General features: G+C 37.8%; 1 long non-coding RNA gene across 1 annotated transcript; it reads left to right on the top strand.

Annotated features, from left to right (window-relative positions):
• Positions 1-5,485: 5,485 nt before the first annotated feature.
• Positions 5,486-103,474, top strand: LOC121673050. The gene is made up of 4 exons (XR_006019124.1): positions 5,486-5,622; positions 90,014-90,135; positions 90,474-90,478; positions 103,463-103,474. It is a non-coding gene; the product is annotated as an uncharacterized LOC121673050 (long non-coding RNA).
• The last annotated feature ends 20,688 nt before the right edge of the window (positions 103,475-124,162 follow it).

Here is a 124,162-nt window from a genome sequence, read left to right as displayed (position 1 = left end):
AGAGAATATTCTGCCTCCTTCTTTCACCATAATTAATAATTCTGTCATGTGCCTTCTCTGTGCCTCTTCAGTAACCATGACTCACCTTAATACCAGTGTTTGACATTAGAAGCCTCTCCAGAGAGGAAGAAAATCATTCAGAAATGAGCTGTATAAAGGTTATTAAACCAACACTTAAGATTCTAGTCCTGCACATTTTCCTTTACCCCTAATTAAATGCCAAGAACAGCAATGTAGAATTTTCAGTATATGCATATGCTGAATGTATCTTTATCAGAGGAAAAGTACCTACAGGGAACTGAAAGTTTACTCCCAGCAGTCATGTATATTGCTTATATATTTGGAATGCTGTTTTTTTCAAAAATGGGGAAGAAATCGTGGGGGTTGAGTGTCTTAAAATTAAACACTGACGTACATATATAATGGGATTCTTTTCTTACCCCTTATGGTGTGGGTCAGGTTTTTAGCTGAAGTTGTTTTATTGACTGCAATGTTACTGTTTCTATAAGCAAAGGCAAATTGTATGAGGAAGCTTGAAACATGGGGTCTATGCTGTGTAAATGCATCCCTGCTTACAAACTTCTTATTTCTCACCTCTCAGAAAGCTCCAGGTCTAACCTGAATATCAATATCCACGATATGTGGAACAGTGTATTAATTTTCTAAATAGCTTTGAATTTTAGGCAAAAAACCACTTACCTTCAGTTTTTCTGTTTCTAAAGCTTCTAAAACCCATGTAGACTGGGAAAAAGTTAATTTTCAATTACCAGAGTGTACCATGCTTAGTTACATTCCCTTTACAGGTAGCAGACACTGGCAGCTGCAGAGCAGTGATAATTTGCAGTGAGGCCATTCCAACTTGCACTGCATGACCCTGGTGAGGTCGGGCCCTTTCAATTAGCGGGATGAGGGTGTGAAATCCCCTGCTATTATGTTCTTATTGCCAAGTTCTACTGCTGATTTACAGAATATTGCATAGGTTGGCCATTAAAGTCTAATTCCTTCAATAAAAATTTAACACAAACTTCCTTTCCTAATTTATAAAACTATCTGGGTCTCTTTCTAACCAATTTTCTCAACCTTGTGCATGTCAAATTAATGCTTTGAGAATATAAAAGGTCTCTAGATCTTTATTCTTTTGTGTTGGCTTTTTCAGTGAAATTTGCCTAATACTTTATGAAATTATTTTGCTCTCATGATTGGTAAACAGATAATTCAGGTTAGCTGAGTAAAAGTGCTATTTTTGATATTTAGTGCCCACTGAAAAAAAATTCAAAGAATTGTAGTGGTTATAAAAGCTTTAGAATCCCCAACCTGATCAGCAGGCGGCTGCTGCTGTTGCTAATAATAATAATAATAATAAATAATAATAATATGTCACCACAAAGGCAAGTTTTAGCCAAAATGAGAATTTCCTAAATTGACAGAACTTTTAATAGAGTCTTTTCAAGAAACGGAAAAGGCAGTGCTAGAAAAAAAGAAGTTGCAGATTATGAAAATCTGGAAATTCTATTTTATCCATAAGCATGGTTTATATGAGAGCATTTAGTCATTTAGTTTAATTTATTTCTCAGTTCTTCAAATTCAGATATTTTTTGACAATAACAAATTGGAATACTAAGTCTGAAATCACTGATCTGGTTAGATAAGTCAAAACAAGAGACAGATATTGTGGAATTATACTTCCTGCACATGTAAGGCTATTTTTTGTCTTGTTCATGGTTCAGTTTTCAGTTAAATACCTATTAAAAAAGGTAGTTAAAGTGCACAGAAACAAATATCAGGGGTCACGTCTTTAAGGGTTGTTTTCCCACTTTAACATCTATAAATACAAATTTTGTTTTCTTAGCAAAATACACAGGTTTTTTTTATTTTAAAGCTTTCCCTCTCTTCATTTTAATAATACAACCCCATTTGTTTTGGTTTTATAAGCATATTATAGTCCTAATTTGTAAATCACATCATCCTGTTTATTTTGTAACACCTTCCCCAAGTGTAGTTCCGATGTTCTGGCCCTTGTGTCATTATTGATGTTCAGGGAAGTGGGAATGGGGCAGCATTGCTACTGCTCCTTGGCTCTTAAAGTTCATGTCATCTGCTTAAAAATCAACTTTCATGGTGCACAAGGAATGAGGGCATCTGTCGCAAAACTTTGTAATGTTATTTTTAGATATTCTTCATTTCAATATGTGTTGCTTTTAATATTCTCCTTTTTGGTCAAATGAGGACACAGCTACACTGCAGTGTTATGACTATCGATACCTTAGGAGTGTTTATACTCAATTAAAATATGTAAAATTGAGACATTTTCATTAAAAACTCATTTTATTTAGCTGATGTGAAGTTTGATAAAAGTTTTGAATCTCTGAACTAGCATTCATATTAATGCACCAGCATCTTTGCTGTGTTCCAGATATCTTTCTTATATTGCCTTCAAAATGAGTGTCGTGTCTCCTTCCTGCTGGATATTTTCTGGTTTGCCAGAAGGTGTTTAATTACAAACTAAGCCTATGCAAATATTTGATTCAAACTGACAAAGGTTATTCTGATTTTTTGATCTAATTCTTTGTGATGTTTTTACTTATATAGATTGTAATATGCCTATTTTAGTAATTTAAGAACGTTTAGATACTTTCCATTTGTATTTCAGGATCATCTGATAAATTTCTTTGTGTGATGCAGTCTGCATTCCTCACTTTTACTGGTGTGGCTTCTCCCTTGCTCACACACATGTTGTGTGCACATGTTTGTATTTTTATACGTGTGACTATTTGCCTATGTACCTGACTCTCTCATCTGTCTTGGAAAGTAACTTGGGAATGTGCAGTTATCAATATGTACAAAAAATTTTTTATTAATTCAAGAGTCTTGACTGCAGCTGCTTTATCAGAATCTGTTGATTTGTTGTAAAATGAGAAAGATTTAATTAGGGGAGTTGGAAGGAGTATTACTTGAGAGGAAGAAGCATTCTGGTGCATGATTGATGCTAACACAGGTATTTTCGGTACAACTTTTGACCAAATGATTCCTGCCTTGGCACCTGGAGGATGCATTGTTGTTTGTGTGTTGAGGGGAAGGACTGTAGGGTTATTGTTTATCTGTGGCTGGTCGGGAGATTGCAGCCATTCATTTCCTAATGGTGGTTTTATTACCTGGTTGGTTGTAAGTTTCACTGTTCCTATCTTCTGCCACCCTCTAAGGTGGAAGTGAGGAAAGTTCCCATTAACAGACAGTCAAAGCATAAGTCATGTCATGGCCCACTGGGGTTACCTGGTTCTCAAGCCTCAGTAAGGGCTTTCAGTTCCTCTCTTGATACAGTCTTGATACTTAGTCTGGAATTTAGTTATTTAAGAGTCTGACTTTTATCTTAAATATCTACGAAATGAGATTCCTTGGAAAACATGCACAGCTTGAACTTCAGTCAAAAGCCTGCATTTGTGGAACACATTCCCTTTCACAGTCACCCACAGAGCAAACATTTAGAAAAGCTTTGCAGACAATTGATTTGCTTAATCCTTTTTCAAGTTATGTTTTGAATCTCAGTTTTTAAGAACTAATTTTGTAATGCAGTTTTGGCGATAACTGCGTTATTGATACTTGCAGAAATATGTATTCTATTTCTTGTGTTATCCCAGACCTTTTTTGATTGTAGTTAAATTCACTGTATGTTATATCCCTTCCATAGAAAGTCAGGTGCAAGTAGTTCCCATATTTGCTTTTGTCATAGGGATTATGGCATACAGGAGTAAATCAGTTCTACATTTGACCAGTAACTCAGTAACCAGCACTGAATCACTTTCTTAAATAAAATCCTGACCTTTAAAAGGTCTCATCAAATGTGATGTGTTTTGTGCATTGAGTGCATGTCTCCCCTCCAAGTATGGCAGTTGGAATGCCAAACTGATAGATATTCTGGACAAGGTACAGATCATATTGATTTACTTAGTGTACAGTTGCTTTGAGCAGTTTGCAAAGGAGACTTGTGGTACTAATGAAGGTCTTTTCTCCTGGAACATTTTCACTCCCTTAATCCTTTGTTGTTGTTGGTTTTGTTGGGTTTTGTTGTTGTTTGGGTTTGGTTTTTTTGGGGGGGGGGGGGTTGGTGGTTTTTTTGGGGGTTTTTTTATGGGTTTTTTTGGATGATACTGTTGCACCATCCTACTGCACAATAAACTCTGAATTTTTTATAAAGCTATAGTGTTCCATTAAAACTATTGTGACTGTTTGCTTAAATCCAGTTTTGATAAAGTAGAAAATTAATTCAGTTTCTAAACCAAGTAAATCTCTACCAACCTGTCTCATTTTATCACTGAGAACTTGTGAGATTTAGTAGTTTCAGGAATCTTCCTCCATTACTGGTACAGATCAGTGGAGCTGAAGCAACTTTATGTTGGAATGGGGATGAAGGGATAGACTTTCCTATGCTAAGCAACAGGGCTGGTGGCTGCCTATAGAACAATTGATTATAAGGCTTTTTTTTTGTTGCAGTACTAATAAAGCACCAGGCTGCACAGGTGTATAGTATGCATGGACACCTCCATTTTACTTGACTTACAGCAGTTCCATAATTTTTAGAAAAGGATCTCTTTAATTTCTTGTAATAAGAACTTTTAGCATTTTCTCTTTCCTTTCTCTGTACCATCTACAAGAAGTCTGTTTCTCTTTTACACATTGGCCTGATTTCTAGGAAGATTTTGTAAATGTTCCTAATCACTAGTTTGCACACAGAAATCAGAATTACTGATTGCTTTGGCCCAATTTATAGTATGTCTCATATAACTGTACTAAGTTTAGGAATTACAATATCATAATATAGTTCTAATAAGAGGATGAACTGCTCTTTTTATTTTTTTTATATTTGTCATTACCACTCAACTCACTCCAAAGTGTCTGTTGGTGTGCTGCCTCGTGAGTGTTTAATGATGACTTTCATTCAGTCTAATCTGTCAGTAGGTCAGAGATGCCTCATATCTTGGATGGAGTTATGAAATATCCTGAGTTTACTACCCTATTAAAATTCATTTTAAATGTCAAAGTTTCTAATTTGAACAAGGAAATTTAATTTAGGAGCATCTTCAAAGTAGCACACAATTTTCTCCTTGAGTATCAAGTGAAGTATCCGATGAAAATAAAAAGAACTTTGCAGCATATGATATTTAATTCTTCCTGTGTTTTAACTTCAGGTACTTTGCAGCAGTGCCTAGAAGAAATAATAATTTTGTGGTCTTTCATGATTTGCTTTTTATGTTAAAAGCAGTTTGGAGAAAAGGCCTGTCTAACCAAAGATACTGATGATTTAAAAAAACACGGCTCAACATTCTCGGCAAAGCCCACTGCAATTTTTTCTTTAGAAAATTCTGTGCTTTGCTGTCCCCTGAATACCTCATTGTTTGCTTTGACCCAGTTTGTTCTCTGTTCTGTTCTGTGATGATAATTTAATTTTTCTCCCTTGCCAAACTGTCTGCACCAGGCCTTGGCCTCTCTGCTGGTTGGGGTGTGTTGGGTCCTCTTCTCACTGCAGTGAGTGTTTCCTAGTCAGGTGGCTGCACCTTCAATGACCTGAATGTTTTACAGCAGGTATTGTGAGTCTAAAATTGTCCAGATGAGCATGAAGATTATCAGGTAATGATCAAAAGAAATGTTTTTCTGAGCTGTTTCAGTGTGGTTCTGTTTCTGAAGCTAAACCCACAGTTGTTCTGTCAGCTGCTCGTAAAACCTGAAGCTGAAGCTTTGATAAAGAGTCACTTTTCTTGTTAATAAAGAAATGTCATTAATGATACCAGATATCAGAGGTACTGGCTTGTTGCTCTCTGATTAATTCCTTGTGTGGAAGTATGAGATTATCAGTGGAGGACAAAAGACATGCTAAATTCGTTTAGTGATAAGGACTTAAGAGTAATCAGGAAGTAGCTTGCTGGTTTGTGAAGCTTAAATGTTAAATTCCCTCACAAAAAAAAAAAAATAGTTGTGGTGTTCATTTCAGTATCACTAGATCACTGTTGAGTTTTGAGGATGGCTCATGTGAAGCTCAGTGAGGCAAATAGCATGTATAATGTATCTCTCAAATTCTCTCAAACAGTCATATATCCTTTGGTATCACACAGTAATTTTAATTTCAAAAGAAAATTATAGCAGCATGGGAGAAAATAACTGTAATTTTTTTTTTTTTATAATTGTAATTAATTTTGTTTGAAACAAACCTCTTAGTGTTTGATACCTCTATCATAGTGGAGTGTAACATTCTCCAGAATCCCCTCATTACTGTAACTTCCTCTCCAGGCTAATTTACACATTTGCATACTCACAGTCTGTACAAAGAGGTATTATTTTCAGAGATGCTGGCCTGCATCTTGAATTGATCATCGCTGTACTCAGGCTGAGTAGCTAACCCTGAAGTCAATAGTCATTTTGAATGTTAGAAGTCGATACTGTATGCCAAAATCCTTATGAAAGCGGCCTTAAATTGCTTATATTAAAAAAAGAGAATGACATTAATGGCAATAAAAACTTAGATTTAATCATCACATTTTCGTGATTTGAACTTCAAAGGTTTTGATGATGTCCTTCCTACATTTATTTAGAATGTAAGTCACAGTTATCCAGTCACTTAGATATTAGCCTTCTCAGCTGAATCTGTTCCTCTGAAAAACTTTTCAAAAAATACTTTCTTCTTGTGACCCCACAGAAAAGAGACTCTTGGTTTTGTTCTACAACATGAACAAGAATGCAACCTATCTTAAATTCACGTATTGATGTAAGAAGAGTTAATATTGGGAAATTGAATTACTTTCATGGCTCTAAATGTAGGTTTGAAGACAGTTAATTTCAGAATGGCATATCTCAGCAGATGTGTGGAATTTAAAATAGATCTCATCTTCACTATGAGCCTTAATATACAATTATATAAAAATTCTAGAAATGTCAAGTAGGGAAAAATTCTTAATGCAAATCAATAACAATTAGGCCATGTTGCCAGATCAGTTGTATTCTGTGGTTTGTAATTTTTCAATGAATAGACAATAATGTTTTACATAAGCATTGCAATTTCTTTTTATATTGATTCATCTTGATAGTTCCTTCTAGTTATTAGCATGACTGTTATTTATTTGACACTACCACCTAGCAAATGTGGCTCTTGTCATAAGCTGCAGTGCAACTTCCTGCTCACACATAAAAGATACCTTGCCAGTAATACCAAAAGCAGGACAAAATATTATCTCCCTTTTACAGATGGTCAGCTTAACGTGAGTGCTTGCCTTGGCTTCTGGGCAGAATTGTACAATGCATGCTGGAAACTTTGCTGCCACAACCACATTGTCACTGGTTCTTTCAGTGGTAAAATTGAAGCCATTTGGATTCTCTGTGTATGAGCTGCAAAAACAGCTCTTGCTTGGAGCTTTAGGTAGTGTGTACAGTGCACCTCAATGGGGTGGCAGGTTCTGTCATCAGTACTCTGTTATTCAGAGCTAATAATAAAAGAATCTTCCAAGCTGTGTTTATTTCATCCTCCATTCAAAACATCCCAGTTTCTTGGATAGTTAGAGCCTTAGTGGGAGGCTCATGTATTCGGGGGATCTTGTATTAAGGTCCAAGAAAGAGTTGGGTGGAGAAATCAAGTTGCTGCAGAAGCCAGAGTCCCTGCGGTTGGAGCAGCTCATCCTTCCATCTTATGCTTCTCTCTGTTGTTTCTTTGCCACAGGATTTGGGAATCTCATTGCTGCTCTCTTCATTCAGGCCCAGAGGTCCCTCTTCTGCTGCACTTACAAGTTGTTGGTAGTTTCCAGAGTGATGTAGTGATTGGGTTTGAGTGGGTGGGGGGGGGTTGAGCTTGGTGGTGTATTTTTCAGTGGCTCTTCACTGCCCTTGTGCATTGCTGGGTTCTTTACTCAAGCGCATTCACACAGATAGAAGACAGACTGCAAAGAATGTTCTGGTCATTCTGACCACTCTTGTGATCCCCTGAATTTTAGTGATGCAAATTATTGTATCTTGATATTGAAGGGCATGTAGCATGTGCTAGCTCAAACAAGAGGTTCATTTGGTTTGCTCAGTTTGTGTATTTTTAATATTGTTTTATACAGGTACTGTTGAGTGAGCACATATACTCTTAGGGGTGACACAAATTAATTCCACTCCCATCATGGAATCTCTCCATGGATTTATCGCAAATTGGTGCAGCTGTGAGTGATTCCATGCTCTCATGAGAAATATGAGATTAAATTCTGTCACTACTGTACTGTTTTTAATTAATTTGACCTCTGAACTAATCATTACCCAGTGTCAGTTTCTGTCTCTTTGGTCAGTAGATAAATTAGTTAATGGCAAATTAATTAGTTAATGCAGTTAATGTTTCAAAGCTCCATAAAAGGGATAAGAATGACTTGTGCAGATTCTGTAAATGTTGCAGAAGTAGGGGTTCATGTCTTTAACAGGAAAAACAGAAGTTTCATTTTTCTATTAGTTGCTTGACTACTACTGTTGAATTGACTATGGAACATACTCAGCATAAAAACAAGAGTGGAAGCTGAAATACTGTAGTGCCAATTGCACTAGATCCTGAATTGATGTTTTTGTAATAACTTGGAGAATAACAAAAGCAAAAGCAGTAACTCTGACAGAGCTGAAAAGAATTGAACTGTGCTGTGTGCTGAGAAACGGGCATTCTTTTTTTTTTTTTTTTTTGGAACAGGAATTAAGGTATCTCAAAAATAAACATAAATTTTTTGAGTTTTTTGAAAGAGCCTGAAGTCCTTAACATTATCTCATTGCTCAATTTGGCCTGTCCATTCTTACTGAACAGTGTCTTTACGTGGTAAATAACACGGAAACAAATTCAATAAACTGAGGATTGTTGCGCTTTTACTGTTCCAATGTAGAATGCTCATGCGTTTGGGTTTCCTGGGAGATAATAAGCCTTACAAGGAAGGTTTAACTAGGCAGCAGAGCAGTGACCCTTGAAAAGCACTGTTACCTCAGTTGGCGATGTCTTTGCCTCATCCTCAAATCCTGGCCCTCAGCTTTGTGAAAGTGAGAAGCTGGAGCTCACCGCAGTGCGTGCCACTGAAAAAGACAGAGGGGAGTGCTGGGTGTCGCGGGTTCGGTTTGTAACCGGGCGGAAACACCAATTTAGTGTAGTGGTTTGGTCCAAAATACTCATTACTGTTTATCTGCTGTGAGATAAGAATTAGGAGAAATGCAAAACAGGCACCAAACTTGAAAGAATATAAAGAAGTTTATTAACAGACCTAAAAGAAGAAAAAAAAAAATACCACCTTCAGAACTCTCCTCCTCCCCCCACCTTCCTCCCTTCTCCCACTGACGATGTGAAAAGACAACCCTTAAGATGGTCAGTCTGTTTACCACTTCCATAATAACCTTGTTCAGTCCATTTAGAAAGAGAAGTCTCTTCTTGCTCATGCTATGAAAACATTATCACAACGAGACAGCCGCCCACTTCCAAATATCGTTCAGTCCATTTAGGAAGAGGAGTCTCTCTGCCTGCGTGTGAGTCCTTTCCCCCGACTTGCAGCTTTTCCCGCAACTGCCTTCGAGGGTCCACTCTTGAAGTTTTTTGGGGTACAATTTTTAAGGTTGAGCCGTTCAGAAACAAAAACAGAGGCCCTTCTCCTTCCCTGGGAGCAAAGGGTCTTCATCATCTTCATCTTTAGGACTATCTCTGGGAGCATCTCTACGGACTGAGGTTTTCTCCTTTCCCGTTCGGAGCAAAAGTCCTCATCTGGTTCATCTCTCCCTGTCCAAACTTCTCATGAAATTACAGCTGCGTCAGCATCTGCCTATCTCAGCGCAGGTGCTTTTGCTCACGAATTGAACACTCCACCCCCCATATCTTCATGAAATTACAACAGGATACTCTGATATATCATAGCTTCACAACAGAATTTCAGCTTTAAGCATCTCCTCTCTCTCTTCCCTCAGGTTTTCAGCTCTTCACAGCAATAAAAGGGTTACTCTCACCTCGGCCTTGCAGCTTTACAGCTGGAATGTTGAATTTTTTCTTATCGCAGTGGAGAGGGGGAAGAGCCGAGCTGCTCCGGCTGCCCACGGCAAGGCAGTGGGGGGGGTTCCACGGCTGGAACAGGTCCATGGCTTCAGGATGGCCGTGGCCCGGCCCGGCCTGGCCCAAGCAGGGCCTGGCCGGGCCCACTGGGCCCTGCTCGGGCCCTGCAGCCACCTGTGCCAGCGCCGGAAACGAGAGAGAGCTTGGAGGGGGAGTTTGCCTATTCTTAAATGTGGATCACAGAGGTGATCACAACTTTAAGTGGCTTAGAGAATTGTCCATATTCAAACTGGCCAGCTGATAGGTTCTATCAGTTCCCAGAGGAAACTGTAAGCACCCCTTAGCAAGGACGTCCCTTCCGGGACTATGCTTGCTAACCTATGACACTGGGGTACAGCCAGTTACCACAGTCCCATTTAGCAGTATCTGTGTTCTGAGGAAAGATATTTGTAACTCAGTACTGGTAGAACACAGGGGGTTAAGACAGAGCTGTATCTGCCCAGGGGCTTGGGGAAATCACCAAGCACAGGTCAGATGGATGCAAACCCCTCTGGTTTTGGCAAGTTGAGTCTACTTGAAACAAATGGCTTCTTGTCTCCTTCCAAGCAGGTGGAACCCTGGTCTCTCACATCAACCGGGTTGCTTCTGCCTTCTGTAGGGGCTGGCACCTAAGGGTTATTACATGGACAAGTTGGATTTCTCGATCTTTCCGAAGAAGCCAAGACTGAGTGTCTCCACTGATAAGAATGACTACTGAATTGGACTTGGGGAGTGCTTGCCTGCAATATTTTCCACTAAATGAATCAGTGTAATAGTTGGAAAAATTGTATGTTGCTATACCAAAATTAATTTTAAATCTCGTTAATTAGTTGAACTAGTCTGACAGTCAGATGTACACCTTGCCCTCTGTGTTTCGTGAATACTGCCAGTTGCCATATTAAGAACTTCGACACTTGAATTTAATTAATAGTTGTTTTAAATTGGATTTAGTGCCTTTAATATAGATACTGGCTCAATAGGGAGGATGCAATGCATGTTTTGCAAGTTTAATGAACCATTTCAAATGATGCTTTGTTATTAGTTTCAAAAGTGGCATTGTGTTTTGTTATGATTTTTTCTAAATTAAGTGTGAATGGGAAAAACAGTAGAAGCTATAGTGAAGGTGCTCAGATAGGAGACAGCAAAAACTGTTTAAACTATTAATACATAGCAAATGGAATTATTTAGTGAGTGGTTGAATTCTTGCCAGCTAAATGGGTGTCGGAACAGATAATGGTTAACATGATTGGAAAAGAGGTAATTTCTTCAAAATTCAGTGGCTCATATGAAACAATTGCATATACAAAAGTCAGTAGCAGCTTTGGAAAATATCTCTTGTTACACTGCATTTGATTGAACAGATTTAGTGTTTGTCACTGTTTAGAGATCCAGACTTGAACTAATTCTAATTTTTAGGAAAGACTTTCTAGCTTCAGGAGAGCAGAAGCTGGGGAAAGCCTTCTCTCAATACATTATTTGTGTGAGTGTTTTGAAAGTTCTAGGAGAGTTTAGTGAAGATTTATGCCCTGTTGGGTGTATATGAGGCTAATTCTACTGTAGTTTGTGTTTAATATTTCATGGCATGCTCTTTGTGTCTCAGGTCGGTATGTATAATTCGAAGGCTAATATGCTTGCTTGGTGCTTACAGGAATCTACTCTTTGAAACTTGAATTGGTTTTTTTTGTATTGTTTTGGTTTTTTACTGGCTCCCCCCATACCCCCCATGTTACCTGCTCTTTAAGAAATACTCCTGTGATGACTCAGGTGTACTTTGAATTTTATTGGTGTTTTTTGTGTTTCATGCTTAATCTTTTCAAACGCAATTATCCATGTGATGTATTACAAGCTTCTGGGGAGAACAGAACATTATAGTTTCTACATGAATAGCTTGTAAGAAAATGACTAAGTGGACCTGTTTATAGACCTAATGCACTGGGATTCAACTCTAAAAAGAATATAAGAGCAATGGGCCTGGTTAACATTCTGTGGGAGCCAGCAGCTTTGATGTATGTATTTGTAGATGTCTACAGAATACAGATTATCAGTATTTGAGGTGTGCAAATTAAAGATCTACTTGACCAGTCATAATTACAGCACTGTAAGGGAAGAATGGCATTGAGAAGTAATAAAATGGTCTTTAATCTCTTAGACTGTAAATTATAATCTGTTTTTGGTTAAGAGAAAATGTTTTGGTGGCTCCAGTATCCCATTCATGTGGCTACTGGGGGGGGTTTCTTACCTTACAGATTTTACTTTGAGTCAGTAAGCAGGTATTGCTCAGGAATTTCCTCAAAGAGGAAAAGCCACTAAAAATGTGCTTTATTTCTTGATTAAAGGCTCATCTATTACTGAGGTTTGACTGTTACTCTGACTTCCTTTTTTTAGTATTGAAAGACAGTGGGGGTTTATTTTAGGATGTTTTAGCTGCCTGCATTTTATTGAGATGCTATGACATCTTACATTAAATTTCAAAATACTAAGTATCTGTCTTTTGGTTTGTGGAAAGTATCTCCATTTGATTGTTGTGTCAGTTTTACCCAATTATTAGTCATGGTTTTTAGGTGCAGTATCTTTACTGCATTTTCTAACACCGCTTTTCTATTTAGTTTTTATGTACCCTCTCTAAATTTTTATTAATTATACTGAATAGAAATACCAGTGTTTCTCGTACTTAGGCTCTGTATTATATCAGCAGAAAGCACAAAACATCAGATTAAATGTTCAGAAGAAAGAACAACAGGCTGAAGTCCTACACTGCACACTGTGCTGGAGAAAACGTACTATGAATGCAGTGTGTGGGAAAGGTCCTGATAAATGCCAAGGAAAAGGCTGGCATTGCTGGGGCTTGTTCCCAGGGACAGGTGCTCTGGCTGTTGGTGCACATACAGAAATGTTGTACTGAGCACATTCTATATTCACTGCTTGTACCAGCTGTTTCTCTTGCTTTGAGCTAAGATCCAGCCTTATGAAACTGTTCTCAGGCTATCTGGACCACTTCTGTAGTTCAGCAGGAGTGGAAGCCATAATTTCCACTACAGTGAGTACAAGTAAAGTTAAGTAGAAAAGATGGTCTATCCAGAAGGCTGCAAGAGTTAATTGCATGTATCTGATAACACAATTCAGTAATTTGGGTCTGCTGGGTACTCTAGTTACTATTAGTATTTTCTCTCTGATTATGAAAATAAATAGATGTTTTGATGACTGTTCTGTGAACACTCGAACAATAATTTTGTCGTGAATATTTTCAGCAGCTACCTGCATTTATAACAATTGTGGTAATATAAATTACCCTATTACATACCAAAAAACTTTTGTATTTATGAAAAAAGTAAAGTTCATGAGGTCTTAATAGCTGCACTTTAATTACATTGATAGTAAATGAGGAATATTCTGAATTTGGAGTTAGAAACTTAGCAAGATTGGGAATTGTTTGTACATTTTTTCTTTTCTCACGTGAAGAATGACTTTTTGATTAGTTTGCTTCATTTCTATTTTGGCCAAATACACTGAAAATTGGGATATGATGCAAAGCATCTTTGTTGTAGGTTTGCAGCTCAGGCTATTAGATAAATATAAGCTGTATTTAAAACCTTATATAGTTTTAGTAACTTTCCCAGTAATGGGAGTATAATTGTCTTAACCTTTGCTGAGTTGTTTAAAGTGCTGACAAAAAAGGAAGCCTGAACTATATCAAGTACAGATTTTTTTTTTCTATACAAAACGGTCATTCTCTTGTTTCTATCATACTTTGATCATTGTAGTCAAGTAGTTTCAAGCATATTCCTTTCATTGACTTCTTTTTCTTTCAGCTAGAGTTAATCCTGTTGCACCACTGCTATTCAGGAAAAGATGAACTGGTAGTAACTCTGCTGTGTCTCTCTTGTGACCACACCAGAGTACTTTAGACCTTCCTAATCTTGCACTGTGTGATAAAAGCTTTAACCTCCTTTGCAGTTGCCCTGATACCAGTGCAGCTGCCTCACCCATGGTTCTTGTTATCTCATTACTAACATTACATTACTTATATTGGCTAACTTGAAAAATCTGCTAAAATAAATTTCCAGTGATGACTGGCAGGAGAGGCAGCACTGTTGCACAGCAAGTGCTTGTGAATCATTGAAAACAAACACGCATCTGTCTTCTATTCAAGTGAAAGTGTTTTTCTGTGATTCTTAGTGTCTTTCTTCATCTGAAGCAGGCACCTGCAGAGCAAGGAGTAGTTAAAATGGAATAGCTGTTTTAAATTGGAGAGAAGCATTTACTTGCCTCTAAGTTCAATTTTGCAATTATGTGGACAGATACGTTCTCCCAGTTAATTCTCTCCAATGTATACACTCCATCTGACAATCTGGATACATTGTTTGTTGTCAGATGATCTTCCTCTGTACACTGAAGCTTCTTGACACTCTGCCTTGCTGGAAGGTGTAAGTCTAGCAGGAAAGCAAGATGGAAAACAAAAAACAGCAAAGAAAATGCAGGATTCCCTTAAGGCAATAAGTTTTGCTTTTATGTAGCAGCCATTTTCTGACAGGACACGTAACAAGTTCCTTGTATTTTTCCCTCGTGTGACTTTCTATGTTCCACACAAGGCATACAGAGATGTTTATACCTTTTTCTATTTCATTAAAGCACTTCCTGGAGGAACAGTTCTTTCCTCTCTGTGGTTCTGCATGGCTTGTTTAGTATAGAATGACAAAGATGGGGGGAGGTTAATGCTATTACTTTTTTCAGCAGGAGCAAAATACGTGTTTTTTTAAGTACTATACTTAAGCAGGCTTGCAGGCAGGATGAGAGAATGTAAGTAAATACAGCTCTTACAGGCGTCCAGTTTCTAGACAGTAATTTTTTATCAAGGAAGACAAAAGCCTTGACAAACTTTATATGAATATAAATAATATCCTGAAATCTGATCCCTTGTAGATGTGTACTGATCTGAAACAGTCTTCAAAACAGTAGAAATGATTTATTCTTGTCTTTTGTAATGCTTATGTCTTCATCAGAATATCTCTGAATGAAATTCTCTTCACTTTGACATAATAGTAACATGGAAATCAGGAATGTCAGTGGCAGGAGTGATGGACCTACAGTGTTTTTAAAAATGGAGATATATATATACATTCCATATATATTTATTTAAAAAAAAGATTCCCCTCAAGAGACTATCAGTAAGGATTTGATCAATTTTATCTTTTGGGGGTGGTGGTGTTTGAAAAAAGAATGGTGAAGGGGTGCTTCAAAAGGCATTAAAATATTAGTAATTAGCTTAGAATTTTACGCTAACAAACCATTTTAGCATGGTTCTCTTCAGCTTTTGTGACCCAGGTACCTTTTGAATAGTATTTAAAAATATGTTAGTCTAAAGATGATTTTATGCTGTTTTGTTTTAGATAGAGCAGTGTCAGTTGTCCCATATTGCACTATCATATAGAGAACAGTAGAATGACCAGAATTAGAAACTTGCCTTTTTTTTTTTTTTTTTTTTTTTTTTTTTTAGGTGGGTCTCTTTATCTTCCCAAAGGACCATGGAGAATGCTTTTTTGGGCTAATGTTTCTGTGAAGCTCTCATTTATGGTGTTTCAGATGGTAAAGATGTCTTTCCCTTGTATGAGAGGTGGATCCAGACCACTACTGCTCTTCCTCCTAAAGTCAAATTTCCCTGGACCAAAGAGCCACTGATGTGAGGCACTGATGTGGTAGTTTCAGAGCTGATTTTCAATTCTAGCTCTGCAGCATCAGCTTGAACAAGGTCACCATAGGGATTTGAAAAGTAGACCAATGTTTAAAGAAATTCCAACTGTTTCTGCCATCTGAAACAATGTGAGATGTGTGCAGGAGCAGCTCTCCAAACCTCAGAGCTCAGTGGTTTTAAAGGCCTAAGAGAAATGCACCTTTGAATTTTGATGCAGTGGTTTTATGTATCATATAAGATTGCTGTCTTGGACGTTTGATTTTTTTTATAATGGATGGAAATAACTTCTCGGCTCTGCCTATGGCTGCTGATATGTTAAAATCCTGTATGCTAAATCGATTTCAGTGCTTTGGGTGAAGGTCTGTAAGTGATTCCAAGTTAAGAGTTTTGGTTGATTTCCATTGCCAGGCCCTGGGCTAAGAACTTTTATCATCCTTTAAAATAAAACAAACAAACCTATGAGTCCTTTCACAAAGAAACGAAATGGTAAGTCTGATTTAGATATAATTTGTTTTGCAAAGAATTTATTTATCCTTGAGAAAGAGAAATGCTAATTTTAGGTGAAAAGACTGCCTAGGCACAGTGACCACTTACAAGAATTTTTTTTTTTGGTGAATTTAAATGCATATCACCGTTAGAAAAATATGAAAAGTGGCAAGAATACCAGGGAGATAACAGAATGTAGACATAATGGCATGTGTAATGAAAATTTACTGAACAATAAAATAGATATTGACAACACAGATTTCTTAGAGAAAGACAAATGACACATGACATAATAGAAACATGAAGTGTAGTGCTTTGTGTTACAAATAAACAACTCCCTTGAGAAACTTGAAGCATCTTGTTAAATGAAGACATTACTTCCACTGGACTGAAATGCACATTTTTACTACTTCTGCTTTTCTTATGACAGCATATTTATATTAGGCAAATGATTTCTTTGATTCTTCTGAATGCAGATGCACCACTGAAAGTTCTCACATTGGTGTAATTATTCTTCCTTAAGAACTACTATCCTGTAACAGTAAAACATATTTTACTGTAACATATCAGTAAAATGTATCTGTTCTGTGGCCCTTGCTGGTGGGATCAAGGGAATACTACAGCACTAGTTAAGGTATTTCAGCTTAGAAAACTCTGAAAGTGTTCAATTGGTGTGTCTGGATAAAGAAAAGTTTGCTGTAGTATCTAATCCTTAGGATAAATGCAACCAAGGACTGTACTGTTGCTGCTACAGTTTGTCCATCACATGTAGAGTGTGTTGTTTGTGAAAAGAGAAATTTCCTCATAAAAATTGTCTCTGCTCGGAAGTTTGATCAGTGATTTCACCTTATTTCTCATGACTGATGTAGCTGGGCCAGTACAGACCTTATCTTACATATATACAGATTATATGATTCTGAATTCTGGTCAAAACCAACCTTTTACACATCAATTATCTGTGTTCTTTTTTAAACTAGACTACTAAGCCTAGTAATGCTTAGAAAGTATCACAGCTTTATGAACTCAAGAAAAGCATTTAAGATAAAAAAGGGTAGCTGAGAGAGAAGACTTTGGACATAAAGGTTAATAAATATTAGAAACACTCAACATTGGTCTAATTTGGTTAATTTTGAGAATATATGTAAAAGCTTTCTCACAACATTTTCTGAAAAAGTGGAAAAAGATTTTTTTGAAAGATTTTTAAAATTATTCTCACTAGTGTGAAATACCTGCTATTTTGTTCTTGGCTTGGCTGTGCCAAACCTGTATGTCTTATTCCTGTACTAATACACAGATGCCTAATGTAGATTATGGGTTACGTGAAAAGTTATTGGAGTTTATGGGAAGTTATGAAAACATCTTAGGATAATTTTGCATTTGCTTCGAGTTTCTGGAGCTCAAGACCTTGTCTTTGACAGAATCTTCAACAGCTGGAGGTTTACTAAAACCCTTTTGCTGTTATGTTTCAAGGAAAAGGGAGAGCTTTAACTACTTTTATCTCCAAGGACACTTCAGCTGTGACTGTTGGGTGGTTTGAGCATTCCAGCCATAACCTGTAAAATCATTTGTGCAAATCCTATTTGTGTAGGTGCTTAAATATTTGCTTTAAAAGCATGATGTAATAATTATCTTGGAAACATTTGGACTGAGAGAGGGAAACAGAAAATGAAGGCAGCAGTGTTGGCCTTGCAGTACCTGGCTACACTGCAGAACAAGGTGTGATGAGCTGATCAGGTGAGATTTTGGTGCAGTGGCAGAATTTCCAGGAGGGGTGATGAGGGTGGCTGGGGATCTTGACATCAGAGTGCAGGACATGGCAGGGATGGTATAACATTGCACTGAGCATCTGTCACTGTTTTGGGGAACCAGATACCTCCCTGCCAAATGGGTAAGACCTTTTTGTCTCATCTTAATAATAGCACATTTCCTTCTTACCAACTTGAATTTTGAAAGCTGGTTTTCCTTTTTTGAAAGTTGTGTGCTTGTGTTAGGAGTGCATGGCAAATGGGTTAGCTTTAAACAATTATCAGGCATGTACTTTTTTTCAAGTGATTTGAGCATGTTGCATTTTAGAGGGCAGAAATTCAGACACATGACTTAGCCATTTGTGTATTTAGGGATGTTGTGTAGGATAGAATGTTCTAGGTGTCAGAATGATCTGGGAGAACTGGCACATATAGGCTTCCAAAGTTTTTGCTATGAATTCATGCACAAAATATTCTAATATTCAGGTAAGATTAATCTCACCTAAAGATGTCATGTATTGGTTCTTTTTACTGTCTAATTCTCATTTTTGTAGATCTTGATGCAAAATGGCAATTACTTTGTTGAATTTGTCTTAGTTATTTTGTTGACCTTTACATTCTTCTTTCCAGTCACATCACTGTAAGTCTTGCACAGGTTCATATTTTTCCTTTTCAGAAAAGCCAGTTAAACATTGGTTTAAGCTTACAGGACATGAAAACTCTTGAAAGAAATGATTATGATATTTTTGTGAAAACTCAGTTTATTTGCAGTTGCTGATGCATAAGATCTAGATGAAGTTTAATGGAGAACCGGGCTGGCAAGAATTAAGTGTCTCTGGCATTGTATTACAAACACTTTTATCTGCTGTGCTATTCCTAGAGAAGATACAGTAGGCATGTTGAACAAAGGGAATGGCTGAAAAAAAGATAAACATATAAAAAACCCCTAAATTACTTGGTGATTTTTATAGACAGCAAATCCACCAGGTTCTGGTTTTAGACTTTCTGCTTCTGCACTTGTGTCTGAAGAGCTTTTAGCTATTCTGAGAGTGGCTTTGGTTTCCTTCAGTTCTGGAATGGACTGGACCTTGTCCCCTTAGTGACAGGCTCTTCGCCCTTAGGGAAGGCCCTTCAGACCTCTTTCAGGAGAGGTTCTGAGTGCATTTCCTCATCTCCTCTTGGCTTCAAGGAGCTAGGTCACATCAGAGACTTAAAATAGCTACCACTTCTCATGTCCACGTTTTCTTAGTTCATCATGTTGGTTATGTGAACTGTAGGATCTGCATAACTTCTATGTTCAGTGTTTGTGCAAAATACCTTTAGTGGAAGAGTAAGGTGGTGCTTTAGAAATCTTGGAGTTATTTATGGTAATAGAAAAATTTTTATATTAAAAAAACCCAGGAAAATTGAACTGTTTGCAGTGTCTTGTGTAGAGTGCCATTACTAAGGAGCAGCTTTTGCTTTAACCTGTAGCACTTTATTAACAATTTCTGTGGAAAAAATGAAGTAGTTTAATCCAGTTCCCCTTTCCTCCTGTCCCTCAGGATGGACATTTTCTCTCATCTAATCTTTGCTTATCCCATGATCTCTGCATTTACTCCTCTTTGGCACGGCAGATGTGATGGATGTGCAAGGGGTTCTGAGTTATTGCCAGGCTTCTATTTTGCCTCAATATAATACTTTCATATACTTCTTTCTTTGTAAATTATTTTTCAAACTACAAATAACATCAATAAAAATGATCATTAAATAGTTTGAAATTGTGTAGTTCCTGATCATAATGGCTTGTTACCCACAGGTAACTTGGAAGGGTGAGTACCACTGCTGCAGCCTGTTGTGAGGAAGAGTATTGGCTTTAACTGATGTTGAGGGAAAGGGTGTGTGGAGTTACAGCCTCTTCCATGTGTTAAGAAACCAGCCAGGAACCTCTGGTCTAGGAAAACAATGAATATGGTAACCAGTGGGAAGCTACGGTACTTCTGAGTTGAGGAGGAGAATGTATTTGTGAAGGATCCTGAAAGCTAAATCATGTTTCCAGGGGCTGTCCACATACGTAATTTATATCTATAAAGATTGTCAAGATCAGACCTGTTGCCTTGACCCTTAAGATAGATCTGGAAAACCTCTGCTTCTTTAATGTGCTTTTGTTTGGATGGTAGTTGTTGGGGGTTTTTGTTTGGGATTTTTTATTAGTTGTGGAAAATTTGTCTCTGTGGGAGGTATTTCTTAAGAAGAAAGTTGGTTCTCAAGCTTATCTTGTACAACACAGTAAATGGACCTGCTCTTCTCCTTGTCTGCATGTTTTCAAATGGCAAAAATATAACTAGGTATTAACTTCTGCTCCAGGTGCTCAAAATGCCCATTTGATGGTGTCTTACCACTGGCCAATTCTGAATCTGTTTCCAAAATAAGTGACACAAGGAGGTGGTGCTGATGTAGTTAAAGCAGAGGAGTAGGATGCCTTTTCTATGTGCAAATGTTGTCTTGCTCAATAGGTGATAATGCTGTGTCTTGCACATGGGTCCTTTTTGCTGGATGTAAACTCTAGCTATTACTGTTACAATGATTATAACGTGAGTTATAGCGAGTTCTTAACATATTGTACTTGAAATGGATACTGCCATTGAAAAAGTGCACGGTGTAATGTCTGTAATCTGAGAGTATTCATTTAATGTACTTGACAAGTAGAAGGTGCTTACAATTATACAATACTGATCCACGGCAATGACCATCTTAGACATGCACTCAGAAGTTGGATTCAGTTTAAATTTGTGTTTCCATTTTATTCATGACCTACACAACAAACACCAGCAAATCTTTTTTGCATAATCTATGCAACTGAGGAATTACTTTCTTTTTCATCTATGAAATATGTTTTAGATTACTGTAATGAGGTACTAGAATTCAGCTTTTGGTGCGTTGGAATCAAACTGATGCCAATTCAGTAGTTGATAAATTATTTGAATGCATGGGTTTTTGCTAAACTTTGATATTACAATTAATAGTACAGATACATACTTTAGTTGGTTTACTTTTGCATTAGTATTTGTGGAGGGAGGAGGGTATTTTAGGCTTTTTCATGTGCAAAGCTCTGGAAGTTCTCAAGTGGGTATTCAAACCTTATTTTTGAAAACCTCTATGTTTGCAGATATCAATGCAAGATGGTATTTTGTATGTTTTATGAAAAATAGCCATTGCTGGCTTGGACTGCAATAGTGTTCTGAGTTTGCAAGCTCTGGGAATGTTCACAGGTGTTTAGTGAACCGGGGACACCTTTGGGTTTATCTTTTTTCCTTCATTCCTTGTATTGACAATGCTCCTCAGACATCAATGAACTGGCCCTCATTAAAGCCACAGAAGTTGAAGTGATGTGTGTAAAACTGTTCTGTGACAGAGCAAAGAACTGAATTCAGGTATCGCAAGTCTCAATCTGCCAACTACAGTACATAAATTTGCTTGCTGAATAAAATTTGGAAAGGAATTTTATGTGAAGTGTAAATTAAACAAAATAAAGATTCTACTTTTTATTAACAATAAGTAATTTAAATAATTTCAAACCTCACGGTTATCTGTAGTCTAATTTGAACTTCAGGAAAAGGGGCAGTTCAGGAAGCAAACCTCCCCAGGGATGCTTTAAAGAAAAAACAGGAGGTTTTTGGTGTTTTTGTTCCCTCTGTTTTTGGAAAAAACGTATCTTTGAATTTTTTTGGGGCATTAAATAAGGGAATTAGAAGAAGAGGAAAGGCAAAAAGAGGAAAAAGTAAAGCCTGCTCTAGCGCAGTCACTGGGGACACTATCATTTATATTTAAGATAATTGTAGAAGGTGGTAAAAGAGAGTTTTAAAAGATTTGATGTTACTGCCTGTTTTCTCAGACTTCCTGCTGTCTGCTGATGACAGCTGCTTCATTGAGATTATTAGTTGTGGCTTTTATTGTAAGAGTTTGGAAGCTGTTAATAAATAATGTATGAATAAACCAAATGGCAGCATATCCAAATCTGCTTTGTTAGGAAACAGACTTACAGGAATATAACAACTTTCTGAACTTGCGATGCCTAAAGTCACTCCTTAATGACAATATGTGCAACAAATTTCTTTCGTGCTTTTGTCCCCAAATGACACCTCTATACTCCTGTGAGTGACTTTTCAATGGGAAGCTTTGCATGAAAATAATGGGAAATAGGAGATGTGGCAAGAATCTCCAAATTGATTGGGTAATTAAAAAGAAAAATTCTTTATCGAGTGAATTTAATTTTACTGCAATTTGTACTTAAACTGGGAATTCCTGTACTTCTTGGTAAGATGGTGGAGACAAGAACAACATATGACCTCAAAATAATCATTATGCTACTTGGCTCTGGCTGCTTTGCTGTCTTTGTATGCGAACTACTGGATTAGTTTTTGTTTGACTTCATATATTTCTTTCCACTCCTTGTTTATGTTTGTGTTTTTTGTTCTCTCACTTATTTGTGTAATTCTACACCTTCAGTTCATTCATGTTCTTTGTAGGTTTGTTGTTTTACAGCAAATTGCCTGGTATAAGGCTTAGGTCTTTCCTACATTGGAGTGAACCATCTGAAATTCTTTCTTTCAAATGCTAATTCTTGGGTGTAATAATGGTTTTTGCTTCAGTTACAAATCCACTGGATTCATAAAACTTGAACTCTTCAGCAGCAGTTACCTATGTTGGATCACTGTGGGGTACCTTCCTGTTTGGCTGGGAAGAGTCTGTTTAGGATTAGAGTTAGGTCTGTTTTCTAAAGGGTAAGTAACCCTTTGTGCCTTATTTATATCTTTGATTCCATACCTGTTAAATGCAAAGGATGCAATTAGCTGTGATTGTTGTTGTTGCTGTTTCACTATGAAAGGCATATAATTCTCCTCTCGCCTGGCCAGCCCTGGCTCCTTAGGCCCTTCAAAAAAAACCCCATAAGAGCAACCCAACGAACTCCAAACTCCCAAGAAGGTAAAAGGACCTTGGGTTTTGGGATGACTTTTAGAAAAACTTATTCTCAGTATCTTCTTTTCTGAGGTTGTGTGCAATCACCTGTACTGTATCATCTCCTATTTGCCTACTGCTGCACAGTTTCACTGATGTGGAAACATCTCATGGAAAAGGAATTCAAGATTGTTGTCTTTTTACTGCATTGAAAAATATCTAGAGTTTTACAAAGCTTTCAGTAAATTATTTGCAGTCCATTTAAGGAAGCTGGCTGAACTATCAATAGATAAGTCAGGTTTTTGCTTGTCTGAGGTATCCTTGAAAGCCTGAATTTTCTACTTGGATTTAACAGCAGCAGTTTTTCCAGAATGAGCACTGAAAAAAACCACTGCATATTTTTATCCAGCTCTTTTTTGCTGAAATTGTAATGAAGGCTGCTGAGAGCATTTATTTTTGATAATATAAAATTATTATTTTATTTTTAAAGTAACACACTGTTTTAGAGACCACTTTCAGATCTGAGATTTCCTTAGTTACTCTGCCACAAAAATAATTGTATTTTCAGCTTTTGAGACTGAAGGTAGATTAGATAATGCCTTTTTACTTTTATGGTTCGTAATCAGGTCCTGTATTCCCTGAAGCCCAGCAGGGAAGGGAGCATCTCAAACTCTGGATGTACAAGTTCTGTGGAACTTGTGGTTAACTCCCCAGTGGGGAATGCAATGTTTGTATAGGTGTGTGCTCATGTAGGCCTGGGTTGTTACTGTGCTGGTTTGGGCTGGGGTACAGTTAATTTTCTTCACAGTAGCTGCTCAGGAGCTGTTTTGGATTTGTGCTGGAAACAGTGTCAATAATTCAGGGATGTTTTAGTTATTGCTGTGCAGTCAAGACCTTTACCCAGTAAACTGATTTTACCTCAATACATGAGTTTGCACATCTTTACTCTTCTAATTCCCTCCCCCATCCCACCAGGGAAGGAGTGAGCAACTGACTGTGTGGGGCTGGGTTCTGGCTGGGGTTAAACTGTGACAGTCATCTATTGTCCCTCCTTCCCACTGGAGGGCCAGATTTGGTGTTGTATTGGGAGAAAGGGAAGCTGAGAGTTTTGTGCTGCACTGTGAACTTGACAGTTGGACTTGATGATCCTAAAGGTCTTTTCCAGCCTAAATGTTTCTATGATTTATTGCTTGCATACATTATTTTTCATTCCTAGTATAAAAGGCATAAGTGAACAGATTCTTCTCATGAGTGATTTCTCCTTGGCTATTATATTATTTACTTGGCTGATGGCTTTTTAAAGGCTCTAGATTTTAGTAATGTCCAGAGACTTCTTCGAGGTAGAGGTGCTCCAAACCATTTTGCCTTTCCCATCATCTGATCCAAAGAGAATAGTGAATTGGGTGAAATCTGAAAGTGTGTCAGTAAGCAACAGCGGTGTTCTCAAGAGTTTTACAGAGTTCCAGAAAAAGGTAGGATTTTTATGGTGGAAAACTGTGAAAGAGTATTCCCCTAACCCGAATCTTTTTGGAATGAATAGGATGGCTCAAAGGATGAAATGTGGCAGATTGTAATATTTCTTGTGTTGCCTGTTTCTCAAATACAATCCTAGCAGTGATGTGCTTAACCTGTTGGCAGTTTGTAATCTTAAAGTAACCAACCAACACTGACATTACAATTTGGGTACTTGTTTTATGTTGGTAGAAAGAGAAAGGACCAGGGATGATATAAAAGTTTTCCTTTTGCACCATGAGAAGTATATTTTTAGTATATTTTGGTATATGTTTTGTGCTCTGCTGTTGGACCTTTTACTCATGTTTGCTCTGATTTTTTTCCTGGTTTTCATTCTTTTTTTTTTTTTTTTTTTTAAATCTTCCTCTGCTTTCTTTCATAGTGGTTTTTCCTACCTGTAAAATACTTAAAGATTTTTAAAGTTCAGGGTAACTTTGATTGGCAAAATCAATGTAAAGTGCTAACAAGATTCAGGCAAGAATAAAGAAAAGACTGTGGGTGGACACTGTTATGGTTGATGGCATTCCCACTGAGAAAATAATTTAAAAAATACACCGCTAACTCTTTTTAGATATTAGAAGTAATGAGGTGTTTTGGAGCATCTCTGGTGTTAGAAGTATGGAGGAGGAGGGGGATTCTGCAAGTTCCCTCTTCCCTTTGTATAAAGATCATGTAATGACAGCTCGCACTTTCGGGTTTGTGGTCAGTGAGAGAAGATGGTGATGTGCTCTTCACCTAGAAGCTCTCAAAGTACAGTTATAATTCAGCATTTTTGATGATTGTTTCAGTGTCTATTCTCTTGTGTTTTTGCTTTTTAAACTATAAATGATAGACTTTGTGAAACAACACTGATTGATTTAAAGAATCACTTATGATAAAATACCTCTTTCTGGGAATTTAGATTCCAGTAGGTTAGCTTTATTGATAATTTTCTCCTCACATATTCTCCAGATGATTTTAGATATCTGAAGTTATTGTTCTTTTCTTGTCTTTTGTAATTACCAGTACAAGGGATAAGTGAATTAGAAGACAACAAGGATGCATTCTAATTGTTCTAATAAATTATGTTAATGATTTATGCTTGCAATCAGGTTTAGTGAGAACTTGTTTGACAAAGTGACAGCTTCTCTTATAGTGCAAGCAAATATAACTTCAGTTTTCTCTGACTGAAGCTTACTGGTAGTAGATTTGAAACCCTGTATTAGAGGATTTGGGCTCTCCAGGTGCATTACAGGTTCTTAAGCATCTTTTCCCACCAGGTACTGCTGTTCTGTGTTTAGTTTCTGGGAAAATCAGGTGACTTGCTAACTTACCCTATGCAGTTCTTAAATAGTGCAGGAGGACAAGAAAAAGTCATTCAGACAATCAGAATACTTGTGAAGGTTTTAGTACTGAAATATTTACTGCTGGCCCAGCCTGTCCACTGAGTCCTTTCCAAGGTGTGTCGTAGTACCTGGGACAAAATGCACTTGGATGGTGTGCAGATGTTTAACATCTGTGTAGTTGGTTTTTGTCCTTTTCATGTATTAGAGCAGTTCTAGGCTGGTCTGCAGGGCTGTAGAGTTGAACTTCTGTAGTGACATCATGCAGGCTTCTGATGCTTGTGGAAAACTGTTGATGGCCTCCCCTCTCTCTGATGGTTGGGATGGCATTGCAAGGCTCACAAGGTGCTTACGGACCTGCCAGGCTGTGGGTAATTAACCAAGGACTGAGTTCTATGATTAAAGTTAATAAAATAATGCTTATGGCAATGTGAATGACCAATGTACATTAAAATGACATGAAACAGAGCAATTTATAGTGGGGATGGGGTAGGGGAAAGAAGATACCACGTGGATTTTAAGTATATTCTACTCAATGCAACCCAGTTACCACCTTTTCATCAACAGATTTCCTTTTGCTGACAAAGTATTTCTGACCACTTAAATCTAGCAGGTGATCTCTCTCCAGAAAGAGATGGAGTAGTTCTCACTAAACTAATCTCTGCATTCACTCTTATTTAGAAGAAATACTGAAGAAATACTGAATGTTTGGTGTCTCCATGTCTGAGAGGAGTGCTTGTGTGATCTACAGTTAATATCATTAATGGGATATTTTACTTTGAATAGTTGGCAACAAAGGGTAACAACTACTAAAATGTTAATAAATTATTTATTATATAACATAGAAGTATTTCCCTAGACTTTCCTCTGCTCATCTATTATTGGTAATTTTTTTAATGGAACACAAGGTACAGGTAGAATGATTTGAGCCATGTCTGAGCTGCTTAGGATTTGTAAATATGCAATAAATAATTTCAGAATAATAAGATCAATTAAGACCAGTAAGAGATTTTAAGATCACTTAAATTCCATATAAACATTTTGCATTCAAACTTTAGGCTTTACAGTTGGAAGGCCCACCCTGCAAAATGAATAAAGCAAATTTAACTAAACAGACTTTTAGCTTTTGAGACACTGTTACACACAGAGGGCATGTAAAAGGGATGTAATTGAAATATTTAAGTACAGAAAATATTTGCAAAAGATATACCCATCCTTCTCCTGGCTACATGAAATTGTAATGGGTTACTGTTTGTTTTTATAAGTTGTGCTGCATCTGGCTATTAAGTTGACTTTCTAACTGTGTGTGTGAAAAAATACCTTGCCCTTCATTAGTTTAATCTAAAATTCAAATTCTCATTGCAGTGTGTAATGGCATTAGAAGTACTCAGACAAATTAAATGATTCAGTATGGTAACTTTGAAGAATCTAATTTCCATTCAGGGAACAATTTTTATCATCTGGCAAAAAGACAAAACTGTGAATTTTGCAATGGCTGCTTTCTTTGATAACATTTTGTTGCATGGGGTTTGCTTTACTGTTAATCCACTATCAAATCCACTCTTAAGTGCTTAACTAATGTTACAGACATTTAAAGCACATACAGATTTTAATCTGCCTGTTCTTCTCTTTTGCACGTTCCTGTGGTCTCTGCTAGAGCAATTATTGTTTTGATGCAGTTTTGAATCATAGCTTTATTTGGGATTTGTACCTACCTGCCTCTGTAGTACCATTATAATTTGTAGCATAATTATGCATGTATGGCATTTTAAAATATATACATGGTGAATATGATGCCTGGAAGATACCTGTGCTGTATTCAGTTTTTGACTCGTTGCATTGGGTGAAGTTGCTTCCAGGATTGAAGAGAATTCCATGCCTGGCTGACAGCAGGTCACAGCCTCTGGCTGCCAGGGGGGATGAACAGGGCTTGTAACAACGCTTTGGAAGGAAAGCTGGAGAGAGCTGCTGGTAAAAGAGCTTTCCACTGTGCTCATATTTTCTGTCTAACCTTGAGAGCCTCAGATCTCATTCTTCGGATGCATTCCTTCTGCTTTGAAGTTAGTGGAAGTTCACTGATTCTAGAATCAGTGATGTATGTATGGTTTAGTTAATGAATTTGGATTGCAGAACACCACATTTTCTGCTCCTTTTTTGGTAATTTTGTTGATGATGATGATGATGTAATGAGGAAAAGGTTAAAATTACTCTGCTTAAGTGAGCTCTCAATCTGAAGATTTTTGTAGACATGCAGGAGGGTGATCAGAGCATTGCCAACAATCTGTTGTAAATCCTTTATATATTTTTAGAAAGCTCGTGCATAACTAATCTTTGCTTAAAATTATTCTAACCAGGGAAGAAACCTCCCCAGATAAGCATGAAAAACACAATGGATGTTTCTAGGTGCTTCTTTCCTGAACATTTTATTGCTACTTCCCAAGTGAAATTGAAAACCATCAGGTTAGCAGCTGCCTGCCATGGCAGCCTTAGATTTCACATCAGGACAAAAGTATGTTTGCTACTTTATCATGTGTAGCAAAACATGGTCTGAAGTCTCTGGTTGACATGGACATGCTCTTAGAGAAAAAAAAAAAGCATGGAAGTCAAAATCTATTAGGCAATTTCAGGAATAAGGTTACAGTAGTGGGTATGGCATGACATGCTGACATAAACTATGTCTGTGAGGTTATCAAATCAAATATTGACTTGATACTTCAGCTGTAGGCTTTAGGCAAATATCTGTTGAAACTTAAAGGCTTTCTTGGCCTTAGCCTGGTTCCTTTTGGCTGATTCTAATCTTTGTTTCTCTTCTGGTAATTTACAAGCTATCAGACTTTCAGGTGTTGTTAAAACATGACTCTTGACTTCCTGAAAGCTACCCTAAGTACAGGAGAAAGTGACTCATTTAAGTTTTTGCCTTATTTGGCCAGAATTCTGAGTATTCGTCTTTTTGGAAAATTCCCATTTCTCTCTGCTAGCTGAGGTATAGCAGGTATTTATCTTACTGAGGTAGACTCAGCCCAACTCCTGGGAGCTACAGGTTCAAAGTTCAGCCTACAAAGTTATGGTTCAGAGACTTTATCTTCTGTGTATGCTCAGAGATGTATTGTGTGAGTTTGTTTGTTTGTTTTGTGGTGGTACTTTTCTAAAAATGTGTATAAGATGGTGACAGAGTAGATAGAGGAACTATTTTAAAGAGGATAAATGGAATTCCAGGCCTTTCACATGAAAAGCAAGGCATTCCCCCAAAACTGAGGGAGCATGAGAAAATGGGGCATGGATATGTCTCAAGTTGATAAATATTTCATGTTTTTTCTTTTACTCTGGTTTGCTCTCTTTCCTGGCAATTGGGCTTACAGCAAATCTGAGGATATGAGTATGACTATCTCCTTTAGGTATCTCTCTACTTTTTGGAGAAAATATTCTTCTCCAAGTACAGTCTCCTTGTAAAATGCTGCAGTTTGATATCCTACTTGTTTGGAAAGTAATAATGTGGGAAGTGCAAGTGAAATCCTGCCTTGCTCTAAAAAAGAGGAAAGCTGGTTGTTTTCACAGGCCAAGCTTTATGTCATCCTCACACATCAGTGCTGTGAATAGGGGGCTAAATTCAGTGGGCTCTTTTGTGTTGTTGGCTTTTCTTTAGAGAAACTTCTGAAATGAAAGAATTTTAGATAAAAAAGTAAAATAGCTGTGCCATGATCAAGGCAAGGATCAGACCAGTTCACTGGCCTTCTAATTCGTTATGATTAGCTTTGATGGGCTACCTAAAAACAGAGGCTAGGCAAAATTAAGAGGGAAAAAAGCAGGTATATTTATTGAAGGGCCTTCAAGGTACACTTTGGACAGTCAGAGCCCAGAGTCAGTTTTTGTAAATTTGCTGCATTCTTCAGTATTTGTGCAGAGTTCAGCACAAACTGAGTACCTTAAACTATGCACTATTCACTATTGCAACAAATCCCAAATTTTTCTCTCATGATTTCAAGAGATCTTTATCTTTTCATGAAAGATTTTTTAAAAATCCTGGGGAAGATGAGAGCCTACAAGAAAGATGGAAAGAGACTGCAAGGGCATGTAGCAACAGGACTAGCAGGGAATGGCTTCAAACTGAGAGTAGCTTTAGATTGGGTGTAAAGAAGAAATTGTTCCCTGTGAGGGCGGTGAGGCACTGGCACAGGGTGCCCAGAGAAGCTGTGGCTGCCCCATCCCTGGAAGTGTCCAAGGCCAGATTGGACAGGGCTCAGAGCAACCTGGGATAGTGGAAGGTGTCCCTGCCCATGGCAGGGGGTGGAATTAGATGATCTTTAAGATCCTTCCAACCCAATCCATTCCATGATTCCATGATTAGAAAAATGGTTAAGGCTGAAAACACTTTTTGCTTTTCTCCTGCAGATCTCTAAATACTGGATGTAAGGGTTCTGGATACAAACTCTCCCCCAAAAATTATGCGTTTTGATACTTCTCTCTTTTTGGCATTCCCTAAAGATTCAGTTTCTGAAGTTTTTGTATTATCCTCAAGAATCAGAATTTTAGGATGGTTTCATAGTGACCACATATAATCATTGTGTTATAAAAAGCCTTATCTCAAAGCATGGCAATAAATTATTATGAGGTTCTTCCAAATGTTTTTGAAATTTCTATTTCTCCCAGCATTCCAAAATTTTCCCCAGATGTCTGATAAACACAAGATTTCAAGCAGTATAGTAGACTTGGCAGATACTAAATTCTGCAGAGTGTAAATTACAGTCAATGTACCTATAAATCCTCCTGTAGGCTCAGCACAGTGTTACTCCAGTGAGTCCCATTTACCAGGAGACTGGAGTTTAACTGCATGAGATACTAGTTAAAAAATCTCAAGCAGGTCACTAGAAACTTGATATTACAAAATTTACTTGCTACTTTAGGTCTTTTATTTTCTCACTTGATTTTCTATTATAGTTTGTTCTAATGTCACTAAACTCTAGTGTTAAAAAAAAGTACCCATCCTAAAATCTGTTCTAGTGGAAGCTGCTCTTAAATGACTTTTTGGTTTAGCAACTGCCACTTGAAGGGTTTTGCATATGGGTTTTACAAAATTAAGGATTTCAATTTTCAAACAACTTCTCTCTGTTTTCAAACAACTCTTCCGTGTTTTCAAATTGGTCCAAGCTCCTCGTACTTCCACACAATGGTAGAAATTTACGAGTATTTGAATTTCTCGATGTATTTTCATTTTATATTTATATTTCACATTTTATAGGTTCGATAAGCCCCATTTCTATAAATTGAATTACTGTACACTGTGAATTGAAATACTGATCAAGCTGCAAATCAGGAGCCCTTTGAGAGCTGCCTTACAGACCTACAAGGAGGAAGTTCTCTGATCCAGGGAGCTTAAGGCCTGTAAGTGGAAGCCTGGAAACAGCCAGCATGGGCAAATAGGTGGAAGTGTGGAACTTGTTTGGATGACAAATTCAGGAACCTGCCCCCATACACCCTGATAAATGAATGCCTCTTTCTCTCTTCAACACTGCAAATGCCAAATCCATCTAAAAACTTCCTGATAGACATATAAAATTCATATTTTCTGCTCTGATTTTCCTGTATTTCTCTTTGAGTTCTCTTCATCCTCAAAGCTACATGGTAATTTATGTTAATTACTAATTTACTGCTTTCAGTTATAATGAAAAGCCATGAAGATGTCAAGTTTCTTGCTGCTCCTTGTTTAAAAAGCTGTCCTAGGTCCTGCTCTGTAAACCTGAGCCTATAGTTTTGGGATTTACCCTAAGGAATCAAAATAGTGGAACTTATAAAAATTTCTGGAACTGATGGAGTTTTAATATAATGAGCTGAAATCCTGCCTGTAACCTTTGACAGTTATTTTTAAGTATCTTTCATGTGTCTGTCTGCTTTAGTCTTAAATACTGATTCTAAGAGAGGTGCTGAGGAGTGAATGTGTGTGATGTCAAGGAAGGTCAAGTTACTGAAATATTGGTATGGTTCTGAAACATACCTGAAATATGTTCAAGTATATAGTTTCTTAATTAGTAGATGTCTGAGCTTTTTGTTAATGTTTGTCTCTGGCAGTCTCTTCAAAGCATTGGCTTGAAAACTCATGTTTATACACATGTATGTATAAATACATCTAAATTGGCCTCTAGAGTTAACTTTGTTAAATTGTTAAATTTTGTCAAATTGCTTGGCTCAAAAAATAGGGGTATGGCTCTTTTGTAGGCTAAAGAGTAGAAGGTTTTAACACTAGTCCTGGAGTGACCATCCTAGCGTGGTCACTAGCAGTCAAGTTTACCTTTAAGGAGTCCTTAAGGTAAATATTTTAAAATCCCATGCCCCTAACCAGTCAGAATTTTCCCTTCCTTCAAGCCTTTCTTTCCCATGTTAACTTTTTATAATACCTAATGCTGTGCTTTTTTTGTTAACTTTTTGTTTACTATTGAGAATCATGCTTTGGAAAAATAGAAGACAAAGTATGAATTTCTCCATTCTTCTGATTCAAGAATTGATCACAATTCACAGAATTACATTGCTGTAACAGAATATTTCCTCTTTATAAAGGCTTATGTTACTTCTATGAAAGTATTGGATGACAATAATTATATGATTGGCAACTAAACAATAGATAAGTTACTGGCAAGCACAGAAGGGGCACCTGGATAGAGGGATTTAATAGAATCATGAAATAGAATTAATTTAATAGAACTACTACTTAGAGCACTTTCCAGTGTTTTTAAACTCTCTGTAACTGACAAAATGCCACATAAGGTTAGTTTTGTTCACGGTGGCTTTTTACCTATGCTGAGAGAAATCTTCATGTCACTAATTTGCAATAACTGTGGATAGTTGCACATACTTGTCTCCTAAACACTGGCATATTTCTTACCCCAGGCTCATATTTCCTCATAACTCATTATCAAATCGCATTTGGAAAAGGGACTGCTAAATTACTTAGCTAGAATGCAGTCATAGGTTTGGCCTTATCCATGACCTTCACCAAATAATAAGAGGCAGCTGCATAGATCTTGTGCATGGCAGGAATGTTAATCTCCATTCTCCTATAACACCCTGGTGTAATTGATGGTGAAATGCATAGGGGCATATTGTCCCTTCCTTACACGCTGCAGAATCCCTCTTATCATGCTCTGCACTGAGATATATGGACCTTTTTCTTAGGCTTGGAGCTAAAATACTTGGGTGGCTAAAATAGGTCCTAACAAGGTGCTCCTAACAGCGTTGCAAGAATGAGAAATAGCTTTGCTTTTCCATTCTCTTCAGACCATGCATTGCCTTACTGTATAGGTGTGGGAAGTTCATGTCAATTAATGTAACCCTTTCAGAATTCTGCTTAGCTCTAGCTGTGTGATCTATAAGGATAGAGTTGGGACTTGTTCTAAAGCAGATATAATGAAAACCTGGAATTCATAATATTTGGAGTGAGGCTTAAAAGAAAACCTGAATGAAAAGATGTAATGTTGAAGTTTCTCACCAAAGAAACATCAGGTTTGTCAAGGTTTTGCTTTATGGCAGAATTTGTGCTTATCCTAAAATACATTATATTAGTGGTAATGCTTTCCCATCGTGATACTTTTTACTAAACTGGCAATTTAGTGACTGGTTCTTCAAGAGATAGCAGATGACTGATGCTCTAAGTATTAGTGATTATTGAATTGATTTTGGTTTGATTGTTTTGTGGCAAAAAAAAAGGTCAAATACCAATTGAGTTCTCCCAAACTGAAGTGTTCCGTTTTGAGGAGTTCAGTAAGGCTCCCATGGAGAGAGTACATCTCTTCCCACACAACAAACACTTACGCTCGAGTTTCTCCACTGAATAATTTTGTGACCCTCTCTATTAAAGACCTCCAAGTTGTGTTTTCTTTCAGGTGATTGAGTAATATGTAGAAGAGGCCTCCAGCAACCTCCTGATGTAAATGTATGTGTCTCATATGAATATTCTGCTCTGGTTGGTGAAACATGAATAAGACCCATCAACGGTTTCTTTGTAAGGTTGTGCAGCAATGAACAAAGAAATGTATAACAAAATCCATGTGACACATATCCACTGAGTCCTTATTTAAACAGTGATTGCAAACACCTTTGGAGAGAAAAAAAAAACCACTCCAAATCAGGTACATAATGTAACAGTGACCTCTGTGAGTCTCTTAATCTGCATGCCTTGTCTTCGAACTGGGAGCACAATCTTGTTCATCAGAACATTTTGGAAAGAAAAAGAGGGATTACGATAGATCCAGTAATGCAAAGCAGCATTAGGTACTCAGGACACAGACTGCATATAAGGCTCTTTGAATGAGAAATTAGGCTGGACAGTCCAACCCCCAGTAGGCAGAGCTGGGATGATGGTTATTTCGTGATCTCTGATTGAGCTTCTTCCTCTATAGCTCTTGCAAAAAATTTTTAATCCGATCACAAGAGCCGATTTTATGAAGCCAAGAGGCTTGGCATTGGTAAACAGAGTGCCCAGCTGTACACCCTAACCCCTGGAGAGGGATTGACTTTCTGCTGAAATATGTTGTTCTCCTGCTGTCTTCTGCTGTCCTGCTTGTAGCCTTCTGCATCTTCTAATTCTTCACTAAGCTAATGTTATTTATGGGGAGCTGAATTGTGCAGCTGGTGTGCCTATGAGAATTCTGAAATTAAAGTTTCATCAAGCCAGAGTATCTCCAGACATTGAAGCCTTCAGTCTTTTCCATTCAAATGCATGTGGCAATAATGGAACCCCAAGTGATCGTGCAAGTGAGCCAGTAACTAATAATTCCCTGAAGAACTTATGTAATGAAATCAAAACCTTCCCATATTGAGCTGTTAGTTTTGCAGGGAGGAAACCTCACTGGTTTTAAAGCTAAAAGAAAAATCTTACTATAAATCTCCACTCTTATAAGGAACTACCATGATACTGCTGATTTGGGGAGTGAAGAAGGTTCATACATTTTGGCTTCATTGTCTTGTTGTGGTGCGCCTTTTTTACAGGGTTGTGGGTTTGTTTTGGTAAATTGCAGTGGAGTGTAATGGAAATGATCCAAGAAAGCATGAGACAGAGTATGTGTGTGGAGTACAATGTATTGAAGTATCAAAGCCTCGGGTTTACCATAAATTAATCATCTGTGGTCTCAGCTCTTGCAGGTGGGGGGAAGTGTGATCTATTCCCACTCTGTAAATAAATTTCTTGGCTAGCATAGGAGTGATCTAGTTGAAGAAGGGTCTCACTTGGTTTGTCATTTCTTGAGTACTTCTCAGCCTCCAAGTTCCCAAGAACTGAGATTGTTTAGCACACAAATGATCATTGCAAAGAAGGGAAATACTCTAATAATTGTCCTTTTTTTTTTCCTCTTAGGCCTAAACAGAACAGCTGAAACAGAACTGAAATTTAAATAAATTTGAGGTTAGATAAGAAATACAAGGCTAGTTAAGCATGCAAATGGATCAGAAATTCAATGATCTTCTCAATATGAATAGGTTAGGAAAATACTAGCTACCTTGCAGCTTTTAGGTTCTTTGATCACCTTTGAGAGTAAAATGGCTAATACAGACCTGCCCAGGGTTTATCTTGCCAGAGGTGAAAATATGAATTAGATTGTATGCAGAGATCTTTGCTTGCACTTTGATTCACTGAGTGGCAGAAAATGTACATGTTGCAGGAAAGTGCATTTATATTTTTGTAAAGACAGAGAATTATCATCAGTCAGTTTAAGAATAGACCCGTTATTAAATACGTAATGTGAAAGGAAGACTTTTTGCCTTGAAAAGCACTGGCTACATTGTGATTGTTAGGCATTCTGTAAAAAAAGTTTTGAAATTGCTACTTACTCAGTAGTTTAGCTCTGGAACAAGCAACTCTAGCAGTTGATGTATTGGCAGACACATACCCAGTGAATGAGTTTTAAATAATTCACTGTTAACCAGCAGCTGTCACATACATGATATTCATCCCTCTTCTCTTGTATAAAGCTGTGGATGGTAATTATTAACTCTTCATGGAAGTAACTATTGCTTTTTGATGATAGGGAAAAGAAGTTGCTCTTTCATTTTGTGCTTTATTTGAGGAATTTCAACTTCCTTATCCATGCCAGAGAAATTTTTCTTTAGTAAGAATTTTTTCTTATGTCACTTGCAATAGGGAAATAAAATCTAAAGTTTTACACTCTTCTTTTAACATAAATCTTTTTTCTTGCTTTCCTGCCATGACCTCTGCTTTTCTCCAGTGAAATGAAGTCTTGTCCAGCCGGGGGATATTCAAAGCTGACCAAATAGCAGGAGACATTTTCATTCTAGTGACAGAGAGGAACAAATAGATGTGTCTTCCCGTATCCCAGCTTTACAATTAGAGCCAGAAGGAGGGAGAAAAAAGAGCCTGAGTCTGTTAGAGACAGCTTGTTCCTCGAAGGAGAGAAAAAGAGACAGTAGAGTGCTGAGAATAGTGGGGGTTTTCTCCCCTCCAGTTTGTTTTGTTGTGGGGTTTTTTTGCCCCCATTCCACTTCTCTCATGGAAAGGTGTTGGAAGGTGATGCAAGCACAACTTGTACATGTTTTCCTGGGCTGCAGCAAGGCGACACTGATGACTGTGAGCACTGTCCTTATGCTGGAGGTGAGCAAGGTCAGGGCTTCTCTGTGAGATGAGCAGCAGCAGGTAGTCAGGGAGCATCAGTACTGGCTTGTCTAAAATATACGGAAAATTCCAGATAGCCCAGTATGTTGGTTTAAGTCTCTGTTTTGGGTGTGTGGATATGATTGTTCAAATGCAGTGACCTAAAGTTTGTAGTCCATTGAAATTATTCTCTTCAACCATCTTGATCTTCAAAGTTCTCTTGACAGATGAGAAATGTGTGTTCCTTATAACCAGATCACCAGGGTACACCTGAAGTAGTTGTGGAGTATATATTTTTCTTCCATTTAAATAAATTTAAAAAATGTTACTAAACTACTAATATTTTTTTAAGTCTGAAAATAGTGGTTGTATCATTTTGGATCTTTGCAGGATAGTGTACATAGTGTACTGCTTTTGAGACAAAGAAGTTATAAATGAACATTAGAGATTTTATGTGTTTGATGTGTTTGACTTTGGTTTGGTGAATCAGATAAGAGATGCTTGTGACTGTCTGCTTCCTGAGAACAAACCAGCTGCTATTTATTTGGGAAGTATTCCGAAAACACCTTCTTGTTAATGATTCATTGCATGATCTGGCATCTGGTAAACAAATATATTTTCTTTATGGTGAAAGTCACCAAAAATCATTAAAGAACTATTCAACTTCTTTATGCTTTCTAAAATACAGTAATTATGGTAAAAATTGTTCCTATTAGCAACATCACTGAATTATGGTAAGCCAAGATCAATCTCACAGTAGAATCTGTTAGCACAGACAATAAAAAAGTTAATTCCAGAGGTAGTTTCCCTCTTCAGCAAGCAGGTGGCTGTGGTTAGTAGAGTTTCTTTTCTGTTTTCCATATGGTAGAATACAGTGGAGTTATTTTTTAAAGGAATCTTGTAATTTTAGCTATTTCATTGATCCCTTCACTGAAGAACTGAGCGTCTGGAGCCATCTTGACTTGATTATATTTGTTTCAGTGTGATTTTTTTATGATGAGAGTTATTTTTCACTTTTGAAACTATGTGTGCCCTTGAACGTGTAATGAAGATAATGTCAAGTTCCTTTTTGAACCTTCCTGAGAATACAATTCCAAATCCAGCCTGGATTTCCCCAGAGTCTTGTCTGCATTATTAAAGTTTCCCTTGTCTATTCTGCAGCTGGTTAGAACTCAAGTACTATTCAACTGTAGTAATCAAAAGTAGTATTCAACTTGATACTTCATAGAATGGTTCAAAAAAAGGTTTTTTCCTGACATTTAAAGATGTAGGATTCACAGTGATATCCAGATGGCAGAAGATAAAATTTTAAAGTTTTTTAATATGTAACTTTAGTGTATTTTTCATGGGTAGTCACTTAAGATTATACATTTCGTTTATAAAATGCAAATGATTGAATCAAAACTTGTTAAAGTGGAAGAAGACTCTTACAAGAGAAATGAAGGCTCTGAAATAGATGGGGCAAGATTTATTCCTTCACTGAAATGAGTAAGTTCAGGCAATAACATTTGTAGATGGAATCTCAAAGACCCATTTCAACTGTCAGGATCTTGTTAGATCTTTCAGTTCAGTTTGGTATCAATTTTCTCTTTTAGTGAACTTCTGAGGCAGCAGATAGGGCTGAAATGCTGGTGATTTAAAGACGGATGGATGCAAAGTCTAGTTTTGAAAAGGCCAGACAGCTCTCTCTCCCTCTTTCTATATTTGCACGATAACTGTCTCTCCCATGCTTGTCACGCTTTAAAGTTTATATCACTTGTTGCAAAGGTTGTCATAGCAGTTTATTTTCCATCCTAACTACTCACTGTGTATAGCATTTCTTCCAACATTCCCTTTGAAGATGACCTTTCCTTACCTTAAGTTCATGCCCTTTGTTGTTATAGTTGACACAATCTCCTATGGCCTTATAAACTATGCTTTCTGTTCTTTTACAAAATTCTTGTGTAACTTGGCAAGATCTGCTGTTAATTTATTTTTCTAAGGGCTGTATCTCATTCCTCTGAGGAGTTCTTATATTACGGATCTTCCAGCACTGACATGATTCAGTGATATCTTTATTTCTTTATTTTTTGCGTTCTTCTCCTAAAACACTGATTGAAAAATGTAGCTGTTCTTCCACATGTACTTTCAGTCTCATATCTGTGCAACAGATAATGTTTCTCTGCCTAACAGCATGCTTGTACATGAAACTATTCAAAATTGTATAAATAAGTAATCATTGCATTTTAACCCACAATAGTATAGGATTAAATGTTCTTTTTTTTTTTTTTCATGATAGCTTTTACTCAAAAAATGGTCCTGTGTAATTGACAACTAAAGAAGTAACCCCATTTATGGGCATAATCTGCACCAGCAAAAGTTAGTTATAGACCAAAAGCAATCTGGCTTTTTATCAACTGAATTGCTGTACAAGATCATACACCTGCTTTAAAAGTATCTGCACAGAATGGCAATTTGTCAAGGTAAATCTGTAATTGGTTTAAGCTATTTTGGGTTCTGTAGGAATAAATTCACCATTGAAAGAAAGAATTGAAAAGAGAGTAAAAAGAGTCTTCAAATTCTTTGTTAGAACTGTTGCTACACATTTTTTTAGCATTCTTAAATTCTTTATATTTGAGGGACCAGTTAGCTCTTTTGATAGGAGTCTCTCCTATTCATTCATTGGAACTAGATTATGATATCCATTGTTCCTTTATGGTCAGTACTTCCTGTAATATCTGAATTGTTTATCAAATTCCTGGAAAGCACTTTCCTTTTTCAACTCTCTTGGATATTGGTTGATAAAATTTTTTTTTCCTTATTTTTTCCCGAGCTAAGCTGCCTTGAGTCTTAAGAAGGTTGTGTTCTTTACTATAGGCTAAACCTGGTCTGATACTGGTAAAGACTATACTTTATGTAGGACAGAGGTCATTTAACACTCCCTGGTTACTTGAATACTTTACTAATTGTTTTAATAATACTGTTACCACTTACACACAGTTAGTTACTGTGAATCTTCTATGCTTTATTATTCCTTTTATGTGCCTCAGAATGCTATTTGTAGCTAAACATACTTCATTGTTTATCTTCTGAAATCAACTCAAAATTTAAAATTTTATTGGTTTCGATTCTGTTTTCTGCAAGGCTCATTGCAAGCATCTGTTGATTTCTTTTGCCTTCATATAAGGGAAGGGACCAATTTAATAATTATCACATCAAATTGTGTTTTGCACTGTGCAGTATGATAGAAAACAGGCTTTCTAAGGAAACTGTGATCAAACTTGATTAGATAATCTTATTTTCTTTAGAATTCTGTAATATTTATAATTAGCTGCATGGAAGGATTATGAACTTTGTTATAAATGATTTTGTACCTTTTCATAGAACAGCATTGTTCATATCTGTGACATGCTGGTTTGTCAGTATTATTATTAATGAAACAGGTTTATTAAATACTGTAGGATTGTGGCAGGTTGACCCTGGCTGGATGCCAGATGCACACCAAAGCCTCTCCACCATTCCCCCTGCTCAGCTGGACAGGGGAGAGAAAATAGAATGAAAGGCTTGTGTGTTGAGAGATTATTCGCAAATTACCATCCCAGGCAAAAGAGACCTGACTTGGGAAAATTATTTTAATTTATTACCAGTCAAGTCAGAACAAGGTAATGACAAACAAAACCAAACATTAAACCCACCTTCCTCCCTCTCCCACGCCTTCCCCCCCTTTGAGGGCTCAACCTTGCTCCTGCCTTTCATATGGGAAATATCCCTAAAATTTTGTTTATTTTCCAGTGTATAATAAACTACACTAACTTTGACTACAGCTTCTCAGTTTTTCATTATGAAAACAAAAATGCTTTCAGAATATGTTAATATTAACAAAATTTCACTCTTTAAGTCTGAAACCATGCTTACCTGGAATGTGCTCTCTCTGGCACAGATCATTTTTGTAGTTGCTCCCAAATAGCTGGCAGCATCTTTCTGAGAAGAACAGGCTATGAATACAAAATATTAATAAACCAGAAACATGCAATTCCAAGACAAGGAGTTTTTAAAAATTGCATTATGTATACTTAATGCCTAACTGACCTTTTCTGTTTTTTCTTAAATCTCTTAAAAATTCATCTAATTTCAAAGCCAAAGTATTAGCCCATTTATATGTAAATTGCCTTTAATTCATGCATTAATTTGAAAGACTAATCCAAAAGATCCTTTACCACAGGTGACCTTTTTGACACTGTACTTCTGGGAAGACTGTAAAGTGGTTTCTTACGACCTCACATCCACCTGTAGCATAAAACGTGTGCCTACTTCAGTCTGTATAAATCAATCATAAGAGAGTGGTTTTCAAGCAACATTGAATTATTAACACTGTAACTGTCTTGGGTAGTCATAGTTAAAATAGGTCCTATTTAAACCAATGAGTATTTTCTGTTGGCATTCTTGCATATTTTAGATGTTAAACACAGTTAAGGCATTCACTGATTATGCCCCTTAAATAATTAATAGTAGTATAATCTAACTTGTAATGATGATCTCCAAAGATTGTAAATTTCCACAAACATTCAGTATTTATTATTTGTCAAAATTTCATTCACCACAAGAGCTGCTAGAAGAAATATGCTAAAGCTGAGTGCTGAGCCCTTCCCTTGGCAGAGGAGAGTATACAAAATTGTAATGATTAAGTATTAGGATTTATAAATATGTTTTCATCCATTTATGCTCCAGAAAGTGACTCTTGATCCACACCTGCTGCAGAGTACATTTCACTGCACAGTGAATGCTCACCTGGCTTGATGGACAGTCTATTATTTACTATTTTCTCCCTGTGACAGGTTTTTACTGGGAGGCTCCATACTAATTCTCCTGAATTACTGCAGGTTTTTATTAATAATACATAATGTTGAAGAAAATAAATGCTATATTTCCTTCTGATTTCTTTTTAAAAGTAAAATTCATTTTTTCAGTCAGTTAATGCTTAAGAAGTGAAATGGTACAAAACCCTAACATTAAAGTTCATTGCCTACTTGCATAGTCATCAATAAAACAAGAAATGATCTGGTGTTCTGAAAATGCATTTTAGTTCAGAAATGATGAATTTTTTGGACTAAGGAAAGCCAAAATCTACCTTTTAAAATCCATTTAGGCAATGCAGTATACCAGACAGTGCATGTCTATAGTATTATTATACAATTAGTGAAGATTATTTGTGTTGTGTGCTTCATATGAGAAGACGCAAAATACTTTACCACAGTTATAATAAAGGAATAATCCTTTGCCAAGGTACATACAGTCCTGGAAAAATGCAGTAACTTAAAAAAGTGTCGAGATAATGAGATCTGAATTGGTCTCTGTCTAGAATTATCACACACTTCTCTGTTTTATCAGAATAAATAAATACTAATGGTCTCTGTGGGGGGACAGGCCTGTCTGCTCTCTGACTAAGGAGATTTCTTCAGAAGAATGAGAACAAGATGACAGAAGTAGTGTTTTATCATTTGCTGTTAACATACACACAAAAAAAAATCCCCAAACTCATACGACATTGTTTGCAGAATAAGATAAATTGTTTTAAGAAGAATAATGATAAACCCCTAAAAAAGAAGTAGCTGCTGTAAACAAGAACATTTCCTGACAGACATTTTTAGTAATGAAACTATGTGCCTACCTGTTGTTTTAGCCATAAGCTGTTAATTATATCCTAATGTGGTTTGTTGAGATTTCCTACGAGTAATGAGCTGTCCACAACTTAGAGTATTTCTTTTCCCGTCTGAAATACTGATCAAGTGTAGCTACCATGTTAGATAGTCTTGTCTTGGCATATAAGGATCAAAAGGGATTTTATGCAGGAACACTGGCAGAACACATTTGGTGAAAAAAGAAATTGGCATTATGGTAAGACTTGGAGAGTTTGGTGAATTGAACAGATACATGTTGAAAATGTTTCTTAAGAAAACTCCACCAAAAAACCTCCAAAACTCCTCCCCCAACCCCCTGTTGATTGTTCCCTTGACCTCCGTTTTTACTGATGGCCTGAAGGGCTGCAGCTATGAAAATCACACACACAAGGGACAGGGATATACATCAGTATCCTTCTATGGTGTGCTTATGCATGTGATTGATTATCCTTGTTATTTGCTGTGGTAACACAGCTGCTCAAAAATCAGATATAATTAGGAAATTAAAGGAATGGATGTAGGAAAGGCTACTGAAGATTAGCTGCTCATGCCAACAAATGCGATGGTGTTTTTGGCTGAGCCAAGACCAAGAACTAAGATGTCTAATGTCAGTTTGCTAATTCTGAAAGTTTTTCTGGGTTTGAAGATGAACGTGAATAACTTGAAATGGTAATATTTGATTTAATTACCAAACCCAGCAGGCAGTTTCCATATAAAGGCTACTTTGCTTTCCTGTTATCATAGTGTGATATGATAAAGAGTAGGGCATCGTTTCCTGTTACAGAATTTGTCGGCTTCTGGATGGTTGAGAGGAAAAAAATATTTCAGTTTGTCTTGCACTGATGTAAGTACAGACACAAATACATGTTTGTATTTGTGCATATGGGCTTATTACCCAGAGAACAAATTGCAGGGGTAGTAGTGTTAAGAAGTGAATAGGAATAAGATTAGAGGGAAAGAAGTTTTAATTAGTATTGGTATTTAAATATTCTCATTATCTGTTTTCTCTGGCTGGATAACTATAGTTGATGTGTTATCTTCTGGAGTGTACACGAGCAGGATGGAGGAAAAAAAGCACAGAAAGATGTCAACTTTCAAGTGTTTTCTGAATTGGTCAAAAATGTGTTGCACTATGAGGAGTGAATACTTTTATAGCATTACTATAGTTCATTACAGCAACGAATCTGTGCCAGTAATGACAGTGTTTTCTGAAAGCTCTGTGCATTATCCTCCTCCTGACTCAGGACTGGGGTTCTGGTTAACTGATATGAAAAATGCTGGATTTTGTTACTGGGTAGCAGTGCAGAGGAAAAATGCTTCAATTTTCAGCTGTTTTAAATGGCAAGGATTCAGCTTCTTGATGTATGCATGCAAAGGTTTGTATGGTCTCACTGTTTTGCCTACAAATACTTGTCTTATAGTAACTACATGCTAAGGGTATACAGTTAAGAACTATTTTTTTCTATAACCGTTTAATCAGTATTTCTATGAAAGTATAAAGAGGCGTTCTAGTGTGACAGGGGAAGTGATCCTGCACAAAGTGTTAGGTTAAATAGCACTTTGTATGGGTGTGAAGAATTAGCTGGAGCTCCCAGGGTCCGCATTTTAGACTCCTGTTGTTGCTGAATGTTTTTCTTCACCACAGAATACAATAAACGTGTCTCTCAGTAGTGCTGCTTTCAAATAAAGCCTCTATTGCAGCAAGTAGCATTTAATGGGGTGGGACTTATGACTTTATGGAAGTCAATTCTTGAGAGGTAAATTTATGTACAAATCTGGGAGGATAAGGGAGATTGATAATGATATACTCACAGGGTACCTGTCAGGAAGAACAGGACTGCAGTACAAGGGATAAATGAAGATCTTGACTCAGCAACATAATACTTCACAGAGTGACAGCGAAAATAAGATGACAGAAAAGATTTATATTGATCAAAAGAAATACTGGCCTTGGGCTAAAGGAACAAAGTGATTAACAAAAAGTGATGCAACTGGCATTTCAGTGTGTAAATTGTGACATAATTCAGTGATCACATCTTGGAAAACTTGTGAATTCACGTGTTGAAGAGAGGCTTTGATGGCTCTATTAGTTCTGAAGTATTCTTCAACTGGATGCAGACATAAAAAAGGATAAAGGGGCATGTGTGCAATGGGTACCCCCAATACCACGAGTTGAGGAAGGGCTGCATTAACCTCTCAGTGCCACAGAGACAGCTCTGTCTGTGAATGAGTGGGTGCATGCAGGATGGGCTGACTTACTGCCCACCAAAGGGATAACAGGATTGGCCTTCATAAAAGATGTTCCAGTTCACCAGGTTTAATGTGCTGTGTTAGTGTGCTTGTGTTTTATGAGAGTTACACGTGTTACAAGGAGAATTGGGGCCCTCTCTGTAAAGACAGAAGATGACTGTTATTCCCTACTTGATTTCCATGGCTGGAGTTGCACTTTCTTACAGTGGTGATATACTAATAAAACAGGAAATTTATTTCCCTCTTGGAGGAAATGGGCAATCCCATCCTGTCACAGCCCCTGTGTGATCAGTGGCCTGGTGTCTCAGCATAAATGTCAGCTGCTCAGAGATGGGTTCACTGCTCTCTCTGGTCCTCTAGTAAGCGGAGTAGTGTTCTCTGTTCCCTGTGAACTTGTGAAATACAGGGCTCAGGCCTCTGTGAAACATTCTGTCTGACTTCTGCCGTGCCTCAGAGGAGCAGCAACATTGTAGTAAATAAGTGTATCAAAGATAAGGTTTAGCTGAATCCAGAGAGGGGAGCTGAACAGCCCTGTTAGTGCCATGGGATAACCGAGCCTGAACTGTGTCAGGGTGGAGGAGCACACCAATGTGTGGGTGAGGGGTAGAAAGACAAGTATGTTTGAAGTAGTCTGATCTTGCTCAGAGGCTACTCTGAAGTGGTGCTTGGGATGTATAAATCAGAAAATCCATGCAAAGTGAGATTTGCCTCTAAGCTTCTATTGGAATTTCTGTCCTTTTAAATTATATTTTTAGGGTACTCTGATTGATATGGAGAGCTGCTTAGATTTTTGCCTGGAATTTTCAAAGAAGAAAAGTATTACTGTAGCCTGCTGCCGTAGGGAGGAGAGGAAAGAAGATCCAACAGGCAAGAATTGTGCAGCAAGATTGATTTATTTAATTATTTTACAAACTCCTTTATAGACTTTTTTCTTCATAGTCTAATTGGACAAAGGATCAGCCACCCCCTGGGTTGATTGGTTAGAAATCCTAAACATCCATTGTCAAAATATTTTTCTACTGTACTATAAACATAGTTCTACAAGGTCGCAGGTGTTCATAGTTTATAGAACTTCTGCTAATCTCTTTGTGAGAGAGAAAAGTATCCCACAGGCCTAGAAAGAAGCAAGAAAATTCTTGCTAGCAGCAATATTGTATCCACAGGAAAGAAACTATGCCTACAAGAATGGCTGCTATGCCTTCTAACGACTGAACTCCACTATTTTCTATACCAGTTTCAATAGCAGTAAAGGAATGAAACCCTGTCAGTATTGCCTGAAGAGATCGCCTCTTGCAGAGGTGAACTCTCCTGAGATAGTGATTTTCTTCCAAGTCCTAACTCAAACCATTCTATGATTCTGTGACATTTGCATCTTTAGTATCAATTTTGTTTACATATCAGGCAAATGGAAATGTGGAATGGAGCTGACCCACAGCTTCTTGAGTCCTATGCAAAAAATTGTATTTCTGAGGTGAGATAATCAAAAAATATGACAACAAGCTTTGGCTATGAAATTTTGTTGAGAGAACTGTTTCATGCTTTGACTGTACCTGTCCCACTTTTGTTTCTACTTGTTTTAGAGTATTTAAGTTGAAAATATCCCTGCTAGGATATTTTTTTTCTTCCTATGGCTTAACAGCTTCCAGGTTCTTCAATACTGACTTTGCTTAATCCAGTTCTTAATTTCTTTAGCACGTTTATCTTTCTGTCCAAAAGGAACCAGATCATAAGTAGGACTTCTAGCAATCCTTTACAGACCCTTTCTTAGATGTTAATTGATGTTCTGGTGTCTCTGGTCTTTGCTGCACACAAATACTCAGCAAAGAACCCATGAAAGGTTATATTTCTAATTTACAAGAAATAATCTGGGAACCTTTATATCTTGCATTTCTTTTCCCATTTGAATTTTGATACTAAAGCAATTGCTTTTTTTTTTTTTTGGATGAAGTTCAATTTGGAGCCTCTTTTATTGTTCGCCACAAACTTTCTTTCCATGACGAGTGGATCTGATTTTCAAGATGTTTAATTTTTTTGCCTCTTGATGTAAGAGATAACCCAAATACCATGTAATATTGGGAGAACATTTTTAGCCTTCTGCAAATAGCATTTCCTTGTGTGAATTTTGAAAAGAAAATTGTTTTGCTTGTCCAATTTGTCTTGTGTAATATGCAGTTAAACTAATGTTTAAGGGTCACTTGTTCTTCCCATCTGCAGACTATTTTATAGTTTCGATATAGTAGCTAGTTTTGGGCTAATTCTCAGTATGTGTGGAGCCTTAACCATGAGGCATATCTTTGTCTGATATTTAAATTTATTTTTTCTTCTGGAAATGAAACTAAATGGAATATTTAATTGTTTATACCTCCAGTTGATTATTTTAATGTCCTTAATTTGTGCTGCAGCATCTCTTTGTCATACTCATATGTGGTGTGCTGGTTTTGCTGGAGAAGAAAACCTTATCTAATACAAATAACTTGATCCTATTTCAATCTCAGCCCAATGGTGTTTAATGTTACCAGGCTGTACGTTTGGCATTGCATCTTGTTAGGAGATCTGGAGTATGTTACACGTGTTAAAGATATGCTCTGGCTAAGGAACAATTTAATCTTGGGTATTGATTAAAGGCAATGTAACTGTTGCTATCGCAGAGTGAATAAAGCTGTTTGGGATTGAGACAAACACCTGTGTTCCAGCCCCTTTTTCTTTTTAGGGTGAACAGAAACCTGGCTCTCAAGGTCTGGGAGTGGATTTCTATTCTGATTTTTGTGTTTTGCTGCTAAGTTTTTTTTTTGTTTTTTGGAGTGTTATTCACATCTTTCCGTATCAGTTTGTTTTAATAATAAATGTCTAATTTCTCCATTACTTTAATATTTTCTCCTCCCACTTGATATGATGAAAAAAATAAACATTCTTTTCTGGTTACGCATCATTCCTGAAAAATTAACTTAAACCCTTTTTCCCCCCACCTAAATAGTAAAGCAGATATCTGCTTATTTGAGTTAATTCTCAGTTTTCTTTTCCTGAAGGCAGAAATATATTTGTTTCCAAATTAAGTTAGAATTCCTTAATCAGAAAAATGACTTTTATGCATGAACACCTATAATTTACTATCATTACTTTATTATTAATAGTTACAACAGAGCCACAGGGGTCAGTTTGCCAATGGCATGAAAGTTATAGATTCTGATGTTTTTAGTAATGTTAAAGCTAATTAAACACAGCTTTACTGTTCTAATGAAAGATGTAGTTGATCTCACATGCCCTTATGGTTGGCTGGCACCAAGTGCTGCACGTTCCTCCTGCCTGCTGCTGCTCCAGCTTCACCTGAGGGACTGTTCAGTTCCTTTCTCTGCCTGGCTAACTGCTGGGGGCTCAGGACAAGGCACTACGAGGTCCATGGGAGCTGAATTGTGCTGGTAAACTGGATGTTTTGAGCAAGGAACAGTTTCAGCAGGTTTGATCATCACCTCATAGTGTTCCTCCTGTCTATTTGTGTCTGTGTTGGAACTCGGAGTGGGTGTGTACTGGGACTGGCTGCAGAGCCATTGAGGTTTCCCCAAGCAGAGAAGTTGATACCTTTGCTTATGTTCAGGGCCAAAAAACAAGGAAAACACTACAATGTTAGGTACTTTTATTTATCTACAGATATTGTTACTGTTTTGCTTATTAGGTATGTTAATATATCACAAAGGACTTGACACAGCTAACATTTTGTATTCTGTTGTAAAATAATGCATTATGAAGAATAAGAAATAGTATAGATTGTAAATAAAAAAGGGGCACTTTTTGTGAAATATCTTTCTATAGAGTTTCCCTCTGGAAAATTTCTTAGTCTCCATAAAAATAGCTGTTCTCAGAACCTGTTCTGTGGAAAGACTATTGGTATGAACTCCTGTGAATTGCTAGAGCCCAGCATGGTGATAATAAATGAGTTTAAATCTTTAGTGTGTTAACTAATAATCACATATCCTAATATTGCACTGATTGACTTTCTGAAGAGCCAGCCTGACTGAAGTGTGATTCTGTGAAGGTTGGTTGGGACATTGGTTTAGAAGGATCAGAGAACTTGCTGTTCTCTTCAAATGGTGAACAAGAATAAACCCACTAGATCATGCGAATACTTGACATTTTTCTTCCTGAGCTAAAGGACTCTTATCAAAAACCACATCTGCCTGCATACAGTCTGAAGCATAGGAAGACTCTCTTCATATTGATTATGGATTTTTTTCTCCCTTGTCACTGATTGCAGAATTTGTTTCTTGAGGAAGAGAAAATCATAGTCTTTCCACTTTATTTACTGCCTGAACATCTAGACTTCTCAGAATTTTCCCTTCCAGAGGATTCTTCAGAGCACTTTTGGAAATAAATAGCTAATCACTTTGGTAGTTTTCTTGCAGTAAGTGTGATGTAAATAATGGCCCAGGTAGAAGTTTTATTGACTTCAAAATAACAACAGCAAAAGGAAAATTCAACACTTTGCAAATACAGTTAAAAAAAAAAAATCAATGGCCTTTGGCTTATTTATTTGGAGATAAGTGAACTTTGGATCAAACAGAAAATTATTTCCCCTCCATTCTTTCTTTCATCCTGTCTAAAACCTGTTTCTTCCCCTCCCCTCCCCCCCCATGATTTTTATGTGATTTTATATGTATATCTATATATATATATTCTACCCTATTTAGACAAAGACCAGAGCCACTCATAATGCTGCCTAGGGAAATTTTATCAACATCAGGATAATAAGAGGAGGAATCAAGCAATTTATTTCAAGGTAAGATCAGCATATCTGACTAGATATTATATTACTATGTGTAGCAAAATTTCAAAATTAATTTAGACTGTGAAGTAAAGTCATCCTTTTTCAAATGCATGAGAAGAGATGATTAAATTCCAGATTCCAGTGTAAATTAGCTTCTAAACATAGGGGTTTGCAGCTTGAATTGAATCAAGGAGTGTTTCAGAGGTTCAGAGTGTTAACTATTTGCTGATGGCTTTGCTCGATTCATTTCTGGAAATGATATCTCATTGGGCTTGTCCAATTCACAGTGTATATAATGGATTAATGGTTTGGAACTTTATCTATAATTCCTTGGTTTTATGTTTAAACACTTCATAAACTCTTGATATCCTTTTTTCCCTCTTGAATTCATTAAGAAAATACCATAAAGGAAAGCTGGCCCGTTCTTTTCTTTGTATTTCATTATTTAGAAAATTCATGGTTATATCAATATTCTAAACCACTGTAATGTAACAATTTAAGGACTTTGGGGAAAGAAGAAAACAGAAGTCAGTTTTTTGTTGAGTCTCTTCTATACAGAAGATCTGTAATGAACAAATTCATCAAAGGCCGATTGGGTAGAGTGGTTACTATTGTAAAGCTTAGAAAGCCAATATGCCTTTCCTGCTCAGCTTTTGCAAACTGTGATATGGTGACCCTGCATATGACAGCTGCTTGAATACAAACCACTGGTTTTATTCTCTGCTTATTTCATTAACTCTTTCAACAGAAACCCTAATTCTAAAACATGCAATCTGCACGCCTGTGCTAAGGTTTAATCATTGAGTATAAAGAAATATTTTGAAGCATTTTTCACATTTCATATTTTCATGTTCCTTTCATTACTGTTTCTTACCTCTTTCCTTAAAGGAAACAAAGTAGAACCAAACTGCAACCAAAAAAAACCAACAACCTCCCCCTGCAAAAAAGCCCCCCCCCCCCAAAAACCCGCAAACTAATAAAAATCCCCAAATCCATAGGGAGCTGACTTTGTCCAATATATCCAATATATATGCACCATGTTTCCAACATCAACAAGATGGAGACAAGCCCCGCATCTGTGGAAGCAACTCTCCTTCAAATGTTCAGCTCTTGGTGCCTAAGTACAGCTGATTCAAGTCAAGGAGGCAAAGGGCCCAGTGTGGTTTCTCAACATTCCCAGAAGCATAAGCTCTTGCAAGGCAATATTTTTTGGTTTGGTAATGCCAAGTATGAGCTATTCAGTGGCTTCTTTCATCTTAGTTTTCAATTCTGGAATTTATATTGCAGCAAAGAACCCATATTGTTAAGAAATTGAGGGAAAGGAACCAAGATGGATTTGTTTTTCTATGTTCCAAATGTATTTAGCTAAATTCTCTGTACAGAGATATCTGCATTTCACCAAAGAATTTTTGCTCTTTTCTCAAAAGCAATATAGTTTAGTTGTTTTTTTTTTTTTTTTCTTGAAATCCTAAACTGTTTGGAAGCAATGTGAATAATTGATACCTTTTATTACTCATTGCTTATTGCTCTTGCATGAAGGACAAAAAATGTCCTTTATAGTTTGCTCTCCTCTGTACTAAGCTGGCTTTAGGCATGCAAAAATTAGCAGCTATGGAGACTACCATTTCTGAAGAGATTTTTCATTTTGTGACTAGCTTGATGGACTTGCACTTTTAATTAACAAATCAACAAGCACTAATGTGATAGCAGTAGAGTTTAGGTCAAACATAATCAGCCAAACCTGTTCTAATGGACGAAATTACTCTAGGGATTAATCTGACGATGCAAAATGAGAGGCCTGGGAAAAGAGTTGCTGTTCCACTTCTTTGGAAGATACATGTTTTCCTTCCAAAATATTTTAGAAACACTTTGATTTTTGGATGTTACACACTCCTTTGCTGGGAGCTAGTCAATACTGGAGGTTTATACCCTACTTGTATTAATTGTCAAGTGAAGTATAAAATAGGACATTGCAGTTGTTTTAAAATGAATTAACACTAATTCTGGTCCTAGATAAATTCATCTGAAAAGAACAAGGAATTAATTTTACACGTCAGCTTGAGATGTTCCCACTGGTGTGTGCTAGAAGCTGTTCAGAGGAGGTTTTGCAGGCTGGTGTCATGGTATTTTTAATGCATTTTAACTTTCCTTTGGCACAAAGATACTCTAATGCTAGTAGGCTTTGTATTTTCATGTAAATTATAGGATAAATGTGAAGCTCCGTAGCCTTGCAAGGAGGATAAGGAACAGGGTGTCATATCTAAATTCTGTCTCCAGCTTTTTCACTGTTAAGACATTTGCCACGTTACTTATCCTTTTGTGCCTTGTTCAATAAAAAAGGGATAATGATGCCAGCTTAATATTGTACAATGTTTTCAGGATGAGAAAAACTTGCATTGTGGCAGCATTGCTTTTCTCAGTCTGTTACTGGTGAACTTCCATTCTAAAAATAGCTTTGTTCTTTTGGGAGAGAACATTCTCAAGTCTGTCCCCTGCATGTAAGATTTGGGGAATGATGGTGCTTTGGGTGTTTTAATGAGAACCCTATTTAAAAAGTGCTGCTACCACAAGAGCAGAGAGTGATCTCTCACCACATCACAGTGAATTAGTGGCTGTTCTGGTTTTTTTTGTAATGCTCTTTAATTTCCAGTGATAGGCTAAAGATTTTGAGAAGCTGATCTTTACATTTTCAAGGTGGAAAAACTTGGATTAATAAATCAAGTGGAGTTTTAGTGTGCTTAATGACAAAATAAAGAATTTGAACTGTGTCTGAAGGTAGCTGTTGGTCTATAGTTCCAAGCAGTGACAGAGGCTTTTGCTTTTAGTGCCAAGTGGTATATTCTGGAAATGGGAATGTCCTTTCTTTTCATGTGTGTGTTTATAGTTTAAAGAAATGCTCTATCTGTCAAGAGCATGGATAGATGGCACTGATCCTCAGCAACTGTTCTGGTTTAACAGCATGGTTGGATACCATGAAGGAAACATTGAAATGTTTGTTCACTGCTTTTCTAGATCCTGATATAGATCAGACTATGATAGTTGATTGTGATTAGAGGTAATGTAGGAAAACTCCATGTATGCTTGAGGTCTTTGAGTTACTCCATTTCTTTTTTCAGTGACTCCTCTTTTCCTCTATACACATTGTTCAGATAGTATACTTCTAGAGGAGAGGGAATAGAAGATGAAAAACTTAAAAATGGTGAAAGCATGTCTCTGGGTAAGATGAATTCACCTCAAGAAGTAGCACACTCCTGTGAGGTATTATCCCAGACATTAACAGAAATCAGAAAAAAAAAAAAGTATAGCCACTATAAAATTACATCCTTGGTTGCAGCAGGAAGGGAGTTTGGCACAGGCCTTTGGTATTCCTGAGTTCTAGAAATGAAATCCAAGTAAATGTATTGATGTAGTAGTAATTTAAGAAAAAACCCCAACTATTTCTTAAAACAGCAAAATTCATGTAGTGACATTTCATAGAGGGTATAGTTTGAGTAACCTTTTCTATTTTGTGCCTAATGCTGCCAGCCTCAGTATTGTAACTTGTTTTTCAAACAAGTCATTCTCAAATAGCGTATTTATGGGGCCATGGGTATCTCCAGAGTTCTCCCTCCTAGTGTGCTCTCTCCTGTTTTGTTGTGAAAATTAAATTGTGGTGAGCTACCAACTCTGTGGAAGCCTGGGTGTTTCACAGTATTTGTACTTGTGTTTAGTGCCCACAGGAAAACTGTATTAGACTCAAGTAAAAGAATGGAAAGCAGGATTCAGGAATGAGCCATTTTGGAGAACAGTTGGGTCTTGTTTTTTCCCCACTTTATGACTTTGTGGAATGATGAAATAAGGCACAAATACTCAGCTATGATGCATTAGAAAAAAGACACACGCACGAAAAGGAGAATGAACAAACTCAATACAGCATAAGCACAATGTTTTCCTTATCACAAAATGAACTTTTTAAATGTTGTATACTTTCCCAGTTCATTCTTGTCATGGGAACACAATGCTGTTATCGATACAGCATTCCCTAGCCTGCTTTCCAGAACTTCTCAAGTTCATTATTCTCTGTTAAGATATTTAGGAGCTAAATTGAGCTATGCCATTTCATTACGAAATACAATGATTGGAAAGAGGACAAATGGTTGTATCCTGAATCTTGTTTATCAGTTAATTCTTTATTATAGTACAGCAGCAATTGCATATGCAAAATGGAATTCTAATTACATTCTGCATAGCAGTGTAGTAGTTTTATCAATGCTATTTAGTTGCATAATGCACACAGCACAAACTGTGGTACAGCAATATAAATAATTGGTTTAATTTGCTATTAATGAATCTACAAAATGAAATTATATTAGTATTTTCAGAACAAGTGGTTAATTACAAACATCATTTGCATGTTACCCTCTTTTGCTGCTGGATGTATTTGTTGACCTTGGTTATAATTATTTTGTGGAGAGTTTCTCATAGTGGGATGTGCCAAGAGGTTTGTGCCAAGATGTCTAAATTTTGGCCCACACATCTCCCTGTAAACTCCTGCACTAAGCTGATAGTGAAGGTATTCTGGGGGTTTGAGTGGTTTTGGTAATGGGCAAAGAGAAGAAGGTGGAAGAAATGTGATGGGAGGTTGCTTTTTCTCATGCACCACAAGCATTGTTTCATCTACCTTCTAGCTATAAAACAGATTAGGTCTGAAAATGTGATTTATCAAAGTTCATTCCTCCTTTGCCTCTTTTGCAAAGAATTTTGCTATCATCAAGTCACAGTGTTTCTGACTGCAGCAGTTCAGCAGTTTACTCATGTAGGCTGGGTTTTATGGCTGCTTTTGCAGGAGGAGCAAAATGTAAGTGGGCCCTGAAAACCCAGTCTGTCGGCAAACAGCGTGAGGTGTAATTACCCAGTCACTGTGTGGCTCTTAGGAAAAGAAGCTAGGGGGTAGTTAAATACACCTGAAAGACTGGCCCCAGAAAGCTCCCTCCCCCAGTTCAATCAATGTCTTATTACATAATAAACCATGTAGGGAGGTGCTTCATGGCCAAAGCTTTGTTCTGCAAAGGTAGCTGGAATCAGATAATCAAAATAATTGTTATTGCCAGATGTTATCTTGTCAGGGGAAAGTAGCACTGATTACATCTACTTTGTGGACAGGGTAATATTTGTTGCTAACTGTGGGGAAAAATTATTAAGGTTTTAAGGCTGAAGTTCAGTTGTGTTGACTGTCACTTGAAAATAAGTGTTTGAATGTGTTTTTGTCTGCCTTGGAGCAGACATTTCTTTCACTGTAATCTCAAAATTCCTATTGTTGTCCTGTTTTTATTAAATTTTCTGGAATTCCCTGTTGATCATCATCTTAAGTAAACTCCAGTAAGGCTGAAAGAGCAACAAGCAAGTTTCCTTTTAATCTTTTAGCTCAAAGTGGTGCAGTATCTTACTATTTTAAAACTACATTGTGTTGACAATAAGCTTCTAACCTAAATAGGTGTTTGCTTAAAGGGGCTGAGTACCTAAATTATCCAGCTGCTTGCACATCTGTCTCTTCATTGATAACTGAATATGAGCTGCCTGACATTAAATGGTGCATATCTGGGCTACCGGCATTTCTCTCTCTCACGTTGTCTCTGGACTGAACAGCGGCACCCTATGAAACTTTCAGTCTCCAAGTATCCTGGCCTTCAGTAGGTGGTGTTTGTTTCTGTTCTGTGGCTGCTCCTAGGAACACAGGAATTTTAGTATTAACCGCAGTTGCTGGAGATATTTATCCCTGCAGGTCTCTTTTGATAGCTAGAAAAAAAGGGTATAGAAAAAACAACATAACCTGTTAGTGGAACTAAGAAGAGTACAATTCAGTGTGCATCAGCTTCAACTCAAGGGACAAGTCCCAACTTGCCTTGGGTACTGTTTCCTGTGCTTCAACTATTTGAAAATGCCATCACTTCTTTTCTGATCTAAGGCTGTCCCTTTCCTTTGTTTTCTACCAAGTGATGTTTTTGGTTGGGGATTTCAAAAATAATCAGTTACCTGAAATGTTATACTTGAAACTGCTGCAGGCTATTAGCTAGATGCTGTATTAATGTTTTGCTTAGAGTAATAAGGTATGTCCTGCCCATGCCCATGATGCCTCACATCTTTCATCAAGAGGAATATGCAGCAGCACTGGTGTGAGCCCATGGTCTTAATGGTTATTTCCCCAGCATCACTCATCAGTTCGCTTCTGACATTGACCCTCTCTCAATGGAATTAGCAAGGCATGATGTCAGATATTTTAATTCTTTGTCTATATTCTTGCTCCTTGATCACTTACTAATAATTTTTCTCCTTGTTTTTCATCTTAGAGAAGAGCTGCAGTAGCCTTGGGATTTCAGTTTCTTCACATGAAAAGTATATGTTTGAGGGGGAGGTGAATAAGTTGCTGAAACCTCTGCCCCCACTTTTCTCTTGATTCTTACAGACTCTAACATGTAATTGTGCTGAAGTTGTACTTCACTTGATTCAGAATTTAGTTCACTTGAGTGAAATTGCTTTGTTTTCCACCCTGCTTTTTCTAATCTAATAAGCAGAATGAAGATTGTTGCTGTTGAAACATGTACACTTTCTGTTAAGCCACATGCACCTGCAAATCTTTTTGCTAAGATTTGAAAAGTCAGACATTAAGGGTAATCACAGAAAGGGTACTGACTGGTCAACAGCAAGTTTATTCAATTCAGTGTCACGGTTGGACTTATTAGACTTCCTGTCTGCTTCTCTGGAAACAGAACTGCAATTTCTTTTTATCTGCTGTGGCTGCAGACTCACAGAGTACATGCATTAACCAGGGCAAATGGTCTGCAGTTAGTTTAGGAATTTAATCTAAAACAAAACTAGAGATTTACCCATCTTCCTGGTTTATCAGTCTTATTTCCTGCTGTGTTCACTGTTCTTGGCTTCCCTTCCCATCTGGGACATTGCTGCTGCCCTGGGGAAGGTTGGACTAAAGTTGAGCCAGTTTGTGTTGCTCCACTGCCTGCAGCTAGTGGTCATGGTCCAAGTCCCTGGGAATTCCCTGGTGGTCATATTTGTTGCCGTGGGGATTCTTGCAACACATGTATCAGACAACGAGGCCCATGGAAAACAATATATGGACCAATTCTTGGTAGATATTTCCAGAGATGTTTATTTTTCCAGCCACCTGGTCGGTGACTGCCCAAGAACTGAACAATCACGGGACCAGAGGGTCCTTCCCGGGCAGGGGAACACAAAACAACCAACAGGGAAACGAGGTTGACCAGGGAGTAGGGAAACCCCATAGGCCGTGCCTCTACCCCGGGGCCCCTCTCCCAGGACTACATGGCAGGGGGGAGGAACCCCAACACATATCCATGCCTCTGTCTGATCTGCAGGTTCCTCTCTTGCTTCCAGAATAATTTCTCCAGCCAGGATCTTGCCTTCTTGCCTTTTTTTTTTTTTCCTAGCTCATTTCTTCTGAGACCACTGCTTCTCTTTGGGAATGTCAAGCTGTCTGGTTTTCCCATGCTAAACAGTCTGTGCAAAAGCATAATGTGTTTTCATCCTCCATAGTGGTTGTTCTCATGTGACAGGTCAATCCCCTGCTGCCTGGTAGCATTCTTGGTGTAAACTATTTTTTTCCACATGCAGAGGATCTCTATTCAAATTGGTAAAATCAGATCTTTCCCAAAGCAAGGTAGACTTTGCTCCTATTTTATTGTTTTGTTGGTATTTTTGCTTCCAGAAGAGCAGGTGCCCTTATGTTGCATCGTTTTCCTAATTTCCAAACAGATTGTAGTGGAGAGCAAAATTTTAACCTGCACTTTCTGGTGGCTTTGATGAATGAATGATAAAATATCTACACAGCCCCACTATGTGAAGAGGGTCTTTTTCCCTGTGTGACAGGAGGTTTGTTCATTTTTAGCTGGAGTATTAACTGCTTAGGCCCAGGGTGCTTGGACAATATTGATTTTTCACTTTGCAAAAAAGACATTAGTGTTTGTATTTAAGAAAAAGGAACTGGGAAGTGTGTATCAGAACAGTGGGACCGCAGTTTACATTGGAGAAAGATTAATATTAGCTACATCTCACTACTTGTTATTCTATCTCAGCATTTCATTAACATCGTAAGGTTGTTTTGCACTTGGTTCCTAGGGAATATGAAGCTTAATGTTGCAAGACATCTAGTCTGGCAGTTCTGCCCTCTGGAGAGCTTAGAAAGGGCTTTTTTGGAGGACCTACCCCTTTCAGGGCCTCTGTTGTTGGTCCTGTGCTAATTACTCATACAAAACTTGCTTTTCCTTCAGCAGACATCAAAGGAAATTTTGCTAATTTATTTTTGAGGATTTGTCCTGGAAATAGAGATGACCACTTGGAAAGTAAAGAGTTTTTTGAATTTCATCAAAGCCGTCCTGTATAAGGCCATCCTGAAAAAATGAGTCTTTCAATTAGAAGTGTGAAATGGACATACCAGAAATTATAAATATTAAACATTTATTAACTGAAGTATTCCAATATTGAAATAGTCTGATATTTCTTCTCGGGCTGCTCAGTAGATATGTGAGATTTAACTTTGATTCCAGAGAATGGATTTGGCTTTATAATGTAGATAAAAGTAACTACTGAAAGTAAATGTTCTGGAATTCTTTAAAATCTTTTAACTTGCTCTTTATTTTCCAAAGTGTTTTACCCTGCAGGTTAAAATGTAGCATCCATAAAGTTCTCTGAAAATGCGATATTCTGTTGCAATCTTTTTTTTTTTTTAGATCTCAAAAATATGAAGAATTTGTGAAATACGGACAGGTTGATGTTTTCATTCTAATATTCCTATTTGTTTATAATTTATCTTTATCTTTTAGTTTATAATTTATCTTTGCATTAATGAAACTTTTGCATTTCACTGTGTGTGCAGTGGCCAAGATTTTTGTGTTGCTGAAGCCTGCTCACATTGGTAGCACTATTGTATTTCTGAAAACAAGGAATTGGATGATGCAGTAGGTGATCCTGTTCTGTTGGGGGCTGAGCAGAATCGAAACTCTGAACTATTTTAGAAGCAAAAGCATTTCCTGAAATCTGAGTGTCTCTTTTCTCTGTAAATAGAAAATTTACAAAATTTAATTCACAATTTACTTTAAGTAATGACTGTGTTCTTAAATCATTATCTCAGAAAAATGAGGGAAGTTAAAGAAATCCACTTTATTTGGCAACATTTGTACCTCAAGTTGCAAAATACTAGAAATAGGATCCTCAACTTGAATGATTTTATTTGTTTAAAAAAAGGAACTTTTATCAGAATATTTTGAAAGTATAGCAAGGACTTCCTGCTGTACTTTTATTTGGTAGTTGATGTTGGTGAGTTTTGAGCCAACATCATGTGTATCCTTTGTCTTCCTTTCACATGTTACTATAGACAAGGTGGTGGTATTTTTATTTTTCTTCTCAAACAATAATCAAGATAGAGAGCTTCCTGGGTCAGGAGTTTATAACAGAAATTCTTTGTCATGTAAGTAAACTCAGAATCCTCTAAAACTCTCAAGTGTGAGAATGAATCATTGCTAAAGGAGTCACGTCCACCCCTCTCCTGGGAACCTCATTCAGCTCCCTTAGTGGAAACAATGGATCAGCTCTGAGCAGCTCATCTTGAACTTTGGTCCACAGTCAGAAGAGTGAGGGCTTGTGCTTTGTGGCAACCTGGAGTCAACTTGTAGCTCCTTACTCCCAGTAGTTAAATTTCATTAAAAGACAAGCAAATTCTATTGGAGCACTTGCTAAGATTATTGTCCAGTATAAGCAGTTTCACTTGCAAATGTTTATATACAAGAGTGAGCTGTGTTTACTGTATAAGTAATGGCAAATTTAAAATAAATTGACTATTTGTGTTCTTGATTATTGCAACTTGCACTAGGCAGCATCAAGCAATTTGTGTCTCAGGTGCTGTCTTATAAAGTACATACTTTCAGGTAGTGTTCTATGATAGTCATCAATTGACCATGACCTCACAAGGCTATAAAATAAGAATCTTTCCGTTTGAAAAGCAGTAACTTTTTCAGCTCAGGAAGTTTGATTTGAATGTCTGATCAGGTACAGACTTTAAAGTAGCCGACAATGACTAAAGAATTCAGATTTGACGTGCTGCTTCTAATTAGTGATACATGAAAACACACAGCAAGGGGAGCAAACTGGAAGAATTGGAAGTTTGTGCAGAGTTGCAGGAGTTTGGTCTGGTTGGTAGAGCGAAGATGTAGTGGCGCAGTCTGCTGGCTGGAGTGCTGAAATGTGTGGATCCAGGATTAAGAAACTGGGAATGAGGGAGTGTGTCCTACTGAGAGGAGTGGTTTGAATGCATGGAGCTCTGCTTTGAAATAGGAGATGAGTCCATGGAGAGCTCTTTGGGTAAAGATCATTAAGTAAAATTATCATCAGAAAAAATCCTTCTCCCTTACAGTGTTCTAGTTTGAATACTAAGGACTGGAAATATTTAGCATCAGTTATTGTTCCCTAAGAACCTTTTGTCTCAGCCCCTTTGAGACCGGTGAACTTTAAGGGAGGTATATAAATATATTATGAAGCATTTGCATATAATATTGAGCAACTTGCATACTAAAATTTAGAAGACTAAGGTAAGGTATTCTTTCCTTGATATTTCTAAAGAAAAGGCAAGAAAGAGTAAAATCATAGAGATAGGTAAAAGCAGATTCCCTTCTAAGAAGGAGAGATGAAAGTAGGTTTTTTTGGTCTGCATTTTTTTATTCAAAGATCAGTGGCGCCAGGAGGATCATAAAGTAACAAATGTGCAGTGGTAATACTGGGAAGTCCTCTCGTCCTTTGTGAGCAAAGGACACAATTACCACAGGGAGATTCTTCCCATTTTGAGGCATCCAGAGGCTAATTGGTATTAAAAAAAAAAAATTTATCTTATGATGAAAGATCACAGGGTTCATAAGGTCTACCACAGTCTTCTAGGTATGAAATAAGCTGGGTTTGATTGCTTAATACTTTGACTTTTTTGTCAGACTTAAAAAAAAAAAATTTCAAAAAATTTCTATGATTAAACGTCCTACAGTTCCTGTGAGTTGAATGCACTTTTCTGAAGTGTTCAGTATCCAGTAATTCTCATTAATGTTCATACAGGTCTCTTTCAGGAAAACACGTGAAGATAATCTTGTTGGAATGCAACAAGCTGGAAATAACACAGATTTTTAGCATGTTCTTTAGTAATGAGATACACTTGCTTTATCAAAATAAACAAACCAGAAGAATAGAGGCATGTCTAGTCTTTAAAAGAAATCATAGGCCTGCCTGATAATAAAGAACTGTTCAAGAGCAATTCATCCTTGGGAATTGATTACCTCTGACATCCAGCCAAGGTCAGTGACACATTCAGTGAAATAGCTACATCAAAGGCAGAAGCATAAATTAAAAGAATTCTGTAAATGCAAGTCAGTTTGAGCATAAAATCTAAAAAACCCTGCAGTTTGTAGGGTCTCCCTTAGTCTTTTCAGTTTTTACATAAGGGTTTGTTGTCTTCTCTGTGGTATCTTTTATTGTTAATAATTCTCTCCCAAACTGCTTCCAGAAGAGCCCAGGAAAATCAAATCTTGGTTGTGCTCTGGTACTGCCAGGCTGCTGTAGACAGTAGACAAAGGTGCACACATTCAGTATGTTGGTAAACCTGGAAGTAATCCTACTAAAATGAATTTGACTACTAATAGTTGTCACTAAGTAAAAGAGGAAATTTCTGTCCCCAAAAGCAGAACATTTCCAGTGCTGGGAGAGTGTACATGTGCACATGCCCTGGACTTGGACTCCACAAGTAGTGCTGTCGCAACCAATATTTGTATATAAATGAAGGTGGTTATTTGTGCCAAAACCAGACATTTTAAAAGTTAAAATATAAATTTAAAAGATTCAAATGATGCTGTCTCCTTTTGTGCCCCACTGCCCCAACAGTCAACCAGAGTCCCTTACCACTCCTTTTCCTGCAGCTTGATTTAAAGGTTATAAATAATTCTCCTCAATAGGTTTTTCTTTGGAGTCCAACTTTTGAACTTTAATATACACCACTATACTATATTTTTACATTGGCAAACAGTTGACTGAGACTAGGTAATATGATTATAAAGCTGTTTGCTCTTGCCTACTTTAATAAAAAAAAGAAAAATAACAACAGAAAATGTGACTAAAATAGGTCTGAATGGTATTAGGGCAAGATGATTCTGTTACCATATGTGAAACCTTGTTTGGTGTCACATGCAACTGTTGGGGATGCTCTGTAGCCTTTTAAGGAAAACAACCTGTGGGGTTGTCTAACGTTTTGTGTTCCCTTCCACTTCTCTCTGTGTATCCCCTGGTCTATCTGTTGTATGCATTCACCCCGGGGATGGTCTGAAGCTGCTTCTTCTGTCTGGATGTCATGTAGTGAGTCTGGATACTTGTTTGAAAACTTAATGTATTGATATTTAATTGCACAATACAGGCAGGGGCTTCTTCCTAGGTATAGACCCTTCCACTTTATGTAGCATGACTTGTGGGACTTAAGGTTTATTTCCTGTTTGCTTTGAATTTACAAACACTCTTTTTTAGAAGTTTCCTGAACTTTATGAAGAAGGTTTTATTTATTTTTTAAATTACAATGGCTGTGATGCAGGAATAGGAAGGAAATGTAGCTATGTTAATCAAAGCTGTCAGTTCTTATTACTGGAGCACTCTTTGTATCAATTTTTAAAGTGTTTAATAAAACATAGGGACCGTTTCTCCTCTTTCTAGTCAGTGGTCATCTGACTGCACTGAAGTCAAAGGAAGGTAGTTTTCATGTGCAGTGCAGTAATGAGAAGAAAACGATAGATTCTCTTCTGCTGAAGGTTTCAGCATCTGGTAAGCAGTTTCTTTTCCTAGGTTGAAAAAGAAATCAGCAGTAGGTAATGGCCTCTGTTTAAAACTCTTGATGCACTGTTGGCAGCTTTTCCTGGCTAGCTCTAGTGTACTGGTTATCTTCCATATAAATTTTGGGTCAAATTCTAAGTAAATTTACTTCTGCAAATCAAATACAGCTCTCATTCATTTTGCTTGAGGAAGGACTGAGAGGATAATTTTGTCTCTTGGCTTTATTACATATTCTCATTTTGCAATTTCATCCATGTGTATTAAAAAAAACAAAGAGAGTGCTTGATTTTGCATGAGGCCCAGAAATGCAGTGCCATCCTTTCTGAAGACTCCAAAGTCTATGTTGTGTACTAAGTGCATCAGTAGTTCTGCTGGGTTTCCAAGGTGCAGTCATTCCTGAGGCAGGCTTTGGCAGCCACATAATTAAGACAGGACAGAATGCAGCAGTTTAGCTCTGGAAACAAGCAAGAGTATTGCACTGAATTGAGATGGAAATTATGAGGGTGCACCTCAGCCAATCAGGCTATCTAGCTGCTATAACTACAGGGGGAGAGGAATTCTGCACTTCTCACTGATGAAAAATAAAACTTGTTTCACTGTGATTCTGTAAGAGAAGAGATTGAGTAAAGGCATCTCTGTAAAAGTTAGTGCTGAAAACTTTGGAGAAGGAAATAGGAAAGTGTCTACAACCATTTTAAAACTCATTAGAATGTAATACAGTTGCAAGTTGACACAAAAAAGTGGTGTGCTGACCTTTTTTTTTTTTTTTCTTCCTTCTTTTCCCATTTATCAGATTTTCATCCTATTCTACATCTACAGCCTTCAGAACAAATTCTGGCAAGAGTATTCAGTGTCATTCTTTCCCCCTCCCCCCCCCCCCCCCCCCCCCTCTTTTCCCAGAGGCCCCACCCCTGTTGCTGATGGGCTTGGCCTTGGGCAGTGGTGGATCCATCCGGGAGCCACTGGCACTGGCTCCACTGGACATGGGGGAAGCTTCTGGCAGCTTCTCACAGAAGCCACCCCTGTGGCCCCCCTGCTACCAAAACCTGGCCACACAAACCCAATACAGTCACCATGAAGATGTTTCCCCAGGACAGAAAAAAAGTCAACTCCTACAAATTCCTATTTCTCATACAGAAAGATGCCTTGAACACTCTATAATGAAATTTTTATATGTGAGAGGGATTGTCAACATCGTCCTATAATGTTCTTTGATGTGCCCCAAAAATACTGCAGCAGAAGGTATTAAAGAATAAATCATGCGCATCCCCCTCCCCCGCCAGCACAGTTTGTCTCTTTACTCTTAACCAATTTGTGTCAGGGTGAATTTCCTCTTTCTCTGGGCTTATTGAATTCCCCTAAGGTTTTCTCTGTGTCATGTGTGTGTTAGTACCTTCTTGCTCAGCATTCATTATCACATTATTTCATAATTTCAGGGGGAAAGTAAACCAGTAACAATCTTGTGTCAATCTCCTTTACACAGTGGAAGCAAATCGCTGTTATCCTTTAGATGCAAAGAAATGCTTTGCACAGTGTGTTTTTGAGCATCACTGATCTGGTAATTGTGTGAAAACCACTAGGTCCAAGTCTTAGGTACCAGCTGTTGCCAGTCTCCAGAGAATTTCCTATGACCTGTGAGTAGATCAGATGTAAGAAAACGAAGTGTGTGCACCTCAGTCACATCACCACTCTACCCACACAACTGCATTAAAAATTAAAGAGCCATTTATTTTCAGTGCTGCTGTAGATGATCTGTGTTCCCCTCATATTGGGATAAATATTAAGATCAATGATTTCCCCTATTTTTCACTGAAAAATACTGAAATCCAGTTCTGGACCCAAGGGTTGGGTCCAATATATTTAAATTTTAAAATGTGAATAATTAGAATTTTATGCTCTCCCTTAAAGAATGTTGTACCTTTCTAGTATTTAATAATGGGGAAATATAGATTAAACAGAGCTCACTCTTTAGCCTTTTTTGCTGTTTTTTTTCTTGCCTTTTCATAGATAAGAACAAGGTTCCAGCCTTGCCTAAAGGGCTGCTATTCTATTTGCTCTTGATCTTTTAAACCTCTTTCCAAGAGGCCACAACACTGATTCTAAGGTTTCTGAGTTGTTCTTTTCTTTGCTTTTCAATCCCTAATGACTACAGGGCCTCCTGCTAAGACAGTTATTTTTATGTTCTTTCCTGTAGTAAAAAGTGTGCTGCATTTTAACAAGGCTTCTGTTTTTAAACAAATGAAAAGGTGCCCTGAGCAGAGGTATTTGTACAACTGTAACCATTATAATTGTTCTCTTCAGACAAAGTGAGACACAGTAAATAAGGTCCTTTCTTCTCCTAACTCTGGAATCATTAGAGTGGGAGGCTAATAAAGTACAATTGTAAATTCTGAAGGAGTGTGGGCTTTGTGGGTGTGTGTGTGTTTGTGTTAGGAGTCTTTGCTATTTCACCTGCTAAATGTTGGGAAAGCTTTTTTCTGGCTCTGAGAGACCTGTCTCCCTCTTACTTTCACTGAAGTGGTATTTGGCACTCTTGGGCCTCTGTTTATGAATCCATCTCTTCAGCTTTTGAAATTATGTGGCAAATTCTTTTCCTTTGTTCATGCTGGAGCTGCTGCCTAGCATTCCTGATTTTAGGATTGTCGCAGTTTGGCGCTGGTTAGACACCAAGCACCACGAAAAAACTATTTGCTTACTTGCCTCTGTTATAAGCTGAGCAGAGAAGGGGAAATCAAAGCTTCATTTCATGAGGAAAAATAAGGATTATAGAGAAAAATGGAAAAAACCTCAAGGCAAAACAGATCCAAACTTATCCATATAAAGAAGATTTATTACTAACAGAATTAAAAGTAAAAAGAATAGTGAGAAACTAAAGCAAACTTTCAGAACCCTTTTTTCTTCCAGTACCTCCCTCTTTCCACCAAACTGCGCAAGGGAACAAACACGGGGTTTTGGTCACTGTTGCATTTCTTAAGAGTCTTTCTTTATGTTTAAGGAAAAGAGTTTCTTCTGCTGTGCCGTGGGATTCCTCCCACGGAAGGTAGTTGTCTGCTAACTTCTCCAGCATGGCTTCAAACTTCACAAACAACAGTCCACCTGAATCTGCTGCAGTGAAAAAATCCCTCCCACGAAATCTTACATTCTTCTCACAACTACCATCATGGGTTATAGTAGTCATGGGGTTTTAGTCTTTTAAGGATGAACTATTCCAGTCTGAAGCAAAGGCTCTCTTCTTCAATCTCTAAAAGCCTTTCACAGCATCGATGGGCTCTGGTGTTCAGCACTTTTTTTCATGGGCTGTGCGTGGATTTCTGCATTCCCCCATGTACCTCATCTCATGAATTATAGGGAAACAATTTGCTGTATTATAGTCCTCACCACAGCTTGCAGGAGAATTTCAGCTCCAATGCTGGGAGCGCCTTCTCTCCTTTCCTCCACCGACCATGGTGTTGCCATGTTAGCCTCTTCTCATGTGATCTCTCTTTTCCTTTCTTGCTGACTTGGAAGAAAAGTTTGTATCTGCTCAGTTGCAGCTGAGAAGTTGATCTTGTCTGGGCTCTGCATCGGGAAGGACTCGCCCTGTCTCTCGTTGCTGGCTGCGTGGTGTTTTTCCTCGGGCTGAGCTGCGCTGGCCTCAGAGGCCTGCCGGCACCGTGGGGGCCATGGTGGCCTCAGATGAATCTTGGCCACATAGTCCCGGCCTCAACCAGGATTTTCTGGCTGCACGGCTGCTCGCGGCTCTGGGGTGGCTGTCTCCTGGCAGCCTGGCCTGGGCTGCCGTGCTGGGGGGCCCCGGCAGCCCACTCCAGGAGGAGGCCCAGGGGACCCCCTCTCTCACTATCCCTCGGCAGGAAGGAGGAGCAGGAGGAGCAGGAAAAGGAACTTCTCGCAGTCTCTTCTTTCTTAAATATTTAAATCATAGTGGCGTTACCAGCTTGTTTAATTGGCCTAGCAACCTGCCCATCAAACCAAGTTTCCCTAAACTGCTAAACTACCACAAGGATCTTTGTTTTGCTGCACTGCTGAGAAATTACTTCTTTGTCTCCACATCCCAATGAAAGGAGCATAAAGAATGATCCACTCAGCATTCTGATGGAGATGGTTCTCTGCACCAGAGAAATGTTTACTTTTCCCTCAAAACCCTAAGGCTGGAAGCAGTGGGTAGGTGAAAATAGAGACATGTAGAGAATAAGAAAATCTGTAGTCTGCTAAGTAATGGTTTCTTGCCAGAGATTTAGTAGTGGTACTACTGGTTCCCCTTGAAGGGGTTTGGAGCCCAGAGGCTTATATGTTACTGCTAATCCCTGCTAGCTGAAGATACTGGCAGTGTTCTGGATTGGTGGTGTAACTGCTGTTCCTTATCCCAAAGATGGATACATTTCTGGAATCAGAGAAATTACTCCCATATAAGTAACCTTTAAATTGAATTTTACAGTTTTTCAAAAAGGGTCGGGTTATTTGGAGGGAATAGCCTCTGTTTAAATGTCTTTCTTGTTGGAAGCGTTCCTTTCAGGTGAAATTAACTGGACTTGGTATGCAGGCTAATTTTCTTATGTGAAACTTGATTTTCCTTTTATAGTTGTTAGACTTACCTTGGAATGCATTGGCTTATGGAGGTCTGTAAGAATTGCATCCACCTTTCATCCTAACCAGAGGTAGGATATGGTTAGAATGTGCCAGCATAACTTTGTAGTAAGTTCCAGTTCCAGAGGAACTTTCTCTTTAGATTCCTGGAGACCTTTAGTAGACTTTTGATAGGCCTTGCACCAGCCCTGTAGGATGTAGATATGCATTTCAGAACTTGGAGGAAATACACTTTTATTGGTTTTTCTCCCGACTTCCCCCCTGCCCGCCGCCCCCCCCCACCAAATCATACAGCTTTGATCTACATTAGGCATCCAAAAAATGCTGCATTTCACTGTTCTGAGTTGTCCTTCTCTAAAATTTTCAAAGGTTTTCTGTTTAGAGTAGTGCTTGTATTTTAGATGGCATCAAAATTCACCAGAAATTTCAACACCCTTTTGAGTGTTGTCTGGAATAAAAGTAGCCTTCCTCTCCCCTGCCCCCCTTGCCCCTGCCCCCTTCCTTTTTAAAAAAGAAAAAAAGAAAGCAAGCCTGTGCATAAATGTATTTCTGAATAAATCAGACATGCAAGCGTATGGTAGTGGCAGTGGCAGCTGAATTGCCCTGAAAATTTAGAGCTATGTTCTGTGAATTTCAGCAGGAATTTAATCTTGAAAAGGACCACTGGACACAAAAGGCCATTCTTCCATGTGCTGGTTCATAGAACTCTCCAAGGGTTACTTAATTTTCTTGGTACTGGTTATGAGTTATTGTACCTTGTGCTAATCTGGTAGCTGGAAGTTGATGGAATTCCAGACCATACAGACATTTAACCATCTGCCTTGTTTGTTTCCTCTTGATTTAGCTTTGCCCAGTTCAAGCAACAATTTTGGAATAAGGGGCTGCAGAGAGAAAAAGCCAAATGTTTGTTTACTTACTTACAAATGAAAATATTGTGCTTAGTTTTAAGTATTGTTTACACTGTAATTTTAAACTTTAGTTTTCTACCTGATTGCAAATAGAAACATATGTGTGATTAGTGACAACCAGCCTTCCACAGTCATCCTAAACTCTTTAAGTTACATTTTGAAAGTAAATAAAAATCACTGTTTTTCTGCTTGTGATGGCAAACTTTTTTGGCACTTAGAAAAGAGGCTGCATTCCAAGCTTTTTAAAAGGTACAAAGATAATGTTGATTAATGTGGGTTATGTAAGTACTGGACCAGAATTTATAACACAATCAAAGGTGTAGTAGAAATTAAACTTACACTTAATTTTAATTACAAATTACCTCATTTACTCAGTCCCCCTACCACACCTGTCAGCTCAATGGTCATTATCATGACACAAAAAGCACCACAGTATTTTTGAGCCTGCAATGTGCAGCAGTAAGATTCCTTAAAGGAGCTAATTCCTAGTTCTGAGGGGCTGGCACTAGTGTAGTTACTTTAGAGTGCCTTGTACTGTCACTGGACAAAGCCATGTGACTTTCCCAAATAAATTGATGTTTGAATTAGATCTTTCAGATCATTGTTCTTTATTTGTTAAAAATTACTCTTGATGAAAGCTCCCGACCTGTGTAATTTATTCTAATAATAAGTCATCCTTACATGAAATGCACCAAACAAAACATGAACTTTATTTCTGAGCTCATCTGTTTTAATAGTTGTCATTTTCCATCAATAGAAGCTTTTATACCTTTTTGTTTCTAAATTGGTAAGCTCTGTGTGGCTTGTAGCTACTTTTGCACTCGACACTCCTCAAGTTTCCCTTCAATATGAGAGATAGATGGAGTTCTGTGCCCTTTGGCGAAGTATGTATTCTAATTGTTCGTTGTGTTTGTCTTGCTTGAACATTCTCCAATGTATCTGTTTGATTAAAAAAATTCTAAGTCCTTGCATAAAGCCTTATTCCAGCTCTGGCTTCTCTAGTGCCAAGTGCAGGAAGTAATTTAACATCTGTTTGTGCGCTTGGGACTTCACTGTGTGCACATCCAGTGATGAGGCTGAACCTTTGCTGCAAAGTCTCTGAAGTTGATCCCACTGACTCCAGAACTCTTCTAAACACCTGATTCTCAGTTTATGTTCTTGGTATGCAAATATGACTTTTGATGAACTTGATGTTCATCAAAGCCTCTGCTTCTCTTTGCTCAGCTTTTCCAGTCAAATTATTTTCTCGCTGAGCATTTGTGTCCTACTCTGTCAGAGCATTGTCCAGTCTGTTATGCAAAAGCCTTATCTGCAATGATTTGAATTTCCTTTTAAGTATCAGTAATGATGGTAGTATGGAGTTGAATGCCAGATTCTGCAATGTTCATCTAAACCCAGATTCTTCTAATTTACGGTTATTTGTACGGTTGATTTAAAAAAAATGTATTTTGTGTATGTCATGTTGAATTATGAATATTAATGAAAACGTCCTGTGCTGTTGTTTTTTGAAAATGTGTATCATTTTGAAGATGTACCCTTTTTTATAAGTCAAGCTTTCAAATACATTTAAAGAAAAAAAAGGTGAATTCCAGGTAGCTAACTTTATTTCCCATAAATCCATCTCAAAAGGCATTAATTCTACCTTATTTTACTTGCTTATTAATAAAGTCATACATCAACCATTCCAGTATTTTGCCTGACTTTCCCAGTTTATGGATATTGGTTTTGCTTGTTTGTTTTTTAAAGCTTAGCAATGTAAACTCTTTTTGACACTCTTGTTGCTGCTTGGCCAGCTGTCTCAAAATTTTGGGATGCAAATTATCCAGATCTTTTTATTTCAATATTTTATTTCAGCAACTGTTAATTAATTTTCTCTCCCTAATAATTGTTGTAGAAAGCACGCTGCAACAGCATTACCTCGTTTTTTCCTGAAGACTAATACTTAGTGAATACTTTTGTCTTTTTTCTGTATTACTATTTCTATTAATACTTCTGCCACAAACCATGCAGATATACAGCACAGTTATAAATTCTGTGTTCTTAATGAAGTCTCTTAGTGTCATCTGCTCTTCATTTTTTAGTATTTTTCGTTTTTTCTTGATCAGTTATGCAGTTGCTTAGTCCTGACTCGTATGCATCGCTGGGAATGGCTTTACATTCTTCATTCATTATGTGCCTTTCACTACTCATCTAAATCATGTTAGTTGTTTTGTTTTGTTTTTTTTTTTAATCAATATGACCTAATTTCTGTTTGAGTTATGACTATCCATGAGCTTGGAACTTGTTCTTAAACAGTGCCCAACTTTATAAAACCCAAATCACTTCAAATCACTTTTTCTCACATGGCTTCTATAATGAACAATTCACAAGGTTTTTTTATTCAGATTTCCTTAATTGCAAAATCCACTGAAGATTGCTTAGGTTACTGTCACTTCACTTTGTTCTCTTGCATTGTGGGAGTTCTATTTTGTACACCTTGATCTTTACTTACAGATATGAAGAAGAGGGAAGCAAAGGCGAGATGGTGATGTGTTCTAAATGTTCTTCCAAGAACTGTGCTATCACATTCCTTTCTTTTTTTTTAGTCTAGGACTGGTAGATCAATCTGGAAGTCTAGAAATTTATTTGTGAGAAGACATGTCTGTTAGACAAAGTGTTCAAGTGCTCTCATCTGGAATAGAGATTTTGAGGTAGAAGTTGATGGATTGGATATGGAAACAGTACCATCCACAGATTGTGTTTACCAAGCTTAAACTAACAATCATTTTATTATTCTCCCTTCTCACTTGAATATTTGCCTGAAAAGAAACAGTTCCTGAATCATCTTGATACAAAGGAACATTTGAGGATAGCAAGTTTTTGGGTTTAGAGCATTTTTTTGAATTTTTTTTTCCCCAACTGATACTTATAAAAGCAAAAATTTTGCTTTGGTTTGGTTTTGCTCTTGTATATGAACACTTTTCTTCTATAAAGCAACAGAAAATGTGCTCACTGTAACAGTGAAAAAGTATATGAACTGCTGGAAGTTAATCAGAGGACCCAGAAAATTAACTTGTATCATCTTAATGTTACCTTTGATTGCAGAAATCCCTCTTTGCCCTGAGTAGGTGGTTCAAATAAATTGTGCAAATAGACAATGAGTTAATGGAATAAATTAGAAGGGGATTAGTAGTAGATGTACTTTATTCATCAGAGAAATGTCAGAGTGCTGTATATACAGCACTTAAGAAATAATTTTGCAGTTTCCATATTGTTTTGTATTGTTGTTTTGATATGAAACAATAGGATGAATCTTGAGTGTTTCTTGAGTGGATTAGGCATACCCATTTATAATGCACTTTTTATTTCTCTTCAGGTCTGGGTAACTTGACGTTATTGAAGTCAGTTAAATATGGGTCAAATATGAGTCTCACGTCTGGGTGATCCATACCACTGACTGATGAAATAGACAAATAGGCTATAAATTCTTTCAAATAGTAAAACAAATTATGGAAAATTTACCTACATTAACTTTCTGTAAGTGAAGAGGCACTAATCAACCACAGAGAAGACAGGATCTACAATATTGGTGTGATAAGTACCATTTCTGAGAAGGTATTTTAAGCCAATTCTAGTGTTGTGGGAATTTTTCCTTCCTGTGAAAAGGCTTTGGATTGTGCCTTTAGTAAATTAAACCAAAATAAAATGAGAAATTAATTTAAAACTGTGTTGATTCAGAAAAACTTAAATATGGCAATGCTTACATCTAGTACATTCAAAGACTGTAAGAAAATACATATTACACTTAGGCTATCCTGAGTGTTTACATATTATATGCACTGCAGTATAATAGTTTTAAATATCTTTAAATGCAAACTGCTGCTGCAGTTTGATTTTTGATTTGAGATAATACTTCACTTGTGTTTGGAAAAGAAATTCATCTGGGGAAATCAGTTTTTGTCATGTCAGATTCCATACCTTGGTTTTGTTGGGGGACAGAGTGGCCTCTGGGGAAGAGCTGATCGTTCATATGCTACTGTATTAGCAAGATCTATTTGTGGAATAAGGGATTGCTCAGTCCAGATTCCTCTATCATCCTGCTCTGGGGTGTGTAAATTCTACATTCTGAACTTGAGAAAGTAAAAGCTCTGCCTCCTGGTGCCATGGCGTGTTTCCTCTGTAGCCAGTAATGTTTGACTGTGTGTTTGTTCAGTAGGGATAGGGAATACCAGTGTATGGGAAAAATAAAGGGCATTGTAAATACCTGGAGAAACATGCTTACTGAGGTTCCTCTCCAACACAGAAATAATGACAAACCCTGCAATGCAACTCCCTTGTTTTCCTGTGCTGAGTGGGTGTAGGCATATATGTATGTGTGCACCAAATGTGCATAAAATAAATGACATACTAATAATATGCTCTGATTTGTCTTCAGAATTCTCCCTTGGAGTATGATGCTCCAAATAATTTGTCTTACATATTTCTTCTCTGTATAAAAACCTTTGTTTCAAATTTAGCGAGCCGTTCTCTATGGACATGTAGAAATTGCAGGATAAAAAAATTTACCCTGCCCAGTAAAAAAAGTCACTACTCACCTGAGTAGGCACAAGATAGGCACAAGCAGGGTCCCTCCTTCCAGAAGGTGAATCTCCTCCAAAACAGGGTCATTGCACTGTTTACCACATGCACAGAACTACAGGTGTTCACCGGGGAAATGTGGCTGCTCCCCACACTGGTTTGAGTTTGAAATCACATCTCAAAGAGTGCAATTGCTTCAGGAACTTCTTGTGAGATCATGTGACTTCTTCATCTGAGATTCCTCATCCCAAATTGCTAATTCCACAGAGTAGCTGTTATCAGGAATGCAGGGAGCCCCCAAAGCCCCCTTGCCCACTTTAAAAGCACAAATGTCCAGGGCACAGGTACAAACTGAGATGCTGCACCTGAGCAAATCTGAAGCTGCAGTATCCTGTGCTGTACATTCTAAAGAGATGGAAATCAAAGTCCTTTGTAAAAGTAATAATTTTGAGTAAAATATTCAGCTGTACAAATACAGATTAGCCATTGGTATGGCAACCGGTATACATTCTTTAGTTAAACAATGAATTACAGAGTATTAGTCCTCCACCTTAAAAGAGAAAGGCCCAAAATTTCATTCTTTAAGGTTAACATGTAGGTGAGTCACAGCTTGGAATATATGTGCTGCACGTGGAACTGGAACATTTTGCTGTGTAGCAGTTTAATTTCCCTTTCAATCTAACAAGTAGAAGGGGGTAATACATATCTAACATAAACACCTGCTGCCCCTTAAGGCTTGTGATGTTTTTGGTGGAAACCTAAAGATTTTTTTCTTCAGAGTTCGTTCATAATCTACTTTTTTACCCCTCAATATTGGACAATATTATATCTGGGATTGGTTGTCGAATGTCCATCCCTGGAAATTCAGCTGGCCAAAGCCGTGGTTGAAATGATCAAGTGTTTGCCACGGTCACACTGTTGTCCCATGGTTGGAGTTGACACTTGTAGATCTCCCTTCCAGCCAACATTTCTAGACTGCATAGGAGTTCTAATAGAATTAGCTACTCCTTCTCTCTTCACATTTGACTTTCTGATCTTCGAATGCTGGGGGAAGAGCAAAATACACAGTTTAGCTGCTTATATTGCTGTCACAAAGAGAAAATAATTAGCTAAGTCAAGTTTGAAGGTAAGGGGGTTTTGTTTATTTCTTTATTTTGGCCATGTTGTCTTTTAAATTTTTTTTTATGATTAATGATGAAAGCTTTTGATTTCGACCACTTTGTCATTGGAAAAGGCAAATTTACTGGCAGGCAGTAACATCTGTGTGTGAAATTTTAGAGCTTCTACAAGTCATAACCTTGAAATACATGAAGATTTCCATAGTGTTTTTGTAGCAGTGTTTGTGTGCTTGTGTACTTGTTGCTCTTTACTGAAATTAGGTTTCTTGGCAATTAAGTAGTACTTCAATAGAGAGAAAAAGTGAGAAAGCTTTTTTGGAATTATTTTTCCCTTTCCTTTTTTCTAAAGGAGTAAAGTGAGAAATGTGTGTCCATTTTATTAGTTCTGTGATTAAATTATAGGTTGTTGGTTTTTCTTCTTTTCCTTTTGCTAGGAAATGTTAGATCATTTAAAAGATTTCTGGTTTCTGGATCACTTCGTTGCCATTTCAAGAAGCCAGAGCTTAGGTTTCTCAGCTGCATTTCCCCTTTACTTCATATAACTGGATATTATGTGACTCTGTACTTTCGTATGTTCTAGCAGATTTTAAATAAACCTTTTCTAAATTAGTGAAAGAAAATTAGAAAATTTCCAGAGAAATCCCTTGCTAGGTATCACATCTGTCAATTCATTTCAAGCTGGAGTAATTTTCATCAGCCTCAATCAGCAGTTTTGTTCAAAACTCAAATGTAGTATTTGCTAAAGACAAATACAATTATTTTAGGGCATATCTCAAACTTTGATCAAGTCCCAAATATTTTGCTGTTGGAACTGTAATGTTCAACAATGAACAAGTTAAATAAAAAGCTAAAAGAAACATCTGAAATGATGCACAACAGTGTGAAAATCTCTGGAGACCTTCTGTAAGCAAAGTGAAATAAATCACTACCCTTGCAAGTACTGATAACACACAGAGATGTTTGTCTCCATCACTAGCTGAGAATGTGACATATCACTATGTAAATTTGATTTGAGTCCTAATTAAATATTTAAAAGATCTTGGCTTTCTGTTGCCTTTTCGAGAAGATGGCATATGCTAGGTAGAAAATCTTCTGGCTTCATATTCCTATATATTTGTTATATTGTGAAATGTTTGTTCACAAAGTATAATGAATTTGGTGTTGATTTGAACAAAAAGCGTCTGCTAATTATTCTCTGAAGATATATTTTAGCTGGAATATAACAGGTTTTACTTCTCTTGGGGATGTTTAAGAGCACTGATCATACATAGATGATATTACACAGATGATATTAATTAAATGGGAGTATTACTTTCTTAAGGCTTTGTGCAAGCGGCCTCTGGGAAATCGACTTTTTCATATTATTTTGTATTAACAAAATTAATTTGAACATATTATGCTATTTTAGTACTTGAGTTCTAGAAAACTTTTTGAGCTGAAACTTGCAGGATCTGGGTCCAATCTTCTATTTCTGGGTAACTCTTCTGGCTTTTAAGGAGCAACTTAGATGTCAGTAGAACGAAGTCAGAACTGGAAGCTGTCCATGTTCCTGGAGTCTCCTGGCTTGTTCAGGTGGCAGAGCTGTTTGTGTAGGGCTCTTTTTGGGAGAGCTGTGCTCTCCCAGGGCAGTCGCAGTGGTATCCCATTGCCTTGAGTGTTTTTATGCAGTCTGGAGCAGGAGATTGTCACCAGAAAAGCACCATCACCTACTCCTACAAGTGCAGAGGGGATTTTTTTGGATGAGGAAGAAGGCACTGGAGAGTGTGTTGGGGAGATGCTATTTCCCTGTGATTCCCAAGTGCACTTCTAGCTAAATTTCTGCCTGATTTACTTCCACAGGAACTAGCAGTGGGAACAGGTCAGCTGCTGTTATTGTTGAGAATTAAAAATTAATGCCTTAGATTAAAATTGAAAGGATAGTGCCCTGATATGTTTTCCCTTCCCAAGTTTCTTATGGCAATACACAGTAAGTATGAACAGAAGTAACACTTGGACCATTCCAAGCAACTGAAGAGGAAATTCAGTGGAAGCCCTGCTGAATTTACCAAGCCTTGGCAAGCTTGGTGTTTTATTTTACTAATGAAATTTTTTAAAGCAAGATTTGTTCATTACCACTTGTGCATGGAAATCAGAGATTCACAATGAGATCATCATTCATTCTTTTTTATATAAACATTGCATGTACAAACTTCACGAAGAGTACATTATTAAGAATGCAAAAGCAAGTGGTTGTGAGAAGAGAGTGTTATGACTGGCATTGCAACAGAAATTCAACTTCTCTTACACATATGCATTCTGATGAAGTAATCAGAATTATGTAAGGACACATAATATTTTTCCAGAAAACTTCTTCCTTACTCAGTGCACAAGATGGACAGTCCTCAATTAATGAGCAGCTATTTGAGATGTTTTTGTATTGTCAGTGTTTGATATGTGGCCCTAAGCCTTATTTACAGCACGTTGTTCAGACCCTGCTCAGACGTCAGAATTATTAATTTCCTCGCAGGCTTTTCTGTGCTGCTCATCATTACTGTATCCAAGTGCCACACATTTGCTACACAGGTTTTAAATTAAATCTACACAAAGCCCCAGTGAGAGATGTGGTATTATCTCTGTTTTACAGATGGGGAACTGACAGAGATTAAGGTCAGGAAGTTTCACCAAATTTGGATGTACATTTCTAAGACAGGGGATTGGATTTTAGCACCCTTCAGATCATACAGGATGTTCTGTGTTTAGAAAACACCACTTGCTTCTTCAGCATTAGGTATGTTTTTCTTGTGGCTGGATAATTTCCCCAGCAGCTCAGGGCTGCAAACTGAACATATACATGGCACTGTTGATTGCCGAGGGAAACTTTGTATTTGATACCTTGGGCAGTATCACATAGGAAATTGGAGCTTTTTTTGAAATAGGCAGAACTTCAGTGAATCACCTGCAGAAATGAAGCACTGGGGCTTCCTGAAAACTCTAATATGACTTTACTATTAAAGACTGTTCTTTAATGCTTGCACATAAATTGGCATTACACAAGCCATCTGAATTCTCATCCTTGTCAATTTGATAATTTGATTTTTGCAATGGAGAAAGATTAATTGAGAATATTGGAATTCGTGATCCAATTAATTTGGGGAATGAATATTAATTGAGAAACCATATTGCCTCAAAGATGGTACCATCTTCTCTGTGATAAGCATGAACAGGATCTTTCCAAATGTACTTTCATTTATTTTCATAGTATATTCAGATTTTTTTTCTCTGTGAAGACATTCTAAATACCAGAAGATTTGTGAGCAAGTCTAGCAAAATACTGTTCGTCTATTCAGGAAAACTTTAGTTGGTGATTTTTATGTGTTGTGTCCACATTTTGTATACTGAGTACATTTACATGATTTTTCTTGTATTTTCTCCACCAGAAGTTTATTTTATGCTAGTTTTTGTTTTGGGCCTGCTGACTGCTTATGGAGTAGCATAGAGAATTCAAGGTAAGCCCTTAGTTCTTCATAGTCCTTTAAAAGTAGCAGCATGGATTTGCACCAAGGCTAAACATAGTGATTTGTGAGTCTTTCAGTTAATTTTTGAGACTTTTGGTTGAAGTAATTTGACCAAGGAAAAAAGATTTTATTATATTATTTTGTGGCAATTTGTGCTTCTCAAAGTCTATATCTGCTTTGTTTTCTTATCTGTTAGATACCTATTTCCATATATTTTCCTAAAGCTCTTTGAAATCTTTAGCTGAAAATGATTAGAGAAGTGAAATATTTCTTGCATTCATCAAGAAAAGTACCAGAACAGTGGCTGGTACGTTGGAATTATGTTGATAGTTAGAGAACCCCTTGCTTTAAACACCTTTTTAATGTTAACCTACATTTAACTTCTTATTAGACTACATTCCTCGTATTGTGCCAAGTTCATATCTTTTGTGGAACTGGAAGGCTACCCTGTGTATATAAAGTTGGACAGTTTTCTCTTGGCTATGAAGTGCACTCAGGGAAGCCAAAACGTCTCTTATAACAACACAAGAAAATGAATTTTTCAGTAGTTTCAAAGTCTGTTTTGTTTAGACTTGTAACCATTTCCAGACTGCTGAGAGCCAGCTATTCCCAGAGCTTTATGGTATTGCTATGGCATTACTAACAGAACAACTGCTTGCTATTGAGGAAAAAATGAAAGTTAGTGAGAACTTTGCTTGACTAAGTACAATTTCCTACTGGGTAGCTTGGGTAGTATATCTGTATTGTGCAAATGACCTTTTAAATAATAAATTACATCCATTATTTAAGAAGTGCAACGGTAGTCCAAAGTTTTCATTGGAAATAAACCATTTATGCCCACTTTCTGTATAATATGCTAGTACTGGGGCAGTCAGGGCTATGGGTGCAGGGCTGTGGCACTGAGCCAGCAGCCCAATTTATGAGTTATCTGTACAGAGGAGGAATTCATAACTACATCAGAACTTCAGCTTTGACAAATGCCAGCCAAATTCTTGAAGCTGCAGAGGGGTCCCTGGTTGAGTTCTCTGCCAGTTTGCCATACCTCGGCCTAAACATTCATCCTGCAGATTGCAGATTAAGATTTAATCATGTCTATAGATTTCTAATTACTCATGAGTATCTTATTAGAAAACGTGGCTGGCAAGGAGCTCCAAAGACCTTCCAGTAGATTATACAAAAATTTGTTCCCCAATTAGTTGCAGAACTGTCATCTGACACCCAATTCTTGTTTAAACTGTTAGCAAGTTTACAGAAAAATGAGTACTTAATACTTTCCGTTATTCCAATCCACCATGTGACCAAAAATGTTTTTTAATCTTGAAAAGTTAAAAGCAGGAACACTAAAACATTTTTTGTTGATGCCTGAAGTGATGCAGCATAGAAATCCAGAAATACAGCAAAAACATACAGAATTATTTGCTAGGTTTATGGCTTGATTATGTGACTCATGCAGTTCTAGGTTAAAAAACAATCATATAGATTGTTTTCTAAATGAAAAAATATGAGGAATTTTATGGTAGTTACAGATAGAGGAAAACGCATATTTTTCAGGATATTTGGCAATCGTGAAGTAAAAAGCAACATGGAGAATGATGTGCAGATACAGTTAAATGTGTAATTAGTACATGCATACGAAAATTAAAATAATACACTTGTAACAATAGTGAGCACTTAAAATTTTTCCTCTGTTTATATAATTTTTCTAAGCAGTCCTTAATTTTTTACCAAGTAAGATGCAGGCCAGCATATTGAAAATGTGGGTTTAGGCTCTTTACCACAATATCTTCCCCTTTGGTTTTGATTTCTTTGTATTTCTGCTGCTAGTATTACAGTGGAGAAAATACTTTATTACATCAGTAATTTTGAAATTTGACTTCAAGAATATTGACAAGATCATCTTTGACTTCTCTTACTTGTGCAAATCAATCAAAGGAGATGCTGGAGTTGTCTTAAGGCCTCATTCTGAAAGTAACCTAGTGAAGCCAAAAAACTGTTTGATAGATTTTAGTGGTTAATTTGTTAAGAGCACCTGTCTACAGTGGGAAAAAATTCCTCAAGAGCAACTTGAGGTGAAAATGTAACCACAAACTTCTCAGGCTTAGTATCCTACTGGACTAAATCTAATGCCTGTATGTATTAGATAACAGGAATTGCAAGCCCCTTTCTCTCAGCAGAAAATATCTTATGTAAAGTAGTCGTATTCTGTAAATAGCTGTATTTTAATATAACTGTATTTTCTGCTACCAAATATGAAACTTCTCCCAAAAAAGATCACGTAAGACTGCCTGTATTTGCCTGAATTTAGTTAAGTCTTAGTGTTCAGAATTAATCTAACCAAAAATCTGTAAGTAGGTTTCTGCCATGCTTTAATGCTGGTTTGACAGTGAGTGTTTGTTTCCTTTTCCAAAATATGCTTATTCTTTCAGTTGATTTGCAACCCAGCTATCATTCAACATTACCTTGTTGAGCAAGGACCTCATAGTGCTCTGTACAAAAATGCAGAAAGCTCTGATTTCTGCTGCAGGTGTCTTTGAGAAAGATCGGGAAGTGACAGGAAAGCAGTAATGGTATTTGCCATTTTCCAAACACATGGTCAAGTACAGAGTGAGCATTTGGGGAAAATCAGAGGGAAAACGTGCACAGAGGGAAAGTTAAAACTAGAAAAGGGTTCTTTGCGTGCAGTTCACAATTCGACCAGTTTAAATGAACCAGAAATAGTAAGAACGAGTCACACCAGGTTGCATTTTTCCAGTGATAATTGTATAAGCTTTTTCAAAAATATCTATCAAATTTCAGTACTAGAGCAGCACTTTCACTTTTTGAAAATATATAATTAGATACGTATGTGTACTGTGGTAGTTCTGTAATTAGACTCTACAGTTGTAACAGTCCATTTTTGGTCAGTGGCCTTGACCTGCTTTGCCTGGTGGGGGCATCCTTTTCCTCCCAGCTGCTCCCCAGGTGCTTGACAGCAGCCAGTGCGCACCTCTGAGCTGGCAGCTCTCCACACGGATGTCCCTGTGAACCACAGCCCTGCTGGAATCACCTGCCTGGGATACGCTCAGGGCCATGGCAGAGGGCTCTTGTTCTGTGGGGGACAAAAGGAGGTGGGGAAAGGATGTGGACATAAATCCTTTGAAATGAGACTTCATTAATTCCAGTGTTCGTGGAACAACCTGGTTTAAGTGGTTTTATTTTGGAGAGCAAGCACATATATAAAATGATAAAATGAGAGCTAATGGGATTTGTCTTAAAGATTTCAACATCTAGAAATAAACATAAATGCACCGTACATAAATGTAAAGAACCTACTATCTAGTATTATTAGCTATATATAAATGTAAATCTGACAATAAATTTCATTAAATGTCTATTTTCATCTATATGCCCAAGGAATTGTTAGACTAAGTATGGTGTCTGCATTTTCCTCTGAATGTTTGTGTTACATTCATTAATTCAGCAAGCTGAAATGCTTGTGGAGATACTCAGGTATTGCAGGAATTGCTCTAAATATAATAAATTCAAATTCATAGGATTACCAAATAGCCATGGTCTAATAATAATAAATTTGCATTCAGTATGAAATTCTGGGCAAAAGGACAAAAAAAAACAAAATACAGGAAATAAATCTTTGAAAGTGCTTACTGATTCAGGAGGGTTTTTGGAAGTGATGTGGCTGGTTTCTCAGTGAAGAAATTATAAAATTCTGGACTGTATCTGGAAACTCGTCATCCAACATCTCTGGCTCATACCACACTTCTTTTTGTCTGGACTTGTGCTGGCCATGAGTTGTGTGGACCATCCTTTTGCCATAGCACACCCTGTGCTCTCTCTCTCTCTCTCTCTCTCTCTGATTGTGCTTTGGTTTATACCACCATAACAGTTTGGGAAGAGCCATTTTTCTCTTTTCCCAATGGACTTTTTTACTCCTTGAATCTTTTCGCTTAACTCCCCGCAACTTGTCTTCTGCAGCTCTCTTTGCTCCATCTCTGCTGTCCAATACTATAGATGTCCAAATTGTGTTCACTCCGAGGAAATAGGAATCCACTTTAGGGGAAAGCTTGGTCTTGGTGCGTATTTCTAAAGCCTATAAAGTGACTTTATGTATTGCTATATAAGTAATAATAATAAAAAAAAGCTAAAACACAAGAGCTTTTTCTTCACTCCCCATTTTTAAAGCCACCTTTTTTTTTCCACTGAAGGGTACAGCAAAAGAACATTCCTAGTTTTTCCATCATGTTATCTCTCTTAGTCTGTGGCTTCAAAAGGAATGAGCTTAAGCTCAAGTGTTTCAATGTGCAGTGTGCTGGTCTCTATAGTGACCTTCCTTCCACATCCCTCCTTTTGCTGGGATAGAGTTTTCCTTACACTTATGTATCTCAAGAGATGTCACAATTTTTTATTGCTCCTCTACCATGTAATGTAGCCCTAGGTAGCCACACTAGGAAAAAGGACTTTCACAGTATAATTTCTGCCATTTAATGCATACTGTAAAGCATTTTCTTAATTTTTTTCATTTTCTCCCTTTCACCTCTCTGCTTTAAAAAATGGCACGATTGATATTAATATTTTTCTGTGATAAAAATGTATTTTGCCTTGATCTTAGTGTTGGTAATATATTATTCAGTGTTCCTGCTTAATAAAAGCCATTGGTTGTTCCATTACTCACAGCAGTTATTACAACACTAAAGGTCTTGTTCATCAGAATGACTTGCAGAGGCAAAATCAAACCCCTGAGTTCTCCATGCATCAGGATAATAGCTGTGATGCATGCAAGTTGTTAAAAAATTGAAAATATAATGTGTGTTTCTTTGTTTCATTTTTCTTTTTTTCTTCCCCCCTACCCCCTGCCCCCCTCCCCCTGGAGATTAACACTAAAGAAGGATCTGTGAACATAATTTGTTTTATTGTATATATGTGTTTTTGTATGTATTTTGTTCTTTCAGTAGAAGTTGTTGGGAGTGAACCTGTTGATTTTATCCCATTTCACAAAACATCCTCCTTAAAATCAAGGACATAGTACATGGATTTTGAGTTGTTCTTAATTATCAGACTTGTCTTTGGATTCCTGCCTTTTTGTTGGATGGTGATAGAAGGAGGTATAATCTTAGATAACCTCTGCTAATATGAGGAAAAATGGGCACAGTTTATGAGCAGAGAAGATGGTGAGAAGTTCTAGATCAAGTCTTGGGACTGGGATTCTGTTTGAAAGATAACTTCTGTTATGTTGTGTTGAGTTCATGCGTTCTGACATAAAATGGACATAAACCTACTGCAGGATAATGCAAGACAGCAATTTTATTTCATGCTCATCATCGTAAAAGGTTTTTTAAAAAAGTAAAGTTGCAAGTCTAACTAGGATGTCAAAACAACAACAACAAAAAAGTGGTGCTTGGAAACAAATCCTCATATTTGAGGTTGGGCTGTTACCTCAGCACAGAGACAAGCAGGGGCTGCCACTGCCAGAATGACTTTCTCAGCATGGTTAAATGGTGTATGAGTCATCTTCTGAGGCACACAGTGGACACTTGAAGAATATTGAGCCTGTTTAGCACTTTCATGACTCTTCTAAAATCTCATTTTTCTACAAGTTTAATGTATTATACAACTCTCTTGCCTCTACAAACCTTTTCATTTATTGTTTATAACTTTGCACTCTTTACCTGATTATAAGAAAAAAACAAGTTGGTCTAATTTGTATTCCAAAACACTTGCTATAGAAATGAATTTGACAACTACATCTACATCATTTAAAAATATTTATGCCCTCTCCATGTTTTATGGATGTTATATCGCCTTTGATGTCTAGCTTGATTCTGCATTTGTTGATTAACTTGTCAAAGTTGCAATTGCTATACAATGTTGCTGCAGGGTTGCTCACTTGCTTTTAGGGGTCTGCATCATCCTTGGTCAACAAAGTTCTGGGTGTCTGAAGTTTGAGTTGCTTTTTGGGGTGGTTGTGAGGGTTTTGGGAGCAGGGGAGAGGCCTTTTAAAAATCTGTTTTGATGATGAACAAGAAAATTGGGAAAGAGGAAACTGAGGACAGACTTATGTATGTGTTGCCTGCGTGTATCCACACCCAGGTGCAGTAAACAAGATGTGTAATGCCAGAAGATGGATAATTTTGAAAAGAAAATGTGTATGCTAGTACACAAAAAAATGACAATGCTAGTATTGTATTTGACCTGTAGCTTTTAAATAGGCTACAGTGCTTTGATTGAATTTTGTGCATATTCTGCTTTAGATATGTTGATGGGACAGCTGGACTGGTTGCATGAAGTATGTTTAGACAGGTTTGGGGGCAATGCAGCTTTCCTGTCAGGAGCCAAAGATGAAGATGTACATCAGCTCACTGGTGATGGGCAGAATGGAAAAAGAGAGTCTTGTTCAGCAATAGCCAAAATATTGGTGTCTTGTCAGCGCTGGTTTGGTTGCAAAGCCAAACCACAGGACCATACTGCTCCTGTGAACAAAAGCCCATCCCAGTCAGACCCAGTACAACTGGGAACTGTCTGGTTTTCATCAGGACCTCAGAGCTCCCTCAGGTCAGTGCTCATCACGCTGTCAATGATACCTGGTACTGTGCTCAGGGGTGGTACTGCTCGCTCAGGGAGCTTTGTGCAGTCTCCTTGGGCCTACAAGTGCAACCCAAAAGCCGCAGCCAGGCAGGGGGAGGTGCAGTTCTCATGGTGGTCACAGTCATGCCCTAGGAAAACCCACAATAACAACAACACTGGGAGTTCCAGGGGCGAGACTGTGAGAGCAGAATGGAAAATCCTGTCCTAGAGGGGCTGGGAAATGCTGCTGCAGCTCAGGTGAAAGGGAACGGAGCTGCAAGGCAAAGGCTGTGGGATTGCAGATGCATGGCTGTGGCATCACACACATGAAGGTGCTTAGGTGCTATGCAACAGGCCACAGTCTATTTTCATTTTAAGTGTAGATAATTTAGCTTGATTGACCATGCTAAGAAGATGGCTATATATTTAAACAGTAATAATTTCGATGTTTTCTTCCCTGCTAGATTAAACAGGGGAAGCCACGTGTAGTGAATTCGAGTCCATCATAATCTGTCTATGATGGGACAAATTGGTCCTTGTCAACACCACAGGATTGGTTACATGCATCACATTTAATGGGCTTGCTGTTCAGTAGCTTCTGTGGGTGGTGAAAATGGAAAATAATCCACACAAGCTTTTCCCTTCAACCTTGTGTAGAGCATTAAATACCAACCCCATGGAGAGAATCTAGGCTATGGCTGTCAAAGATACCAGGAGCACCTTTTCTAGTTTTGTAATACAGAACAAAAATAGCATAGCATGTGACGTTTTGGCTCACTGAGAGGGAGAGGTGCTTTTAATTAGAGGCCATTTTCTGGAACTGTAAGAACACAAAATATGTAGTTAAATCTTGTGCAAGGGTGGGAGTGAAGGGTGCTGACAGATAAAGCTGTTCTAGGGACATGGGGCTAGTAGAAAAACTAAGTGAATTTAGAATAAAATCACTTATTTTTATTAGTGTTTTTAGGTATTCCTTGATGAAAATGTCAAATCCTGGTTTCTAGCAACAAGGATTTTCATTGCTAGGTGCTTGAGTTAAATAAGTAATATTCTGACTTGTGTTGATTTCATCCTTACAAAGTGGCAGTGAAAGGAGGGAATAAGTAAAAAATTCCAAAGCATGAAAGAGGGAAGGTAGCCTGCAAGGCAGGTCTTTATTGTACATCACTTCTTGAATATGGTGCAAAATTCACTTTTCCCATAACCAAATCTTTGAGAGGGAACAATGCCAAATATGAATTTAAGGATACAGGTACTTTGTTCCCTTAACTACAGTGTGTAGTAACTTGTGTAACACAAGTTTTCTTATCTTGGTGAATGAAAAAAAAATAGTATTTTTGGAAGAAAAATTTTAAAAGGAAGAATTTTTTATTTTGCCACATGAATTTGCAGTGTTTTTACAGTGAAATTGAGTATTGGAATCAGAACTGTAAACATTCATGAACAGGTGATGTTAATATGGTAAAATAAACTTTAAAATTTAAGAATACTCCTGGGATTGGTTCTAAAACAGTCCTTCCTATTAGCACAGAGAGATAATGGTATTGTAATTGTAGTTTCCTTTAATACACACATTTGAAGTTAGCAGCCCATTTTGCATTACCTCATCTTCTCCCATTACAACCAGATGTGCAGCGTTCCTAGAACAGTGCTCAAGGGATTCTCAGCAAAAGCCTTGAGCTTGGTTCCCAGCAGGTGCTGATCTCAACACCTTGTTCTAAGGAGGAATAATTGTATAATAAAAAAAAGAGGCATTTTGGAGTACCAACACCATCTCCATGAAGCGTCCAATAGGGAGGTCTGTGGCAGTAGGAGGAGAACCTTAAAGGTCTGCTGCCATCACTCCTTGTGATCAGCAAACTTCCAACAGTTTGCCAGGTCTCTGATTCTAGAGATGACATGTAACAAGCAGACACCCATCTTGATGTCCTATGGACCTGTTTTTAGGTGAACTTATCTTCTGTTCAGAAGAGAACTTATCTTCCATTCAGAAGAGAGCTTATCTTCTGTTCAGAATTCTGCTGTGTATTTGACACAAATGATTCTACATCTTATGCTGTTTAAAAACTGAAGCACAAACCAAAGCCCCTAACCCAAAACTGAATAAATCTTGAAAACTGAGATGTGTTTAGATTTCCTCTCAAAAATACATTTAATATATGAGTAGTATTTATATAGACAGGGGAAATGCCATGTGCCTACTGAAATTTTACAAATCTCTAAAATTATTTGAAGATATTTCAGTGTATCTCAAGATTTTTCTTAATTTTAGCATTCTTATTTTTCAAGGTATAATGTAGATTGCCAGTGTATTTTTTTTTCCCTTTTCCTATTATACAGATCTAGGTCCATTGTGGCTGTAAAATTAGTCTATTTGCTGTTAGCCTTTAATACTGTATTCCCACCTACAACTGCAGTAACACAGCTTGAAGGGAATTCAATTAGGAAAATGAGGCAGATGAAATAGGCAATGTAATGTATATCTGCAATATGAAGAAGAGTAAATACACTTTTCATCTGAATAGTCAGAATAGAAACTGTGTTAAACTGGGCTGAAATTTAATCAGAAATTGATTTCTTTCATCTTCTAACATTACTGTGTAATTGTCCTCCTTATTACTGGGCATTAAAAAGGCTACCATCATTAAAGAGGAAACATCTTTAACCAATTATGTACAGTTTCTAGTTTATCTGGCACGGACCTCCTCTTTATGTGAAAAATGGAAATCTCTGGAGGAACAGACTTAGCGTGGTCATTCCAGTCTGGGAATTGGGAAGCCTTGTGCACACACTGTTTGCATCTCATGACCTGTGTGCACACACCTGTGCTCTGTTGATTCCTGCTGGTTTACAAACCATCCAAACAATAAGCAGGTAAAGTTCAGATGACTAAAAACTCTGCCAGTAGCAGTTTCCTGCCTGGATGCACTCTGGAATAGTCCAGCCTTGCTGTAGTGTGTTGGTGCACTGTTGTGGATATTTCATTTGTACCCATTACTTATTTCCCTAATGCATTTTTTAGCATTTGTGTTGGTCTGAGCACAGACCAACACAATGTACTTTGCAGAAAAACACAGAGGATCACTAGGGCAGATGGATGTGGAAGTAATATATAATAGATCATGAATAATTGTTTAAGAAAAAGTCTCCCATAATCCCTTTGCAGAATTGGAGAGAGTAGCACTGGGAAGTCTGCAATATTACTGCAAAATTACAGCACAACCAGTACAAGTGACACATTAGTTTGAAACACGTTTATTTAGTTTGAATCAAGAGTTAGAAATCCATTATTCAGATACGTTTTTGCATAGTAAACAAATAGAAAGGGTTTTAATACATGCTTTAATTCTATGTATGAGATTTTATAATGTTCTAATAATTCTGGATCAGCCCACTGAGGCTATAAAGTGATTCTTCAAGCTATTGCATGGAGAGGTACGAGATTAGTGCTTTTACTTTACTGATTTTTCTAGGCCTTTTTTAACAAGACAGGTAGTGAAGTAAGTAAAAATGCATGTGGTAGGTGCATGATGAATACACAGTATAGGCAACCTAATGTCACCAATCTTATTTTGCTATTCTTTGCTGCTTTTTGCTTATGGAAGCAATCAGCCAGAGGACTCCTCCAGTTGATTATCAAATCTCAGGTTCTCTCCCTTCTTAAGTCAAATTTCAAATCATCAGATTTTACATTCAGCAACTGTGATTTTGAAGCCTTATTTCTGTGCTTAAGTCTGTCCCATGCCTGTGGACAGTACATTTATTTATCAGTGTTCTGGAAGACAGAACAAGAAATTATCAGTATTTCTTTGATTTCTGTCCATAGCATTTCCAGGTGCAAGGGCAGGTACTACATTTGATTTTCCAGCCTCTGGAGACACCAGCTTAAAGTTTCATCACTGGAGGTTAGTCCTGGCTATAGAATATGCTTCTCTCCTTTATCAGAAACATTTCCTTCATTGCAAAGGGAACCATGTCTCTTTACTGGATGGTGTAAAAACATTCTTGCATGTTTTAATCAGAATGAAACCCCCCTCCAGGGGGTTGCTGATGGACTGCTTAAGAGAAATGAGAAACATTGATTGAAGTTCCTAAGAGTTATTTTTTTCAAGCATCAGCACAAGGTAGTAGGTGTTTTTTCTGCTAAGCAATTCTTCTAGTAGCTAAAGGGACTTGATTTTTGTATATTGTCGAGTTTCAAGTTTAATATATGCTGAGGGACACAGACACTTAATCTTCTGTTAACTTTATGTGGAAAAAAAAAGTAGAACCTTTTCAAATCTTTGAAACAGGCATAGTTAAAATCTCTACTCTTCCATGGTCTGCTCAAGCATTTTCTTTCATCTGTGATCTTCAAAAATAAAACAAGACATGGTGCCTGCTTAGAAAATGTTTATTACATGAAATGTAGTAATCTGATTTGTTACTGTATCTTATACTAAGATTTATACATGTTTTTCTGGTGTAAACCCTGGCTAGATGCATCTGCTACCCTTCATTTAATTAAGTTCTGTGGAATCAGATCTCTACAAAGCCAGAAGTTCCTTTAGAAGAACAAGTATTTCTCAAAGACATTTTCAAAGTGTGTGCACTTAGAGGGGGTCGTTCTGTGTACTTTTTTTTTTTATGGGAGCAGGTAAAAGTGGGATGTTAAACTAGAATAAATCTCTTAGATTAAGAACCAAGTTTAGGTCTTACTGAACACAGTAAGCTTGCAAGAAAAGAACTGTTACAAAAGATCTTCCACGACTGTAGCAGTAGATTTCCCCATCTCGGGCAACATACTGTAGCGGGTTGAGTTTGAAACCAGGCGGAAACACCAATTAAATGTAGTGGTTTTGGTTCAAAATATTCATTACTTACTTATTTTCCTTCTGTGAGATAAGAATTAGGAGAAAAGCAAAGCAGGCACAAACCTTAACCAGTTGCAGTACAATGAAAGAGTTTTATTACTAATAGAATTAAAAGTAAAGAGAAAATAACAAAACAAAATTAAAGCAAATTCCCCCCCCCCCCCCAGCACTTCTCTCCTTTTACCCAGCTCACACAAGGGATAACAGAACATGGGATGTTAGTCAGTGTTCCAGTTCTTGAAAAGTCTCTCTCTTATGCTTAAGGAAAAAAGGGTTTTCCTTCAGTTGCACGTGGTTCCCAAACCGCCACTAACAGCAGATCCACCTGGAAACAATCAATCTGCTGTGTGTAGGACATCTCTCCCATGAAAAATCTCACAGTTCCTTCACACTGCCAAACATGGGCCATCACATGGGGTTATTAATCTTTTTAAGGATAAGTTCTTTTGGCCTGCACACAAAGGCTTTTCTTCGCCACAAGTCTCTAACAGCCTCTTACTACTTCTATATAGCCTGGCATAGGCACTCTTCACAATCTTCACAGGCACACGAGGATACTCCATCCCCCCATGCTCTTCAAATGGATTAAAGAGACAAACAGTTTGTGGTATTACAGTTTCTTACCACGGCATGCAAGAAGGTTTCTTTTAAGCTGCGCGCCAGAATCGCGGCACCGCCCTCTTTTCTCCCGTCGCCATGCTCAGCTCCGTCCCACGGGACTCACTTCTCTTTCTCTCTGGCTCTGACGCCGCCATGTTGAAGAGTGTTCTTGTTCAGGCTTTACGGTGGGGAAAGCCTCGCTCCCTTTGTGCTGCTGGCTGCACGGTGTCCTCTTCAGTTCAGCACGAAGTGTGCTGGCTGTAGACAGGAGGCTCTGCCGGCTCCCGCTGGCTCCGCCGGCTCCGCATGGAGAGGAGAGGGACCCGCCTGTCCCCAGAAGCCACGCTGGATGGGTTTAGCTGTGGCAGTCCATGGCTGGTTTTAGCTGCCTGCGGCTCTGGGACAGTTCCCCTGCAGCGACCCAGGGTCCGTGCCACAGCGTTGGGAAAGGGGGAAAGGGGCAGTGGTCCCGGCCCGGCCCAGCGGGGCCCGGAGGCTCGGAGCCCCCCCACCTTCCAGCAGGCGACCTCCGACAAAAGGGAAAGTCCCGCCTTTCTGTGCGGTTTAAATATGTAAATTGTGAGAAGCGTAATTGGTCTTAAAGACTGTCCATCAACTCAGGGTCAACCCAATACACATACAAAACTGAATTTCCTGATTAGTCACTTGGTTCAAGCTGGGTAATGTGAGTATAATGCTTCCAATGTGTCTGAAGTATTGTCACATGAAATTTGTAATTTCTTCATATTTTACCCTGCAGTACCTTGGATATTTCGAATTGAATTAAATACTTTAAATACTCTAGGGCTTAAAGACCTAAAATAGACACATTTAGAATTGTGCTGTAGCTATTTAAAAGGGATCTTCATTCTCATCACGAAGAGAGAAAATTTTAGTGAATGGAAGTGGAAGTCTTTGACTTCCTCTAAGAGAAAATGTAGCACTGATCATCTTCACATCCCAGTTGCTCAAGCTAGAAAGTGTGGATGGAAAATGGCTAAATAAACTTTCATCAATTTGCCAGTGTTTCTTCAGTTGAGGTATTTAATGGAGAGATTAAGAAAATGTGGTTTATTTCATAAGTCCTGTGTGCACAGATTTGCATTGTGGCAGAAAGAATGTGAAATCCTATTTGTGCTTTTCGGAGAACATATGACCCAAATGTTTACAATGCAGGACAAATGAAAATGGGAGGGAGAAATTACATTCTCTAGAATTTTGTAGCCCTGCCAAGATGATGAGAGAAGGGGTTAAAAAAATTAAAATTTTTGCTTTGGAAATAAGCCTTTTTCACCACTCCTTCAAAGAAGTGATCGTTTTAGGAAAGATATAATAACCATTTCAAGACACCCAATGCCTTGATAAGCCCAGGAGGCACTTGCTGTTAGAAGCTGGCTAGGCAATTCGATCGTTTTATTCCTGTTGTTTGGAAAGGCAGAGTCAGTTCCTTAATTATCTTAACTACTGTCTCTTTCAGACCCTGAAGGTCAGCTTTCATCATGCTGAGATTTGGGCAGCACCTCATCAAGCCCTCCGTGGTGTTCCTGACGACAGAGCTGTCCTTTGCTCTGGTGAACCGCAGGCCAGTGGTGCCAGGACGTATCCTTTCCATGGGTATCTGTGCTCCTGGGAAAAGCAGGAGACGCTCGGGGCGCTTGGAAGGCCAGGTAGGATGCGACATGGGCTTATTCTGAAACCAGGCAGTGATGCTTGATCAGAAGATGCTTGATCAGTGTTGCAGAACTGCTGAAAACAGTTGCTTAGCAACTGTGACCTTCGAGGTGAATTTCTATTGACCTTTTCACCACAGAAGATGTATAAACAACCAGGTACTACTATAAGCATTTTAAAGTCTATCAGAGCTGGTACTGTTTAAATTCCATATTATGCTAAATAACACATCCTGCTTCGCTTTTAATAATGTCACTTATTTTTAGATGTGGTAACTTCTTTATGGAGGATTTTCAACTTTTCCTGGCTAAATGTGCACCATTTGTCAAATGCCAGTAGAATCCTGTATGAAGACTTTGAAGACTTTTGGGGTTTTTTTGTGGGACAGATTGCTTTGATTAATTTAGTTCGGAAGGGATTAAATAAACCATCTGTATAGTGTACACGTTTCATGATGAAAATATGAAGCCACATGTTGTAAGTAAAATTTTCCAGTTAGAAATTGTATTGTAACTTGATTATATAAGATGCTCAATATACCTTTTTAATGTATTTTGTAGTATAGTGTGTTATTGCAGTCAAAATTCTGCTGCTTTGTAACTTGTGCTTATCTCAGTGGCTGAAAGTGCTATCTTTCAGAAATAATCAAGACTGATCACTTTTTCCATAGAGGTTCATGGTAAAATTTTAGTAGGAGCTCAGTTAGGCAATTGACTGACTATGCTGGGGAAAAAAAAGTTGTTGTCTGGAGTTTATTGAAAGTTTTCTTGTTAGTTTTGTTGTTTTATGTTTTTTCTTTCATGATTTGAAATCAAGTAAACTTTAATATCTATTTTTTTTAACCCATAAATGTATTTCTTCTGAAATATGGAACCTTCCTTTCCTCCCATCACTTCTGTAGATTATAATTGTTCAATACTGAACTTCTCTCTGTTTTAAATGGTGTTTGTGTGTATCAGAAGTCACATCATGGCAAAGATACATAGACTTCATAGAAACTTTAAAAATGCTACTGTCTCACCAATATCTTTTAATGAATAAAATTAACAATTTTTCTGATCTTCAAGTTTCTGAAATACCTGATGTAAATCCAAGGTGATTTACAGATTTGTTATAACAAAAACCATTTTCAAAGCTATATAAAGACAGCGTCATATTGGTCACTGTGTGATGCAGGGCCTGTAAGTGCCTGAGCAGCTGCTGTATGCATTGTCTGGATCAGAGAGTAAATAAACTGTTATCTGTTCTGTGTGTGCAGGTTTTAAAAACAATATTTGACTATTGTTTTGAACTAATCAGTTAAGTGAACAATTGCATCTGTTGTTAAAAATAGAGTATTTCAGATAGCATTCTTGTTTTAAAGTTTCCTGAGCACCTAGTAATGACAAGTTAAGGAGCCTATAAAACTTGATTATTACAAGCTTCTTTCCTTCTTAAATAATTAAAGATTATAAACTCTTGTTGTGTAGTTATTGCTGACTTTTGGCAGATACATTTATTTGCTCAGGGTTTAGGTTTTTTATACCATAATGAGTATTGCAGCTTATTTTATAGTGTCACATTGTTTTAATAGCTTGTGTTGTAATATATAATGTAGTCTTTGTTTCTCCATTGAATAAATGTTCAGGTAATAAAAACTCAACCCTTTTCCTTTCTCATTACAATAAGAAGAAATTAGGAGAGATCTTGATGTAAAGGCTAGAATACAGTATGTAAAATGGAGCAATTTGCAGTTTTAAGTCTTTAAAGCGTCTGTATAATTCAGCATTCATTCTGAGACCTGGCAGTAACAAGTGTATTTTCTTTGTTTTATTGTAATAATTTTATCTGCCTTGTCTTTGGCACACGTCTGACATTTTTTTTCAGTAGAAAATAAAATATTAATGTATGTGAATTAGAGAGACAAAGGAAATGAGTTTGAAAGCCATCTCACTCCAGGTGGTGGCTTTAATTAACTAGTATGGTTGAAATTCCATCTTGAAACAGAACATAGGGTTGGAATTATGAATTTTCAGTAATAGTTTTAAAATAAAACTATACTCTGGAAAAAAGTCAGTCACAATGGCCTTGTGGCATTCAGTGTGACTTGAGCAATGCCAAAGCAGGCTTGTTCAGTTAACAGATTGCAAAGTTTTGTTTTGTTTATTTGAAGCTGCCAGTCCTGTGAATTTAGTTTGACATTTGAAAGGCAAATTGTGCTAATAGAAACAAAAATAGGTAGAGTAAGAATATAGTATTTATGGTACAGAAAGAGTTCTGCTGTTTCTAGACAGAGCTGCCTCGTTTTTCCCAGCATTAGACTTCTGCCCAATGGGTGCACAGAGTTCATGGACTCAGGAACCTGTTTGCATTGGGATCCCTTTGAGCGATTACTGCAGATTCTTGGATTGGAAGGTGCTGGGTTCTTATTGTTGAGTAAGGAATATCTGACGTTAAACTGGAATCTTTAGTGTGCGAGCTACAACATGCACATGTCTGTGACAGTAGGTGCAACAAAACAGAGAGCTGCAGATGGTCAGGGTGCAGGATTAGTGCCTGTTTTCCTCAGGAGATCCACTCCCTTTGCTGTCACCTAGCAGGCAAATGCTTGAGACTCAGAGGTGTCTGACCACAGGCTGTCTGAAGACATTGTCACTTAATACCTGTAATAATAAGAGGTCTGTACCTGCTCTGCTCTTGCCTTCTACTTGTCTGATATCAGAGTAGGAAGGCACGTGGTATTTGGGACAGTCTTCATTAATGAGATACTGTTTTTTGGGGTGTACTTTTATGCTGACTTTCTGGTTGGTTTATACAGAAGTGGCATGATTTTGTTCTGGTAATGCCAGAACAGTGCACATCTGGGCTCTAAGTGTGGGAGTGGTGAGGAGGTGAGCTGGGTATTCTGGAAGCTTGCTGCGATACCCTTATACAGGTACCCATTCCCTTTTTTACAGCAGTCCTTGTTTCCTCTCAGTTCTGTCAGCTTGCTGCTCTGCAGAGAGTGACTGTGAAAAGCAGTCACTTGTGGCTCCCTTGAACAGCTCTGTGGTTGTTTTGGAGGAGGCAGCTATTCAATAGCTGGAGCAGTGCAGGCATGTGTCTATAGTCAGCAAATGCATTGTTTCTGTCACACAAAAGGCACAAGATGAACTGAATCAGCACATGAAAACAGCATGAGCTCAGCTTCTCCTTGGCTTCTTACTTGAAGTACTTCATTCAGAGCCTTGCTGCTTCCATAGTTCCATAGGGCAGAACTATGGTGCTGTTTGAAACAAATTCCATCTGCTCTTTCACATGGACTTTTTGTGCTTTAATATGGTAACAAATACCTTGTGAATGACCTACCATTTTACTGATGTTTTCTTAGCCCTGCACCACAGCTTTACATAGTTTTGCTCACATCTTCAATAAATATCAACTGGTTTTTATCACTGCTTTTCTCATGGTGTTGTGCAGGGTACTATTTTCATCTTGTGTTAAATATGAAAAAAGAATTTCAATATTATCAGAATCCATTTGGAAACTAGGATTTTTTATTATAAATAAAATTATTCATTAGTTATGTCCAATTTTTTTTTCCAGTAGACAAGGTATTGATCTTTAGATTTGTGTTCAGGATGCCATAAGAAGAACTAGCACAAAAGGAACACAGCAACATTTGTAAATTGATTGAATGCAATATGTAATGACAAACAGCAGATCTATGGCAATAGTATGTTATATAAAGCATTTTTCAGCAGTTTATTGAATTGGTTATTAAAAGGAACAGTCTTTCCAGCTGGGAACAGCAAGCTGAGGGTTATTTGGGCCAAGTAATTTTATAGAAATTTGTGGTGGACACTTTGGCTACCTTACTAAGGGCACATGTATGTGTGTAATAAATTAGAATAAACACCTTACAAAAATTTTTCATATGGGATTGATTATGAAAAGTTATTTCCATTAAAAAAACACAAAAAAACCAGAAACATAAAAAGAAGGTTGTTTAACTGTTATGTACTGAATTTTGCTGGACTATTTGTATTGCCCTTTTCATAGAGATCTAAGTTTTCCCACCAGAAAGTATTCTGATTGTAGGGAATAGACCACATATAAAATCCCAAAGCATATGATATTTTTCTGGCAACTTCATCACTACATGGAGTTAATGGTCATTATTTGTTGCTGAGGCCATGTGCTGTTCTGTGAGTTACTGCAGCTTGTTCCTTTTATTAATGAGCAGAGAAAACATTAGTTGAACCAGATGCTCCCTTCCAAGGCTTGCTAACACCCCGAGCTGCAGTGTAATTGTTCTGGGTCTGCTGCAGGGGTGGGACAGGATCCAGGGTCAGGCAATGTGAGAACAGCATCTGCTCTGCTGCACTGTTTGTCTGGCTGGGAGCTCCCTGTCATCTGCTGTCAGAATTGCTGTATTGCTTGAGACTGATGTATTCTGTAATGCCTCAAATATTTTTCTAATGCTTTCCTTAAAAGTTTTGCAGTTAAAAAGAAACAATCCTTTTGATTAGTATTTTTACTTAATATATTTTCAAAGTAATTTTTCATTTAGTTACAGACCTGACAGTTTCCATTGAAGATAGCACACTGGAAAGAACAGTAGTATTCTCTCACAAGTTTGGTTGAAACCCATGGTATTTATCTTGTACATGAAATTTTAATTCTTCATAAAGTTACAGAGCTGCTGTTATGATTTTATTTGTACATTACACATTTATCATATCTGTATTTATGCTCCATAATTATGAATTTTATGGGTTTCAGCCTAAATAAGTTTTCATATTTACCATAAAACTAAGATTAAGAAAATAAAATTCAGTTATATTGCAGAATATATAAGCTTATATCTACATATTTTAATAATGTCCACTGTATGTTTGCAACAACGTGTTAGACATATCTAATCTTGTGGGAAAGTAGAAAGTAGAAATCTTTTCTTTAGTGCTCATTACAGAAGCTTCCTATGTATTACTATTATTATTAGTTTGTTTAGCACAATGTTAAGGAGCAGACATGCTCCTTTTAGCTCTTAAGCAAAGAGCTAAAAATAAAGGGGTTTGGTAAAGACTTAGTAATTTAAATATTAGGCCGGAGATGGAATCACAATGGAGACACAAAATGTTGTTTGGTACAATAAGGCCTGGACTGCTTACATGAATTTTTCAAAATGTGTAATAATTCTAGAAGAAGAGGGCATTAGGAAGAGGATGCAGTTTCTTTGCTGGTGCAGAAAAGACTTCCTGAATGGGAGGAACAGATATAAATGATGCATCTTATTTGAAAATGGGGGGCACGTATAGAATATATCTCTTCATCAGGAATGCAGAGGAGATTCAGACTTACTTTATTGTAAGTATCTGAAGCTGTTGAGTATCAGTGAAAACTCCTGAATTTTTTTACCTCAGATCCCAAATAAAGCCATTCCATGGCTTTTCCTTACTGATCCCTCAAGTAGGATTTATTAATGCCTTATAATGTTTACTTGCACAAATGAGAGTAAGAAAAACAGTTCCTATGCTTAATAATTTTTAGCAAAATTAAGCTGTGCAGAGGACAAGGAGTAGGACTGTGCTCTTGGCAGCACCAAGCCAACAGAGCAGCTTTGCTGTATTGTCAAGTTCCCTTCTGGGATAAGGGCTCTCCTCAAACAGCCCAAAGAATGACTGATCTGCTCTGTGTATGCAAACCACTTGAACTTCCTGATGATAGAGAGGACAGTTAATTATCTCAGGGCTGGAGTCTTTTTGTTTGCAGTCTACAAACAAAGGGATGGTGTTTGACTCACATTAAGAAATGCTGCTTCTGAAGATAACAGATTCAGGGCTCTGTGCACAAAAGCTTGTCTGTATGACTTATTTGTGGGGATGGAGTTCAACTGTCTCATTTGGTCTGATAAAAATGCTTTCTCTCCCTTCAAATCTTGTCTTGCTTGGAAGGTGCTCACTGTTGAAAGAGGATGGCCTTCACCATAAGGATATACAATTCTGTTTGGATCGTTATAGTTGCATTAATATACTGGTATTGATGAAAATCCCATTCTAAATCCTTTGTGCCAGTATTGTAAATAGAAAGGAAAAAAAAGGGAAAGTAATGGAATCAGAAGTATTTCTTGCCAATTTGCAAATGGAGTAAATTAACAATTAAATTACTTATTTACATGTATTCAGCAGATCAGTGGTAAGAATTTCTCAGCTTGTAGCACAACCTACATTGGAAGAGGTGTTAAAAAAGCTGTGTAAGGCCACATAAAGGAGAGGCCGTAGCTCCTAGGCTGGAACCTGTTGCATCTTAGCAATGCTGTGGAGGGCCGAGCAGTCTCTTATTAGTCATGTGTTGAACCAGCCTTCAGCCCCGACTGTGTGGAGAGTAATGAGATCTCTGAGAAATGGGCTTGTAAGCAGTGGCATAATAGGTTGGATCTGCAGTTAAATTTCTTGACTACATTGCTAATAAATACTAAAATTCAGCTAAAAAATTCCAGTTCCATTTTTGTCTACTCACTTTCATTCACCTGTTTGTCATCCTCATTGATTGGAACTTATAAATGGCTTAAACCACATTATGCATGAACCTCTCTACTGCTTTGTGTGTTTCAGGGGGACTCACTGTCCAGGTCTGAAGGTGTGTTACTAATGTGTGTCTTCTAAAAGTGGAACTGCTTGTCTTTACAAGCTCCAGGGACATGCAGAAGGGCTCCCATTTCGTCATGTTTACTCTCATTATCAATTTTCAAAGCATGTTACAACTGTAGTTTCAAAGTAACTTTAAGGTTTCTGTCATTGGGGTGACAGAAATACCTGGTAAAAAGAATTTATTTTAGCATAGCAAGAAACCTAGACAAATGTTTAGTGAGAAAAACCTCCGTCTATGGAGTTGGAAGAAGTCAAGCTTAAAAAGCAGAAGAGTAAAGCAATGTGGAAAGATATGAAATTAAGTGGTAGCAAACTTCTGTATTAAAAGTGGCAGGGAAACTGAGGCAGGACACAAAAAACGTTAAATGAGTGTTTCCTTTGAGGTTTAAAATAATAATGGGCATTCTTGTTTAAAAAACTGTGAAGTCCTGTTCATCTTATCACTTGCTACAACTACCTGAAAGGAGGTCGTGGAGAGGTGGAGATCAGTGTCTTCTCCGAAGGAACAAGCAATAGGACAGAGGAAGTAGCCTGAAGTTGTTCTGAGGGGGAGTTAGACTGGACATTAGGAAAAATGTGTTTGTCAAAAGGGTTGTCCAGCCCTGGCACAGCTGCCCAGTGCAGTGGGGGAGCCCACATCCCTGGAGGGATTTAAATGATGTGTAGATGTGGCACTTGGGTACATGGGTTAGTGGTGGCCTTGGGAGTGTTAAGGGTTGGACTCAATGAGATTAAAGGTCTTTCCCAATCTAAACAGTTCTATGATTCTATAAATAATAATAATACTTTTAGTCCAGCAGTTGCTTTCTGGTCTAGTAGTGAGCAAATTTGTAATTGCTGTGGTTATTGAACAAACCTGTAATTATATCCTTCTTATCACATCAGTAAAACCCAAACAAATAAATAAATGGATGGTAGACAACAAATACAAAGGAGGTGTTTTCTGCTGTTGCACTTTTGACACTATAGAAAATTTATGTACCTGCATCAGTAGCAGATAACCACAGGCTTTGCATTCAGGTACCAATTACCATGAACTTTAGAAAAGAAAGGAGGAAAAACCAATTTTTTTTCCTCAGTGTATAACTGGATTTAAATTCAGGTTTTTTTACTCATTTAAGTAGTTTCTGGTTAATGAAGGAGATGACAGTTACAAGCCATTCCTGTTAGAGTTTGTGCACCTTTTGTCCTCAATATAGCCATTAGAAAGTGATTTGCAGCACACACACAGTTAACCAAATCTGGGCAAGGTATTGCATGACTTGCTCTTACAGCAGAATATAATTAAAAGAGATGATTGGAATACATGGTTATTCATAATAGATATCACACAATTACCATAAGTAATGAAATACATGCAAAATCTCCATTTGTAATTAGAATAGATTTGCTGGAAAGTCAATTGGAAATTTCATTTATTGCTTATTGTTTCCAGCATATTGGGATATTTTGTGCTATTCAGTGTAATACAACTATGTGTTTTCTTCAGGAACATATTTTTTGAGAGGCATCTGGCATGAACTTCCTATTGCAACTCCTAAGAGGGGATCCAGTGATCCAATGTTAATCTGTCATCTCTTCTCCTTGCTGTGAAGAGCTTAATATATAGTATTTTTCTGTTGAAACATACATTAATATTCCTTGGCATATAATTATATTATGATTATATAATTAATCCATAATTATTACCTAAAGAAGATATTTCATGATTTCACAAGTAACCATTTTGTACTCCTTATATTTAGAGGACCTCTATCGTGGTTTAACCTTGGTCAACCACTAATCACCACACAGCCACTTGCTTGTTTCCCTGCAGCAGGAAGAGAGAGAGAATTGGAAGGATAAAAATAAGAAAACTCAGTGTTTGGTATAAAGACAGTTTAGCAGGTAAAGCAAAAACTACTCGCATGAGCAAAACAAAACAAGGAATTCATTCTCTGCTTCCCATGAGTAGGCAGGTGTTCAGCTATCCCCAGGAGAGCAGGGTTCTATCACATGTAACAATTGGAACACCCCTTCCTTTCCTTCCTCCTCCCATATCTTCTGTTTCCTTCTCCTTCACTTCGCTCTATATGCTGATAGTGACACCACATGGTCCGGGATATCCCTTGGGTTAGTTGGGATCAGCTGTTCCAGCTGTGTCCCTTCCCAGCTCCTTGTGCCACCCCCACAAGGTAGGGTGAGGAGCAGCAAAGCAACAGCGAAAACATCCCTGAGTTGTCAACGCTATTTCCAGCACAAATCCCAAACTGCCTCATAGCAGCCCCTGTGAAGATTAACTCCACCCCAGCCCAAACCAGTACAACCTTCAGCAACGAAGAGGGAAGTAAAAGGCATTCCATGCACATGAGAAATAAGCAGGAATGCTCCCTAAACATACAGGAATGGAGGAACAGGCCACTGTGATGTGCTGACCTAGTGCCTTGTCCAGAACATAGAGGGATCTATAATGCCATAGCCTGATCTCTTCAGGCTGCCTGGTATAGATGTCAGTCCTTTGAGGGGAAAGCCAATTTACTGTATTCCCTCAGTGAGTGCAGGTGCAGAGATCTGGAGAGAGAGTCACCAATACAGACTTCTTCAGATGCAACTTAAGGAAAAAGGAAAATCTTGAGCACAATTGCTTTGCTCTGATATGGTACTAGACTTCTTATATACCTGTGTAAAATAGGTTGAGTTTTGAGATGCAAGGTATAGGAGAAAGTTTCACAAAGGATGTCTGGACTTCAGGTGTCTCTCTTGAAAGCTGTTTATTGCACAGGCGAAGTTACAGCATTTCAGGGAGTGGGTATCCAGAGCCAGCCCTACAGCTGCCAGCTCCAGCTGTGGGCATACCTGAAGCCTCTTTCTGTTCAAGTTACAAAGCATTCTATACTTTTCTTTGCAGAGTATCTTAATACATAACAACCAATAAGCACCATACACAATACCTTTACATTTGCCTATAGCCTATCATAACTACTACCATCACCATATTATAGTCATTATTATCCAATCACAGGGGTAAGTTACAATTTAAGTTTACAATGGAAAATTCTCAGACCTCCCTTTTTCTTCCTACTTCGACATTTCTTGTTTGCCTGCCATATCTCTCTTTTTGGTAAAGACATGTTTTCTATTTACTTACGCTCTTCTTGAGACTTATGTACTTGGTGAAAAACATGTCTTTGTAGTCACATACCTTTGTCCTACTCCTAAAAATCTCCTTCCAACTCATCTCCAACGTTTGCCTTCTCAGTTACCCAGTGATCAGTGTTTCAGCAAAACATCTTTTACTCTATATCAAAACTTGCTTCCATTTCTACCTCATCCTCAATTTCTACATTCAGAGATCTTTCTGCCAAGCCTACATATCTGTCAAACTTTCTTACCAAACTTTCATCCTCCCCAACACAAGGCCTCAACTCTGTTGGGCTTCACCTCTTGTGGCATCTGTTGTTTTTAGGTAGGACAAAATCCTTCCTTTCCTGTTTTCCTCCTCTCCATCGCACAGCACAGGTAACTCATACCAGCAACATGCTTTCCCCCACTGGCTGCTCCAGAGAGGAGCATGTACAGGATCTCCCACATTCTATGTATCCAAAGCTGCTCACCATGCTCTTTCTTTTGTTCAGGGAACATTTTCCTCTGTAGTTTGAAGTGGTAAGTGAGACTATCAAGTACAGTGATTCCAAAAGGCCCCATAATTGCTTGCAGAGCTTCAGCGGAGGGTCAAGCACCTTCTCTGAGCAGGTAATTGGGTAAATTATGTTTTAGTAAGTTGTCTTGTGTAAAGTTAGACACCAACATAGCAGACAATGGAGGCTTTGTTGTAAAATGAGGCTACAGTAGGAAGTGGAGTGCATAATTCATGGATATAGATGCATTTCTCTTTATCACTCATACCATATCTAGGTTTCTACGGCTTCACAAGTGTGCATAGTCTGCTATTCATTTGCTAATGTATTTTACTTGTTGCTGTTCCTTGTAACCTGCTGACTTCTACTGCTTCTAATCAAAACATGAAAACCTCAGCATCTCTCAGTGATCTCTCTGGAGCAAATGTTCGTATTGAACAATAAAAATTGAATATTCCCCTTCTGATGCTCTAGTGTAACATTGTACTGCATTCAGATGAGTGATCTCTCTACAAAGGCTGCCTAAGAACAGTTACTTTTAGTTCAGGATTCAATGATCTTTTCCTGTTAGTAATTGGGAATGTATTGAGATGGCTTGTTGCTGTTTGCTTCATAAAATTAGAAATCGTGTGCAATGAATATGAGTTTAAGTAGTGAATTTGGAAATTCTTCTTTTTATGCAGCCTGGTCTGATGAACTTTGTGTATCAGAATACAAGATTTTGCTCTGATGTGTATGTAAAAATGTAACCATTTATGAACATTTTAAAAAATGTGTCATTGTTTCACTCAGTATTTCTTTTTCTGTCACTCCCAGGTAGAATTTGCCTAGTTGAGGGAGAAGAATATATGATACAGATTATATATTTAAATTATGCTGTAGAAATCAACATTGCCAGAATTCAGACATTGAAGTTGAGCCACTGTGAGCACATATTGCAGGAACACTTTCTTAGGCTCAGTTTTGTTAATGATGTTTTAGTTGGATAAAGCCTAACTCAATATAATTCACTTTACTACCTTCATACACCAAAGAAAAAAGTGAGAAAAAATATAGTGAGGACATGGCTCAGTAAATAAACTTCATTCCTGGCTGAGAAGAATCTTAGAGTGCAGTTGTGAAAACATTACATTTCTGGTGACACTACTGAGTTCAAAATCATGTGTGATTTGGGGAGCAAGAGGAAGAAAGGAGAAGTAGAGAAAGGGGAAAGGGAAATAGGTTTGTCTTTATGGGAACAAAATTTCCAGGAATAAAAGTCTTAGATTAAAAATGTTATTAATAAGAGCTATAGCTGTAAATCTGAATCTGGGGTTTCCTGAACTATGAGCAGTGATTTTTTTTTTAATATTTAGAGTAAACTTTGTGACTGAAAGAAATTGCTGGAGATGAGGAGCATTTTTTATTATCTGGTACTTTGAAATCAAGATTGAACTTGTCTTTAAGGTTAATAAGAAGCTATTGTCTGTATGGAGGAATGATAATGATGGAATCTGGGTTGACATGGAGGAATTCAGTATAGTTTCTTTTTCTCTCACTCACTGACTGATGCGGACTGTTAGTGGGACAACAATGAGCTGTGACATTTTTTGCCATTCTCAAGCCTTCAAAATGGAATTTAATCTTCTTTAGAAGAAAGATTGATAAAAAAAGGGAGGGAAAAAAGTGCATTAGGAAGTGAAGTCAAGATAATTGGATAAGCTTTCAAAGAAGAGGTGCATCTTCTTTTTGAAGTGGTATCATTTAACTTCGAAAACAGTAATGGAGAATTACAAATAAAGCAGCTTTATTGACCTCTTAACCTCATATTCCTGACAGGAGCTTGAAAGGAAACATAAAGTTACTCTATTTCTAAATATCTACTAATAATTTAGAATTTGTTAAAATTCTGCTTAACTCAGAGCTTAACTTAATTAGTGATTGTATTTCTATATGTTTTAACACTTCTGTGAATTGCATTCATTGTAGGGCAAAATTAAATTACTTTAACTGCATCTGAAAAAAAGTCTGATGTTTTGGGATTTAAGTGCCTGATCATGAGGACATAGTAGGGTACCTCTGCCAAGCTTTACCTACCTGTTGAGTGTTTGGTGCAAGGACTACCAGCAATGCTGCAAACAATCTAATGCTTTCTTGTTAGAGCCAATTGCCTCCTGTCTCAATGTTCTGTAGAAACTTTTGGCACATTTGCAAAATGAAATTGTGTGTTCTTCCCCCTGCCAATTACTTCAGCTCCAGGTAGTGCAAATTAAAGACAAAATGAAGGCAAACTTTTAAATTTGATTTGCATAGCTCTGTTGTGGTGGTGAGAAATTTTGTTGGGAGTGAAAAACTCTGTAAACACTTTGAAATAGAATAAATGTATTTTTCAAATGACTCTCCTTAAAAAAAATTAGTGAGAGACTTCAGACATGGCTGCTTACACTGAGAAGCAGAGGAACTAGCAAGCTTTTTTTGGGTGTGAATTTTTTCTTCTGCAGTCATTTTGAATGAATGCAAGACATGGAATTGCCACCCTTCTTAGGTAGTGAGAAGACTTTCAGGATAAAAAAAAGAAAGCCACTTAATTAGTATCCAGTCATGTGGAAGGATGTTAATGACATTTCTGCTCAATTAATGTTTCCTTATTATGACCCTATCAATATTAATAAAATAATTTATACTTGCTTGTCTTTCAAAAAAATTCTGAATTTGACCTGGAGAAAGTTCATCTCAAAAATATTGCAGAGTTGTACAATTCTATTTTTATCAGTGATGTTAATGGAGCACTGCTGAGTTAACATAATATTTTGCTGAGGCTATTTTAGCTTAGAAAACAATGAAAGTTTTCCCTTTTTTGCTTGTGTTCCTTAACAAAACAAAATTAAATGCATCTAATAAAAATTATGGCTTATTTATAAATACCTGTGGTATTGAATGTATTTTTTAATGTGGAGAAACATCCTTCTTACATGAAAGTTTGGTGTTAAATAAAAGGTCACAATGGTTTTTATAACATTTATTACATCTTTATATACAAATCTTGAGCTTGTTTGACCCATTTTTAAAGTGTAGGGACACAAAATGTCAAGTTGTTTGTTTGTTTTTTTCCTGTGTATGTGAATGATAATCTTAATCCAAACCTCCTGTGAGAGTCCAGGTCAGGCTTTATTCATCCTTATACAAGAAAAATCTGGTCCATTTATCTGGTATTCACAACAGCATTGCTTGTTTTACTCTAATCCTCATGTGTGGTGTGGATTCTTTATTCTTGTTAAGGACTGGTTTTTAACATTCCTTGGTGTTTTAGAAGCCCATGGATTTATCTGCTCATTTCTGTCTGTTCCAGTGCTTGCAGAGTAGCAGACAGTATGCAAAACTGACTGCTAAAACCAGGGGTATTTTTGTGTGCAAATCAAATGGATGATTTTATGTACCTGCTGTAGGTAAGAATTGAGAGAATTATACGTGGGATCTATTTGGAAATTTAATGGGGTTTGCTCTTCCTAATTTAAATACCAGCACACATAATAATGAGTATTTTGATCATGAATCAGATACAAAGGATCTGGAACTACTAAATGAAAGGGTAAAAAAATTATTATTTTAACTAAGTAGTAGAAATGCAAGGTCCTCTTCTGTGCAATGGTTGGATGGCTGTTGTACCTATGTATTCCAAACATCTACTGCTTTTGAGATATTCTTCTATTTATTCCACGTGGATGCCTGGTGAGGGAGCAGGGGAAAGGAAATGATGTGCAATCCAACTTTGAGTCTTTTCTCAGATCCCCCTTGATCTTTAACCATCACATTGATGGTACCTGAATGAATTTAGCTTTGTACCTCAGCTAAAGTGTTGTCCATAGGGGCTCATTTTATATTGCCTACAAGATATCAGAGTAAAGGAAATAATGTGATTTGATAACTGTGTTTTGTCACGATTGAAAAGGCACAGAGAGATGCTCTATTTGTCTTTTTAAATAATGAAAGTTGAATCAAGATTGTCATCTGATCTGTCAGAGGATTCAGCAGCAATAACTATCTTCCATTTCATTACTTCTCCTTCCCTTTTTAAACTTTCTTAATCTTTGCAAGAAAAATTGTCAGCTGTTGTAGATCTCCAGTGTTTGTTGTGTGCATTTACTGGACATGAGTAAGGATATGTTCTTACTTCTAAAGCCTTCCCCGAGTTGGTGCTTTTGTGAGGAGATGACAGTGTTCTCACCTGTCAGACACCTCCCGTGTTCCTTATCCCTGCAAGTTTGAAGAGAAAAAAGAGTAATTTACCATATCCATGCTCTTTATCCCTGCAGGTTTGAAGACAGAAGAATAATGATTTATCTAATCAAATTCTGGTTTTAACTCATACTTTGGTTTAAAATGATGTTTAAGGTTTTTTCTTCCATATTTGGTGGCTTAGATTTTTCAAAGCCATTGCTGAGATCATGTTGAGGGTTTCCTGTGATAATTGTTTTTACTTGTAGGCTGGGGCAATTTCATTAACTCTAAAAAGATCAGTATTTGTCCTTAGCAAGATGTGCATACTTGTTATTCTTAACACTGTACCAGTTGGTCAGTAGTTACAGACTGTTGTTCATTTCTAACTAGAAGAGGTAGAAGATAGCTTTAAGAGTTAGATACTCTGAAACAGAAAGAATTTGAGAATATTTCCCAGTTGGAATTCACATATGTGGGAACATGACCATTAACAACTTGTACAAATTTTAGCTTTATTTAAAAACTAAAAGTGCCACTACAAGTGCTGAACAGAAAAGGAAGAGAAACAGTATGGAGGTATAAAATGTGCTCAGTGTTTCTCATGAAAGACAGTGGACCTTTGACTGTCCCACTGTTGCGGGGCTGAGGAGGTTCCCTGTGAGTTCCTTGTCCCATTGACCTTGTTCCTTGTATTGGAGTGCAGTGAAAGCCAGGAGACTCATCTAAAAAGAATGTTATTCCAAATCTTGAATCTAATTTTTGTTGTTTGTTAGTTGAGCTGCTGTACTCTGCAAAGCCTCTGCTGTCAGAGCCACAAAATTCTCAATATCTGTTTAAGAAGGTCCTTTGTGATGTCCTAATTATATTTCATGACAGTCTTGCTTTGTTCAGTATAATAATGAAACTGAAAACTTCCAAAATTAGTTTTATTATAAACACATATTATATGCAACACAGTGATAAGCCTCATAAAAGTGCTATTCCCACTGAGTAATTAAATATCATTACCTGTAGTGACTGCTGGATTTTCTGTCATTTGTTAAGGAAAGGGAAGCATAAGTGTGATGCATATACTGAAAGCAATTCAATTTGCCCAATTAGCAGCAAGGTTTAAGATTTATTTCAGTTGCATGATTTGTCTTATGATATTAGTTGTTTTGTGCCTTTTGATGTAAAAATATAAGCCCTAATATGTTTTTTGTTTTATATTGTTGAGGCTTAATTTAACTCTAAAACTTTCTATGCAGATTCAGTTCAAGATTAAGTTTAAAATATCCATCCCATATGAAAGAAAAAAAGGCAGCGTCTTGGGGTGACTTTATGATGTGTATCCCCTATCACTGCTCTATGGCCAGAAAATCAATCCTGTGCCTTTAAACTGAGCCTGAGAGGGGGGAGAGGAAAAAACCAAGCGAACTTTTCAAAACAGTTTTTCAAGGACACAGATACACACTCCTCTGCGCTCTCCTGCTGTGGTAGCAAGAGCAGAGGAAGCACCCTTCTTGCTTTTCAGCCAGCTTTCAGCTCCTTTTCTCCAGAGGGAGATGGAGAATTGAACTTTGTTTTCCTGGGTCTTTGGTTTTTCCCTTCTTCTCTTCTGGACTGTTTCAACATCAGAACACACAGGGAGAATTCTCCACCAAGGCCCCGGAGGTGGGCCCACACCCACGCAGCTGCAAGGAGGAGGAGAGAGACCACACCTACAGAAGGACTCTAAAATCTTCCCAGGTTTCTCTCCACAGTGAGAGGTTTTATTATTCAGCATTATTATTCTTGTCCTGTGTGTTTGTTAAATAAATAGGTTTTTTATCTCTTTTACTTCCTCTGAGGAAAATTTTTTTTTTCCCAAACCTGGTGCGGGAGGGGTGGTTGTAACCTGCCTTCTATCAGAGGATATTTTCCTCCAAATTTGTCCAAACTGGCACAGGCAGTCACCATCTTTCTGTCTTCTTCCTTGGGGTGCTGGGCACATTGAATACCTGTTGGGGTTCCTCCCCCCTGCCATGTAGTCGTGGGAGAGGGGCCCCGGGGTAGAGGCACGGCCTATGGGGTTTCCCTACTCCCTGGTCAACCTCGTTCCCTGTTGGTTGTTTTGTGTTCCCCTGCCCGGGAAGGACCCTCTGGTCCCGTGATTGTTCAGTTCTTGGGCAGTCACCGACCAGGTGGCTGGAAAAATAAACATCTCTGGAAATATCTACCAAGAATCGGTCCATATATTGTTTTCCATGGGCCTCGTTGTCTGATACATGTGTTGCAAGAATCCCCACGGCAACAAATACCGAGGATGTCTGCTGTTTTCTTTAGGGCTTTAAATCTGCTCTGTTAGACACTGATGCCCAGGGCCTGGCCTTCACCACTGTGCACTATTTGATAATAAGGATGTGATGGTGCAGTTGGCACTGACAAAAGGAAGTAAAGAAGTAATTAATTAGGTTTGACTCTGCAGATGACAGTGTAGCTCAGATCACTTCAGACTATAAAAATACCACAAATGATAGACATTTGGAAGTAGTTTCCAATAAGTGGAAAATGTCTTTTTACTGGAAAATAATTTTACTGAAACTGGAGAAACAGTAAGGAAGAACTCAGAAACTGGTAGACTCTATTCCAAGTTCCCTCCAATACCTTTTGGCAGCTACCAGAGATTTAGAACAGTGAAGAATAGGTAATGCGAAGGAAAACAATACTTTTTCCCAGTTCTACAGAAAGCAGAGAAAAATAATTAAACTTAAATAAACTTTTTAGTTCAGCTAGTTGTATATGATGGCAGTTATTTACTCAATTAAAATGTCTCAATTTATTCTCCAAAACTGTATTGGTTTGGTTGTTTCAGCTATTTTTCTGTAAATCAGGGATGCCAACAGACATATGTTGCTCTGTGAATGAGGCTGGACTAATAGGGAGAAGGAAACCCTACTAAAATAATTTACTCAGGTTGTGTTCAACAGGATTCTTGAAATTTTGCTGAACTTCTCCAGTTTCATACATTACTGAGTTGATTTTGATTACTTAAAAGCACATTGCCCATTAGTGGTTCAAGCTAGGTAAAGAGCTGAAGAATATAACTGCTGTAATCTAATGAATTTTCTTCTTTTCCCATACATAAAATACTGTAATAAATTAAAGACAATCTGATAAAAAGGCTGGTTTTGTCTTTTAATATTAGACTCAGAGACTCATTTAGGAAGCAGCCTATTTGTAGCTAAGAGGAAAGCTGGATTTTAATAAGCCTTTTATAATCTGGTAAACTACACTAACCAAAAAAAAGGTCTTGTCCCTACTTGTACTTTTTGTAGATTTTAAACATATTTTTCCTTGTATTAATCCTTCCATTTCTTTGCCTATTGTGTATGTGTCTCATTTAGAAGATTGTGGTGGAAAGGGGATTGTTAGTAAAGTCACAAGAACTATGATTTTTTGAAGAGTCCACTTAAATCAATACATAGCTACTGATAGCTGCTTAATGACTGTCTGAGAACCTCTTATTGTTTTTCTTGACAATTGTTTTGATGGGAGGAGAAAAAAAAATTGTATTCATGCAAAATAGGCATTTTAGATTACTTCCTGTAGTAGTTTGGTAGTAGCCATTTACATTGATACCCTGGGCTGAGTGTAGTGTTTTTGAATGTTAGGTATCAATAAAATAGAACTCTTTTAGTGCCACAGCTGAGTATGCTTCTTTCATTTTTCTTATGTTGGTTTTGATCCACTGCAGCAGATTTTGAGTTGTGTTGAGATAAACTTTATATCATTGCTTTCAAGAAGAGGAAAATATTACTGACAACAAATTTTCTCTTCTTTTTTCCTGTCTGTTTCCTTACATAAATGCTCCATTCTCATTTTGGATCCAGATTGCTTTAGTTAGCAATCCGTTTCCTGTGGCAGTTATGTCTCAGTGTTTTAGCCCTTGTTAGGATCACTAAGTAACCCATAGTAACAGCAGATAATATGATAAACTTACTTGGTGTGTGAAGAATGTGGTGTTTTTAGGTGTATCAAGTGAACTCATCTTCACATCAGGATTTGCTAGAGCTGAAGAACTACTGTTTGAAGTTTCGATATATTTTTTTGTCACAAGTGAATATTCAAAATCATGATCCTTCTTTTTAATGGAGATGCATCACACAGACTCTAAAATCTAAATGATATGTGCTAGTTTCATTTGGAAGTATAATTAAGGTGTATAATGTCATTTAACTGTTTAATGAACTCTGCATAATGTAATGGAATACAAATATTTGACCTTCCTGACAGTGACTGATGGATTGAAGTTGCATGGCATGATATCATTAGAATGTCAAATAACATCATTATTCATGATTATAAGGAATTATTCAGGTGAAATGACAAATGTAATGGAAAGCTATTATTTTTGTGGGGGCCGTAGATTGACTTTCTTTGTCAGTATCAGTCTTTTGATGATACAGGGGGAAGATACTCAGATTTATTGAGCTACAAAGAATTAATGTTATAGGTTAAACAAATGTCAGTAATATCAGAAAAGTATTTTCAGTAGGTCATGTCATGTATTAAGTGTCTAAGAGTAACTGCTAGAGGTAATGTTTTAACGTCTTTTATTTCTGCTAAAAATTAAAGCCATCTTTAGATTATAGGGGTTTGCAGCATAAAAATATATCAATAACCACTATTTTCTGGCTGAGATTTTTCATCAGCAGAAAGGAAAAATACCACGTTACAGTAGAACTGCAATTTCACTCTCTATTCTCAGAGGCCTAAATTCAGACCCCAGCCCTTTGTTCTGAGAGAATTTAATCTGAAATCACAACAAGGTGTTTTTCCATCACTTAAATTCTCAAGAAGTTGATGGCCTGGGTTAGGAAGTACCACATACTTTGGAACAGGCCACTAAGATGCCTAAAGCTGAGCACACACTTCTGCAGTTTGTTGAATTATGGCCTATAGAAATAAATGCTGAGTAACATCTTTTGATTTTGGATAATTAAGATCTTGCACCTGAGACATGAATGAACTGTGAAAGTGCATTTTGCCTGTTGGAACAAAAACTGTGATGTGCTTTCTGCTGAATGTGAGTCATGCCAAAGGTTATGTTTTGGCCCTAACCTGCAGATACCAACCATACTTTCTCTCCAGTGGGAAGTGGCAGTGCTTAAGAAGGAGCTGAAGGAGCAGCTGCTGGTTCACAGTGGAAACAGGATGAAGTTGCAATTTATTTAACTGACTGCACAGAACAGGCATTTTTCTCAAGATTCCTGGAATTTCCGTAGAGTTGGGGTGGTGCCTATAATGAGTATTTTGTATACAACTTGGCTTTTCTAACTAAGAGGTGGTCTAGAGACAGGTCAGTGGCTGCAGCATGGTATGGGCAAGGGTAGAGCAAACCCTGAGTGATCAGGAAAGATGTGTGGTGGTGGTTGCATGATGAGCTGTAGAAACACACACATTAATGTCATTTAAATGTTGAGACAGGATTGTGCCTTGCCTTTGGGTTATATGTTAGGTGTTGATAGCTTTAGTCAGGGATAGGTGTCCCTACTCACTTCCCAGGACAAGCACTTCTGTGCTTTGAAGCTTTAAAAATATGTTATTGACTATTGTAGATGGCTAAGACTAACCACCCTCCTAATTTCTATAGCTGCCTAGGTAAACACATGCTGTCTAAAGATATTAAAACTACTGCCTTGGTGAGGTACTCCTACAGATTAACCACATACAATGTGATTTAGCATGGAATTTAGTACAATTGGCTTTTCTTTTACTTCCCTGTTGAATTTTGCAATTTCTGTTAAGCTCTATACAGCCTCATAGGAAGCATCTCTTTTTTTTTACCTGCTCTTTTCCCCCGCCGTAGATACACTGACAGTAATTTGGAGTGCTTCTTGATTTGTATATTAAACCTAAATCACAATCCTAATGCTCTAATGTACTTTTTGTTCATGATGTGCAAGTCTTAAGACCCTGCTGAAGTTGGCTTGGTAATTTATGTGGAAGGATATTTTCTCTTAAGTGCCTGTACAATGTAAATGTGCTTGAATAGGCTGACAGAAGGCTAGTTGATTTCCAGTACCTATTTTCAGGGCATTAAAATCTTCTGAATATTCTTTTGCTCCTTGCTGCTCTGGGCTTATACCTCAGTCAACAGGTTTTCAATCTCACCAGAACTCCCACTTCACAAGTTGTCAAATGACTGCTCAAGCAGGAAATGGGGACCTTGAATGTGGCGTGTGTGATTTGAGGTGTGTGTTATTACCAGGGAGCTGAAAAGTAGCCTATCCTTGGATATGCAAAAGATGGTGAGATACAACCCTGTACTGATTAGGAAAGTCTGGCAATGAGAGAGAAGTTATTGTTGCCATATTTTTTTTCTTTTTTAAAGCAGCGGAATACAATTACAAAACTTTGACGGGGTTTACCAGCTGTTCATCCCCCAGTGCCTTACATGCCAGGGGGCTGCAGCTGCAGCAGTGGTATGGCTTGGTGGCAGAATGGGGACAGTGTTTACCAGATGCTTCCAAGCTGAACTTTGTGCATATACAGAGTGTGTTGCTCCTGTGAATACGCAGGATCCTGGCTTGCACAGCAGTTCCAGAAGAAAAATCCCTGTGCCAGCAAGCTGCAGGCCAGAGCCAAGGGCACTGACCGAGTCAGGTGCACAACGTAAACAAATTCCTATGTGATTTTCAACATCACGTTCTGTTATCTCATTGCACTTAGCTTACAGAACAGAATAAAACAAACAGAAGACCAGTCAAGGTGGTGCTGATTTGACCTCTGTGTACTGGTGTGAATAGTCCTTATTAATTTAAGGTCTTTCTACTTATTCAAATGAGGTCACTTAATAAAACTAGCTTTGAGTAGAACTTTCCAGGAGTAGATGCTGTATTTATATAGCAAAAATATCATTTTGAAGCTTTATGAAATCATAATAAAAATAAAAGACATTATTGCATATTACTGTCTTTGGTCGCACATTTATAATTTATTCTAAATAAAAGGAATTATGTATGTGTGGGGTCAATACATTGTTTTTTCATGGATTCAACAGTCTTTCCTAACTGAGGTTGCCAGTTTGGGCTAAATTTGCAAGGAAAGAAGCATAAAGGATTTTGGATATGAACATTTATCATGTGTGTATCATGATAACATTTACATTTTATACTTTATCTTTAGGCTGGAAAAGTTAATTCCCTGCCAGATTTGGCAGAGGGGCAGATTGTATGTCAAAAGTAAGTAGGCAGCAGAGTGGAGGAGAGATAGTAATGGTGGCCCAAAATGAAGATTTTACAGGGTTTTGCCTTTTATTAGACAGTAGAGAAATTACACTAAACTGGTTCCCTGAGGCATAGATCCATACAAAAACATTATGAGTTTGGGTGGGTTCTTAAATTATTTTCACTGTTTTTGAAATCCTCTGTTTATTGTATCATTAGTAAAATACAAAGGAAGAATGTCTTCCTATTTAAGAATCGTATTTCTCTTGAAGCCTTTGAAATATTCTACTAAGCATATAATATTGTAATCACATTATAGCTTAAAATACTCTGAGAATGTAATTAGTATATTCAGATACTCCTGGTATTGTTGATCAGGCATGTGTTTTATTTTCAAGAAGCTGCAGCACTAGTACAATATAATTTAGCTGATTCCCTTCTCAGGTTAGTTTGTTGCTTTAGTCCAATGCTTGTGCCTATGTTATCTTGCTTGATGACGTGGGAAAAATTGAAATGGATTAAAATGCATTTTAATGAATTATAGTTACCTGTATTCATAGGATATATTGAAGTAGAAGTAGCTTTGTGAGCCATTACAATTATAGGAGCAAATCTAAATTCTGTGAAGGTTATATTTATCTCAAACTGAATGATAAGAGAAACTGAGTTATAATATGGAAAATAAACATGAGATTGAGTTAGTCTTTTATCATTTCCAGTGTAGGTGACTCAGGTTTTCCATATGAGGATACATCTGCTATAGACTTTACTTGAAAGAGGACTAATTATGCTTATGTAGAGTCCTTTCTCTCTCTGCAGAGCCTCTCAACTGCTTTTCCTTTGGCTATACAGGCCAAACAAACAGCAAACAAAAAGAAAAACCCTAATTTAATGATTACTAGTTGCCTCAAGAAATAGGTGAAAATTGCATCTCATCCATTTTTTATGGCTATTACTGAAGTTAGGGACTGTGTTCAGCACGTACTTTGCACTTCAATTGTTAACAACTGCTTTGTTCCATCTTGGAGTCTCAGTCTTTTCTGCTGGCTTTTAGGGATTCTCAGGTCTCTTACAGTGGGTTTAATGAAACAATAATCAGATTTGACCTAAAAGATACTGATTAATAGTGATACTGCATAATAAAGAAAATCTCCAGTTTTCTAGGACTTGGTTTCTTTAGTTTTCCATCCTGCCCAACCATGGATCCAAGTAGAAGTTTCACATACTTATTATGAGGCTATTTGGATCAGGACTATTTCTATATGGAAGCAACAAAACAAACTATTGAATAATACCTTCATTAAAATTAAAAATAAGCTTTTAACAAGTCTGTTATTTTGATGTAAATGTGGCATAAGGAGAACACTCCATCTTAAGGATGCTGGTATTTGAACTCAACCTTTTTCTTCATCTTCAGAGAATGTTGATTTTCCAGCAATGTAGGGCTGTGTACTGTAAACATAAAGAGATATTAGAATGATTACATATAGAGTACTGTCGCGGGTTCGGTTTGTAACCGGGCGGAAACACCAATTTAGTGTAGTGGTTTGGTCCAAAATACTCATTACTGTTTATCTGCTGTGAGATAAGAATTAGGAGAAATGCAAAACAGGCACCAAACTTGAAAGAATATAAAGAAGTTTATTAACAGACCTAAAAGAAGAAAAAAAATTATACCACACCTTCAGAACTCTCCTCCTCCCCCCACCTTCCTCCCTTCTCCCACTGACAATGTGAAAAGACAACCCTTGAGATGTTTAGTCTGTTTACCACTTCCATAATAACCTTGTTCAGTCCATTTAGAAAGAGAAGTCTCTTCTTGCTCATGCTATGAAAACATTATCACAACGAGACAGCCGCCCACTTCCAAATATTGTTCAGTCCATTTAGGAAGAGGAGTCTCTCTGCCTGCGTGTGAGTCCTTTCCCCCGACTTGCAGCTTTTCCCGCAACTGCCTTCGAGGGTCCACTCTTGAAGTTTTTTGGGGTACAATTTTAAGGTTGAGCCGTTCAGAAACAAAAACAGAGGCCCTTCTCCTTCCCTGGGAGCAAAGGGTCTTCATCATCTTCATCTTTAGGACTATCTCTGGGAGCATCTCTATGGACTGAGGTTTTCTCCTTTCCCGTTTGGAGCAAAAGTCCTCATCTGGTTCATCTCTCCCTGTCCAAACTTCTCATTGAAATTACAGCTGCGTCAGCATCTGCCTATCTCAGCGCAGGTGCTTTTGCTCACGAGTTGAACACTCCACCCCCCATATCTTCATGAAATTACAACAGGATACTCTGATATATCATAGCTTCACAACAGAATTTCAGCTTTAAGCATCTCCTCTCTCTCTTCCCTCAGGTTTTCAGCTCTTCACAGCAATAAAAGGGTTACTCTCACCTCAGCCTTGCAGCTTTGCAGCTGGAATGTTGAATTTTTCTTATCGCAGTGGAGAGGGGGGAGAGCCGAGCCGCTCCGGCTGCCCACGGCAAGGCAGTGGGGGGGGGTTCCACGGCTGGAACAGGTCCATGGCTTCAGGATGGCCGTGGCCCGGCCCGGCCTGGCCCAAGCAGGGCCTGGCCGGGCCCGCTGGCCCCCACACGGGGCCTGCAGCCACCTGTGCCAGCGCCGGAAACGAGAGAGAGCTTGGAGGGGGAGTTTGCCTATTCTTAAATGTGGATCACAGAGGTGATCACAACTTTAAGTGGCTTAGAGAATTGTCCATATTCAAACTGGCCAGCTGATAGGTTCTGTCAGTTCCCAGAGGAAACTGTAAGCACCCCTTAGCAAGGACGTCCCTTCCGGGACTACGCTTGCTAACCTATGACAAGTACTTCTCATAAATATCTTTTTAATCTAGTTTAGGCACTAGAACAAGTACTGTTGTAATGGCACATGTAGTTCTGTTCCTGATGTAGTAAATTTTAAGGGATCAATAACAGCTTAAAGACAGAATTAGTAGCTACCTCACATGTCTCCATATGAATGTAGTGGTTGTCTTATCTGTGAGGAGCTGATGGCTATAAAATGAAATGCATTTAAATAAATGCTTAAGGATGATTAAAATATCATACAGAACCAAAGCACTTCAGCTGCAGATAGTCATTAAATTGACCATTAATAACTTACAATATAAGGGAATATTACTGTATTCATAAATTTTGCATGCAGATTTTATTAAGCTGGCATATTATATTAATGGATTCCCTGACACCTTCTGGCTGTGGCTATATAGATAATAGCAACTTGTAGGAGTTTTCTATAATCCAGGAATTCTGACTGACTGTTGCCAGCTAGAAATCCGAGTTTTGTTCTGGGTGGCAAGTCTTTGAACCAGCTGGCAATCAAAGAACATAATTATAGTGTTGTGTTTAGAATGGCCATAATGTTTTGTCAGCATTTCTGTCACAAACTCAATTTCTTCCAGGGCTTATAACTTGAACATAAAAACGTTTTCAGATCTGTCAGTTATGGTTACAATGTTTTTAACCTGCTCTGAAGAGCAGCTTTGGTGGTACCTTGTATCCAGCCAGGATCACCCCACCACAATTCTGTATTTGCAAAAAGTATGTGTGGAGGGGTGTGTGCTCACACACAATTGAACACAGCCTTTATATTTGTCATACCTGCCCAGTGTAGTGAGCCCGTCAGTGACATTTCTTATACATGAATTAATAGTAAATATCCTAAATTATAAAATAAGATATATCTTTAGCATGTGATAAGATCATTGTAGAATGCTTTTTAATACAGTTTAGGGAGAGAACTTGTTAGGACATAGCAACACTAACCTATAAAAGTTCTCTTTATTAAAAAAATAAAAAAGTAGTTGGAAATAAATCAGAATGAAAAGTTTGAATCTGATTATTTCCACAACATAAACTTAGGTCGATTTCAATTGCATTCAGGAAAATATAAAATGTGAATCATAAGGAAAATGTAATTTCTGTGGTTTGAAAATATAATTTCTCTAGTATGAAAATATCTCCTGCTGATGAATTTCATCTTTCATGCAAAGTTTCTCAACTGGAATATGTTTTATTTTTTAGAAGCATTAGAGTAAAATTACCCAAAAGGATAAAGTTGAAATGTTTTAAGCTTATCATAAGGTGAGAATTCATTTAAACAAATCACCTGTAGGAAATGTTACTCAAAGCAACCTCTTCTTGCAATATGTTTTCCATTTTAATATGAGGTCTTTTTTCTACTGAAAACAAGTTTCTAAACAAAGTCAGATTGTTAAGGTTTGCTTAGAAATAGCAGATTGCCAGAAAGGTGGTGAGGAAACTCCAGTTCTTTGCAAAATGCCTTACTCTGTTGTCCCTGTGTGAAAATATTCTGCTTACACTTTCTTCTATAAGGAATATTCTGAGTTATTTAGAAGCAAAGACTTGTCAAAGGAACAACTTGTAAGGTGCAAGGCAGTGCTTATTTATCTAGACCCATGAGTAAAAGTTAAATTCATATTTCTAATCAGAACTACGACACAGAGCAGGGCCATTTTGGAGGGCTGAAACAAAAAGTACAGTAAGAGAGTGTAGTGGTTTGTTTCAAAATATCCATTACTTACTTATTTCCCTTCTGTGAGATAAGAATTAGGAGAAAGCAAAGCAGGCACAAAACTTAAAAGAATATAAAGAAGTTTATTGACAGACCAAAAAGAAAGAAAAAAAGTCAGACTAAACCTTCAGAACACTTCTCTTCCCCCCACCTTTCTCCCTTCTCCCACTGATAATGTAAAAAGACAACCCTTGAGATTTTTTCAGTCAGTTTACCACCTCTCTAGTAATCTCTTTTTCAGTTCACTTAGGGAGAGGATTCTCTCTTGCTCATGCTATGGAGACACCTCCACAAGAAACAGTTCTCTCATGGCTTCAATGCCACAGCGAGACAGCCGCCCGGGTTGGTTCTCTGCTCGCATGTGGAAGTCCCTTCCCTCGGCTTACAGAATTCACCACAACTGTTTTCAAGGGTCCAATCTTGAGCTACTGGGGTACCATTTTAAGGATGAGCTGTTCAGAAGCAAAGGTTCTCTTCACCCATCTCTAGGAGCATCTTCAGCTCCAGGAACAGAGGTCTTCTTCTTCTTCCCTGGGAGCAAGGGTCTTCATCACTTTCATCTCTCTCTGTTCAAGCTTCTCATCAAATCACAGCTACTTCAACATTTGCTTGTTTCAGCACAGGTACCTTTGCTCACAATTGCAGTTTGAACGCTCCACCCCCCATGCTTTCATGAAATTACAATGGGTACTCTGATGTATCATAGTCCATCACCACCATAGCGTTACAACAGAATTTCAGCCTCTAGGCTTGAAGCATCTCCTCTTTCTCGTCTCTCGGGGTTTCAGCTCTTCCTTTTTTACTGACTTTGGTGTCTCTATGGTGATTTCTTCACACGCCCTCACCTTTCCTCTTCCTCTGACTTGGGAGAGGATTGATGTCTGCAGGCTTCGTCTGTTCTGGAGGGAATTTACAGCACTGGAAGGGTTAATCTCACCCGGCCCTGCAGCTGGAATTCGTTTATCGCTGTTGCTCACATGATCCTTGCCGGGCGGCAGCCTCAGATTAATTTCGGCCGAACGGGGTGAGGGCTGGGCTGGGCTGGGCTGGGATGGGCTCCGCACGGAGCAGGGCTGCGAGGCTCCGGGGTTGCTGGCTCCCCGCCGGCCCGGCCCGCACTGAGGGGCTGTGCCGGGTGTCCAGCGAGCAGAAGCAGCTGAGATCTCAGCCAAGCCGCGCCGCAGCCGGGCTCAGCCTGGTCCCGCTGGGCCTCGCCGCGGCCCCCCAGTTACCTGTCCAAAAGCCGGCAGCAAGAGAGCTTTCCCGGAGTTTGTTCGTTCTTAAATGTGGATCGCAGAAGCATGTCAAGCTTCTTAAGTGGCTTAAAGAAGTTGTCAGTATTCAAACTAGCCAGTTTATTGGTTCTATTGGGTCTGGAGGAAGCTGTAAGCATCTCTTTGCAAAGAATAACTTCCGTGACTGATGGAGCCCTCTTTAACTAAAAAACCAAACTATGCTAAACCATGACAGAGAGTTCTGCATTAAGAAGCTTTCTACATGTCAGCTCTTTGAAAGGTGGTGGTTTTTAACTGTTTTCCCATTTTACACATGTATTAGCACTGGAGCCGAGGCTGCGTTCCTGGTTCAGTGCGTTCAGTGATCTGAGTGCTCTGAGCTCCAGTGGGTGCTCAGCACACACAGCCCAGCCAGAGGCTGAAGTTGTCATCAACCAGAGACTGCTCTGGCTGAGTGAAGGTGACAAGGTGCTTTTGGCTGTGCTCTGGCTGAGTGAAGGTGATCCAGTGCTCTTGGCTTTACACATCAGTTATTCATAGGTATAAGATGCTCACCGAAATTTAAACTTAGCTAGCACCACCTTCCTTGCATGATTTGTCTGTGGGGTGCAGGCTTTTTCTCCAAGCTTCTTCAGCCTAAAGCAAACTCCTTATCTGCTAAATTTGCCCAATGCAGAATCTTTTGACACTCAAATCCACACAGAGGAATGCTCACAGACAAATTTCCATGGCAACCCTGAAGGCACCTCTTAACAGACTTAATGCTGCTTTTCTGTCCAGCTCTTTCACAGTACTAGTACCAATAAATAAACTGAGAATTAAAAGTTTCTCTCAAAGCATATGTTTAGCAGGTGTTTGTATGACACACAGTGACCCCGTAAGAATCTGCTGGACTCTGAATTGTTTATCTAACTTCTTATTTTAAGTGCATTAAAGCGTAGTTGTTTAATGAGATAAACTAAGAGAAATTAATGAGAAACTAACAGAGAATATTTTTGAGTTCATATTCCAACAAGCAAAAATTTAGTCAAAATTTGGTTAAGAGTGCTTGGAGTTAAAAGTGAAAGCATAAATCCCAAACACTCTCATTGTAATTCATAAACGGAAATAAATCACAAATGATTGGGAGCCTACACCACCCTAACATACTTGCATGTATTTTTCATCTCTCCGATAGATACTGTCTCACCTCCCCTGGTAGGGGAATGAGGTTTGAAAATACATTGGCAGTATTGCCAGGCTTGTGTAGGGGAATGGAGGGGGTTGGATATAGGCTTCTACAGGAAGGAACTTAAAAAAATTAGCCTAGGAATATTTCTTGCTTTTGATGAAGGGTTGTTACATGTACTGTGATAAACGAACATTAAAGAAGTAGCAAACTAAAAGAACTAGAGAATGTACGTAGTCAGTGATACATGTTAAAAAATAAGTAACTAATAAAAAGGTTTTGAGTGTATCTGAATGTCAAAAAAGGAACAGTGCAGGAGGACAAACCAAGAGGTGACGTGGCTGGGGGGCTGAATCCCATGAACTTTCCTTTCTGCACTGCTGAATATTAATCAAGAAAAGGATGGATTATGAAGATTTCCAAATAGTGCAAGAGATACATGTGTATGAAGTACGTTAGATTGAGAAGTTGATAACTATTACAAAAGACGTCTGTAACTTATTTCTCTTTGATGTGCCAGAATGCTTCCTGTCATACACGTTATCTTTGATACATGGAGCTGATATTAGAAAGTCTTATGTCTAATCCTTTCACTTATGGTGAACTTTACAACTTGAAAGACTGAATTTTAATTTAAATTAACTCTTTATATTATCCTGTAAAAAGTAGCTGAGCAGAAATCACATTTTTGCCAATCAAATTTATGCTTGCTATTGAAAAATTCTTTCTTGTCAACAAACCATATTGGTGTCAGAAAGTAAAAATTTGTAGTTGTTTGATGATTTTTTTGTTCAATATATTGAATTGAGATTGTGGAAACATAAGCATAAAAATGCTGGGGACCCTGTCAAGTAGGGTGGTGCCTTCTCTTGCTCGCTTATTTTTGGTCCTTCAGCTATTCCTTTGATGCCCTGTATCCCTGCTTGCAAAGCTGAGGCTGAAAAGCCAGGAGATGATAGACATGAAAAGAGACCTAGTAAAATATCTAGATAGACAAATATGATGACTGAAAAAATTCAGGAACTAAGACAAAACTAGCAAAATCCTGGTCAAACCTTAGGAAGTAATATTGGGTGGTGAGCTTAACAACCATAGCCATGTGTGCTGCTTAAGCCAGTTGAGTAGAAAAAACATTTTCCTTCTTATATTTTTCTTTGCTGAGGACAGAATGAAAACTTTCCAAATATTTTTGTTTTGATTCAATCAAAAGGGTGTATTCTGTTCTTGAGCATAAAAGAATATTTGAAGTATTAACACAAATATAGTTTCAATTTAAGAGCTGACAGTTATTAAAACATTTATTTTTGAAAAAATCAGAAATATTATGTTAATAAACACTATTTTAGTGTATCTTTTTAAGGGATACTTAAACCAACTTTTTCTTGAACTTTTTCTTCTTCAAGGGAAAGTGTTCACCTCCTTCCTTTGCTGACAGGCTTCTCCAGTTAGCTATCTGCATTGAATTTCTATTCCTATGTCCTTGTGCTCTTCCTTTTTAGCATTCAGGTCTGTAAACAGCTGTCTTATTGGTGTTGCATCTCTTCTGGAAGGGCTGTAAGAACATTGCCCCATGTGTTTTGTAAATACTGGTGGGGAAGTGGAGAAAAAACTTACACATTACTCCTTTTGCAGTGGGAGGAAAGGAGGATATTTGTTTTCCCATGCAGGATCCCTATTTTCCCTTCTCTTTCTTCAAGTCCATTAACAAAAGACAGATGCACTTTCTAGACATTGGAAGGGCAGTGAGTCTCCAGAAGAACAGAAGCTAGAATAATGAGAATCTCCAAGTTGTTTTCAGCCTTCCCAAACAATTAATAATGCTCAGACTGTGTCTTTGAGCATTTCAGCTGGAAGAGCATGTTTTAGTATCGTTAAGCTGAATTGTGCTAAATCTGTTGTTACCTCCTGGCAGATAGGAAAAGGCTTTGTGGAAAATTTGTCCAACATTGCTGTGTATGCTTCCAGCAGGTTGTTACATGGCTTTGATGGATAGGACACAGGTAGGAAAAATCACCACAACATCCGGGAAAGCAAGAATACAGGCAGAGATAGTCTTCTGGAAGAAGGTGGCTTCCCTAGGGGTGCTGACAGATGGTGAATAAACAAACTTGTCATGTGATTTGATCAACTAATTATGGTTTTAGGCCATGTAATGCAGTGATATCAAGCCAAAACCAATCTATATTTGTTGCTGGTTTGAGAGTACCTGGCACTTTGACTCAACTGAATCTCTGGTGTGTAACTTCCACTTCAGCACCCATGATGGAGGAGGACGTTGTTCTGTCCCTGACACTGTTGTCATAAATACTGTCATGATGATATCAACGTGAATGTCACTATCAAAGGAGGCACTGAGGTTATTCTTTGAGGAGAGGATATAACTTACACCCATTCTGCCTTAGACAATGATGGATTGCTATGGAATGTTCAAATAGAAAAGAGACTTTTATCAAGTCATGAAAAGCAATGTGGTGGAGAGTAATAAGACACAACAGGGAGGGAGAAAAAGCATCAGCAGAAACTTTGACTGTCAGAAAGTTTCTGAGAGTAAGATGTGCATTCAATGTATTTCTAGTCTGTTATGCCTTGTAGTTTTAAAATTTAAAATTTAGGGGTTGAAACCAACACTGCATTATAGAAGAAGTGTTCTATGCTAGTGGAGAAGTACTATGAGATGATTTAATAGCCATTATTGAAATTCCTAAGAGTCTTTGACATCTGACAAATTAAGGCCTGAGGGACTTCATCCCTGAGCTTTGCAATTCTAAAAAGTACGCAGCATTTTTGACTTGTCTTATTGATGGCAACAAATTAGACTTAATCCTGATTTATCTACTTTTCCTGAAAAATCAAGACTTAACTGAGTTTTTTAATTACTAATGAAACTTGATCTAGTTAATTTAACATGAAGAATAAAAGCAGATTTTCTCTTGTATGCTTTAGCATTCAGTGAGGCAAATGGTAGGTGCCAGTTTTTGGGAGGAAGCAAGTAATGTTTATTCAAGCCACTTGATTTTCCTGCAGTTTATGGGATATGATAATTGCTGCAATTTGAAGATCTAAAAGCCATTTCTATTCATTTGAACACTAATGTCTTTAGGGGTTTGGGACTTTCTATTAATCCAAAATGTACAAAGGCTTAAAAAAGAAATATATCCCAGATTTTAGCAGTGAGTTTGAAGGAGTGCATGAAATATGATGGTTCTCTGTGTGAAATGAATCATGGAGAGTTTTATCAGTAGGGATGAATTAACCACACTGGAAATCCATGAATTGCCAATATTGGACTAAAGAAATCTGTGTGCTGTGCTTCAGTATAACGGATTGGAAATACACAGACTGTATGTACATGTGTACAAATATGCAGTTAGAGAATTTAAAAACCTAATATCAAGAAAGAAGTATTAGAGTATCATAAGAAAGTTTGTAATTCTAATGAATGAACTCTTTAACATGCTGCTAATGCTGCTTCATTTAAATTGAAATAAAAGATGATATGAAAAGAATATTCCCCAAGTGGTATCCATGGACTAGAAATAAATGCAGTTGGCAGAAGCGCTATAGTTTAATCTTTGTGCTTTCAAGAGTCTGTGTTATAATATGTCTCTTCATTTGTGGGTGTCACACTGGAGGAGTGTCTGCAGCCTGTTCCTTGGTAAGGCTGTGCCCAGTGGGGCCACATTGGGTGACAGGACGAAGACAGGCTGGTCACACTTGCACTGTCTGATTTGGTGAAAATAGCTGTGACAAATGCTTTCTCCTCAAGATGGTTCTGAAGTTTTGTCAAGTTGTGGCTTGTGCTCAGGACATCCTTTTTGGAAAACTGTTGTTATGCTGTGGTTGATCCAGTCTTCTCTTCCTTGGTGGTTTGCTGTGTGATCTCTTTGCTGTTGGCACCAGGCAAACAGACTCTTCAGGGTGCAAATTCGATCCATATTGTGCCACTTCCTGACACCTTCCAAAGGCTTTGTAAAGGCCAGTGACAGACTTGCCAAGGTGAGGTGGTTGGGACTGGAGTCCCTGCTCCTGGCTACTGGGGACCATAAATACTGTATTTTATCATGAACATAGTTGCATGATAGGGCCTTAGTATCTGCAGGCTTTTGTATCTATTTTTATACAGTGTCTTTTTTGCTAACAAAAATCACTGGGGTTAAACAATAGAGTATTTAATAGAGTTGATCATCTTTCCCCTAGGAAGTGCTTTCACTAATGACTAGGTCCATAGACTCTTATTCTAGATCTTGTACCTGTTATAGTTTGTTTACAATTAAATATCTCAAAAATGGACCTCACTCAGCACAACCAGTTTATGGATGAAAACAATGAACTATAATCAGACAAGAGTGAAAGCATGTACAGCCAAGTCCTTCTAAAGGGACGTTTCTCCAGGTGATACTGCAGGAGTGCACAAACTGTGTAAATTCAAATATGACAAATTAGCAACCTAAATTTGAAACCAGTTTGTTGATTGCAGTCAACTACAAATTTTCCATAGTATTACCTTAGAATCACAGAATCACAGGAAGAACTAGGTTGGAAAAGACCTTTGAGAGATCATCAAGTCCAACCTATGACCTAACCTAACACCTCCTCATCAACTAAACCTTGGCACTGAGTGCCATGTCCAGTGTTTTTTTAAACACATCCAGGGACAGTGACTCCACCACCCCCTTGGGCAGACGATTCCAGTGCCCAATCACTCTTTCAGTGAAAATTTTTTTCTGACATCTAACCTAAACTTCCCCTGGCACAGCTTTAGACTGTGTCCTCTCAGTCTGTCAGTGGTTGCATGGGAGAAGAGAACTGACCCCCACCTGGCTACAACCACCATTCAGGGAGTTGTAGAGAGTGATAAGGTCACCCCTGAGCCTCCTTTTTTTCCAGGCTAAACAACCCCAGCTCCCTCAGCTGTTCTTCATAGCATTTGTGTTCCAAGCCCTTCACCAGCCATGTTGCCCTCCTCTGGATGTGTTCAAGCATCTCAGTGTCCTTCCTCAGCTGAGGGGCCCAGAATTGGACACTCAAGGTGAGGCCTCACCAGTGCCAAGTACAGGGGAAGAATCACTTCCCTGGTCCTGCTGGCCACATGATTCCTGTTACATGCTAGGATGCCATTGGTCTTCTTGGCCACCTGGGCACACTGCTGGCTCATTTTCAGCTGCTGTCAGTCAGTACCCCCAGATACCCTTCTACCTGGGCACTGTCCAGCCACACTGTCCCCAGCCTGTAGCCCTGCAGGGGGTTGTTGTTGCCAAAGTGGAGGACTCAGCACTTGGACTTGCTAAAATTCATGTTGTTGTTTGGACTCCACCCATCTATCCAGCCTGTCCAGGTCCCTTTGCAGAGCCCTCCTACCCTCCAACAGATTGACACATGCTCCCAGCCTGGT

The sequence above is a fragment of the Corvus kubaryi genome, unplaced genomic scaffold, assembly GCF_017639235.1.
Source record: "Corvus kubaryi isolate FWS band 111438036 unplaced genomic scaffold, C.kubaryi_AGA036_p1.0 65145, whole genome shotgun sequence".
Classification (NCBI taxonomy): Eukaryota; Metazoa; Chordata; class Aves; order Passeriformes; family Corvidae; genus Corvus; species Corvus kubaryi.
The sequence above is the reverse complement of the archived record's forward strand: the minus strand, read 5'-3'. Positions and strand labels throughout refer to the sequence as shown.